This window comes from Molossus molossus, unplaced genomic scaffold (genome assembly GCF_014108415.1).
Source record: "Molossus molossus isolate mMolMol1 unplaced genomic scaffold, mMolMol1.p scaffold_m16_p_15, whole genome shotgun sequence".
NCBI lineage: Eukaryota > Metazoa > Chordata > Mammalia > Chiroptera > Molossidae > Molossus > Molossus molossus.
The window spans coordinates 76,744,073-76,888,251 of record NW_023425350.1 but is presented as its reverse complement, the minus strand read 5'-3'; the positions used below and the strand labels follow the sequence as shown (position 1 = coordinate 76,888,251).

General features: G+C 43.2%; 1 protein-coding gene and 2 pseudogenes across 1 annotated transcript; 2 read left to right on the top strand and 1 right to left on the bottom strand.

Annotated features, from left to right (window-relative positions):
- The first annotated feature begins 39,411 nt into the window (after window positions 1–39,411).
- LOC118630603 lies at window positions 39,412–40,429 on the top strand (annotated as a pseudogene).
- Window positions 40,430–42,169: 1,740 nt separating this feature from the next.
- MRPS9 (mitochondrial ribosomal protein S9) lies at window positions 42,170–107,194 on the top strand. Its single transcript, XM_036263386.1, has 11 exons — window positions 42,170–42,310; window positions 48,136–48,315; window positions 70,396–70,458; window positions 70,546–70,576; window positions 83,120–83,199; window positions 92,837–92,922; window positions 93,767–93,842; window positions 95,992–96,160; window positions 97,055–97,163; window positions 102,202–102,371; window positions 105,686–107,194. Exons 1-11 carry the CDS (start codon window positions 42,176–42,178, stop codon window positions 105,775–105,777), a joined length of 1,191 nt encoding a protein of 396 aa, XP_036119279.1. The 5' UTR covers window positions 42,170–42,175; the 3' UTR covers window positions 105,778–107,194.
- A 36,901-nt stretch (window positions 107,195–144,095) lies between these two features.
- The window catches only part of LOC118631245, a 505-nt pseudogene continuing 421 nt past the window's right edge, over window positions 144,096–144,179 (bottom strand).

The window sequence follows — 144,179 nt, the reverse complement described above, 5'->3', positions numbered from 1 at the left end:
GTGCTCTCCCCAACCCCACCTCCCCATCTCTGCTGGAGCTCAGCCTGGTGCTCTCCCCGCCCCCACCTCCCCATCTCTGCTGGAGCCCAGCCTGGTGCTCTCCCCACCCCCACCTCCCCATCTCTGCTGGTGCCCAGCCTGGTGCTCTCCCCACCCCCACCTCCCCATCTCTGCTGGAGCCCAGCCTGGTGCTCTCCCCACCCCCACCTCCCCATCTCTGCTGGAGCCCAGCCTGGTGCTCTCCCCACCCCCACCTCCCCATCTCTGCTGGAGCCCAGCCTGGTGCTCTCCCCACCCCCACCTCCCCATCTCTGCTGGTGCCCAGCCTGGTGCTCTCCCCACCCCCACCTCCCCATCTCTGCTAGAGCCCAGCCTGGTGCTCTCCCCAACCCCACCTCCCCATCTCTGCTGGTGCCCAGCCTGGTGCTCTCCCCACCCCCACCTCCCCATCTCTGCTGGTGCCCAGCCTGGTGCTCTCCCCACCCCCACCTCCCCATCTCTGCTGGAGCCCAGCCTGGTGCTCTCCCCAACCCCACCTCCCCATCTCTGCTGGAGCCCAGCTTGGTGCTCTCCCCAACCCCACCTCCCCATCTCTGCTGGAGCCCAGCCTGGTGCTCTCCTCGCCCCCATCTTTCCAAAAGTTCTTTCCTCCACGTCTTGACGTGCACTCCGTCATTCTTCATCCCAAGCTCAGAAGTCACTACCTCAGAAAACCTCCCTCTGTCCCATCCTTTCCCCAGTTGGGAGATGGTCCCACATGGTCCCTTTTCTTCCTGATCCTAATAACTCATAATCCAAGTGCATGTGCTGAGTTAATATCCTGTTCTCTCCTAATGGTTAAGTCTCAGGATGGTAAGGATTTTGTCTTTTTCTCTTTTTAAATCATTGCTTTGTTCCTGGTACCTAACATGTAAGTACTCAATAACTATCGCTGAATAAATTAGTGGTGGCAATACTATTTTCCTGACAGCCATCCTCAAAAGCTACTGCCATCCCCTGACATGGAGAAGGCCAAGTTCATCCCTTCAGGCCCACCTGGTTGGCAGCTCTTCCACCTGCGTTTCGCTCTGGAGCGTTCCCGCTGCCTGTCTCTCCCCACTGGCTGCTGGCTACCGGCGTCCAGAGTCCAACTGGTTTGTCCTGTCTCAGGTCGCTTTGCACTTAGGACCTGAATCAAGCCCAGGTCTGCCATCCACATTCGAGCATTCAGCAGGACCTGCCAGATTAAGAGCTCGCTCTTTGGGTGTCCACCTTTAACACCACTGGGAGAACCCCTAAACTGAGAGCTAGTCTTTGAGCGGGGGTTCCTCAACATTAGTTTCTGTAAATAAAAAGGAAATTGGTGGTTTTAAAAAATTATTATTACTATTTTTGTTATTTTTCTTTTTCAATCTCCAGAACAATCTCACAAAGTCATGAAACATTTTACTTCCGGTAAGATGTATGGTCCGTCGGTGGTGCCAGAGTCACTCAGCTGGGTGCTGGTCATGGACAAGGATTTCATCCCAGAACTGAGAAAATCTCAGCCACTTGGAGGAGGAACCAGGTTCGCTCATTCAAAATGTCAAGCACCTTCTGGTGTAAACCAAACAGACCTGCCCCTCCTCCTGGGGCACGCCTCCTATTGGGTGATGGCATCAGGGGAGGGGCTTCCCCTCCCGGGTGCTGCGTGGAAAAGGAGGATTAGATTTACATGCATACTCATAATGAAAAATATCAAATATACTCAAGGGGACCTTTATGACCTCAACAACCATAACAATTTCTCCAGTTCTACAGGCAGCTGGCAGGATGACTGTGCCTCCAAAAAGAAGAGTTGAAGGTACAGGAGTTCAGGGATTTGAAACTTAATGGCCAAGGCAGAATTAACACTTCCACAGTAACTAATACTAAACCAGCAATAATCCCTTCGTCAGGATCAGATGTGCTTTCCTCTGCTGACTACGTCTCGGATGGAATGCTGTCCCCAGCTCACAGTGACATGAACAAGCCCCTCCAGGAGAAACCTGCCTGTGTGATTGCTGTGGCCGGGATCCTAAAGCAGCGAGGACGATGGCAGAATTCATCAGACCTAAAAACAGAGAAAGAATATGCCATTCTTTTTAAAGCACTGTAAATGGAAATGTTTGGTGCAGCATCAAAAAGGCCTGGGAGTTTCCACTGTGACCACTGTAAGTAATTTGGCTTTTTTTTTTTTTTAAGTTCAAATACTTAAAACAAAAAAATAGAATCCAAGTGGGACAATCATACTTGGAACTTCCAGAGCACCTTCCTTTCGGAGGCTCCGGCTCGCTTTCAGCTGTGTTGAGCTCTGCGTAGGAAATGTGAGCAGAAAGAAACACCAGTGGTTCTCCCCAGGTCGGCTGGTCATCAGCTGAGTTGGGGGCAGGGTCATGGCTTCTTACCTTTAAGCAACGCCTTGGCCATTCTTCACGGCGCCTGCTTCCCCAGCTCCATGGCACCGGGGAGCAGAAGGAGCATTTATTTCAAAGTTGAGCCCAGGAGAGTCCTGACTGGTGTATGGAGGCTGATTAATTCCACATTATACAATTTAAGAACATTTTTTTAAAAATTTTTATTAGCAGTCTTCTTGCTTTAAAGAGGTACTTCAGAAAATAATCAACTGTTTTACTTTCAAACTGAAATAATAGCTGCTTCTCAGCCAATATAAACTTACATAATATCCACATGTTGGCCTGAGCACAGACGAGCCGAGCACTGGAGAACATTCTGAGAGGGGAGGGGTCTTGACAGCTACACACCACGAGGCTCGCTGATCATGGATGAGAGAGAAAAGGCAAATGTTGCCCACACCAGTTTATTTCTGATTAGTCTGTAAATGGAAGCGGGAGAAGTCAGGGAGAGAGAGAGAGAGAGAGAGAGAGAGAGAGAATGAGAAAGACTAATGGATGTAAAAAAGCAGCCTACTGGTGTCAAACATAAATCGAGGCTCTATTTTTCCGAAACCTCCAGGTTAGTTTAGCCAATTTACTCAGTTTTAAAAAGTCATTTCAAAATACTTTGGTCAGCACACTTCCCTCACTGATGATTTAATTTTCCACCTATTTCTAAAACATGTCCAAATATTGATATCCACAGTTTTGGCTCTTCTAGCCTTTAGCCCTTCATTGAAAACTGGCCTTTTAGGGCGCAGCCAGACACCCGGCGAAGCCGCAGGGCTGGAGAAGCGCCCACCAACCGCGCTTCTGCTCCCGCCGAAATGAAAGCAGAGCCACGTTTCTTCTGTCGTGGCCAGAACGTCATTTAGATGTGTTCCTCTGCAAATGAGCGGGATGTCTCGGAACCAAGCCACACCGCAGGGGATGGGGGCTCCCTCACATGGTCGTGGTCGGACTGGCTTCCGGGCTAGTCACTCAGGTGGGGCTGCCTGCAAGACTGTAATCCCAGACAAGAAGGAATCCATGTTTAGCCCAGTGACGTCAAGCTTCTAGGCCCAGCGTCACCCTGTGCTTTAGTGTGAAGATGAAATGCCGGGAGCCCTCACTTATATGATGGGAGGCCCAGCACGCTCCCTGATGTGCTAGGATTCGGGAGAGAGCAGGAAGGACTCCACTTCCCCGTCGGTTTCAGCTCTCCGGCCTTCTCACTGGCTCCTGTTCTGTGGCTCAGCAGCTCCCTCCGACGGCTCTCCTCGTACACACAGCCCCCTTCCCTCCTTGCTGTCCCGCTGTTTTAGGTAACATTCCCTGCAGGAGGTCTCGGGACACTAAAGGGCGTGTCCCCCGCAGGATGGAGTAGAAAACAGGAACAAACTGGGGGTCCTGCCCACGAGAAAGGAGGGTAGGATATGCACGTATGTGCGATGCCTACAGTACAGGCTAGCAGGTTGAACACATGCGCCTCACCCTGGCCGACTTGGCTCAGCGCTTGGAGCATCGGCAGGCGGACCAAAGAGTCACAGGTTCAATTCCGGTCAAGGCCTGCGGTGTGATCCCTGGTCCTGCTCGGGGTCATGTGGAAGGCAACCAATCAGTGTGTCTCTCTCACATCATGTTTCTCTCTCTCTCTCCCTCCCTCCCACTCTATCTAAAAATTAATGGAAAAGTGCTCTTGGGTGAGGATTAAAATAAAAATGTTTTTAAAAGAAAAGATGTCTATGCAAATGAACGCAGAAGTGCTCGCACGCCTCCATCTGTGCTCTGAGCCTGTGTGGAGTGCCTGCTGTCTACCAGGCAGCAGCTGGGCTGAAGGTGCACGGGGCCAGATGTCCTGTAGCCAAGGCATGATTTCTGTTAACAGTCACAATCACGAGGGGACTTTAAAACCTTTTAGTTGGAATTTACACAATTTGTATAAGATCTGGGGTTTGAAGAGATGGTTTTTCAAGAATACCCATAAGTGACTATTAATTCAATTGGGTTTTCTTTCTTGAAATCTTTAATTTCTGATAGAAAAAAACCCCAATGGCATAACATTTATAAGTATGAAAAGCACTGTGCATATGTGCACTGCCAGCCCCCTGACCCACCCCCGCAGTGAGTGACGGGAACACCACAGGAAAGGAGTCAGAGGTCCAACTTGCAGCCTCTGCCCTTTGACTTACAGCTGTGTGACCTGGGGCAAATTCCAGCCTTGAGGACCCACGTGTGAAACACGGGAAGAGAAATGCCATTGCCTTGGAATAACGTCTTACACATGTGTAAATTTCACAATCAAACATGCTGTCACAAAATGTGTACTCTTGTTGCTCTCAACTACAGATTCAATAATAGTAAGTGCTTTGTAAATAAATGTTCAGGTACAGCAAAGGAGTGTTTCTAAAGTAAAGAGACTATTATTATAATAACAATATAATATATTGCATTTGCATTTGTATAACAAAGTTTTCCGGGTGTACAGATATGGGCCTGAGTGTGGACATGGACGGAATGTTGGGGTGTGTCCCTGCAGAAGTCTTCATTGCTGTGTTCACCCCATTAGGCCCCAAGGCGGCCTCTCCTTCCACAGGCACGGTCCATACAGCACTTTACATTCACTTGCAAATTCTTCCCCAGGTTTAAAGTACTTTTACCTTTCCCAGCATTAGTTTATAGAACATGGCAACATTCTTATAAAAGAGCAGTAATTTTCTTCATATTTTGCAGCCTGAAAACAGAAAAGTGATGGGAGTTCCTCGAAATCTCAGACCAAATCATTGGCAAAGGCAGAAGGGGAAGAAAAGCCAGACCCACAACAAAAGCCCTTCCCACCGGAACACGTGGCCTCCAGCCCTGAAACATCATTGAAATCCCATTCTGAGCTCAAATGAACATAAAATTAAGAATTCTGTACTTAGAGCTTTGAAAAATTAAGATACATTTCTTACTAAATTTAAAAACATTCTAAATGCAAGAAATTATTGTAAGAAAATGTTTCAGCTCATTTTTTGTTCGGCGAGTACTAGAAGATGACAAACTGATAAAACCAAGCCACAGACTAAAACTAAGACTCATCACCCAGCCAGGGTGGCTCAGTGGTTGAGCGTCAACCCTGCACTAAGAGGCCGCTGGTTCGATTCCGGGTCAGGGCACATGCCCAGGTTGTGGGCCCAATCCCCAGTGGGGGGTGTGCAGGAGGTGGCCCATCGATGTTTCCATCTCTCTCTCCCTCTCACTTTCTCTCTCTAAAATCAATAAAGAAAAAAACATATATATATATACATATAAAAGACTTATCTTGCCTTTCAGTTTACAGATGTATTAAATTTGCCCTTTTAATTGCCCTTCAGCACCTGGGTAAGCAAGAGCTTAATGCAAATAACTACAGTACCTTTCTTTCTGATGAAAATAATGTTTATTTTACATGTCAAGCTGTAGCATAGTGTGTTGGTTATATCTACATCAATGATCATTCTAGAAATTTTGACTTAAAATTGTTTTGCTTTGGGAACATTTTAAGAGCACAGTTACATACTTATCCCTCATTGCCTAAGGAGAGGGATCACTGCAGTCCACAGACATGTGCGCTTTCATTCGCTGATCCATTCATTCGTATATCGAGTGCCTACCGTGTGCTGTAGGCACTGAGGATATCACAGTGAGGGGAAATGTACACTTACAAGCCTCGTACCACACATTTCAGCTGGGGTTAGAATAGGCTATAAGAAGAAGGTGGTACGTTCTTTGGCAGCAGTCAAGAGGAGGAGGGTGAGCGCTGGGGCTGCACTTAAATCATGTAGTCAAGGAACGTCTCATTAAGAAGAGGACATTTGAAAACATTCCTGAGGAAGGAACAGGGCCATGTGGGTGTCTCCGACCAGGAGGGAGTCCCTAGGGCAAGAGGGAGGGGCAAGGGGGAAGGCCCCATGGGGACGGATTCGCACAGGTGGGAAACAGCAGAGAAGAGCGAGTGTGGCTGGAAGAGACTGAGCGAGGAGGGTCCGGCAGGAGACAGCTCAGAGAGGCGAGTGCCGCTCGGGGGGCCGGGCAGCTCCTCCAGGGCCTGTGTAGATCCCTGTTAAGACTTGCCTTTGACTGAGTGAGCCGGGGCCACTGGAAGGTTCTGAGTACAGGACTGAAGTGATCTTACTGACAATGTAAGCCAATGGGAGTGGAAGTGAGGAGGCCCCTTAGAGGTCCTTGCAACTACCGGATGAGACAAGAGAGTGGCCTGGACCCGGTTGCCAGCAGTGGGGGAGCGAGAAATGCGTGGATTCTAGATATGTTTTTAAGGGAGATTCAACAAGATTTCCTGGTGGGTTGGATGTGGGGTATGAGACGAGGAAAATCAAGGATGACTCCAGGTGTTTGGTCTGGATGCTAGAAAGGCAGGAAAGAGTAGAATTGGAACGGGGCTGGGGGAGGGGCAGAGACCACCCACTCACTGGGAGCTGCAGTGAATCAGAGATGTCTACTGGCCACCCGAGTGGAGAGGCCAAGCGGGGTTAGGGTTACCAGTCTGTATTTCAGAGGGGTATTCAGAATTGGACATTTAAAATTGAAAGGTGAAGCCATAAAACTGCATGAGATTATCAAGGGAAGTGACTGTGGGTTGAAATCACAGAGGTCCCGGGCCTGTGCTCTGAGCACCCCAACACAAAGAGGCAGGGACACGAGAGGGAACTGGCCAGCGAGGAGGAAACCAGGCACTGGTGGGAGCTGGAGCCAGGGAAGAAAGTGTTTCGAGGGTGGGCAAATCAGCGGTGACAGACGCTACTACTTGCCACCAAGAAGATAACCACTAAAAACCAATATTGCATTTAGCCAGGTGGAATCATTGTTGGCCTTGCCAGAGGAATGGGTTGAAGACAGGACAGGAGGAGAGCATCTGACAAACTGTACCATGAAAGACAACAGAAAGTGGCTCAAAGGGAAATGGTACCCAGGAAGGGGACTGTACACATGCTATTGCCCACGTTAGGTCTGAGTACTGCAGTCAATGTGATGCCCTGACACAGGTGAAACCAAGCAACTGATGTTCTAATAACATTTTAAGCCCTGGCCGGTTTGGCTCCTTGGTTAGAGCATCAGCCTCCGGACCAGAGAGTCCGGGTTCAGTTCCCGCTAAGGGCACGTACCTCGCCCTCGCCCTGGTTGAGGTTGTGTGGGTGGCAACCAGTCGATGTGTCTCTCTCACATCATGTTTCTCTTCCTCTCCTCCTCCCTCTCTCCCTCTCTATCCGAAGATAAATGCAAAAATGTCCTTGGGTGAGGATAAAAAATAATAAAAATAAAGTAAATAAATTTAAAAAAAAACATTTTAAAACTATAGACTTTGTTTTGTAGAGCAGTTTTAGGCTCACGACAAAATGGAGCAGGAAATACGGGGTGTCCGCGCAGCCCTTGCCCCACATGCAGGCCTGTCCCTGTGAGCGGCTCCCCAGGCAGGGCTGCAGCCACTGAGTCCCCAGCCCGCGGCGCACACCAGGGCTCACTCTCGTGCTGTGCCTTCCGTGGGTTTTTGACAAATGTACTAATATTTTATTTTATTTTATCCTCACCTGAGGACATTTTGCATTTATCTTCAGATAGAGCGGGAGGGAGAGAGGGAGGAAGAGAGAAACATCGATGTGAGAGAGACACATTGAGTGGCTGCCACCCACACGACCCCAACCAGGGCCGGGGACAAACCAAAACCGAGGTACGTGCCCGTAGCGGGAACCGAACCAGGGACTCTCTGGTCCGCGGGCTGACGTTCTAACTGCTGAGCCAAACTGGCCAGGGCTGTACTAACATTTTAAATAATGTAAGATAAAGTAATGTGGAAATGGCTTTTTAATTGTGTAAGAACACTTAACACAAGGCCCACCCTCTTAACAAATTTTATTTATTTATTTTTAAAATAAATTTTATTTATATATTTTTAATATATATTTAAAGATAGAAGAAAGGAGAGTGAGAGAGATAGAAACATCGATGTGAGAGAGAAATATAGATCAGCTGCCTCCTGCATGCCCCCTACTGGGGATCAAGCCCACAACCCAGGCATGCGCCCGACCGGGAATTGAACAGGTAACCTCTCAGTGCGTGGGACGATGCTCACTCCACTGAGCCACACCGGCCGGCCCTCCGCACATGTTAAATGCACAGTGCAGTATTTTTAGCAACAGGCACGTTGTACAGTGGAGCTGTCACTTGTGTAGCTGAAGCTTCATATCTGTGGTCCAGCTTCCCACCCCCCATTCTCCGTGCTGGCAACCACCATTCTGCTCTGTTTGGCTGCCACCGAAATAACAAGTGTTGGTGAGGATATGGAGAAACTGGAACCTGTGCCCTGCTGGTGAGAATGTAAGTGGGTGCAGCTGCTGTGGAAAACAGTGTGGAGGTTTCTACAAAACTTAAATAGAACTACCAACTTCTGGGTCTGTATCCCAAAAAAGTTGAAATCAGGATCTCAGAGAAATGTCAGCATTCCAGTAGTCTTTGCAACACTGGTCACAGAAGGCACGATGGAAATAACCTAAATGTCCTTCCCCGTGAAGGGGGAAAGAAAGTGCGGTCTATACGCAGAGTGAAACACTATTCAGCCTTGAAAAGGAGGAATCCTGCCAAATGCGACCCATAGATGGACCTTGAAGACATGTGTGTAGAGAAAACCAGTCACAAATGAACAAATGCGGCATGGCTCCACTAATGTAAGGGAGCTAAAATAATAACATTTAAAGTATGATTTCAAAAATAACTAAAACATTAAAAAATAATTTAAGAGCATATTTAAAGTAATACTTTGACAGGTGTCATATTTGATCATATAGCATTCTGTGGGCCAGCCAAGGTAAATATTATCAACTAGAGATTATAATATCAAGACCAGAAGTACAGGTGTCCTGCCTCTGAGGGTGGCACTCTCCATGACACCAGGTGGAGACAACACAGTCACCCGTGCTGCAGAGCTCAGTCCCACTGAACCCACTGAGGGGTCACATGTGCTCGCTGCTGATTCAGCAACAGTGCATCCAACAGACTGTGAGAACTAGTCCAATGTATAAACTAAAAGTTTCCTATATTGAAAGAAAATTTCAAAGTACGTCACTACAAGATGAACTGCAAACACAGGTACAGACATGTTCTAGCCATGCAAAATGCTGTCTGTAACATACCTAGTCTGCTAAGAGATATACATATCTTGTTGCTAATTATCACCAACCACTTGCATAGCTAGGACTACTGTCCTGATTATGCAGAAGCAGAGACTAAGGTTCAACGAGGTTTGTAACTAAACAGCTAGGCAGTGGCCATGGCGCTTCTGAACCGAGCTGTCTGACAGCAACGCCCACGCTGTCCCCTTTGCACCTCAGAACCTTACCAGAAAAGAGAAAAACAGAAATAAGCAACTCTGTTCATTACTCACGAAAATCTTCTGGGGGAAAATGAGACTTGAGCATCTAAAGAATATACTACTACTTAAAGGCAGATGAGTGAAGATACTGTTCTTTCTTGAGAACATGGGAGCCCAAAAGGAGTCCCAGAAACAGTGGTGGGCAAGAGACCATGTTCAATCCCTTGATGAACTCAGCTGGGAAGACTGTAGGTATTTGAGTAGTTCCCTTCTAAGGTAACTATGAAGTGTTACTATATTGTAGCCAAAAAAAATAAAGTGTGCCATTTCTATCTTTTTTTAAAAAAACAATCTGCACAATTCTGTCATCTGCCCAGAGAAACAAACATAGATAATATTCAGTAGAGCAGTAAAATCTAGACAGAATGAGTCAAGTTTCTATCATCATATCATACCACGTTGTATTGCTGCTTCAGCAGTAATGTCAGTGATCGCAAATTGGCTACATGCCTAAATGCTGGTCTGCACTGTAATTCAAATACATATCATACTAAATAATGTCATCGTGCAAAAGCCAAGAGGGATTTAGTGGTTGGTGTTTTCTGTCTTCCTGAGACACATAGAAACTTATTCTGTTCTCCAGTGTGCAGGTGTAATGTTGGAAAATGCCTTGAAAATTCCACTCCTGCATTTATCTGGGAAATTAACTGACTTTTTTAAGTTATAAAAATATACTGGCTTTTCCATCTGAGTGGGTGAATGGAAATGGGTTGAAATGTACCATTCTGGAAGATACGTTTATATTATTGAAACCTTAAAAAAAAAATTCAAAATGAACAGCCCTAAATAGTTAGGCTAATAGCCTGAAAAGTTTGTCATACTTTTGTTTTGCATTGACCTTCACTTGTAACATGAAAACTAGGTTAAGACATTTTAGTACATTTGGAATTTGGCTTTTCAAAAAGTCACTTGCTATAGATGCAAGGTCAGGAAAAACTCAAATAGCTTCTTAAACTCAAGTACAATGAATTTATGGCAACAAGAGAATTTTACAAACATGACTGGAAGATGGTAATCCTCTATGTACACCTTCTTGCCCACCCTGAGGGCTAGACAAGTGGGAGGTACTACACAACATCAATAATTAAACTTGAACGTCATTGCAAAATGGTCTTGTAACAGTCTGGGCTGTTTCTATAAAGCCTATTTCAATTCTCCTGAGCCCAAATGAAACAGTCTTAGAATATGGCACTTTAAGGAAACAAAAGGCTTATTTATTTGATATCATGGGCCAAAAACAAAAGAAGATGTAAGTGGCATTAATATAAGTGCCATCATCTTTCTATTCTTACTCTCCTGGTCCAAAGCAGCATGTCTCATTAACTGGGTACTCTTGCTCAGGAAGGTTGTAAGTGGTTAGAGAAGTGATGTCAGTAACCTCTCTTAATCACTGGCTGGGCTACTGCAGGTCTGCTATTCACTGTTGATTGTCTTACTCTCTCGGGACACTTGAGAGCAAAGCGCATAGGTCTGAAGGCATTGTGGTAGATCACTCAATGTAGCCACCAATTACTTGTAACTCTACTTGTCAACAAGTGAAGTCTATCCTCCATCTCTTAAATTTGGGGTGGTTGTGACTTGTTTGAACAGTAGACTGCAGTGGAGAAGAGGTTGTGTGTGTTCCACGCCTGGGTGTCAAGAAGCCTTGGCTGCTCCTCTTGCCTCTGGGAACCTCTGCCACCGTGCAACAAGCCTGCACTGGCCAGCTGACACGGCACGCGAAGGGGGGCCCCAGCATCCCAGCTGCCCCAGCCCTCCCCGCTGGGGCCCCAGACGTGAGTGAGCCTTGCCGAGAAAACCAAGCTGGGAACAGACATGAAAGGCACCCTGATGAGCTCAGTCCAAATTGCCTAACTTTGGGGAATTTGTTACCCAGCAACAGGTAACTATTACAAGTGCTATCTGAGAAACAGGTATGTCCATACCAGCCTTCTTATGATTCTGTCTCCTCTCTCCTTCCCATGGAAGGGAGATTGTTTCTATTTATTAAGTTAAATTTATTGGGGTAACACTGATTAATAACATTGCACAAGTTTCAGATGTGCAATTCTATAATACATCATCTGTATATTGCATTGTGTGCTCACCATCCCCCCAAAGTCTGGTCTCCTCCCCTTCCGGTAACCACCATACTGTTGTCATGTGTATGAATTTGTTTTGTTTGTTACACTGTTGCTTTCAGTTTTATTTCTCACACATGACTGAAATTATAAGCTTCTTATTCTCTTCTGTTTCATTTCACTTAGCATGATACTCTCAGGATCGATCCATGTTGTTACAAATGGCAATATTTTACCATTTTTTATCACTGAGTAGTATTCCATTGTATGTATGTACCACTTCGTATGTTATCATTTATCAAAAGACAGTTAGGTTGCTTCTATGTCTTGGCTGTTGTGAATAATGCTGTAATGAACATAGGGATGCATATATCTTTACAAATAAATATCTTCAAATTTTTAGGGTAGATACCCAACAGAGGAATTGCTGTTCTTAATTTTTTGAGAACCTCCGTAACTGTTTTCCATAGACACTGCACCAATTTACATTCTCACCAGTAGTGTACAAGGGTTCCTTTCCCTTTTTAAAAAATATGTTTTTATTGATTTTTTAGAGAGAAAGGGAGAACAAGATAGAAACATTGATGTGAGAGAGAAACATCAATTGACTGCCTCCTGCACACCCCCTCCTAGGGATCAAGCCCGCAACCCAGGCATGTGCCCTGACCCAGAATCAAACCAGGACCTCTCAGTCCATGGGACAGTGCTCAATCCACTGAGCCCCACCAGCTGGGCAGAGTTCCTTTTCTTGACAACCTCTCCAACACTTGTTATTTCTTATCTTACTGATGATAGCCATTCTAACAGGTGTGAGGTGGTAGCTCATTGTGGTTTAGAGTTGCATTTTCCTAATAGCTAGTGAAGTTAAGCATCTTTTCATATATCTATTGGCCATCTGTATGTCTTTTGGGAAAAGTATTCAGGTCCTCTGCCCATTTTTAATTGGATTGTTTTTGTTAAGTTGTATGAGTTCATTATATTTTGGATATTAGCTGAAGAAAGATGGTTTCTAACAAATCCTTGTCTCCCAAAGGTCATTATATCAGCAATTGCTTTATCTGCCTTAAGGAGGCTTACTGATGGAAATCAAAAGGTTTCTCTAGATGAGGTATGCTGGCCAACAAAAAAATTAACTCTTATCTACTGTACACATTAAATCAAAAGAAAAGCATTCTCCAGGGTTGAGAAAAATACAAAGTAAAGGTCCCCAGTGACAAGAATCTCCAAAGAATCAACAGAAATGCCCCACAAAATAAAGATTACGTTTAAAACCCTGCCCGAATCAGAGAGCACAGTGTCCTAGGAAGTAGGGTGAGGCCCTCTGCGCTGGGCCCTCCGCTGGGCCCTCCGCTGCCTCTGCTCCGCTCTGCTCTGACCATCAGACGGGAAACAGGGCTGAGGGCAGGGAAAAGGATCATTTCCTGGCCTCCTGCACGAGACAAAGCTGGGTGGGGAAGCAGTGTTCAATTGATTCGAGTTTTAAAGCAACAGTAGGTAAGAGGCACATTAGAGGGGTCTGATCCTAGGCTTCAGCTACACCTCTGCTTCCCAGGAGAGGGCCAGATGGGAGCCGATAAGGAGATGCTGTTGGGCACTGCTTCAGAAGGGAAACCGTGTTTCTCTTCGGCTCCCTTTGGCTTTGGGTGTCCTAAAACTGCAGGTTAGCCCTGGCCAGTGTGGCTCAGCGGTTAGAGCGTCGGCCTGTAGTCCGGAGAGTCCCGGGTTCGCTTCCCACTAAAGGCACGTACCTCGGCTGCAGTTTGTCCCTGGCCCTGGTTGGGTCATGCAGGTGGCAGCCACTCATGTGTCCCTTTCATGTCGATGTTTCTCTCTCTCTCTTTCTCTCTCTCCCTCCCGCTCTATCTGAACAAAGAATGGAATAATGTCCTCTAGTGAAGATTAAAAAACAAAACAAAAAACTGTAGTTTAGAAAGAATCATTGAGTCACCTGGCTCAGAAATGGAAAATTATTTCTGAGTTTAATAACCTCCAAATTTTCCTAGGAGTGTATATTTTCATATATGACATCCATCCTGGATGTCAGAGAACGAGGCACTGAGGGAGAAGATGTCATGGAGGACACTCGCCATGCTGTGCCTGCCCTGGTAGTCATGGGCTGGTACTGATAACATAAATTATGAGATACAGTAGACCTCACCTAGCACTGATTTTACCTACCTTTGAAAACAGATACAAATGGATCACAGACTTAAATGTGAAACTATAAAACTGAGAAACAAATAGGATAGAACAAAATCTTCAAGTTTTTATACTTGGGCCCAAAAGTGTGATCTACAAAAGAAAAATGTAACATATTCGACCTCAACAAAATTGAAAGCATTTGCTCTGTGAAGAGGCTGGAAAGACCAGCTATGTCGTAGGAGAAAATACTTCAAAACCACACATCCAAGAAAGGACATATCTGGGATATATAAAGGAGTCTCAAAACTCATCATTAAAAATTTCCTATTAGAAAATGGGCGAAATACATGAACAAACGTTGCAGTGAAGTGGATATGCAGATGGCAAATGAGCACACACAGAGCTGTCCACGTGTGCCGCTTTGTGGTGAAGGGGGCGGGGCGCGTGAGTGCCGCTCGCGGCCAGCGGACCCGCGGGGGGAGGACGCTATGTTCGCCGGCGTCATTCACTGCTGAGCCTCTGCGCTTCACACCACTCTGCCCATTAAAACATATGTGTTTTGTCCTTTAAGCTCTTCTTTCTGCTTTTTGATTCTCAGTTGTGATACAGAATGAAGGAAGGGTACAGAGAGGAGGCGGCAGATTGGCGGGGAGAAACTGGGATTATCTACTGGGCTCTTTTCCATTGTGGTGAATTGGAATGAGGTACATGTGTCCAGGAAAAACACTAAGAAAACTCGAGAGCTTAAGTTTATCTTCACAGTAAGGAAGCGAGGGAAGAAAAATTCTGGATTTCTGAAAGTCTTCCAAATTTGTTTGTAATAAAGTTGTGTAGTTTTTAACATTCTCTCCCTTTCTCTAAAATATTCGAAACTGGAAAACACTTAACATTTGGTTTTGTTTGATAAATTTACATTTTCAGCCAAAAAAATAATAATAATAAAACTGTTCAGCCCTGGCTGGTGAAACTCAGTTGGCTGGAGCACTGTGCCCTACAAAGAAGTTGCGAGTTCAATTCCCAGTCAAGGCGCGTACCTGGGTTACAGGTATGGTCCCAGTCAGGGCCCATAAGGGAGACTGCTGATCAGTGTTTCTCTCTCTCCCTCTCCCTTCCTTTTTCTCAAAAAATCAATAAAAAAAAGGCATGAATAAAAATGTTTTAACTGTTGAATTTCATTAGTCATCAGGGACATGCAAATTAAAATTACAACAAAATTCCATGGCACATTGATTGGAATGGCTAAAACAAAATAAAAAAGAAAGAAAGAAAATTTGAGTCAACACTCAGTGCTGATGAGGAAGCTGGGAAATGGTCACGCACACATTGTTGGTGGGAATAAAAAATGACACAACTGCGCTGTGAAGCAGTTTGGCAGTTTCTTATAAAACTAAACCCACAACCACCACACAACCAGTAATCGCACTTCCGAGCATCCATCCTTGAGAAATAAAAACGCATGTCCACAAAAACCTATACACAAATCTTCTAGCAGTTTTATTCAGAATAGCTGACAAATGGCAAGAACCCTGGTGACCTTACATGGGTAGATGGTGAACAGCCGGCGGTATATCCACCTCACAGACTACTACTCCCCAATAACAAGGAACAAATATTTCATCTACATGACAACTTGGATAAGTCTGCAGGATTATACTGAGTAAAAACAATCTTAAAATGTTACATATTGCATCATTCCATTTATACAACATTCTTAGAATAACTGGATTAGACAGAGAATTGATTAACGGTTGCCAGAAGTTGGGGGCAGCATTGGTGGGGGGGGCTGTGAGAGATGGCACAAGACAGCCTTGGTGATTCTGGAACTGTTCTGGATCTTGCCTGAGTCAGTGGATGATGGATCTACACAGGAGGTAAACTGGAATATTAACACACACACACACATGTGCACACACACATACACGCATATATGCACACAAACACCTGGTAAATCCTCAATATGCTCTGTAGACTTTTGATTTCCTGGTGTTACATCATACTATCTAGTTATCCAAGATGTTTCCATTGAGAGAAATTGGGTAAAAGGTACATGGGACCTCCAAGTACATATTCTTGAAACTTTCTGTGAATCTGTAATTATTTTGAAATAAAAAATTAAAACAGCCTTGGCTGGTGTGGCTCAGTTGGTTGCACATTGCCCCGTGCATCGAAAGGTCGCTGGTTTGATTCCTGATCAGGGCACATGCCTGGGATTCAGGTTCAAGCCCAGTTGGGCACATGCAGGAGGTGGCCCATCGATGTTTTGCTCTCACGCCAATGTTTTGCTCTCTCTCCCTCTCCCTTCCTCTCTCTCTAAGAAATCAACAAAAAAAATTAAAATAAAACAAACAAAAAAGGATACAAGATTGGCAATATAATACACACAGGAACAGCAAAGATGAGGTCTTGTGACTCCCAGGTACATGTTTCCATACACCTGTCGTCCAGTGAGCATGTTCAGGAGAGGTGAGACTGTGTGGGTATGAACACATGGAAACCTTCCGCTGGTTAGACCTGCAGCTCCCATCCCCAGGTAACTTCATTTCATCAGTAGTGGTGACTCACTACAGTGATCGCAACAATGAGGACAGGTGCTAGTCCTGGTACATAGACCTAGGCTCAATTCTCACGTATCTCAGATTTCTTAAAGGTCTCTTTATAACAGATTCCTATGTTAGCACTGGAAAGGGTGTTCCATCAAAGGTCAAAACCTCTGGCATCTCTGGAGGAAGCTAGAGAAAAGACCACACAACTAGCAAGTCACCCCGTCCTTCTACCATCTCAATACCTTACAGTGACATTAACTATTCACTGCCAAACATTTAGAATTGGCCTGTGCAATGACACTCAATCTAAACTCTGGAATATATATGAGAATGAGAGTCTAGCAAAATAAAAATGCTCAATGCCCGGGGTCTAGGGAAATCTATGTGCCCTGTTAACGGGCAAAAACCAACTCTTGGACAGGATCTTTCTCATTCTGGGAGGAAGTGTATCTATGTGTATATGTCTAGAATCTACTTCTAAAAATGACTACTACAGAAATCGGAAGAAAGTTTATGTAACAATTGGGCATCTTTATTAGCGTGAAAAACAACCATGTTCTCAATGACACCAGAAAGAGAAAGTTATAAAATGCTACACCAAGATGAAAAGAACGTTGGGAGGGATAGAAAAATGTTAAAGGAAGTTACACAGCCAATAGCACATCAATAACTTCGAGTTTTCGATGGCGTAAAGGATTGTCCTTTCCCTCCTCAGAAATAAGTATGTATAAGAAAGAGTATTAAAAGAATAAGAAACAGAAGACACATCCATTTTCGGTGACACTGGAAGACATCTGTAATCTTGAACCACAACACATGAGGAAGGGCTGGCAAAGGTAAGAGGTCAGAGGGCAGAGCTGCAGAGCAGGGAGGCCTTGAGGGCAGAACTCAGGCAGCACAAGCAGGTTACAAGCCTCTCTCAGCCTGGAACCCCGCTGCCCTCCCTTCTGATGCTCTGTGCCGCTGTCCTCTGCAAATCGTCTCTCTCCTGCTGGTTTCTGCCAGTAGGGGGTGCTACAAGAAACCAGAGACCCGAAGATTTCAAGGGCTGCAGTTCATCCCTGTGGTGGCAGTTGGCTCCTGAAACAGTTGACTTCCAGTTTCCAGTTCTGTTCTACTTCCCCGGACATCAGCCTCGTCTTATGCCCTCTGACATTTCAGTAACCGCTGGCTGACACTTCTACTCAGAGGTCTGTTCCCCCCCCCCCCCCCGAAACTGGTAAGCTGGAATAACCCCAGCTGTCCCCTCAGTGCTCCAGGACCAGGAGTGGTGGTTTCTCCTGCATTACTCTCTAGGTGAAGTCAGTGGTCCCTTTTTCCATTTTCTATCTTCCGGTATCTGTGTAATCAAGTCCTTATACTAAATTCGCTCTGTTAAGATAACTAGTGAATTCTGTTTGCCCACTGGACCCCGAGTAACACACTGTGAAGGGTGAAATTAAACACTCCTGGGAGCTGGCGGATGGGACGGCCCTGACCTCGGCTGGAGGTGAAGCTCCGGAAGCAGGGAGGGTGATGCTGGACACCCCACCCCACAGACCACACGGCGAGGAGGGAGGGGCGGGAGGAGGCGGGCCTCATGCTGACGGCAGGGCCCGTGTCCCTGGCCCAGGGAGAAGTCGCAGCTGAGGGAACTCACACAGGTTCTGCCCCAGGAGCACGTGGCCAGAGCAGGACGCTGCCGGCCCTCCGCCACGCGCCCTCCGCGGACACTGGTCCAGGACGAGCTGTCCCGGGCAGCCGTGAGCGACAATCCTAAACGAAGCTGACATACTACATGCAGATATATACTGTGTCCCGTGTGAGAAGCAATATTATAAAAATAAATAACCAAAATTCTAAGAAAATTAAGAAATGGAGTCAAGCAGTAAATTTTGAAAAGACGTAAAAAAAAAAGATTTATTTTTGAATTGATAGATGCTTCGGCATTAAAAAACTAAAACTGTTACATTAATAAACCAAAAGTAAAGCTAAATAACAGCTGGTGATTTTGTTTTTTTGAATAGATACAAAACACTTAATAAAATTCTGTATTCATTTAATAAAAATGTTTAATAACATAAAAATTTTTAGTTATTTTAAACATAATTTATCAGAAATCAATAGTAAACAATTCTGAAAATGTAAAGCTATTTTGACTAACGTCAGGAGCAAGACAAGTGTGCTCACCGTCCATATTATTCAGTTCTACGACTACAGTCTAGTTAATACAATAAATCTAGAAAACAAAATGAGGAGGAAAAGTGAAGAAGAGGCAATATTTACATAAAATATGATTCTTTCCTGGAAAAATCCAAGACACATAATTTTTTAAAACTACTGAAACTAATATAATGTTATATGTCAATTTTTAAAATATAAATATTTACAAGTTAATATCTTTGCTTCCAATTAGCCATACGTAGTTAGAAATGCAATGAAAAATAAAATCTCATTCACAAAAAATGACAACTAAAAAATTCAACAAGAAACAAAAGATACGTAAACATAAAAAGGAAGCAGTGCAGATTCACAGAGAACCAAAGTGGGGCCAACTGAGCGGGAGCCACCGCGCCCGGAGACGGAGACCCACACAGCGTAAAGACGCCGTTCTTCCAACAGCAGCGTAGGACGTAGTGCTTTTCCAATCAGAATATCAAGTCGTTTGGAAGAACTTAATCAATTGATTCTAAATTTCATCAGGAACAATAATTCCATAAGAATTGTCAAGAACGGTTGGAAAACAGAGTAATGAGGGAGGTATATCTTTTCATTAAAATGGCCTTAAAAACTACTATAATTAAAGTAGTATGTTATATTAGGAATAAACAAATAATTTATTATACCTAAATATAAGCCAGAAATACGTATGCATTTAATATATGGGAAACGAGATACTGAAATCAATAGGTGAAGATGGGACAACTGAATATCCATTTTGAGTAAACTAAAGTCAGAGCTCTGCCTTGTGAGATGTATACAGATGAAACAGTCATGGTTTATAAAACGATTAGGGAAAAATTTAAGGAATTAAAAAAAATCCTTATTGAAGAATGAGTTTCTACATGAAGTCCAGAAGCCAAAGAAAATTGAATACAATTCCTAGATTTTACTACTGACATTTCATTTTCTCTATGTTGAAAAATACCATAGCCTGGCCGGTGTGGCTCATTGGTTGAGCGTGGACCCACGCACCAAGAGGTCACTAGTTTGATTCTCGGTCAGGGCGCATGCCCAGGTTGTGGGCCTGATCCCCAGTGGGGGGCATGCAGGAGGCAGCCAGTTGATGTCCCCTCTCATCGATGTTTCTAGCTCTCCCTCCCTCTCCTTTCTTCTCTCTCTAAAATCAATTTAAAAAAATTTTTTTTAAAGAAAAATATGCCCTGGCCGGTTTAGCTCAGCGGTTAGAGCGTTGGCCCACGGACCAGAGAGTCCCGGGTTCGATTCCAGCTAAGGGCACGTACCTTAATTGCAGTTTGTCCCTGGCCCCGGTTGGGATCATGTGGGTGGCAACCAGTCCATGTGTCTCTCTCACATCGATGTTTCTCTCTCTCTCCCCTCATCTCTCCCTCACACACTATCTGAAGATAAATGCAAAAATAAAAATGTCCTCAGGTGAGGATAACAAAAGAAAAATGGCATAGACAAAGTGAAAAGTAAGTGACAGATTAAGAGAGAATGTTTACAACTGCCAGGATACGGAGTGGCTAGCAGGGCCCAACAACCTGCTTGCAATTTGAGGGCACTTGATGAACCTGTTTTCCACAGGTCAGCAGGGCAGGGGTAGAGAGGGCCCAAGGTGAGAGCTCAGGACACTGCTCCCACCCACGGGACGCCCAAGGGCTACACTTCCACTGCAGAGTCCGACTAAGACTAACACTGGCCCTACTACATTGAGCTGTAAGATATTACCAGTCTCAACAGTGATTGTCAAGTAGCATAACTATAACCCATTCTTAATGTGACCAGACAACCTGAATTCATCTAAAAAGGAGGATCCAAAAAGCCTCAAGTCCTGGGCTGGTATTGCCCCCAGAAACCTGGCAAAAGCAAACTCAAATCCTTTCTTCAGAAATACACTGTTAACCCAGGTCTCAAGTATTTCCCTTCCCTGATCACCCCCCCCCCCCCCAATCAAGAAAAATGAGCAGCTCTCAGTCAAAACAAAACAGAAGAGCCCTGGCCAGTTTGGCTCAGCAGTTAGAACTTCAGCCCTTGGACCGAAGGGTCCCAGGTTTGATTCCAGGTCAAGGCACATAGCTGGGTTGCAGGTTTGATCCCCAGCCCTGGCCAGGGTCATGCAAGAGGCAACCAGTCGATGTCTCTCTCTCTCTCTCTCTCCTTCCCTTTAACTCTATCCAAAAACCAATGGAAAAATATCCTCGGCTGAGGATTAACAAAAAACAGAACAACAAAAACACAAACAGAGAGAGAGAGAGAAGAGAGAGAGAACAATGGCTAGAACTACTTCACCTACAGAAACTTGAGATCAGTTTCCCTCAAACTGTAGTCCCTAAACTAACAGCAGCAGAGTCACCTGGGAACTAGGAAATATGAATTCCCAGAGTCCACTCCAGACCCACTGAGACTGTGGGAGTGAGGCCCAGCAACACGTGTTCAACAAGTGCTCAGGTGGTTTGGATGCACACCCACGTTTAGAAGCTATTGCTTTAAACGTTAAATTAGAACCCTGTTCGATGTTTCTCGAGGGTGGTGCAAAAACACGACAAACACACAGGGTTCAACAACAAGCATCCCTTTCAGGAGCGAAAATACAGTAAGTGCATTTAAAATCTAATGAAGCCACTTCACAGCAGACCAGAAGGACATCGCTGAAGAAGGAATAAGTTGGAAGACAGAACCAAAGAAATGGTGCAGAATGAGGTACAGAGAGACAGGGAGCGTGAAAGTGAGTTTAAAAGATATGAAAGCTTAGTAGGGTTGGAGAAATCTTATGCTTTTAAGAAGTGAATGTGAGAACTATCAAATTTCAATTAGGCTTAAAGAAAAAAATCAGACTAAGAGCCCTGGCTCTTTCCTACAAAAGTATTCATGACATTTATTTACTAGTAAATTGAAAAGTGTGAATTAGAAGTTGCTCATGGCAAGCAATCAGTACCAGCAGTACTTACAGATAATCTATTACATGCAGATTTTATGTTTTAAAAAGTATATGATTGAAAAGTAATACCTAATTTAATGAAAATATTAAAAACTCTTAGGAAGTCAAAAACAGAATGCTATCTCCTGGGCATGATAAAAAAATATCTAGACTTCCAGTCAAGGTGGCGGGGAGGTAAACGCGGTGTCTGTCCTCCCACAACCACATCAAAGTTACAAGTAAACTACAGAACAACCATCATTCAGAACCGCCTGACACCGAGCTGGATGGAAGTCCTACGACTACGGAATTAAAGCAGCAGCCACATGAGACTGTAGGAGGGCGGAGGGGACGGGCTGGTCCCACACCCACGTGTGGCGGATAAAAATCAGGAGGACACCTCGGCTGGGAAGGTCCTCCCTGAGGACTGAGGGGTCCCCATCCCACACCAGGTGCCCCACTCAGGGTTCCAGTGCCAGGAAGAGAATCCCCATCACTTCTGGCTGGAAAAACCAGCGGGAACTGAGGCTCAGGGAGGCTGAGGCGGCTGGAGCCCCAGGCAGCTCCTTAAAGGGCCCGCGCACGGACTTATCGGACTCTCTCCCTCTAAGCTTGGAGGGGAGGCAGCTCGAGGGGCGCCAGAGACATACAGGGAAGAACTGAGCTGTTTGGCACTGGAGCGAGGGCTGGAGACGGGGCTTTCTCCTGGACAAACGTGCTGTCAGAGGCCTTTTTTCCTTTGGCGAGCCCTTCCCTGGGGTGGCAGACAGCTGCCATATCTGGGACTCCAGCAACCTGGCTCACACTGTTTGTGCTGCACACTCAGCAGTGTCTACTCATCTATCCACGGGAACCCAGATCCTGGAAAACTCTTTTTAAACTGAAGTTTTCGGGATAAATAAGACTAGTGATCCCAGCTGACTCTGAAGGTACACTTACAGCTCATTTTAAGTGCTCAATGCATTTTCATATAAAGTTACTTTTTTTTTTCAGTTATATAAGAACTGCACGTTCAAATAAAACATTTGCAATATCCAGGAAGAAGGAAAAATCTCCCACAGTCACGCCACACTAAGCAGCCACTGTTAATTCCGGTGTTTATTTCAAGGATTTTAACGTACTTCACACAGTGGTGACTACAATACATCTACGTTGCTGTGTTTTGCAAAGACTATTTTATGTCCATAAAGATAATTAATTAGGTGACTGGGTTTATTTCCACTTTATATTTGGGAATTACATCTCATCAAGTACACGGGATTTATCAGTACATTGTACCATTAAGAGATAGCCCACATTCTCACATGGCTGTTTGTCTGATGGATAAAGAACAAAAATTAAAGCAATATTAGTTACAGACAGCATTCACTAATAACTTATTCAATAGTAACTACATTAATATGCTCCATTCTAAGTCAGCTAGTGAGAAGTAAGCATTAGCAAGGCCTATTCTGAGCCTTCACAAGAATGATCAGCTTCCTGATAGTTAACTTTTGGGTTGAAGAGGTTTTTCAAAGGAAATGTGCGCATTTGATGAATGCTAATGACACGGCTCCAAATCTTCTGTAGCCAATCCGTGTCAGCTGTTATCAACGTTATTTTATAAATGTCTGAAACAGCTGCCAACATTCTGAGGGGGAAGCTCTTCAATCAATGAATTGACAGAAATGCAATACTTAGATTTTTTTGAGCAGAAGGCAAGAGAACATAATATACATCTATTTAGTGGTGTAGCCAGCAATGAAAGGCAACGCTTCACATTGCCATTGTGTTTTAAAGTGTTGGAAATTTTCATGCTCATGGGCATGGAAAAGACATTATCAGCGCGCGCTACTGGCGGGAAGGCCACAAAGTCAAATGGGACGTTCGGGTATCCTAAGGATACAAGCAGTGAGATCTTATTTCCCATCAATAAGAATGCTTCTAGTGCTGTGTCGCAACATTGTAAATCATATTTTAATTAAAATTTTAGTACTTGATGTTATTTGTTTATTGTCTCAATAAAACATTTTTAACAGATGACATCTGGACATTTTGCTTAATTTCTCTCTCTCTCTTTTTTTTCTCTATAAAATTCTTTAGTAAATCTAATTGTTGAGAAAGGCATCAAACTGAGAGCTCTGGAAAATGAAAGCTTTTATTCAGTCTATAATCCATGTGTTCAGAAAAAACTGCCTTCATGCTACTACTAGCCTCAGTTGTGCACTAGAGAGAAATTTCTTAAGGGAAGTCTCAGGTCACTTTTTTCCCTCACCCAAGGACAGTTTCATTGATTTTTAGAGAATGGGAAATGGGGGGGAGGGGGACATCGATGTTGATGTGAGAGAGAAGCATCAGTCTGTAGCCTCCCACACGCACCCAGACCAAGGATCGAACTTGCAACCTAGGTATGTGTCCTGACTGCGAATCAAACTCGTGACCTTGCGGTATACAGGATGACACGCCTACAACTGAGCCACCCCGGCCAGGGCGAGGCTCAGGTCACTTTTAACCTTGATCTAGCATTTGCTTCTTTACTGAGGTTGCAGCCTTAAGTATAAAACTGTGTCACTCCTACAATAGTGCTTTGGGGATCCTCGTGTGTCAGAAACAAGTTTGAACACACTGTTTTTCGTCTGCAAGTGGCTCAAAAATGATTCTTGAATTACAATGACCTACGTAACAATACCTATATTTTCTTTGTGAGAATGGAGGAAAACCTTGTCCTTGAATGGGCATGCCATAATTTGTCTCATGCCAGTGTCAACTGACGGTTGTTGGTACCAGTTCTTTCTCAAGATCCACACCGGTAACTAAAGAACATAATTAGGTGCGTAGTTTGGAAAAGTCTGCCTGGTTAAGTCATACTGGCAGAGCTTGTGGACTCATCTCTGTAAATTTACTACCGATGATCAAATATATGGAAACATTTTGATGTTGGTGCTGTTCCCTGATGGATGGAAACATTAGTAGCTATGACTTGATATCCCCTAGCAGTTTTTAATAAATAAATAATAATAATAATCTTTTAAATTTTAAATGAAGATTAAAAATACAAAGTCTTCTTTGTTGACTTCTGACTACGTTGGTTTGTTTGGGGTTTCTGGTCAAGAAGGCGATGTAGATAAATTTCATCCTCGAATCCTCCCACAACTACAGCAAAAATAAAACTAATTTTCAGAAAAGCCATCATTCAGAACCACCTGAAATCCAGCTGAATGGAAGTCCTACAACTGGGGATTTAAAGAAGAAGCCACATGGAGACTGGTAGGAAGGGCGGGGGTGGACAGGCTGGCTCCCCACCCACATGCGGTGGTTTTTAACCAGGAAGGATATCTTGGTTACGGAGGTTCCTCCTGAAAAATGTGGCGTCCCAGCCCTACACCAGACCCTCCCCCCCAGCCCAGGGTTTCAGTGCCAGGAAGAGAAGTCCCCATAACTTTAGGTTGTAAAAACCAGTGGAGATTGTGGCTGAGGGAGGCTGAGGCTTCTGGAGCCCCAGGCAGTTGTTCTTAAAGGGCCTGTGCACACACGTACTCGGACTCACTCCCTCTGAGCTCCAGCACTGGGGCAGCAGCTTGGAAGAAACCAGGGACATGTGGGGAGGAACTGAATTGTCTGGCATCAGGGCAAGACCGGGGCCGGGGACAGCTTTGTCCCAGACAGAAGTGCTGGCAGAGGCTACTTTCCTTTGCTGAGTAAGCCCTCCCTCACTGAGCTGGCAGGTGGGCACCATATCTAAGTCTCCATCAATATGGCTCACACTCTTCACCCTACTCTAGTGATTCCCTAAGACCCCACCCCACTCAACTTGAAGGCTCATCCAAGCTGTTTTCAGTGACTTTCCATATGAATGGTCTGTCTTGGCTTATGCTTCAGTCTTTCCTAAAATCTGTCAAACAAGCAGCATCTGGCCTCATTTTGCCCCACACCTCTGGCTAAGTGGCCCCAGGCCTGGCACTAGCAGCAGCCAGCCTTGGTTCACAGTGTGGCCTCTCTTGGGCATCTCCAAGCCTAAACCAAGTAGCAGCCATCTTCAGATCTCTCTGTAGCTCATGCCAAATGGCCCCAAGCAGTCACAGGCAGTGGTTGACTTCACACCTCCCAGGAGGCCCCAGAGACAGTGCACCTGGTAGACAGCCTTAGAACACACCAGATTACAATCCTACCACCTCCATGAGCAACACACTAAAGAGGCAGACTTGGTGAGCACTAAAGCCCCACTGAAGCAAGTCCTGCTCTGTAGGGTCTACTCCTACACAGCAGCACCTCCTCTGTAGTTACAGCTGGTCCTCACAGCTGATTGGCCTGGGGGTCAATCCCTCTCAGTGACACCAACAGCAATCAAAGCTCAACTACAACAGCACAGTGCATACAGCTCAAACAGGGGCACACCTGGAGTGCCCAGTTCAGGTGACAGGGGAGGCTATGCCCCTGGGCCCTATAGGATACCTACTACACAAGTCCACTCTACCAAGTCTGGGAGACATAGCAGCTCTACCTAATACATAAAAACAAACACAGGAAAGAGACAAAGAAACATGTCTCAAATGAAAGAACAAGAGAAATCTCCAGAAAAAGAACCAAATAAAAAGAAGCAAGCAAACTGCCAGATACAGAGTTCAAAACAATGATAATAAGGATGCTCAAGAAACTTAGTGAGCATTTCAAGGAAATTAGTGAGAAATTTAACAGCATGAAAAAGGACACAAGTACTATAAAAATAAACCAGTCCGAAATTAAGGATACACTAATTGAAATGAGGCATAATTTACAGGGAATCAACAGTAGAGTAGAGGATACTGAAAATCAAATCAGTGATTTGGAATATGAGGAAGCAAAAAACACCTAATCAGATCAGCCAAAAGAAAAAAAATATGAAGATAGTGTAAGGAGCCTCTGGGACAACTTCAAGCATACCATCATTCACATCAGGGTTGGTGGGTACCAGAAGGATAAGAGAGGGAGCAAGAACTTGAAAGCCTATTTGAAAAAATAATGACAGAAAACTGTCCTCACTAGGGAAAGATATATACACACAAGTTCAAGAAATGCAGAGAGTCCCAAATAAGATGAATCCAAAGAGGTCCGCACTGAGACACATCATAATTAAGATGCAAAAGTTTAAAGACAAAGAGAGAATCTTAAAAGCCGCAAGAGAAAAGCAGTTAGTTATCTACAAGGGAGCTACTATTAGACTGTCAGCTGATTCTCAACAGAAACTTTGCAGGCCAGAAGGGAGTGGTAAGAAATATTCAAAGTGATGAAAAGCAAGGACCTACAACCAAGGTTACTCTACACAGCAAACCTATCATTTAGAATTGAAGGTCAGATAAAGAGCTTCCCAGACAGGAAAAAGCTAAAGGAGTTCATCACCACCAAACCAGTATTACATGAAATGTTAAAGGGTCTTCTTGAAGATGAAGAAGGAGGAGGAGGAAGAGGAAGGAAGAGGAAGAGGAAGAAGAAGGAAGAGGAAGAGGAAGAGGAAGAAGGAAGAAGAAGAAGAAGAAGAAGAAGAAGGAGGAGGAGATCATAAATATGAACAATAAAAAGGCAATAAACACATATCTATCAGCAATTGAATCTAAACATTAAAATAAATGATACAGACTCAAAGATATAGATAACATTTTGATAGAAGGGGGTGTGGGGGATGGGTAAAAAAGATGAAGGAATTTGAAAGTACAAATTAGTAGTCATAGTATGGTCATAAGGAATATACAGTCAATAATATTCTAATAACTACATATGGTGTCAGATAGGTATGAGATTTTTCATGATGACTACTTAGTGGACACCTGAAACTAATATAATAATGTATGTCAACTGTAATTGAAAAATAAAAACTAATTTTTTAAAAAAAGTTTGTTTCCAGTTAAAATTTCACTCTTTATTTTCTCTTTTCCCCCTTAACTAACTGACTTCTAGGGTTACTTACTCAGAAAGCCCACCATGGAACCATGGAGCATTTTAGGCTCCCCAGAAGTAGATCCTGAGACAAAGATTTGTGTGCAAATGATTTATTCAGAAGTGTTCACAGGAGAAACCAAATAGGGATGGGGGAACAAGATAAGAAATGGGAAAAGACAAGCAAAGGTATGATCTCAAGCAAACTTCACTGGAGAAGAGAACTTGCCTGATCTGGCAAGGGATTAGATTATTTAATTGTGCCCCATTTTATGCCAACTGGAAGCGAGAGAACTGAGCCATTGGCTAAGGGCTTCCCTGAGGGGACCTGACTCATAGGCATTTCCTGCTTCCTGTACTGTGCCCAGAGTAGCTTCAGCAGAGCTCAGGCAGACCTCCAAAGAAAGACACAGGTGTGGTACAGAAGCAGAAACATAAAGAGGCCAGGGTAGGGGGCATAAGAATAAAAGTAACCCAGCTACATCTGGCCAAGCCCAGTAGTGTCCAATACATGTAGAAATGTTAGACAATATGCCTGGAATTGTAAAGTGAGGATAAATGCTCATTCAGAGCTCTGTCTTAAAAGAGTATAAAAATGTCTGAGTAGTCATAGTTTGAATAACATGTCCATTGCCATGAGAGAAAGAAGGCATAGAGCAGAGGTTCCCATGCTCGTAGAATCACCCAGGAGCATTTGGAAATCCCGAAGCCTAGGTCATCCACTACCATTCAGTCAGAATGTCTGAGCTCAGGACCAGATGTCAGTGCTTTTTCAATATGTAGCCAATGTTAAAAAAAACACAACAAAAAACAAACAAAAAAAGCAACCTTTGCATAAGCAATGGTACTGGCACAAGAACAGACATATAGATCAATGGAACAGAACAGAGACCCCAGAAATTGACCCATGCCAATATGGTCAATTAATATTTGACAAAGGAGGCAAGACTATACAATGGGGTAAAGAAAGTCTCTTCAATATATGGTGTTGGGAAAACTGGACAAGTACATGTGAAAGAAAGAAAGAAAGAAAGAAGAAAGAAAGAAAGAAAGAAAGAAAGAAAGAAAGAAAGAAAGAAAGAAAGAAAGAAAGAAAGAAAGAAAGAAGAAAGAAAGAGAGAAGAGAGAGAGAGAGAGAGAGAGAGAGAGAGAGAGAGAGAGAGAGAGAAAGGAAGGAACTAGACCATCAACTTATACCATACACAAGAATAAACTCAAAATGGGTAACAGACTTAAATGTAAGTCATGAAACCATAAAAATTCTAGAAGAAAACATAGGCAGTAAAATCTCAGACATCTTACATAGCAGTATTTTTCACCAATACATCGCCTAGGGCAAGAGAAACAAAGGGGGAAAAAAGAACTATGTCAAACTAAAAAGCTTCTGCACAGCAAAAGAAACCATCAACAAAATGAAAAGGGAACTCACTGTATGGGAGAACATATCTGCCAAAGATACATTTGATAAGAGGTTAATATCCAAAATATATAAATAACTTATACAACTCAACACTAGGAAGACAAACAATCCAATTAAAAAATGGACAAAGGATCTGAATAGACACTTCTTCCAAGAGGACATACAGATAAATGGTCAATAGACATATGAAAAAGTGCTCAATGTCACTAATAATCAGAGAGATGCAAATTAAAACGACAATGAGGTATCACCTTACATCTGCCAGAATGGCTACTGTCAATAAATCAACAAACAATAAGTGCTGGTGAAGAGGTAGAGAAAAGGGAACCCTATTACACTGCTGGTGGGAATGCAGACTGGTACAGCCATTGTGGAAAACAGTATGGAGTCTCCTCAAAAAAATAAAAATGGAGCTGCCTTTTGACCCAGCAACATCACTTCTAGAAATATATCCTAAGAATCCCAAAACACCTATCAGAAAGAATATGTGCACCTTCATGTTCATAACAGCATTATTTACAATAGCTAAGATCTAGAAACAGCCCAAGTGTCCATCAGTAGATGAGTGGATAAAAAAAGCTGTGGTACCTTTAAACAATGGACTACTATGCAGCTGTAAGAAAGAGAGGTCTCTTACCCTTTGAGATGGCATGGAGGGACCTGGAGAGTATTATACTAAGAGAAATAAGTCAGTCAGAGAAAGACAAGTACCCCATGATCTCATTTATATGAAGACCCTTCACATTTCATATAAGACGGGTTTGGTGGTGATGAACTCCTTTAGTTTTTTCTTGTCTGGGAAGCTCTTTATATGGCCATCACTATCAAGCTAAGTAAGAGAAGGTTTTTGTGGAGAGCATAAAGTCAGTGAAGGAAAATGACAAGAATATGATAGAAGGACTATCTTAGCCAATTGTTTTTCTAACCCTTTATTTTTAGCCACTCTTACTCTGAATTTGGAGAATAAGTTTGAGCCTCTGGCCAAAGGAGAATGTCATGTAACATGTATATACATATTTAGGGAGACTTTGTGTTTGTGGTGATGAGATTATTTAAAAATCACTAACGGACTTTTAAAAAATATTATTCAGGGTAATTTTATAGTGTGTGTGTGTATGTGCATGTGTGTGTGTGAAGGAATTAAGAACATCTAAGAAATTTAAGAGGTTAATTCTGTTTTCAAAACCAATCTACCTAGATGTTTTGTTTTTCCTTTGAAGTATTTTATTTTCATGATATTAACACAGTTTTTTTTCTTTCTAAAGATAAAATAACACTGTTCCTTTGTTAATATGTGCTTTAAGCATTTAAAATATGCAAGCCAGTGTATCCAAACTTGACATGGTGTCTAGTACGCTTAAAATGTAATTAGATTGTTATGAGACTCAAATAAGGTAAAACATTTAAAATGCTTAGGAAAACATAAATTGTTGAATAAATATAAGGTATACATTTTGTTCTAGATATAGTTATAAATCTAATTTTGGAAAAAACAAGTCTTACAAAGTGCAAATTTGTAAAATAAAACATGGGCTTGTGTATAATGTGCAATAAATTAACTTTAATTCCTAAAGGTGCTAAACTTTGGGTACTTCAATTATTAATAATTCATTTACAAAATATGCAGATGCTGGGTCTGCACATAGAATAAAATCGAAGTTTCTACAAATTCTGAACAAAAAATGAAACACCAATGACTTTTTAGGAAAAAAAAACAATCAGAGTTTTAAAAATGAGGAATGCAAAAATAAATAGGAAAATCTGTATTATAAATACGGGAACAAGAGAAGGAGGCATTTGCTGAACAACTCTCACTTCTCCTTTTTATCCTTCACCCTAAATCACAGAAATAAAGCCACATCAGAACATGCTATATTGAAAACTTATATGATAGTCATTATTTTCTGATTAATCATGTTGCATTTGCCTTGCTTTACAAGCTAAGGTGCTGTTTCCTATTATTAGGAGAAAGGCATCTTCTGCAAGGATAAAACCCTTCAGTCATACTTCTGTGCAATAAAAATAGAAATGGGCCCATCAGACAGCTACACTGTTACTGTAATGACCAGCTTTATACTGAGTTAACTAAGCATCAAAATAAATTCAGTAGTCACTATAAAGAGAACATGCACACAAACATACTCACAAATCCTCATTGGCACACATTCCCAATTTAGGAAAAGGAAATCAAATGAAAAAATTATCAAAAATAATAGGTATATGATATTTTTAAAAATTGGAGAATGATCAGTGTATGAATCTTGGCCCCTGAAGAAGGTAGAGCTAGGAGTAAAAGACAGCTTATATCTTAGGTGGTCATTCATTCAACCATCAAGCATTTATTGATTGCCTAGTATTGTGCCAGGCACAGTCGAGCTGGGTATACAGTATGAACCATACAGACGTGGACCCTGCCCTCATGGGATTTGAAAAGGACTTTATTTCATCTAAGCTTATACTAGACGCTTAAGCCCCTTTTAAAGCAATATCCTCTTTAAGTGGTTGTTGTAAAAACTATGGATTAGTTTGCTTAACATCCCTTCTAATTTCTTTCCTTTAATAAACATTTATGGTCCAATTTCTAGGTACTGAGTACTGTTAAGAAAACTGTTAGGAAAGAGCAGCAAGCAAAACAGTTCTAAAATTTACTTCCCTCCTGACTGCTAAACTGGAAAGTTGAAAACTTCCTTGCAGCTACTTAGTTTCTGCCAGAGGCACCACGTGAGACAAAAATTTATAACTGGATTAAATGGTAGTCTATAGGCAGAGCGTGAGCCATCCACTTGTTCTTCCAAATTCAGCTACAGTTTGACCCACCTACTTCAATCATTTTGTAAAGTAGTTAATACCTGGTTTAAAAAAAAAATCCCACCTTCAATTGAATGAATGAATACAAGGTTACTCTCCAGTGTTTGTGTCCAGTTTGGCAGGAATCCCTCCCTGCTCATAGAAGGTGTGAACCTACAGTTCTGGTTACTTACACAACCAAAGACAAAAGACGAAAACTAAATTCCCATTTTTTCTTATTTCCTCTCTTTCCAACATAGGCAATTTTTTTTTTTAAATCTGAAAATTATGCTAACTCATACTATCCATCTTCTCTTTCATGTTATAAATTGCATGAATTGTTGAATTCTTAAACTGAACTCTTGATTCTGACATAAACACATGACTCTGATTAGATAAGAAGTTATAAAGAAGATGAATATTTGACAAGTGTATGCCTGCGGTCAGCAAATGCCAGATATATAAATAAAATGACAAGAAATCATGGACTTACCATATAACCATAAATATCTCTAAGCTTCAAAGGTCATTAAAAATGTAAGTCTTATAGCTTTGTTTAAAAACTGATATTCTTGTTTCAGGACTCTGTATTTTGCAGGATAAAATGTTCCTGTGAGTAGTCTAAAATAACACCACACAGGTGTTTACAATCTAATTCCAGCACACGTCATCCATAAAGAGAGGAGGAACTTAATCACACGTGAGACCGTGATATGCTTGTTGAAACTGGACACAATTTCAGGTTTCAGATATGATACTTGATTTTGGAAAACGTTTGGAAAATGGGCCAGGACAGTTTCTTCAGTGAAAATAGAAAAGGTGGAATGCAAATGCTTAAGGATATTTAAGAATAATTTTTAATCACCTGATTTGATAAATTGAGATAGAAAATTCTACTCTGTAGGTATTATAAAATGGGAAAGGTTAATCGCGTTAAGAGTGAGTTTAGAAGTGACTGCATGATGGTGAAGAAGGAATTAGAAGCTTTCCTTATTTTGATTTGAAGTTCTATAAAACATTTCGGAAATCTTGACCCATTTGGCAAGCAGAAATGCTTTCCTTTTCAAACTCCCAAATTACTTTACAATCCTTTCGTGACCATATTACAGTCTTTCTAGAATGATCATATTTATATAAATATATTCCCCCCCTATAAGTTTATAAGCTGCTGAAAGACAGGTCCCACCTCAATACCTGGTTGTTTCCTATTTACAGAGCCTTGCAAAGTATGTATCAATAAATACTTGGTGAGAAAGATAAAAATAGTCTTTGTATAGATTAAATTCTTTAATTCCTAAAGTATCAAACTTCCACTTTACTTTACTCTTTTTCATACCCTATGTATATTGTTTATTTAGCTGGGAGCAGTCTAGATAATTAAAGACTTTTCAAGTTGCAGATTTAAATTCCGTTCAAGTTATATTTTGTGAGTACCTGCTTATGTGGATTAAGTTAAAAATATTGCCACATTAAAGAAAAGAATTCTGCAATGCCACTTGTAGGTATAGACCCAAAGTCAGCAGACATGCTGGGGAGGTTTATCCGTGTCTGTGAGTCATGAATTGCCCAGCTCCCTGGTTGGCCTTTCTGGAAGAATCTTTTGGGTCCCAGAGCCCCAACAACCTATTCATCTTTGCATAGGCAACGTCTGAATGGTGTGGGGTTCATGTCTGTATCAGAAAGCATCCGCCACGTGCAGAGGTACAGCGCTACAGTGAGCACAGGGAGGGCTGGGATGTACCTGAACATGGGCCGGCCTGACTAGGGCACCAGGAGTGGTGGGGTTGACCACGGGGTGAGCAACCTGAAGCACTCATTTAAATTTCCCGCACACACGCACTCACTGTGCAGGCCAAGGGAAACTTATCTGAAGGACAGTCCGTTTCTGAGCTCTGAAAAGCAACCCAGAGGGATGTAATCTCCTGTCCTCCAACAGGCCATGGGTTGAGGGAGGACAGTGCGAGCAGAGTTAAGTGGGTTGGGTGCTGAAGCAAGAGGACAGGGGCACTGGGTCCCGGAAGGAAATGGTTAACAGCGCGCGGGTACCATGGATACAGACGAGAGTGAAGACTTTTAAGACAGACACCGTTGCCCAACTCGTGACTCTGCGATTCTGCACGTAGACCCAGGGCTGACAGAGAGCAAGTGGTGCGAAGTGTGTGCGCTGCTGAGGCCCGCTGCCTGGCTACATCCCTCCCTAGTTGTGGGACCTTATGTAAGTTGTCTAGCATCTCCATGCCTCAGCCTCCTGTCTCCCCCGAGGAAAATAATAGTCTTCCTCATAGGGGTCTTGTTATGACTGAATGAGATGAAACTTAGCATGGTGCTCAGTGAATCAGTTAATGCCATACCACGTCATATAATCCTTTAAAAAATGTTAATGTTTTAAATGTGTGTACGCATGTAGATTTATACAGTTCTCATTTATATTTCTTGGACTTGTACCCCATGGTCCATCTAAAGCCATATTCTCTCTCTAATAAACACTAGAGATATGCTGCCCTTACCTTAACTTCCTTCCACAAAAGAGTAAAAATAAAAATTATACTTCAGCCCTGGTCAGGTGGCTCAGTTGATTGGTGTCGACCCATACACTGAAAGGTTGTGAGTTCGATTCCCAAGCAGGGCTCATACCTAGGTTGTAGGTTTTATTCCCGGTCAGGGCACATACCTAGGTTGCCACTGGATCCCTAGTCGAACCCAATATGAGAGAAAACCAATCGATGCTTTTCTCTCACATCAATGTTTCTCTCTCTTCTCCCCCCCTCCCCCGCCCACTCTCTCTCTCCCTCCCCTTACTGCTGTCTCTAAAATCAATACACATGTCCTCAGGTGAGGATTTAAAAACTTACACTTCAGATCATTTCTCATTCTTCAGGTGTGGATCACAGTTTTCTTCTTAATTACATTCTCAGGCTGCATTAACTACTTGGGAGCAATGCACTTTTTAAGTTGCCTCCCTAAAATGTAAAGTGGTATTTGCTCTGTTCTAAAACAGTCTTTTTTATGCATCCAGAAATTCACTTTGGGAATGGTTTTATGGAATGTAATTATTAAGTCTGTGTTTATTTTAACCGTGCTCTTAGTGATCATATTGATTTCAATTCTATATTTTTTCCTTCTGTGAGACCTAGTGTATTGACTATATCCAGTCTATAATTTCGACCATATAGTTTCCTTCTCTTTTTACCTCCACTCAGCTTCCATCACAGGGGGCCCCATACTGAGCTCAAATCTATGCTTACGGCATGGAAGAAAGAAAGAACCAAAATGTCACTGAATATTTTCTACACACTGTTATTTCACATAAGGAAACCACTCCTAATCCAACCACTCTATCGAAATAATTACTTTCACTGTCTACATGCAGTTTTAAAAAAATGACAGAATGTATGCAAAGTAATTATAAGCGTGGTGAGGAAGCATATGCCCGGAACCTGTGCGTGTTTGAGGTCCTTCCCAGTGCACAGCAAATGGGGTGACCAACCCATCTTTATGTCCCATGTAAATGTGTTTTATTTTTGATAATGAGGGCTGGAGAAATGATTCTTGAAGCATTATAACAGCGCTGATTGACAGCTCCCTAAGTGCTGTCTCTTTCGTAGGAAACATAACTGACAGTTCGCAGGTAAAGAGCATACATAGATGGATCAGGTGCACAGTGCGGAAAACACAGAAGATATTTGTTCTCGTCATTTCTTAAAATTCAGTTAATATGGTGAAATATATGCATCTTGGCAGAATAGATTTAGTTTGTAGGCTGAGAGGTTTTTCTCTTATGGAAGCTTGATATATAGCAATTACGTACTAAAATTACTTCTCATAAATATTTTCAAACTCCAGTGAAATTTACATTACTCTTTTTCATACTCCCATGTATACTGCTTATTTAGCTGGCAGTGGTCTAGATAATTAAAGACTTTTCAAGTTGCAGATTTCAATTCCATTCAAGTTATCTTTTGTGGGTACCTGCCTGTGTAGAGCAAGTTAAAAATCTCACCACATTCTTAAAAACAAGAACTCTGCAATGTCACTTGTAGTATACCCCAAAGAACTGAATGCAGGGATTTGAACAGATACTTGTAAGCCCATCTCCATCGCAGCATTATTCACAATAGCCCAAAGGTGGAAGAAGCAACTCGTGTGTACAAACAGATGGATGGATAAACAAATGTGGTATATACATACAATGAAATATTTATTTAGCTTTATAAAGAAATGAAATTCTGATACCTGATACAATGTAGATAAACCTGGAAAACATTATGCTGAGTAAAATAAGGCAGGCACAACAGGACAAATACTGTATGATTCCACTTATATGAGTCGAATTCACGGAAACAGAAGATAGAATGGTGGTTACCAGGGGCTGGGGGGAGGGGAAATGGAGCGTGTTGTTTAATGTGTTCAGAGTCTTAGTTTGGGGAGATGAGCAAGTTCTGGAGATGGATGGTGGTGATGGCTGCACAACACTGAATGTTCTTCATGCCATCGACCTGTACACTTACAAAAGGTTCAAATAACAAATTGTATATTATGTATTTTTAACCATATACCCACACACAAAAGATGTGTAGGGATCTGCCAGATGGTCAAGATGGAAAAGGGCATTGCCACTGTAATGGAACCTGACCTATTACAAAATAATCGATTGTAAACTCAAACAATAAAACCAAACTAAATGAGAATTCGAAATTATTATTATTATTATTATTTTTTAATCCTCATCCGAGGACATTTTTCCATTTTTTGTACAGACAGAGTGGGAGGGAGAGAGAGGAATAGAGAGAGAGGGAAACATTGATGTGAAAGGGACACATTGAGTGGCTGCCACCCGCACGACCAACCAGGGCCGGGGACAAACTGCAACCGAGGTACGTGCCCTTAGCGGGAACCGAACCCGGGTCTCTCTGGACCGCAGGCCGACGCTCTAACCGCTGAGCCAAACTGGCCAGGGCAGAATTCGAAATTATTTAAAGGACTTTAAGCTGGGCCTCACCTGCCTGCCCATGTAATAGGTCTGGGACCCAAGAATTTGCATTAATAACAAATTTCTAGGTGTACTAGTTGTTTATTGCAGCATAACAGTCTCCCACATTTTAGTGGATTAAAACAACAGACATTCATTACCTCCTAATTTCTGTGGTCCAGGGGTCTGAGATGATCAGTCTGGCTCAGCATATCCCATGAGGTGGCAATCGAGATGCTGACAGAGGCTGTAGTTATGTGACAACTTGCTAGGGGTCCCCTTCCAGGACTCCTCACTCCCATCCGTGGCTATTAGCAAGAGCGTTGTTCTTCAGCAGGCAGACCTCTCCATAGGGCTGTCCCGAGACACGCCACCTGAGCTCTGCAAGGGAGAGCAAGCAGGAAGCCACAGTACCTTTTGTGACTCGTATCCAAAGTTGTACACCATGACTTCTGCTTCAGAGGCAGGTCATCGGGTCTAGCTAACACTCGAGGAGAGGGGTTCCTCCTCTGGAAGGAAGGAGTAGCAAAAACTTGTGTACATTTTAGAACCAATACACTGGTGTGTTCCTGAAAGTGCTTAAGAAAATCCCATTAACTGGAGGGATTAAACAACAAAAATGTATGGTCTCACAGCTCAGGGGCAAGGTGTCAGTAGGGCTGGTTTCCCCTGAGGCCTGTGAGGAGAATTTGTTCCAGCTCTTTCCTTGCTCTGGTGGCCGCGGGTGGTCCATGGCTTGTAGACGCCCCTGTTCTCTCTGTGTCTTTACATTGCTTCTCCTCTGTACTTGTGTCCCTACATCCATTTTATAAAAGTACCATTGTCATATTGAATTGGGACCCACCCTAATGATATCATTTTAACCTGATTACCTCTCTAAAGACCTTATTTCCAAGCAAGGTCACACTGGGAGGTACTGGGAGGACTTCAACATACTTGGGGGACACAATTCAACCCACAATTCAGTCCAGTACTGCCCCTGCTGCATGGACCACATTTTTCCTAATCCCTGGTCTAACCTCCACCCCGGGACCCTGTTACACTGATGAGAAATAGAGGTTTTCCAACAAAAGGAACCAGGAAGCGTCAAAGAGCTTGTGGCAGGGCTCAAATAACTCTGATTTTTTTAACCACATTTATGCACTTTACCTGAACCACACAGTGTTTGGTCATCTTTGATCAAAAGTTGCCTGGAGATCTCAGTTATTCATAAAATCTATTAAGTATCTGTGTATTTTCTAGGCTAAGATTTTTCACATTGATCCACAGAGCTCTGCAGAGACAGAAAGGTTTTCCAGGGATCCTTTCAAGGTGTGTGTGTGTTTTATGGCGACTACCTCATTCAGTAGCTAAGCTATCACACTGGATAGGAAAAGAGAGAGTAGGGGATCAGTAAAAGATAATAAAGAACACAGAAGTAAGAAAACGAGATAGGAGAAGCACAGAAAAATGACGTAACAATTGTACCAATTTCCAGTCCCTTTCCATGTGAGTCGGGGCGGGATAGGAGATGAAAATGAACCCTTCCTGTTGTGTGCATCTGTAATATATGTTTAGAAGTTCAGTAATAGTAATAAAACAAATGCCTGTGCATCACCAGCCACACCACGATAAGGAACACTGGCAGGAGAATCAGCGCCCGGCCCCGTGTGCCCTGTGCATGGCATCCCTCTTCCTCCTTCCTGCACAGTCACGACCCTGCAGTTTGGGTTTGTCATTCTCTTATTTATCTTTAGCCTTTTACTACACATAAACCCTTAAACAATATCTTGCTTGGTTTTGCTGGTTCTTGAATGTTATGTAAATAGCATTGTAAGTATATGTGGTTGTTTTACCCCCGCCTGGTGAAACTCATCCATATTCATGTAGTTGTGCTTCATTCATTGTCATTTCTCTATGGTGCTCTTATCCATCCATCCTCTTATCAATAGATAGATATTTGTTGTTACAAAAAAAAGTGTATATGTCTCCAGGTACACTGTGCAAGAATTTCTAGTTTATACACTTAGGAGTGTAATGGATGGATGGTAGGGTGTGCTCATCTTAACTTTAGATCATTGATTAGTTGGTTGATTTCAGGAGGGCTGTACCAATTTATACTTCCACCAGCAGCATCTAACAGTTCCTGCTCTCTCATATCTTTGCAACACTTGTTGTTAGCCCAACACTCTGACTCTCCTTATGTTTACCTTACCAGTTGACTTTACAGCCAAATCCTCACATTAGACATGACTCTGCCATATTGGACTTTTGGGATTTGATGATCATGGTACTCAGGATGCTTAATACCTATGCCATAATGGGTGCTCACTATATGAGAAAAAAATGAAATGTTTGGTAAAATTACAGATTTTTCCCATTTTAAATGTCTATCAGCACATTCCTGATTCTAATCATCCCTTCTGTCTCCAAATTATGTACCCAACATCAACCTATACCAGTGGATTTGTTCCCAAACTCAAAGGCTCCACAGGAAATGCAATGCAGCAGTCCAAGTGTTGCCCCTAGAAGTCGGAAACACATTGCATCTTCTCTACTGTAATATAGTAAAAGACTGTAGCATGAATTTTAGAGGGGGAAAAAAGAATAAAACCTCCACATTCCTAACCTAATTTCAGTACTTACATGTTTCAACATACTTATTTAATTGGCATTGGTGGTATAGTGGAAAGCACAGCTACCTTCCAACATACTTATTTAAACAATGGTATAGCCTTTCCCCAGGGACAGTCAACCTTGCCTCTATGTCTCAGGTGGGCACAGCACTCCTGGAACCTTCACGCCCATGGTCACTAGCCTGGGGAGGCCCATGTTCCAACTCCTGTTCTTCCTCCTCATCAGAAACAGACAAAGAGGGGGTGTGTGGCACCTGTGAAGATGTGTCTACATGCAGGAGGTTTGCAGTAAGCATTGGCTACTGGCATGACCCTTACAACCAGCACTTTGTAGGACTGTCTAAAGAGAGGAAGCCCCCTGAAATTAACAGTAGATATTTGCTTGAGTTCATGGCATTGGTGAGCTTACAAAGGCATTTCTACAGAAGACAGAATGTCACTGTCAAATTATAAATGTTGAGGCTGGTATGGATACCACCTTCTATTAGAGAATCAAGGTCTTCTCCCAAGTAAATATTTTAAAATTGACTTTCCAATGATTGTCATGAGAAAGCTGCACAGCATTAAATTCAAGCCTCTCCTATCAAACCCATTTTAGAATTACATTCAGAGAACACACTTCAAACCAAGAGACACACGTTAGATTCAAAGAAATAAGCCATAATTGGAGCAGATCTTCAAGACTGACCTGAGCTGGAAGAGAAACTGAAGAAAAGTAACATGAATACACACTTTGTGACACTGCTGAAACTGCATGTGTGCTGGTCTACAAGGCTCCACAGCAGTCTACAAACCTAATCAAGTGGGCAGCTGATAGTTCTGGGGCTGTCACATTCATAAACTATGAACAGGTGAACACGAATGACCGGTTGGGGCACCTGTGGAGACAGCAGTGTGACCTGGTGGGGATGGAAACCTAAAAGTCCTTAGAGTCTCAGAAAGAATGGCTCCTGTTGAATGGATGGGAAACAGCATCAGTCATGAACACGACAGAATTGTACAGCAGATTACCTCGGACTGAAGTCAGCAGAATAGAGACCCTTGGATCCTGGATGAAATGGAGTTTCTGGAGCAGCTCATGCAGCATGAATGCCCATGCTGGGTGACTAGAGGAGGAAGTGTGCTAGGTTTGAAGATCACTGACTAATCTGCATAAGGCTGGTGCTGAGTCAGGCATGGCAGCCACTGACCTTCCCAGAGCTGATACATTGAGTTTCTTGAGTAATGGCCAGATTCGTCTACTGGTCCATCCCACACTCGAGAAGCCTGTTACTAGGGTTGTCAAACCACTTCTTGTTCCTTTTGACTTCTAGTTTAAACATATCTCAGTTGCCAATAGAAAAATAATTGGTATAAATCTGCTTCTACATACTTACTTGATTGTTTTCTACTTGGTTAAATTTCCACAATTAAGTTTAAAACTTTTTACAATGTATAGGAACTGTTTAAACACATCTTTTGGGGTGCTGGATGAAAAATGGTAAAAGGAGTGTGTGTGTGTGTGTCTGTGTGTGTGTGCACGCATAAAATAGATACAGACAACAGTATAGTGATAGCCAGAGTGAAAGGGGGTGGGGGTAGGTGGAAGTGGCCAAAGGGGTTAGAAAGAGACTTGACTTTGGACAATGAGTGCATGATGCAGTAGGCAGATGATGTTTTATTGAGTTGTACTCTTGAAACCTATATAGTTTTATGAATCAATGTCACTCCAATAAATTCAAATAAAATAGATCAGAAAAAGAGAGCATAAAGTCTGATGTTTGAATTTTAAAAAATAAAGACATGTATTTTAATAACTATAAAGTTTAGCTCCCAGATGCCAGTTCATAAACCTCTGTCAATTTCTGATGAAAGTTTCTCTAGCCTAAAAGATGAAAAAAGAGAGAACAGAGTGAGCTTTTTGTACAACTAAATGCATTTCATTAAAAGGAGTGCTCTTTATTCTGAGATGATGTCTACCTTTTCAATATTAAATGTTAAAATGTTCTGCATTTTAAGAAATGATGGTGATAGTAGATGGCATTTATTTGCTTGACAACTTTGTATGACCTCAGATTTTCTGTGTGTTTTAATTGTACTGACCCTTCAAATCTAAGTGTTTGGAAATGTTTTCAAAACTGTTTACTACATCATTTAATATGTATTCGGTGTATCAACCTGGGAGTTACTGTCAGGAGGACACACGTCTCAGAAGGCAAAGCATATTCATCTCTAACACCTCAGGCTCAGTACTAACACTACGGGGAATGACGTGCAAAGATGAGTTAAGACAGCGTTTCTTCCTCGCCGGTTTTCACTTTAACCTGTTGGCATTACACAGTTAAAAATAACGTAAGAGTGGAGGCCTTGAAACCTACTGCTCTGGTAGTTGCTGGAGACCCCGGACCCTGAAAAATGTGGAAAGGTAGAGAGGAGGGAAAGCCCTTGCTAGGAAGGCAGACAGGAAGCAAGACTTGGAGTCCATTCTCGCGTGAGGAAGAGGAGCGTGGGAACGACCGGGCGGTGCGGCCGGCGCGAGGCTCCGCGGTTCGGGGAGAGCCGGGGGAGCAGGTGCAGCGGCGGACGTGCAGGAAGGGTCGGTTATCGTCACGTGGAAGTCAGTGAGCACCAGGGAGACGCGGAGAGCTATTTAATTCAAGAGGCGCAGAAGAGAAAAGTGGCCAAGATGAATGACCCAACGCCTCTCCAGACAGCTGTCAATGCGGGCCAGGGGGTGGAGCCGGACACGCCCCCGGGCTCTCGCACCCTATCAGCCACCTTGGGCTGCAGGACACGCCCCCTGTTTCAAACTCGCGGGGCTTCTTCACGAGCACCTCGGAACCCGGCCCACCGACGCCTGCGCAGTCCCCAGGCCCCGCCTCCCGCCCCCCAGCCCGGGCTTCCCACAGCCAAGATGGCGGCCTCCTGTGTGTCCTGCGGCGCCGCAGTTTCCCACCGGCTGTTTCTTGGCGGGAGGGTTAGCCTGGCCCGGAGACGAGTCCTCTGGAATGCCGCGGCCGCAGAGTTGCAAACAATTTCCGGACCCCAGGTAAGGCCTGGGAGAAGTGGGACTGCTGGTCCTGTAGTGCGAGGATATGGAGCAAGCGCCGCCACTTCCCCTGCCGTCAACGTGCCCTCAGACGGATCCCGAGGGTCTCACGTACTTAGGAGAGTTGTGAGGTTGAGAGAGGAGAAGTGGGTATTGGTTTTCAGCGGCCACTCTAGAGGTTGTTTCTGGGTTTCGCGGGGTGCAGTGAAGGGTTAAGGTACCTGCAGGCGGGACTAGAGCGACCCCTCTCTTGACTGGCTGTCCCCGCGAAGGTGTGGTGTGGGGCCGGGCCCGCCCGCGCCGCGGGAGCGGAACGGAGTGGAGAAAGTCACCCCGTGGAGAGGATAGATAGTGACTTTTTAAAGTGTCTTGCATCTGTGCAGTGTCTGTTTTCCTAATAGTCCCCAAACTTTGTGTACGGAAAGATGGAGACCAGAACTTGCACATTTCATTAATCCCGAGGTCGGTGGGAAGCTGCCTTCCCGCATGGTTGGGTGACGACATTCACCGAAATGGGATCTGAAAAGGAGGACCAGATGTGAGAGGGAAGAAAACGAGTTTAGTTTGGGGTATACTTGTGTTTCACGCATCTGTGGGGTGTCCTAGGAGAGATTTACAGTAGGCCCATAGATAAGAAAGTCAATCTAGTTCAAGAAGAAAGCGGATTTACAAGTCCTCTGTTACCTTGTGGGTGGTAATTGAGGCCTTGGAAATGAATTAGGTCACCTAGGGAGGGTGTACTGAGTGAGGAATAAGCTTCAGGGACAGGGCCCTGAAGTACGAACAGTCAAGGAATGAGAGTCCCCAATAGATTGAGAATGAGCAGAACGGAGAAAACAGTGTGGTGTCATGGAAAACAGGAAAATATTTCAAGTAGGGAAAGGAAACATTACCAAATATTGTAAAGTCACAGACTGTGATATAAAAACTATGTTGAAAAAGAGTACTATCATTTTTGTCTTTTAAATATTTTAGCCTAAGTCAACCAATCTGTCCATTTATCATCAACTTCTGTTTTTATTATTTCTTATTGGAAAATATTCTGAAAGTTACATTTTCTTGTATCTCTTTTGAGTTGTACACACAATTATCTATAAAAGGGATTATAGCATGCAGAATATTACAATAGTTTTATTTGTAGACACTTAGTGTGAGGGCATGTGTGCAGTTGCTAACTTTCCCTGCCTAGAACTCTTGAACCTATGTATCTTCTATGTCTTTCTCTCTGTTCTTTTAGTCGTATACAGACATGCATGCATATGCATACTTTTAAAAAAAAATGGATCTCATTGTATATTTTGCTTCTCTAACTTACATATATAGTAAGTAGTAGAAATTACTCCAAATCACCTATTAGAATCTAGCTGCAGTCTAATATTCTGTGTGAGTGTATCAAAGTTAATTAAACCATTGATGGGAATTGGCCTTGTTTGCATTTTCTTCCCACTAATAAAATGTTCAGTAAACATCCTGGTATAGTTCTTAGGTACTGATGCTTTTATTTCTGTGGGTGAGAGTTCCAGTTTTGAGGTTATTGCTGCAATGGATGTGTACATCTTAAATTTTAATAGATATTCCTATATAGCTTTCCAGAAAGGCTGAAGCAGTTCACATGACATCATTGATGTATGAGTGGGCCCCTTTTTCTATCTGCATTAGGTAATACTATTTTTTCAATAAGCTGGGTGAAAAACAATTTCTCCTTGTGACTGTAATTTTCATCTCCCTGATCATTCTTGAAATAAAGCCTTTTTTTATTCATATGGCAAATGTTTACTGAGCACTTTACTTGAGCCAGACACTGTGAAGTAAATAAAGTATAATCAAACAAATAATTACTAGACAGTATCGACCCTTAGCAATTCCCAAATTCCTGAATATCACCATAGCACATGTTTAACTATATAAAGTACAGCTCACATATAACTGAAAGATTTAACTGACCCCATCAGACCCTTAAATATATTATATATATGACTTATCTGTCTTAAATAACTAATATTTCTTCATTTAATAGTGATATTTCTCCAACCTTAATAGTTATATATTTTTTAGGGGCCATATTTCATAAAACAAAATTTTTAATCATCTCATGAATGGCTAAAACACTATGCCTGTTTTTGGGGGGGAGGGGTGCAGTCATACTTTCTACTGAGCATTTTCTTTTTTTTTTTAATCCTCACCTGAGGATATTTTTCCATATTTTGTACAGATAGAGTGGGAGGGAGAGAGAGAAACATCGACGTGAAGGGACACATCGAGTGGCTGCCACCCGCACGACCAACCAGGGCCGGGGACAAACTGCAACCGAAGTACGTGCCCTTAGTGGGAACCGAACCCGGGTCTCTCCGGACCGCAGGCCGACGCTCTAACCGCTGAGCCAAACCAGCCAGGGCTCTACTGAGCATTTTCTTAGTGCTTAAACTTTCTCCATTTTTACTGAGCCAATATGCTTTTGTTGAATTGGACTGTCTGCCACTGAAGAATGATAGATGACATCTGGTGGCTTAGCCCTTGTATACTTTTTTGTTTTATTGTAAAAACATTGCTGTCTTTGTCTTAAGTATCTGTTGTTCTCATCTTTCATCTTATGGGTTCCTGGAGGTTGTAATATCTTATGTTTATCCACAGTTTTTCTAATCTGACATCTGTCTTTATCTTTTCTTTTATTCCTCAAAGTATTTTTTTTTTTTTTGCCTTTTTTCCAATCAAATTAACAGCAGATTCTTTTTGTTTCGCTTTTATCCAGTTGAACAGTACTTTTGTAATACCATTAAAGTAGTGTGTAGCACTGGCATTTAGCCAAATTTGGGGCATCACTGCTTTGTCAGGCTGTATCTGCTCCTTTGGCAACCTGCTGGATTGAAATTATAGTTGTCTGACCCACTGATTATCTTTAAAAAGAAACATATCTGTCAGGTTGTGTCTATACAGCTCCATAAGAACAAAGTCTGAGGAAAATTCTCTGTCATAGCTTCTCAGTTGGAAATAGAACCTGCAAGAAATTTTGTTGGGAATTGTACTTAGTGGCAAAGCAGATTCTCTCCAGGGATTCTTACTGTTCTCAGCTGAAGGTCTGGTCGTTTCACTTGCAGCCTCATCGTACTCGATGGCTTGTCCTAATGAATAATGGACGCCTTTGAATGTTAATATTTTTGTGTGAATTCACTGCTGGAGTAATTCACAACATTTAGTAAATATATTCAGTAGTCTGGTACTGATGCTGTGATGGCTTTGTAACTTTAATAAATGTTATGAATTTCCAGAATGTCATATTCTTCTGCAGTTATACAAATGTCTTTGAAAGGATTCTAAAGATCCTAAAGCGGTTGTCTGAAAAATAGCACATTAGGAGCATGTTAAAGGAAAGGCCCTTTGTGAACAACAATAAACCTTTTGCAGATATTGTTTATGTCTCACTTATGTTAAAAGTACAAAAACTGCCTCCTCATGTCACAAACTCTGGAGAATATAGGCAGACATAAAGTAATTTTAAATCAAGTGAAGAAATGAGTTTTTAAGCCAATAATCAACTCTTTTAATTGAGATGATGCTAAAATGTAGGAACAAAAGAAGAAAGGGAGTGGTGTGAGAGAGAGAGGAGGAAAATATAAAGGGATGTTACTCAACAAAATGGAAGAATTATTGTAACTGCTTCACATTACCAAGCACATTTATTAAAAGGTTGGATGTGGAAGAGTTCTGTTAAAAACGGTAAGACACGAAGATAGGATTAAAAGAAACTTAAGGAAAGAGTTTTGAAGATAGACTGATGATATAAGAAACTAAAAACTGCCCTAGCCGGTTTGGCTCAGCGATTGGAGCATCGGTCTGTGGACCAGAGTCCCGGGTTCGGTTCCTGCTAGGGGCACGTACCAAAAAAAAAAACAACCTAAAAACTCAGAGCCACCGCAGAAAAAGGAAGAAAAAACAAACCCATGAAATAAAAGTTAAAAATCATACAGAATATAGGAAAAAGGGACAAGAAATAAGGCTGATATATATGAAGGACAGAATAACAGAGAATTACTGTTTTTTAAAAAGAGAACAGAGCAAGTAGGTGAGAATTCAGTGGGCATTGCTTTATTGCTGAAGTTGGTAGGAGAACTACATGTAAACATTTTATTAGAGACATATGGATAAAAACTAGTAAAATAAAAACAGGCTGTATGCTGTCTAAATTGCCAGATTAAAAGATACATTTTTAAAAGTATAGACCATATAGCAAAAGAAAAAACAGGAAGGAAGCATAAAAATATGTAAAGATAAAATAAGATAGAATATCTATTAAAGCCCCTTTAAACTGGATAGTCTTATATATTAAAAAAAAAAAAAAAAAAAAAAATACAGCCCGGCTAGTGTGGCTCAGTCAACTGAGTATTGTCCCATAGACTGAGAGGTCCCAGTTCAATTCCGGATAAGGATTCGATCTCCAGTAAGGGGCATGCAGGAGGCAGCTGATCAGTGTTTCTATCTCTTCCTTCCTCTGTTTCTAACAAATTAATTTTTTTAAAAATTGGATTGAGTCAAAAGAATAAAATCTAAAATGACTTAATTTAAATAAAAAATATGGGCAGTGATATTGCAGGGAAGTGCAAATGGGAGTTTAAAAGGGTTGCAACAGCCCTGGCTGGTTTGGCTCAGCGGTTAGAGCGTTGGCCTGCGGTCCAGAGAGACCCGGGTTCAGTTCCCGCTAAGGGCACGTACCTCGGTTGCAGTTTGTCCCCAGCCCTGGTTGGTCGTGCGGGTGGCAGCCACTCGATGTGTCCCTTCACATCGATGTTTCTCTCTCTCTCTCTTCCTCTCTCTCCCTCCCGCTCTATCTGAACAAAAAATGGAAAAATGTCCTCGGGTGAGGATAAAAAAAACCAAAAACGTTTTTCAGGTTCTTTTCCTTTATTGCAGGTGAAATATTATGCCTTGGGGGGAAATTCCTAGTGCTACAGCATAAAAGGATCCACAACAGCAAGTGTGATATCATTACTCATAGTTCAAAAGGATATGAAAGAATCCTTATTCCTACATAGCATATTGAACCAAATTAATACTAAGAAATCATCTTGTCCTGGCCAGTTTGCCTTAGCAGTTAGTGTTGGTCTTGGAACCAAAGGGTTGCAGGTCTGGGTCATGCAGGAGGCCAACAATTGATGTGTCTCTCACATCGATGTTTTTCTCTCTCCCTCCCTCAAAATCAATGGAAAAATACCCTAGGGTGAGGATTAACAAAAAAGAAATCGTCTTGCTATTTAGTGAAGCAGTTTCTTTATTGTGTCAGCTTAAAACAAGGACCATGGAATAAAGTTTCAAACTAAGCTAAACCTATTATTTTAAGGCATTTAAAGGTAGGCTGTTTTTGCAGCCTCAATGTGGTGAGTGCCTGTAGTCTAAGGGTGCTGCTTCCAAGTACATGACCCTTTACTCCCACTTCTGCTTGCTAGTTTCCGGCTGCTGGTCATGCCTTTGCTTCGTTTTAAGGGAGTGGCACAGTCATTATTCATTCTTGTGTGTCAAATATCACACGTAGCTGAAGTTGATAGATTGATATCAGATACAGATGTTTGTTGTATTTTTGTTTTTAATGTGTTGAGATGCTAGTAGTTTAAAGTACTTTGTAAGCACAGGCTTTAAAAAGCAAGCTTTTGAGCAGGGGACAATTCTGACAGCTTTCTTAACTAGCCTTTTACCTTGTTTGCAGACTCCTGCCAACTGAGTACCATAATAAAAAGACAACTACTTGAATATCTTATTTTATTTAGAGAGAATGGCCTATGAGATTACTGTTTAATGTAAATTTTTTTTTCTTCCCATTTATATTTTCTGTTAAGATATTAAGGCGAAGACATACGGCAGTTGTAACAACAAAGAAAAATGTTGCAGCCTTGAGACGTGAAACCTACACAGTGGATTTCATTAAAAAGCAGATTGAGGAGTTCAACATAGGAAAGAGACATTTAGCCAACATGATGGGAGAAGACCCAGAAACTTTTACACAAGAGGATATTGATGTAAGTACAATTACACTGTTGAAAAGTAATTGCTGTAAAGTTTTAGGTTTTGAAATCACTGTTATTCAGCCTGAGCCCTTTAGCTCTGTGTAAATTTTTTTTTCCTCTGTGTGAATTTTAATCAAACTGTCAGAATAAGAAAAAATGCCACTATATACTTTGCAAGTTGAAGCTATGATTTCAAAGAGAGATGCTACTCTGTATTTGAAGCATAATAAAGTATGATGAGTTTTAGATTTTAGCTACAATGGATACTTTCCTTGACTTCAGGTCATAAGAGACACTGTGAATGCTCATACGCAATCTGGAAACTTTTATCCTGTAGAGTAGTCTTAAATTCAGCTTTTTCACACAATGATAAAACAAATGGTAATGGAAATATAGTCAGGTTCATAGGAAATCCTATAAGTAAACCTAAGCCCAGTGTTTCTATCAACTTAACTATATATTTAAATTTTCAAAGGGCATGTACTAAGTGATTTGAGAATAGGTTGGAATGCTATCACATACCACTCTTGAATTATTATAATCCTGGTAAAAGTAGTAATAATCAATATTACTTTTTTTTTTTAATCCTCATCCGAGGACATTTTTCCATTTTTTGTACAGACAGAGTGGGAGGGAGAGAGAGGAAGAGAGAGAGAGGGAAACATCAATGTGAAAGGGCCACATCGAGTGGCTGCCACCCGCATGACCAACCAGGGCCGGGGACAGACTGCAACCGAGGTCCATGCCCTTAGCGGGAACCGAACCCGGGTCTCTCCGGACCGCAGGCAGACGCTCTAACTGCTGAGCCAAACCGGCCAGGGCAATATTACTTTTTTGCTAGTCCTACGAGAATAGCTAGCAAAAGAATTTAACAATTTAACAATTTTTGAAGATTGTTCCAGTTTTTAAAAAAGCAATGTATCACATCCCATGGTGATTTATATTTAATGGAAAAAAAACATTTTTGTATAGATTTAACATTTTATGTGATTTTAAATATATAATTACTTTAATTATTTTGTGTTTATAGGCATTTTAGTTTATTTCTCATCTTTTTTTATACCTTTCCTAGTTATTTGTAAATGGTACTTCAGTATCTCTTTAAGTCACCAGACCAACATGTTTGACGAAGCTAGAAGGATTTCTTATTGCCTTTGTAGGTCTGGGTGACTTGGACTTATGGACCTCATAGCTGCTATCCTATTTTTTAATCGTATGGTAATCTGAACAGTATTTAGGGATATTAAGAAACCAGTATTTTTATAACAGTAATTTTATCAAAGGTCAGTGTAGGTGTTGCTCCATTTTTAGAAGAGGAAACTGAGGCACAAAAAGAGTAAGCATTATGTTTAAATGTATACATATGGATAGAGTGAAAATATCTAAAACTTCAAACTTTGAATCTCGTGTTCTTTCTTCATATCTGCCTCATTTCATAGATAATGGACATCTGACAGTATCCAGAAGGTATACATAATTTTTAGCTACATACTCAAAACATTATTATTTTCAAGAAGAATTGAAGAAAATGACGTATTTGTAATTAGTGTTTGTATACTCAGAAAATTTTTTTTAAAGAACTGAAGAAAAGGACCAAAACTAAATAAGTTCTCTATCTGCATTTAATAACATGCATCCTTTAAAGAGATTAGGGGAAAATGAGCATCTTGGCACAACGGTCAGTACAGATTCTTATTTTTCAGAGAAATACAGTCTCAGTATCTCAGCACATCTAAATCTCTTGACACAGTTTCCTTTGCTGCTTACTTATTTTTTCTGTTTTCTTTTTTGTTTATTGAGACACACTTCACATACCATCTAAAGAGTACACACTTCATTGGTTTTTAGTCTGTCCACAGAGTTGTGTAGCCATTACTACAGTTTAAATGTAGACCATCTTCATCACCCCTAGTAAAACTGTACCTTTCAGCAGCCAGTCTTCAACTTTCCCCATCCCCCTCAACTCTAGGCAACTACTTTTTACTTTCTGTCTTTATAGATTTACCTACCGTGGACATTTCATGTAGACAGAATCATACCATGCATGGTCTTTTGTGACTGGGTTCTTTCACTTAGCATAATGTTGTCAAGATTTATCCATACTTTATAATGTGTTCAGACATTCATTCCTTTTTATTGCCAAATGCTTTGCCATTGTGTGGATATACTGCATTTCATTTTAATCCATTTGGACTGTTTCCATTTTTGGCTATTATGAAAATGCTGCCATTATCATGCATGTAAAAGGTTTTGTGCGGTCATAATGTTTTCACTTCTCTTGGGTGTGTACCTAAGAAACATTGTTAATCCAAAGTCATGAAAATTTACACTTATGTTTATTCCTAAGTCTTTGATTCATTTCGGACTAATTTTTATATGTGGTGTGAGATAGGGGTTTGGCTTCATTCTTTTACATGAGGATACCCAGTTGTCCCAGTGGCATTTGTTGAAGAGACCGTTGTTTCCCCATTGAATTGTTTTGTCACCCTTACCAAAAATCATTTGGCCATAAATATGAAGGTTCCTTTCTGGACTCGATTGTATTTCATTGATTTGTATGTTTATCCTTATGCCAGTATTACACTGTGTTGATTACTATAGCTTTGTAATAAATTTTGAAATTGGGAAGTACTCCTACTTTGTTCTTTTGTTTCAAGATAATTTAGGCTATTTTGTGACCCTTGAGTTTCCTTAAGAATTTTAGGATGAGCTTGTCAGTATCTGCAAAGAGCCATCTTGAATTTTTGTAGAGATTGTGTTGAATCTCTAGGTCAGTTTTGGGGTATTGCCATCCTAATATTCCCTGATTCATGGACATGAGATGCCTTTCTGTTTATTTAGATCTTCTTGCCCTGGCCGGATTTTCTCAGTGGTTAGAGCATCGGCCCGTGGACTAGAGAGTCCCGGGTTCGGTTCCCACTAAGGGCACATACCTTCGTTGCAATTTGTCCCCAGCCCCAGTTGGGATTGTGAGGGTGGCAGCTAGTTGATGTGTCTCTCTCACATCAGTGTTTCTCTTTCTCTTCCTTTCTCCCTCCCGCTCTATCTGAAGATAAAAAATGTCCTCCAGTGAGGATTAAATAAATAAATAAATACGATAGATCTTTAATTTCTTTCAATGATATTTTATGGTTTTCAGAGTTTAAGTTTGGCATTTTTTCTAATATTTAAATTAAAAGCATTAATTTTTTTAAAAAAATTTAAGTAAAATGTTTTCTTCTTTTCAGATTCTTAATTGCAAGTGATAGAAATACAATTAATTTTTGAATATTGATCTTGATACCTTCAACCTCGTTCAGCTCATTTACTAATTCTTACAGTTTTTTAGTGAATTCCTTAGGATTTTATGTATTCAAAATGTCACCTGCAAATAGAAATAGTTGTTTTTTTCTTTTCAGTCTGGATGCCTTTATTTATTTTTTTCTTGCCTAATTGCACTGGCTAGCACCTCCAACAGTGTTGACTAGACATAGTGAGAATGGATATCCTCATCTTGTTCTTGATCTTAGAGGAAAGCTTCCAGTCTCACCACGACATGTCAGCCATGGTTTTTTTTTATAGGTGCTCTCTATCAGATATAGGAAGTTCCTTCCATATCTAGTTCGTTGAACATTTTTATCATAAAGGGGAGTGGGATATTGTCATATATATATATATATATATATATATATATATATTTTGCTTTTATTGAAATGATCATTTCTTTTATTGGTATGATATGTCATCATCTTTGATTTTTTTTTCCTTCTCTTTATTCTTATTAAATTAAAATAGTTACAACTACTTTCATATTATTGTTAGGACTAAAGATACAAGCAAGCCCCCAAAAAGCTTAGAACATAACAAATCACAGAGTCAGTTAGTCTCATTTTTCCTATAGATTTGTTCTGGGAGTGATAGAAGCAAATACAGAAATTTGTTTGTGTTTTAACATTGTTCAATGAAAAATTACTTATTAATAGTAAAACTTTTAAAAAAATGTTTTTATTTAGAGTGAGAGTAAGGGAAAGGGAGAGAGAGAGACATGAGTGAGAGAGAAACATTGATCAGCTGCCTCCTGCCCGCCCCCTACAGGCGATCGAGCCTGGAACCCGGGCACTGTGCCCTGACCAAGAATTAACCTGGGACCTCTCAGTACATGGGTCGATGCTCAAACACTGATCCGCACCAGCCAGGCAATAGTAAAACTTTTCATAGGACCTTGACCTAACACAAATTTTAGAATGTCAGTTAAGACTCACAAGAATCAGATTTTGTCCTGTATCAAACTTAATTAATACTTTAAAGCTGTGCTGCAAGAATTTTTTTAAACGTACAATATCTGACTAGTTAGGGGTACTGACCTCTTTCCCCTTAGATTGTCAAATTAAAAAATGACAGTGGCCAACACAACAGTAGCCATCCAGTGTGGATCAATCAAAATTATACCTATTTTTTGGTCAAGCAAAAAATATAATATATTTTTTTGGTGTGCTGCAGAATTTTAGTAGTTTATGTGTGCCATGTGTTGAAAAAGGTTGAAAACCGCTGCTTTAAAGAATATACAGGTTGTTTATTTTTTACATTAATTGATTTGGGTGTTAAACTAACTTTGTGTTCCTAGAATAAGCCCCACTCTGTCAGTGTGGATAACCTTTTTTATGTGTTTCTGGATTCGTCTTGCTAGCATTTTGCTGAGTTTTATTTCTAATTGATACTGATTCGAAGTTTTCTTGGGATGTCTTTGTTTGACTTTGACATCAGGGTAATACTGACCCCATGGAATGAGTTGGAAATGATCGCTCTTCTTTCATTATTGGAAGAGTTTGTGGAGAATTAGTATTCATTATTCTTTAAATATTTGGTTGAATTCATCAGTGAAGCTATCTGGGCCTGGCATTTTTTTGAGGGGAGATACATTTTTCTTTTTTTATTACAGTTTGCTTTTTAAAAAATTCTCACCTGAGGATATAGTTTTATTTGTTTTAGAGACAGAGGAAGGGTGTGGATGGAGGAGGAGAAGCATTGATAGGTTGCCACCCATTCTCACCCCGACCAGAATTGAACCCTCAACCTAGCTATGTGCTCTGGCAGGGAATCAAACCCCTGACCCTTCGGTGCACGGGATAAGGCTCCAACCACTTGAGCCACACTGGCCAGGATTATTGTTTGCTTTTAACTATGATTCTCCCCTCTCTCCTGTGATCTGTGTGTTCCTGGGGTCTCTGTAAGAAGATCTCACTATCCAACTGAGTTTACCCCTCAGGCATCTTTGAGCATCTCCTTTTGGATATAAGTGCGGCATATTCAGCTCACTGAGAGAGAGGGAATCAGTCACCAGTTTTGTAATTCTACCTGAAGGGCTAAACATTTTCACAACGTAAGAGTAAAAATGAATCATGTTGTTTGGAATGGATGGTTCATTGCTTGGATGTTTAATCAGAATATTAGTTTGGAATGTTGAAATTATTTTCATGAGAATTTAATTTCTACAGAGTAGACATGACCTATAATTTAATTCAATTACCTCGTTAAAAGTCTAGGCTCCCTGTATAATTTTCACATAAGTAAATTAGGTGCCATTGTATTTAGATTAAACCATTTATTATTTTATGTATTAAAAACTGTTTTTTTATACTGCTTATTAAACAGTTGCTAAAATAATGATAGCCAAAACCATCTATGAAATGCATTTAAATAAATATTTTTAAGATTTAAAATATCTATTTTCATACATTAAAATATCTAAATGTTTTTGTTAAGGTATTTATAACAGACATACATTGGTGTCTCTTCATCTACCTCTTTATATTATTTAGAGAAATCTTAAAGGATCCTATCATTCAGTCCAAAACAATATGTTTATTTCTGGTTTTTAAAATATAGAGTTATTTTTCAGAGAAGATATGTTTAACATCACTGTGTAAGTGTAAGAGGTGACAGCTATTCTGTACTTTCAAAACTGTGTGTGTGTATATATGGTGAAAGTTAGTTAATGTTATTTTGTGTCATTGTGCTAACAGAATGTAATGAAAAAAATCTTTTAAGATTGAGCCAAAAAAAGGTAATCAAATAATGAATTAATATGAAAAAATCTTCAATTACTTGTTTAAAATATGTAGAATCTTATGAAATGAAGCTAAATTTCTTGTGAGAAATATAGATGCAGAACATGTAGAGCTTGGTTGTTAAGTGGATTTTTTTTTTTTTTTTAATGAAATCATTGTTGTTGAAGTGATGTAAGAAGATGGAAAACCTGGGAGAAGGAGATCTTTTGCAGTGCCACCAACTAGCATTGTCATGGTTAGCAAGTCACAGCACTGTCATTGATTTTCTCATCTCTAAAGTAATAGCAGATGCTTGCCTACCTAAGAATATAACTGAGGAACATGAGATTAATGCAATGTGTTATTCTCATTACTGGTAATTGTAATAAATAAAATCTACCATAGCTTAAATCACTTACTAGTTTTCTAATTGCCTTTGTCACACAAATCTTCGTGCTACCTGAGACGGAATGTTGGGGAGAATAACCTGAAATCCTGTTGAGTACACTGATTTATCACTGAGGTAGTAGGTTGTGTTTTGTCTCACCTTGCTCGCTGTCTAAAAGACTGTGGAGGGAGTGTTGCCATTTCCCTGACACCAGTGACGTAATTCTGCTGCGCTAGATTCCCTCAAGTGATTGATCTGCTTCACGAAGTCTCATGTAGATCAGTTAACTCTTGGTATTTTATTAAATGTATTGGACTCCCTTTGGCATCTGAGGAGATATAAAAGCAAAGAGAACAATGACAAGCAACTTATCAGAGCGTTAAAATTATATACCCATTATGGTTCCTGTTTTCATTTATGTTTTTGAAACTGTTATTTTTGTAAGAGGTTTCAGTTGTGTGTATAACTGGAAAGAGAGATATTGTAGCTGATGAGTCTTATTTAGCATTTCCATACTGACAAAATGCTTGATTATTTCTAAAGACAAAAATAAATGGTTTGATATCCAAAATCAGGAAAATATTTTAAAATTCCAGGTAGTCTTTGGAAGAACATTATGATTGCTGTTATATAGAATTTATAATGCTTTTTATAATGTGTTTGGCTTTTAACATAAATTAAAACTAGGTACAGTAATTTTTCTTTTATTTAATATAATCAGGAAATTAAATATTCCACAAAAGGGAATTTTCCAGGTAAGGGAAATTCATTTCTAATTATTTGTAAAACAAAAAAATGCCACCACTTAACTGAACACCTCTTCTACATGTGCAAGATGCCGTTTGGGAGCCTGACACACACTACCACATTGATGTTTATAAAACTCTTATGGGGTGGTAGGCGTCTATTGTTGAAGAAACCACGGCTGTACAAGGTTGTTCTGTGCCCAAAAGCTGTTTTTCTACCCTTTCAAAGGTTAGTGTTTTGGGTAACATTTTCTAAAATAAGTTGTAGTTTCCCCAACCTTATGTAATAGAGTATAGTGAGTATAACTTACCCTACAGTACCTCGGGATTTTCCTTTTCAGTGTAGTTGTTAAACTGTGATACCCTGACTGTGGCTCATAGTGAATGTTTGTCCCTGTACCGAATGGCTTGGCTGTGCTTTGTTCTGACTCCTGCCATCTCCTTTCCTGTCAAGATGTTCATGCGTATGTGTCTGCCTCTGGCCTCTCTCTCATAACTTCCAGCCTCTGGTATAACTAAACTTGTTAGGCATGTGAGTTAAAAGTAAGGGCCGTTGGACTCAGCACGGGGACCTGTATGCCCTTCCTGCTAAGTAAAAGCATGAATTTTTGTCAGTTATTTCTGCTCTTCATAGGCCTGTTTTGTTGTTGATTTCTAAGCTTACAACGTTATTCCAGGAGGTTGAGCTTGAATAGAAATCTGGCCTCTGGCCTCACTGAGTGCAGCATACATGATTTATGTGTGAGAATTGTACTTAGCTAATCTCATATGCTAGTGTACCTTAATTTAATAGGGCTTCAAAAAGAGTTCAGATGTGGATTGGTAAAATTTTAAAAATCAGATAAAATTTTATGAATAAAAATAATTCTGTTCGTCACTGTTGATATTTACTTTAAAGTTACTTTATTTAGAAGATTTTAAATTATTAAAGATATAGATTATATATCGGCTAGATTTTTTTATTTACAAAATTTGCTATATATAATGCTCAATCTTGGTATTAAATTTATATGAAAAAATATTTTTAGTTGGAAAAATACCAAAATAACTAAGAAGAAATTAGTCATGGACAGGTATAGATTTTCTCCGTTTCAAAAAATTTAATTTTTGTCTGATTTTTTAAGTATATTGAAAAGAAAGAACCTACCCTTTGCTCTTTCCCATGGAACCAGTATGGTGTCACTGGGAACCTTCAAAAGATCTCATGAGAGCAAAAACAGGTCCCTCTAACAATTAGTAGTGTATATGGTGTATTGCTGAAAGTACTTAAAATACATGCTAAATACTTTGAAAATAGGTCTTAATGCTGTGGTTCTCAACTTCTGTGTTCACTGGTCACTGCCAAATGCTGATCAGTGTATATATAGGAAGTATTTTTGGCTGTAACAGTGTATGTTACTGTGAAGAGGAACCTGTCAACTGAACATTGAGTTGAGTGGGTTTTGTAATTCAATGTAAGTCAGTTGTACTTTAGTCAGAAGAAGATCTAATGTGTGGAAACTATAGAGAAATAAGCCCCATAGTCTGTAGCAAAGGCAGGACAGAAAGCAGTTGTCCTCAAGTCACTATACCCAAGGCTAAAGGCTGGCCAGTAAATAGTAGTCGTTGCCCACAGAATTTTATAGACATTGTAACTCATTGTTATGCTAGAGTAGACACTGGGTTACAATGACTGCTAGTATGCTTAATATAATTGAGTCTTTTAATCCTTTCACCTGTACCATCAAAAATTATTTTTCTCGAAATCAGGCTGCAAACACAAAAAAATTGAGGACCACTGATATTTGCATTTTCCTTTTTGAATTAAGCAGTACTAGTTATAAATTTTTTGGAGACATTTCAGTTATATTAAATAATATGAATACAGAATTGCACTTGCATTTACTAATGTCTTTATTTTGGAATTAAAAGTTAAGTTCTACATTACTATAGAATTTCAGGAAAAAAGCCAGCAAATTGATATATAACACTGCTGAAGTCTGCCAATTACTTTTTAATTGGTATTATAGACCTCATTCTGAAACCAGAATGTTTTATTCTCCTAAGTGTGAATATGCTGTATGAAGTTTCTCTAATTGATTTGCTGTGCCCATTCCATTTGATGTATCATTTTTCACAATATTTCATAATTTGTGCTCACTTCTAATGAACAGAGTCGTTAGGACAGGCATGTCTAAGTACAACTGACAGCTAACATTAGGTGCCAGATGCAGTTTATAAAGCTGTGTAAAAGTGTAGAGAGCAGTTTAAATAAATTAGCACCTGTACATTAGTCTCACTTGCTGGTAATTTATAAGCGAATCAGTAGAGATGACATTTAGGTAAGTCATTGATCAAGTTAACAGCTGCAAACCCACTGCCCAGCTGGGATACCTAATTAATTGAGATTGCATTCCTGACCCAAAGCTTCTCCTGGGTTCAGTCTGCCACCCTTTTATACTTTGACATAAACCTAAGAATGTCCTTAAATACTTTACCTTCATTTCAGAGAACCCTTCAATTACCAATATTCTAGTTAAAATCTAAAAAAAGTAAGAAATGTGTCTACAAATGAGAACTACCTAACTCCATGACTTATTTGGATTAATGTTTTTTAATTTCTATTCTTTACTTTTGTCAGTACTTTTTTGTTTTGGATTCAGGCAAGCAATGCTATAGTCTAATAAATATCTAAAGGAGTCTATCTATACTTATCATTAAATGTATACAGGTGCTTTTCAACTTACAATAATGTTACATCTTAATGAACCTATTGTTAAGTTGAAAATATTGTAAGTCAGAAATAGAATGTTTCAAAAAAAGACACTGACTATACCTAACCTACCAAACATCATAGCTTATTAGCCTATTCTGCCTTAACCGTGCTCAGAACATTTACCTTAGCCTACAGTTGGGCAACATCTCACACAATGAACACACTGTGTAGAGTGTGACAGTCATTCACCCTTGTGATCGTGGAGCTGACTGGGAGCTCTGGGCGCTGCCAATGCCCAGTGTCAGGAGGGAGTATCGCACTGCCTATCGCTAGCCTGGGAAAAGATCAGAATTCAAAGTCTCGTTACTACTGAATGCGTATTGCTTTTGCACCTTTGCCAAGTTGAAATATTGTAAGTTGACCCATCTTAAGTTGGGGACCATCTGTACTTCATCATTTTTTTCCCCAAAAGAAGCCGGGCTTTGTGTTTTTTGTTTTTGTAATAACCAACCATTGAACCAAAGCCATATATGTAACAATTTCTTCAAATGTGAGATTAGTTGAGAAGAACTTTGCCAAGTTGAATTCCATACAAATTTAAGTAGTTAATATAGGAATTATTGTTTTCACTCAGCTTTTTTTGAGTGAATTTAAAAATGAAAGATTAAGGCATCAACAACATTAAATCAGAGTAAGGCAGTAATTTTGTATATATTTCAGATATATGTTCATATTTGAATACCAGTGTGTTAACTACAGGCCACATCTAAAGTCTGGTTCCTAGACTGAGAAAAGGTCTCTTGAAACACAAATGATAATCCTAAAACAAATAAACATATTAGGCTAGTAATACTGTGTTCAAGCTTCTTGAAAAAGCATTGAGTTCCAACTGATAGATGTATTGGGTTTCTTAGTTTAAATAACAGTTGTTCAGGTAGATTGCCCAGAAGTGAAAAAATACTTATTTCAGATAATTATGAAACTTCTGTTAATTCTGGTGTGGTTGATAAACTTGGTCCAATTGGGATGTGAAACGCCAATTTTCCTGTACTATTAAGGCACCTGAGGGCCTACACCATTTCCTATTGGTGCTTTTTCCCTAGTACCTGGTAGGTGCCACATACGAACCAGGGAATGGAGCACATCACATGACAGGTAAGTGAAAATCAGCACAGGATCAAATGTTTCCTCCAGAAGTTTTCTAGTTGACTTCGTTTCACATAACATGATCTTAAATTCTGCACTTTGATCATGCTAATATAGATGTTTTTCAATAACATATCAGAAAACTGCTAAAAAAAAAAAAAAGACTGAGCCCTGGCCAATTTGGCTCAGCAGTTAGAGCTTTGGTCCGAAGACCAGAGACTCCCAGATCTAAAACCTGCTAAGGGCACGTACCTCAGTTGCAGTGTGTTTCTGGCCCCGGTTGGGGTCATGTGGGTGGCATCCACTTGATATGTTTCTCTCTCTCTTCCTCCCTCTCTCCCTCCCACTCTATCTAAAGATAAATGCAAAAAAATGTCCTCCGGTGAGGATAAAAAAAAAGACTGAAATATTTTAACACTTTCTTTGCCATTGTTTTTCTTTTTCTTTTCCAGCTGTACTTCTGAACCTGTCCTAACCAAATGTTTACCTTAATTTAAAATTTTATGTGAAATAGCTCATTTATTTCCAACCAGGTTACTTATTTTTCATTTTAATTCTTGTATGAAATACCCTCTTTAGCTTTATGTAGAATTGGAAAATTATATTTTTAGTTATCGTGTATTTTGAGAAGCAGAAGGAGTCAAGAAATCAGCCCATGGAAAACTTTATCTTCCATGAAATGTTGCCCATTGTGGGTCAGAGAGAGGCTCAGGTGTAAGGAGTGAGGACGAACTTGTCTGCCACCTGCAGGCAGAGCTTGGGGAAGTCTCTTGAGCCTGTGGCTTTTGAGAAAAATGGCTTGAGGAAGCCAAAGCAGCAAATGAATGGAAGTAAGGGTAGAAAGGAAGAATTAAAATTATATTTGGAAGGGCTTGAATAAATGCTTTTCTACTAAAATAAATGTCAAGTCACAATGCCCTAATAGACCAACTTAGGGGCATAGACTACCTGCCACTGGGCCAATTTCTTCTAGCCTGGCCTTGAATTAGGGCCAGGTAATTCTGGTCAAGTAAGGTGAAATCTTAACAGTGGGACTTGTGGGATGGAAAGACGATCTGAAAGGAAGAAAGCAGGAAAACCGTTGCATTCTCTTAGTGGGTCTTCCTCCCATTACAAGGTAAAATGGGGTCAGTGCCCTGGTAGCTCATACCGAGCTTCTAGTAACAAGAGACTGCAGTAACGCCAGCTGCAGCACACACCATTGTCATGCTCTGCAGACATGCAGAATTTCCCGTAGCTGCGTCACTGCCAGCAGCAGGCGTTTGAGAGAAAGATGAGGTGCCCCTTCCTCCCCTCCCCCTACCATCCCCATCCCTACTTTGGAGATGTGGTGGGAAAAGGCTACTCTGGACCTAGACTGAAAGTCACACTGGAGAGTAGGGAGGGTTGCTCCCTGGAGGGCACATTGCAAACAACACCCTGTCTGTGGGTGCTGGAGGACCGCTTTGTGTCTTCAGGTGAGCCTTCCTAGGACACAAGAGGAGGTGAACGGTTGTCATTTTTGTCATTGTTATGTTTGGTTGGTTTTTTCCAGTGCTTTGTTTCTAGGAGGAAAGAGTGGCAAAAACATGCAGAACAAGTTTTCAGTATTTGTCACACAGACATCTCTTTCTTTCCAGTAGCAGGTTAAGATTAACTACAGAAAAGAACAGAAGGGTGGGGGCAACCAGAGCTGTGACAGTAAGGACTCTAGAATTAACAGAAACGACAAGAAGGCTCATTGGGGACCTGGAGACTTTGGTGGTGGTACTGTCACTTGCACCCAGTTGCATGTTTGGGGCATGTTCATTTTTAGCACTTTCTATATAGAGATGTTTCCCACTCCTGCCCCAGCTTTGAAGCTCAGGATGAAATGGGATAGTTAATCCAAGTTCTCTTGCCTTAGACACAGTGAATGTAGGCCATCTGGTCAGTAGCCCAGAACTTTAGTAGTGCCAAGAGGTGTCAGGAAAGTCGACTTTGCAGATGGTTCCCGTGATAGCATTACCTGTGTGAGCCCCAAGGAATCAAATCAGATTGGAAGTATTGAAATGCTACTCTCACCCGGCTGGTCCATGGCTCAGTGGTTGAACATGACCCATGTACCAAGAGGTCGCCGGTTCGATTCCTGGTCAGGGCACATGCCCAGGTTGTGGGCCAATCCCCAGTGAGGGGCATGCAGGAGGCGGCCAGTCAGTGTCCTCTCTCATCGATGTCTCTATCTCTGTCCCTCTTGTTCCTCTCTCTAAAATCAATACAGAAAAAAAAATTTTGTATAAATAAGTAAAATACTAGTCTCCAACCCTCTTACTCACACAAGAGAAAATGAGGAATGGTCATCACGATCAGCTTCACTATAGAAATCTCCTCTGCAAAGACTGTTTGGTTGTTGACGCCCTGGCCAGTTTGGCTCAGTGGTTAGAGCGTCGGCCTGTGGACCAGAGACCTGGGTTTGGTTCCCGCTAAGGGCATGTACCTCGGTTGCAGTTTGTCCCCAGCCCTGGTTGGGTTGTGCGGGTGGCGACCACGTCGATGTTTCTCTCTCTCTCTCTCTCTCTCTCTCTCCCTCCCTCCTCCCTCCTCTCTCCTCTCTCCCTCCCTCCCTCCCTCCCTCCCTCTCTATCTGAACAAAAAATGGAAAAATGTCCTTGGGTGAGGATAAAAAAAAAAAAAAAAAAAAGACTGTTTGGTTATTAATACTCTCTTGTGACAGTATGTATCTGTTAAGTTAGACCAGTAAAATTACATTGCAGACTTTGTAACAGTTTAATGAAATTTAAAAACCTTTCCAAAATACAATTCAGTAACATCAGGACAGTGCCAGCTATGCTGCATGAAAGCTTAGGTTAAAATAGTCTAGCACTGTATGGTTGCCACTAATTTGTTAGTATTTAAATTAAAGTTAATCAGTATTAGGTAAAATTTAGTTCCTTAGTTGCACTAGCTATCTGTCAAGTGCACAGTAGACACATGGGCCACTTACTGGCTGTCATACTGGACAGCCCAGATTCTAAACGACCTCCACCACTGGAGGAGGTTCTGTTGGGCAGTGTTGCCTTGATGATTGCGCTGTCATTTCCCCTTAAATAAGAATTTGGATGTTTTGCCTTGTGTTACTTAAAAGAAAGAGAACGTTTTGAAAGAATAATGAATACTCTATTTCATTTTTATGTTGTCTTTCATTGAAACAATCCAAAATTGGTTTTAAAAACAGTTAAAAAATACTAGAGAAGTATAAATAGAAATTTAGAAGTGTAGAAAGTGGTTGCTTTTATTTGAGTGAGTCAACAGAGATTGACTAAAAAATTTCAAAGTATAGAGTAAAAGATCCATAACAAATGCTTGTGCGCTCGCACATGCGCACACATGCGCGCGCACGCAATGTGTATAGTATATGGAAGTAAGAACCAGAACTGAGAGAAACATTCTAGGCCTTTAGCAGTAGCACTAGACATTAATTTGTATGCTTTTTCTTATGAAACTTTCGATGATCTGGAAAAGGAGAAATAATTGTACAATGCATACCATATGACCATCACGTAGTTTAAATAACTTTTAACATTTTGCCATATTTGCTTCAGCCGTGTATTTAAAATAATTTACAAACATCATGATGATTCACCCCCAAATACTTGAGTCTATGTCTCTAAAAAGTTAGGATATTTTTCTATAAAACCAGAATATTATCACATCTGACAATTAATTTAAATAGCAGGGGGTGGGAATATGTATATACAGGGCAACAGAGAAGGGAGAATTGGTAGAAAGCAACAAAATTTATTTGAGGAATGGTTTTGGATGTACTGTTAGGATATTTGAGTGGGAAAATCCTAAAGACAATTCAAGTTGGAAATTGTTTGGAGCTAGGAAATAGGTTCAGGCTCTCTGTGCATTGATTTGCGTGAAAGGAAGAGGATCGGTGATGGCACGCTGCTCTTCCTGTTGCGCAGGAGCAGGTGTGTGTTTAGAAGAGACAAGAAGGAACTTGCGGAGAGCTGGAAGGAACTGGCTACGAGAGGGGAAAAGACAAGCACCTCCTCTTGAAGATACCTGCAAATAGCCATGAGATCTGGAAAGAAACCTTGGTTCCTGACAAAGCAGTCGCAGGATTGGAATTATGGTGAGGGCAGGCAGAAATCTGTTGGGGACAGAACGGGATATTCAGTAGATGAGTGTGCTTCTAAGGATAGGAATGTGAGTGGGAATTGAGGGCTGTTTATTGGCCTGGATGACACCAGGAGTCTTGTTTAGATGGCTTGTTCACATGAGCACTGTGGTTGCTCACAAGTGTGGTGGCAGTTGGTGTGTAAAAGGAAAAGAGTGAGCATCACCTCTGGCCTCTGTGAGTGCTGTCGGCAGTGTGGAGGTCTAAGGCAGCGACAAGGACGGCGTGGGTCCTGAAGGATCCTGAGTTTGACTGAGGTGGCAGAGCAGTAGAAAAGCATGGGGAGTGTTCAGGAGGGGTGTGAACAAGAGGGAAATAATAGCACCCCAGGGAATCCGCATCACAAGTGAGGTTGTGATTGATGTAGGTCTCAAAAGACAAATAGGGACGCGTTACATGGAGAAATAGAACAATATTCCAGACAGAAAAAAACAGTATGTCAAGGCACTTGTTTAGAAAGGGAGGAGTGGTTTGTTAAGGAAAGCTAGATGAAAAATGTCGCTGAAAATAACTGCCCACCTGTAGCCTGTGAACAGCTCTATCCCTCATCCTGTGCACACTGTTTTATCATGCCACATGATTTCATGTATACTCTTACAGCAGCTGGTGTTTGTGGTGATGGGTGCATCTGTCTCCACTGCTGTGAGTCAGGAGTCAGATCTTACCCATCTTTCTAAACTAAAAGAGTACCCATCCCTGGTGGGTTTGGCTCAGCAGTTAGAGCATCTGTCCCTGGACCAACGGGTCTTGGGTTCTATTCCAGTCAAAGGCAAGTGCCTGGTTTGCAGATTTGATCCCCGGTCCCGGTCAGGGTCGTGTGGGAAGTGACCAAAGTGTCTCTCACTCACTCCCTCTTGCTCCCTCCCTTCCACTCTCTCTTTAAAAAGAAAAGAAAATTAATGGAAAAAATATTCTCGGGTGAGGATTAACAAAAAGAAAAGAAAAAAGAGTATCTAGAACTTAGGTGACAAATATTTGTTGAATAAAATTTATTAAGGTCAATTTATTTTCCTTTAAGCACATTTGGGTTTTTTTAATTTTACCACTAAATGGCTGAATGTCTGATATCAGTGAAGAAGTAAATCTGTTTTCTGAGAACTGGATTGGTTTTCTGTGGTAGGTAAGGAAGAGCACATTCCAGAATTAAAGTTCAGAAGGTCCAAGTCCTAGCTTTGCCATTTATTTCAGTGTGATCTTGGGCTAGTTGCTTAACTGCCCCTTCTTTGTAAAATAGAGCAGATGAATGCATGACTGTTTTATATACCATAAAAGAATGGGGAAAGTGTTTCACGTTGAACACTTCAGTATGCTAACATTTATCAAGTGCTTGCTGTGTGCTATGCTTTTATAAATACCTCATTTAATCCTCGCAACAAAAGGATTAAGTTGACACCCTTACAAGTCACAATCACTGGAAATGGTGGTACTTGAAAAAAAATATAGTTTTTAAAGAATATTTTTTCTTTATTGATTTTAGAGAAAGAAGAAGGGAGAGGGAGAGAGAAATAGAAACAGTGATGAGAGAGAACATCGATTAGCCACCTCCTGCACGCCCCCCACTGGGGATCGGGCCCACAACCTGGGCATGTGCCCTGACCGGGAATCGAACTGGCGACCTCTTTGTTCATGGGTTGACACTCAACCACTGAGCCACACCAGCCAGGCTGAAAAATATTTTGATGGTTATAAGACACAATAAAGACTTGTTGTTTACACGTTTATCCTTTTTTCACGCTCACTATTCCCTTTCTTCAGATTTCTGAAATGCAGTGACAGTGAGGGCCCATAGCACGGAATGCTGTGCCAGACGTACCTATAGGCTGTTCAGCTTAACACTGCGCTCACAGTGTTCTTGTTCTTGCAGATATTTACTATTTATTTTAAAAGGTTATTCACCGACTTGAGTTTTAATATCTGTATGTGTTAACTGGGAGTTAAGACACAGAAAGCAACAAAATAATAGTTATTATTATTTCATAAAATCCAAGTAGTCCTTTGTTTGCTTCAGAATTTGTAAAAAAAAAAAATCTGTTTAGAATGCCCGTAGGAGCTACATGGAAATAATAGGTTAGGTTGTGTTAGTGCTATTTCATGCATATTAAATGTGACTGACAGCATGCTGGGAATATGTCTTTTCTTTTTTATGTATTTTATTTGATTCAAAAAGAACTAGTTTATGTTGTTTACTATTCCCTCTCTTATTCCTTTTTCTTCTATTAAATTGTTTTTACTGAATTTGTGATTTTGCTTTTTATCTGACATGGTGTCTTTTGCTCTGTGGACCTTCTCCATAATACTTGTAGTTAGGTACAAATATAATATAATATAGTTGGTACAGTGTACCATAGTAGAATACATATACTCTATTGCTAACTGTTGATATAGTATGTAGTCTACTATATTATTTAGTATGATATACTGTTATATAGTTGGTACATTATTGTTATAACCTAATGTAGTGAGGAATTATAAATTAGTAAATATGTGTTAATTTACTATTAGCTGACAGTTTTTTAAAAAGGCAAAGTCACTTTTCCTGATCCTTTTAGTTGAATTTCCAAATACTTTCAGCAAATTCTTTGTTAGCTTGTTTTCATTCTTTTTCACACAGATTGCCTGTAAGACCTAGACGTCTTTTGTAATCTATGGTTTATTTGCAGGTTCTATCAGGTAACTTTTTTGTGGCTTTTCTACGTCTTCATTTTCATTAGAAACCCAGCTGGGGGTAGAGTTCTTCACATCTTTATTTCCTCCAGGACTCTCTCCAGCGGTCACTTCAGGTAGTAGTCGCTTAAGGCAGTAGTCACTTTCGTATTTGAAAACAGTGCCAGGGATGTTTGAACCTGATTTGAAAGGCCTTTAGGTTTTCCTCCCCGTGGTTGTGGTGAGAGGGCAATGGGGGAGACAGAGGCCAAAGCACGTCTCAGGCTGGTGGCAGTGCTGCTCCTTGAGAGGCAAGGGACATTAGGAAATGTGTGTGTGTGTGAGATTTGTCACAAGCACTGGGGATGTCACTGGCACAGATTTTTAGAAGAGCCAGGGATGTTACATGACCTGCAGTACAGGGGAAAGTCACCTTCACCGGAGCTGTCACTCGAGTGCCAGTGGCATCCCATTGCCAAGCAGACATTATGACTGTGGGTGGGACTTAGAGCCTGCTCTTTCCAGGGTTCTGTCTTTGCTGTTTGCACTGCCAGCGGGGAGTCAGGATGGCAGCGCAGGTATACGCGGTCTCGCCTCCTCCTACAGTCACATCAGAATTACAACTAAACTACAGAACCACCATCCTTCAGAACCTCCTGACATCGAGCTGACTGGAAGTCCTACAACTACGAAATCAAAGAAGAACCCACATTGAGACTGGTAGGAGGGGCGGAGGCAAGGACAGGCTGGTCCCACACTAACTTGTGGTGGATAAAAATCAGGAGAGTTACCTCAGCTGGAAAGGTCCTCTCTGGGGAGTGAGGGGTCCCAGCTCTACACCAGGCCCCCCAGCCCAGGGTTCCAGTGCCAGGAAGAGAAGTCCCCATAACTTCTGGCTGTAAACGCCAGTGGAGATTGAGGCTCAGGGAGGCTGATTGTGCTGGAGACCCAGGCAGTGGACTTACTCCAACTCGCTCCCTCTGGGCTTCAGCGCGGGAGAGGCAGCCCGAAAGACACCAGAGACGTATGGGAAAGAACTGACTTGTTTGATGTCAGGGCAAGAGCTGAGGACAGATGTGCTGGTGGAGGCCATTGTTTCTTTGTTGAGCCCTCCCCCTGGAGTCAGCAGACAGGCACTATATCTATATCTGGGACACCAGCAACCTGGCTCACACTGGGAGCCCCACCCTGGTGATTCCCTGAAGCTCTGCCCCACCCAACTTTAGGGCCCACCCAAGTTGTTTTCAGTGGCTTTACCATAGGAATGGCCTGGCCTAGCTCATGCTTTGGATTTTCCTAAATTCTCTCAAGCAGCATCTGGCCTCAGTGAGCCCCATACCTCTCGCTAAGTGGCTCCAAGCCCAGCACAAGAAGCAGCTATCTGCAGATTGCTCTGTAGCTTATGCCTGATGGCTCCAAGTAGAACATAGGCAGTGGCTGACCTTGGCTGCGCCTCCTGGAAGGCCCCAGAGCCAGTACACACAGTGAACAGCTTCAGACCATATTGAAGCACTACCACCCAACCACCTCCACAAGCAACACACTCAAAGAGTGGACTCAATGGGTACCAGAACCCTGCTGAAGTAAATCTTACTTTGTGTGGTGGGCCTTGCACAGCTGATTCTCCAAGGTGGTCAGAGGTCAGTGGTCAGTGGGCACAGCCAGTCCTTGCGGCTGATTAGCCTAAGTAGATTTCTCCCATTGACATACCAACAGCAATCAAGACTCAATTACGACAGAAGGGTGTACAGTCCACACTAAGGATGCACCTCAAGGGCCCAGCTGGGAGACCAGGGAGGCTGTGGCACTGGACCCCATAGGACATCTACTATAATAGGCCACCCTAACAAGCCTAGGAGACAAAGCAACTCTACCTAATACCTAGAAACAAACTCAGTGAGGCAGCTAAAATGAGGAGACAAACATGTCTCAAATAGAAGAACAGAATAAAACTCCAGGAAAGGAACTAAACAAAATGGAGATAAGCAATCTAACAGCTGCAGAGTTCAAAACACTGGTTATAAGGATTCTCAGGAATTTAGTGAGGGCCTCAAGAGCATAAAATAGGACCAGTCAGAAATGAAGGATGCATTAACTGAAATAAAGAATAATTTACAGGGCCCAGCTGGTGTGGCTCACTGGCTGAGCATCAACCCATGCACCAAGAGGTTTGATTCCCTGTCAGGACACATGCCCAGGTTCTGGGCCTGATCCCCAGTGGGGGCGCATGCAGGAGGTGGCCAGTCCACATTCTCTCTCATTGATTTTTCTCTCTCTCCCTCCCTTCCTCTCTCTCTCAAATCAATAAAGAACCAATATATGTATATTTTAAAGAATAGTTTACAGGGAATCAATAATAGAGTAGGTGAAGCTGAGAATCAAATCATCAATTTGAAGTATGAGGAAGCAAAATACACCCAATAAGAACAGCAAAAAGACTCCAAAAAAATATGATGATAGTGTAATGAGCCTTTGGGACAACTTCAAGTGTACCAACATTCGCATCATTGGGGTGCCAGAAGTAGAAGAGAGAGCAAGAAATTGAAAACCTACCTGAAAGAATAATGACAAAACTTCTCTAACTTGGTGAAGGAAATAGACATATAAGTCCAGGAAGTACAGAGAGTCCCAAATAAGGTGAACCCAAAGAGGCCCACACCAAGACACACCATAATTAAAACCCAAAAAAAGACAAAGAGAATCTTAAAAGCAGCAAAAGAAAAGCAGTTAGTTACCTACAAAGGAGCTCCCATAAGATTGTCAGTTAATTTTCAACAGAAACTTTGCAGGCCAGAGGGAGTGACAAGAAATATTCAAAGTGATGAAAAGCAAGGACCTACAACCAAGATTACTCTATCCTCTAAAGCTATCATTTAGAATCGATGGACATATAAAGAACTTCCCAGACAAGAAAAAGATAAAGGAGTTCATCACCACCAAACCAGTATTAAATGAAATGTTGAAGGGTCTTCTTGAAGGAGAAGAACAAAAATATGAACAATAAAATGGCAATAAATACATATCTATTAACAACCAAATCTACAAATAAAATGAACAAGCCCTGGCCAGTTTGGCTCAATGGTTGGAGTGTTGGCCTGCGGTCCGGAGAGACCCGGGTTCGGTTCCTGCTGAGGGCGTGTACCTCGGTTGAGGTTTGTCCCCAGCCCTGGTTTGGTCTTGCGGGTGGCAGCCACTCGATGTGTCCCTTTTGTGTCGATGTTTCTCTCTCTCTCTCTCCCTCCCACTCTATCTGAATAAAAAATGGGAAAATGTCCTCAGGTGAGGATTAAAAAAAAAAAAATGAACAAGCAGAACAGAAACAAACTCATAAACACAGAGAACTTTTTGTTGCTTGCCAGAAGGGAAGGGGGTTTAGGAAGAGGGGTGAGAAAGGTGAAGGGACTAAGAAGTACAAATGGGTTGTTAGACTGACAAACTTCATGGGGGAGGGCGGTCGGAAGAGATAATCAAAGAACTTTTAAGCATATATGCATAACCAGTGGACACAGACAGTAGTGTGGGGAAGGCAGAAGGGGGCCAGGAGTGGGGAGGTGGGGGTCAGTGGGGATAAAGGGGGGACATCGGCAGTACTTTCATCAATAAAGATAATTTTAAAAATAACTGGCAAGAAAAATAACAGAGAGGTTATCTGTGGTATCACTTTCATGTTTGAAGTGACACTTGAAAATTAGTAATAACTAGTTTAATATGCTACCCCCCCCCCATCCACAGTTTCACTTTCCCCAATTTCAGTTACCTTTGGAGTAGCTCCGTCTGAAAATATTAAATGGAAAATTCCAGAAATTGCTGTCTCACTCCACCTCACCTGGGATGTGAATCATTCCTTTGTTCTTTGTCTCCACTGTATTTGCACCCCGCCCATAGTCACTTATTGTCAAATCCACTGTTGTATCACAGTGCTTCTGTTCAGGTAACCCTTATTTTACTTAATAGTAGCCCCCAATCCCAAGAGTGGTGATGCTGGCCATTCAGATATGCCAGAGAGTAGCTGTGAACAGGTGTGTGTGTATAGGAAGAAACAGTATCCGTAGGGTTGGGTGCTACCCTTGGTGTCAGGCGTCCCCTGGCATCGTAGAACTAGGGGCTGCTCTCTTTATAATTTATTTTTTCTTTTTGGGGATGTGTGTGTGTGGTAACATTCTTTTATTGAGAATATTTTGAAATGAGAATATATATGAAACTCTTTGTGTGATATCTGGTACATAGTAAGTAGTCTAACAGTTGATTATAACATTAACTGGCTTTTATAACAATTGTTAATTAACCTTTATGTGTATTTTCAGAGAGCTATTGCTTATCTTTTCCCCAGTGGTTTGTTTGAGAAGCGAGCCAGACCAATAATGAAGGTAATTATCTTAATTAATATTTTTTAAATTTCACTTTGTTTTATGTGTTACAGTACTTATCTAATGCGTGTTTATTTTATTTTACAGCATCCTGAACAGATTTTTCCAAAACAGAAAGGTAAGTTTTCTCAAGAATGAAGTAAACAGTTCTTTTTGTTATATTGTTATGTTATATATATCAGCAGTCACTCACATATTATGAAGATGAACTCTTGTATATATCATGGGGGTCGTGTAGTAGGTCAAAAATATTTCATAACTAATAATGGAGTTTACACCCGATTTCTTTTTAAGTACAAAATATTAAAATTAGAGCATTAGAGTTTATGCCTATACTAATGTCACACTAATTTACATTCTAATATGTCTTTATAAGGAAGAGTTTGGTACAGATTTGCTGAATTTATATGAAAATTTTATATTTATCTTCATTTTGGAAGCATATTTTCCCTGAATATAGATCCCACCCCACCCCCCATTTTTAGTTTTTTGTCACTTTATTGATGTGATTGAATCACCTCTTGTCATACATTGTTTCTGACGAGCAGCAGTTAACCATCATTCGTATTTCTGTTTCCTCTAGCTTCTTTTTGATTTTTATCTTTTAAATCTATAAAGTAAAATCTTGAGGAAAACAATAGGACTTAAGGTTGTGAGGAAATAATATATTTACTGTTTTCTTGTTTACATTTGAAACCTGTTTCTCAGTGTGGACTGGTGGTAGTTGTCAGTCAATTTAAAAAGTATTAAAGCAACACATCAGTTTTAAAATACTCAACATATAAATTTATATTTATTTATCATTCTTTCTTTATAATCCTAGAGGTATTGTATTTTTTGTTTTTTGTTTTGTTTTGTTTTTTGTTTATCCTCACCCGAGGATATATTTTCCATTTATCATCAGATAGAGTGGGAGGGAGGGAGGAGAGAGAGAGAGAGAAACATCCATGCGAGAGAGACACATGGACTGATTGCCTCCTACATGAGCCAGCCAGGGCCGGGGAGGAGTTACAACTGAGGTAGGTGCCCTTGACCGGAATCGAACCCGAGACTCATTGGTCCGCAGGCCAATGCTCTAACCGCTGAGCGAAACCGGCCAGGGGTAGGTATTTTCTTTGAGTGCATTTCAGTTCCCCATTTTTTTTTGCATAACCCTGACACTGGTACATCATCAAAGTTTTTTAGTTTTGAGTTCCTTGTGTACGAATTTAAACTTTCTACAAACTCTGAGTGCAGAATATTTGTATAATTGTATAGATTTTCCCCTCTGCACACTGAATTTTAACAAACTTTGTTTAGTATTGCCTTTGAGTCTAAAGCATTCAAGTTCATTTTCATAGAAGCAACAACTATCTTTTCTGTTTTCACTCATATTTTATCTGTTTTTCTAATACTTAGTTCCTGCAATTATAGAAATAAATATGTTTTTAAAAAATAAGTTTTGGAATAAACACAACTGACTCTTAGTAAACATGTAACTCAGCAGCAAAAATATGTGGAAACACTAGGGAATAGCCTGATAGCCACAAATGCTCAGTGTGAGTCGGTATGTTTACAAGGTGGTTAAACAAAGATGGTAAGGGGCAGGTGTTTGTTCATTTATTTATTTATTTATTTAAATCCTCACATGAAGATATTTTTCTATTGATTTTTGTTGTTGTTGTTCAGATAGAGTGGGAGGGAAAGACAGGAAGAGAGAGAGAGAAACATCGACGTGAAAGGAACACACCGAGTGGCTGCCACCCACACGACCCAACCAGGGCCGGGGACAAACTGCAACCAAGGTACGTGCCCTTAGCGGGAACTGAAACCAGGTCTCTCTGGACCGCAGACTGATGCTCTAACCGCTGAGCCAAACTGGCCAGGGCTGATTTTTTTTTAAAGATGGAGTGGGAGGGAGGGAGAGGGAGAGCAACATCAATATGAGAGAGACACATGGATTGGTTGCCTCCCACATGACCTTGACTGGGGCCCTGATTGAACTTGCAACTAGGGTACATAGCCTTGACCAGGAATTAAACCTGCAACTCTCTGGTCTGCCCGCCAACGCTCTAACTGCTGAGCCAAACCAGCCAGGCAGGAAGCAGATATTTCTATAAAAATTTATTTAAGTTTTGCTCTGCTGCTATACTTCACTCTTTGAAATAACTTTTACTTTGAATCTTATTATAAATGTTTTGAGTCTGCTTGTAAATATATTCTCTCTCTTATATTTTCTCATTTCTTAGACATAGTTGATTATAAACTGTAACATCAATGTAATTGATCCCTTTTGGGGAAGTAATAAATGAAGATTATATTAAAAGTCTACATCAGCCCTGGCCGGTTTGGCTCAGCGGTTAGAGCGTCGGCCTGCGGTCCGGAGAGGCCCGGGTTCGGTTCCGCTAAGGGCATGTACCTCGGTTGCAGTTTGTCCCCGGCCCTGGTTGGTCGTGCCGGTGGCAGCCACTCGATGTGTCCCTTTCACATCGATGTTTCCCTCTCTCTCTCTTCCTCTCTCTCCCTCCCACTCTGTCTGTACAAAAAAAAAAAAAGTCTACATCAGTGCCTGTGTGATTTTGCTCAGGGGATTGAGCATCGTCCCATGGACTGAGAGGTCCCAATTCACTTTCTGGTCAGAGCTTGTGCCCTGAGTTTCTGGGTCAATCCCCAGTAGGGGGCGTGCAGGAGGCAGCTGATCGATTTTCTGTCTCTCCCTCCCTCTCTCTCTAAACCATCAATAAAAACATTTAAAAAAAATAAAAGTGCACATCAGTGTTAAAGGCGCAGCTTGGTTTTTTAGAAATGAAGCTGTATTCATGAGGTACAGTAATTTACTAGTGGCTTTTCTATAAATGTAATGACAGTGATTCTTTTAAGTGACTCCTCTATTTTTCAACATCTCTGACACCTAACTTTTCTGTTTCTCTCTTTGTTCTATATGTCTCTGCTAGTAGCATCTGAGACTGTTTTTCTGTCAGATCATACCAACTTCTCAACATTAGAAGTTTATTATTACTCTCAGCTCGAATGTAATCACTGAAACTTTTGTAGGTCCCTTCACAAGAATGCCCTTGTGTTATTTTAATTTGTTGTTGTTGTTAACCCTCACCTGAGGATATTTTTTCATTGATTTTTAGACAGAGTTGAAGGGAGGGTGGAGGAGAGTGGCGGGGGAGGGGGGGAGAGACATCGATGTGAGACATCTATTAGTTGCCTCCAGCAGGACCCTGACCAGGGCTGGGGATGAAATCCGCAACCCAGGTACATGCCCTTGACCAGAATTGAACCCGAGACACTTCAGCCCAAGGGCTGAGCCATGTGTTAATTTAGAAATGTGTCGGTGTTGGTGGGATTTTCTTACATACGAGTTAAGCAAAAAACAAGCAAAACACAGGCGGAGAAAAGAGTATGGTGATGACCAGAGAGAAAAGGGGAGGGGGAAGTAGACAAGGGTATAGGGGAATAAATGGTGATGGAAGGAGACTCGACTTAGGTTGGTGAACACACAGTGCAATATACAGATGCTGTGTTATAGAACTGTACACCTGAAACCTATATAATTTTATTAACCAGTGTCATCCCAATAAATTCAATAAAAAATAAATAAACAGTACTCCCTTGGAATCAGCAAAGTGTTTTTTGCCACCTACCAATTTTGCTCCACTTTGCAAGTAGAGGAAAAAATGATTTTTCATGTTAAAAATGTGAGTGAATTTTAGATTTGAATAGATTATGACACTTGTAATGTGCTACTGCTTCCCTCATTAAAAGATAAAAGCTTCCAGATTGAGTTAACATTAAAATTCTGCTTTACTGTTTAAAGCAAGTGATAAAAATATTGGGTAAAACAGATATATACGAATTGATGATAGAAGCAAGGAGTATAGTACCTAACACTAGACAAAATGGAATTCAAGGAGATTGGGAAATGGTTCAATGAGACAAGAATGTTAGCTTGTATTGATAAAACCTAATGTCTATTAAGTGAATTTGAAGACCAGGAACCTTTTTGTATCAAGCATTTAACATTGAAATGTTTAAAGCAAAGCTGTTAACTGAGTCTCTAAAGAATTTGAATAACACAACATGATTTTATAACTACAGATACAAGTCAAAGAATACATTTGCTCTGCAGATTCCAATGGAATGTTAATAGAAGTACCATGTAATAGGTCATAGAGAAAACCTAATAAATTCCAAAATGTAGGTATTATATAGATTAGATTTTCTGACTTAAAATCAGCAGAACCATAAAACTATTACGTTAAAGAGGAAATAAAAATTGAGATTACAGACTACTTAGAAATACAGAGTGGGACAAAAATAGGTTTACAGTTCATGTGGAAAATAATACAATAGTTAATAACTAATAATCCAAGAATAAACCGTGTTTTGTACTCACAACTGTAAACCTATTTCTGCCCACCCTTGTATTACTGACTTTCCCCTTTCACTTTTTTTTCACTCATTCCTCCACCCCTTTCCCCTCTGGCAACCATCAGTTTGTCTTTGTTTCTGTGAGTCTGTTTTTGTTATGTTTGTTTTAATTTTTTTAAATCCACATATAAGTGAAATCATGAGGTGTTTGTTTTTCTCTGTTTGACTTATTTCACTTAGCATAATATCCTCTAGGTCCAACCACGTAGTAGCAAATGGCAGGTTGTGATTCTTTTGGGGTTTTTTTTGTTTTTTGTTTGTTTGTTAATCCTCACCGAAAGGTATTTTTTCATTGATTTTAGAGAGTGGAAGGGAGGGAGGGAGAGAGAAAGAGAGATAGAAAAACATGGATGTGAGAGAGACACATCAGTTGGTTGTCTCCCACATAACCCCAGTCAGGGTTGGGGACTGAACCTGCAACCCAGGTATGTACCCTTGACCAGAAATTTAACCCTTTGGTACTTGGACCAACACTCTAACCACTACGCCAAACCAGCCAGAGCTTGTTTTTTTTTTTATTGCTGAGTGATATTCCATTGTATATATGTGCCACTTCTTTATTCGTTCATGAATCGATGGACACCTATGCTGCTTTCATACCTTGGCTATTGTAAATAATGTGTACATAGGGGTGCATGTATCCTTTTGAATTAATATTTTCACTTTCTTTTGATAAACACCCAGAAGTATTGCTGAGTCTTATGGTAGATTTAGTTTTTCAAAGAATTGCCATTGTGTTTTCCTTAGTGGCTGCATACATTTGCAGTCTCACCAACAGTGCCCGAGGGTTCCTTTTTCCTGCACATCCTTGGGAGCTCTTGTTATTTGAGAACTCTTTGATAATAGCCATTCTGACTAGCGTGAAGTGATATTTAATTGGGGCTTTGATTTGCATGTGTCTGATAATTAGAGATGTTAAGCATCTTTCCCTATGTTTGTTAGTCTCTTTTGGAGCAGTGTCTCTATGTTGTCTCCCAATTATTTGATTGGATTGTTGTTTTTTTGTTTTGTTATTAAGTTGTATAAGTTCCTTATATTTTTTCAATATCAACCCCTTATTGGACATATCCTTTGCAAATATTCTCCCATTCAATCGGTTGTCTTTTTGTTTTGTTGATAGTTTTCTTCGCTATTCAGAAGCTTTTTAGTTTGTGAAGTCCTATTTGTTTATTTTTGCTTTTATTTCCCTTGCCTGAGGAGACATACCTAAAAAGATATTTTAGTCAAAGAGTTTACTACCTGTTTTCTTCTAGGACTTTCATGGTTTCGGGTCTTACATTTAACTCTGTAATTCATTTTGAGTTTATTTTTGTATGTGGTATAAGATAGTGGTTCAGTTTCATTTTTCCTTTGTGATCTGTTCAGTTTTCCCGGCACCACTTGTTTAAGAAACTGTCATTCTCCAGTGTATATTCTTCCTCCTTGTCTTAGATTAATTGACCGTATAAGCAAGGGTTTATTTCTGGGCTCTCTATTCTGTTCTATTGATCAGTATAGTATGTCTGTTTTTGTGCCAGTTCATACTGTTATGATTATTATAGTTTTGTAGAATAGTTTGATACTTTCAACTTTGTAGAAATAGTGTGATACTTTCAACTTTGTTCTTCATTCTCAAGATTGCTTAGGCTATTGTGGTCTTTTGTGATTCCATATAAATTTTAGGATTATTGTTCTAGTTTTGAGAAGAATGCCATTGGTATTTTGCTAGGGATTGCATTGAATCTGTAGATTAGTTTGTGTAGTGTGGTCATTTTAATGAAAATAATCCTTCCAATCTAAGAGCATGGTATATATAGCCTGGCTGGTGTGGCTCAGTGGTTGAGCATCAACCCATGCACCAAGAGGTCACCTCAATTCCTGGTCAGGGCACATGCCCAGGTTGTGGGCCCAATCCTCAGTGGGGGGCATGCAGGAGGCGGGCAGTTGATAGTCTCTCTCATCGATGTTTCTATCTCTCTCTCCCTCTCTCTTCCTCTCTAAAATCAATAAAGAAAATAAATAAATAAATAAACATTAAGAGCATGGTATATCTTTCAATTATGTTTGGCCTCTTCATTTTCTTCAATGTCTTATAGTTTTCAAAGTACAGGTCTTTCATCTCTGGTTAAATTTATTCCTAGGTATTTTATTCTTTGTGATGCAATTGTAAATGGGATTGTTTTCATAATTTCTCCTTATGATCATTTATTATTAGTGTATAGCATCATGATGTATTTTTATATATTTCTACATATTTCAGCAGAGTAGCAGGATACACTTTTGTATTTTGTATCCTGCCACTTTGCTGAACTCGTTTATTAGTTCTAGTGGGTTTTTTTGGTGGAATCTTTAGGGTTCTCTCTATATAATATCATGACTTCTGAAAATAGTGATACTTTTACTTCTTTATTTCCAATTTGGATGACTTTCACCTCTTTTTCTTGTCTGATTGCTGTGGTTAGTACTTTCAATATTATTTTGAATAATAGTGATCATAGACATCCTTGTCTTGTTCCTTATCTTAGAAGGAAAGCATGCACCGTTTCATTTTGAAATTCCTTCTGTACCCACTTTGTTGAGAGTTTTTATCATAAGTGAATGTGAATTTTGTGATTTTTGTCGTTGTTGTTGTTAATCTTCACTGAAGCATATTTTTTTCAGTGATTTTTAGAGACTGGAAAGGAGGGTAGGGGGAGAGAGAAACATTGATGTAAGAGAGACACATCAATTAGTTGCCTCCTGCACATGCCCGGACTGGGGCCAGTGATCAAACCTGCAACCCAAATACATTCCCTTGATTGGGAATCAAACTCATGCCCCTTTGGTGCTCAGGCCGATGCTCTAACCACAGTGCCACACTGGCCAGGTCAGAATTTTATCAAATTCTTTTCTGCATCTGTTGAGATGACCGTAGATCTTTATCCTTGGTGTTGTTGATGCTATGTATCACATTAATTGTTTTGTGGATATTGAACCATTCTTGCATCCATGATATAAATCCCATTTGATCATGAAGTATGATCTTTTAAATATTTTTGAATTTGGTTTACTAGTATTTTGTCGAGAATTTTTACATCTATGTTTATCGGGGAAATTGGCCTATAATTCTCTCTTTTGTAGTGTCTTTTCTGGTTTTGGTATCGGGGTAATGTTGCTCTTGTAGAATGAGTTTGGAAGAGTTCCTTCCTCTTTAGTTTTTGCAATAGACTGAGCAGAATAGGTATTTATTCTGTGAATGGTAGAATTGATTAACCTGTGACAGCGTCTGGTCTTGGACTTTTATTTGTTGGGTGGTTTTTGTTTTTTATTACTGCTTCAGTTTCATTGGTAGTAATAGGTCTGTTCAGATTACCTTTTTCTTCTTGTCTTAGTGTTGAAAGATTGTATGTTTCTAGAAATTTATCCATTTCTTCTAGATTGTCCCATTTGTTGGCATATAATTGTTTCTAGTATTTATTATATGCCAATATATAATAAATATTTTTGTATTTCTATGGAATCAACTGTAATCTCTTTAATTTCTGATTTTGTTTATTTGACCTCTCTTTTTTCTTGATGAGTATCACTAGAGGTTTGTCAATTTTGTTTATTCTTGCAGGGAATTGGCTTTTAGTTTTATTTATCTTTTTAAATATTTCTTTTGTCTCTACTTCATTTATTCCCCCTCCCCCCCACTCTTTATTGTTTCCTCCTTCTACTTACCTGGGGATTCATTGTCTAGTGAGTGCCTGCTTCCTGGTTCGTAGACAGCTGTCTTCCCCTGTGTCCTCACATGGTGGAAGGGACCAGGGGTTTCTCTGGGATTCTGTTTATGAGGACAGAGCCATAATTACCTCTCAAAGACCCCACATCCAAATACTAATACATTGGGATTAGGCCCCAGTATATTAATTCTGGGGAACACAGACATTCAGTCTCAAGTATATAGTATAAACACAGGTTAAAACCTTTGTATTTTTTAAAAACATGTAAAAAAAATCTTTATTTCAGTAGATATACATATTTAACTGCAGCGAAGGAGTTTAGAACAGTAAACTAACTGTCTCTGACGAGGGAATTCTAATATTTAACCTATGTAAGAGGAGTGCACCAAAGCAGTGCTTGGAGGGAGATTTATATAGCATTGAGTGCATATATCAGGAGAGAAGAGAGATCTGAAATCAGTCATTGAAGCTTATATCTTAGCAACCTAGAAAATGAGGAGCAAATTAAATTCAAAGTAAGCAGAAGAAAAGAAATAAAAATTAGAGCAGAAATCAGTGAAATTGAAAACAGAAAATCAGTGGAGAAAATCAACAAAACCAAAAGCTGGTTATTTGAAAAGATCAGTCAAATGTATAACCTCTAGCTAGGCTAACTAAAATATACAGAAGGAGAGAGGAGACATGACTAATGTCAGATGTGAAGAGGGACACTGCCACAGATGCCACAGCAGTCAAGGGACGATCGAGTTGGTAACCTAGGTGAAATGGATCAGTTTCATGACAAACACTGCACAAGCTACCAAATCTTACACAAAAATAAGTAGACAGTTTGAATAGGCCTGTATCTGTTACAGAAATAGAATTCATAATTAATAATCTAGAAGACCTTGAGTTTGGCCATGGCTTTAGATACCACACCAAAGGCATGATCCATAAAAGATAGAATTGATAAGCTGGCTTCATTAAAATTAAAATTTTTTGTTCTGCAAAAGACACTGTCAAGAGAATGAAAAAACAAGTCATAGAGTGGTAGAAAATATTTGGAAATGAACTATCTTATAAAGGACTATTATCCAAAATACACAAAGGAGGGACTCTTAAAACTCAACAGTAGAAAATAAACAACCCGATTTTAAAATGGGCCAGAGACCTTAGCAGAGCCCTCACTACAGAAGCTATATGTACTTATGAAAAGATACTCCAGCCCTGGCTGGTTTGGCTCAGCGGTTGGAGCGTCGGTCTCCGGTCCTGAGAGACCCGGGTTCGGTTCCCGCTAAGGGCGCGTACCTCGGTTGCAGTTTGTCCCCGGCCCTGGTCGGTTGTGCGGGTGGCAGCCACTCGATGTGTTCCTTTCACATCGATGTTTCTCTCTCTCTCTCTCTCTGTTCCTCTCTTTCCCTCCCACTCTACCTGAACAAAAAATGGAAAAAATGTCCTCGGGTGAGGATTAAAAAAAAAGATACTCCAAATCAGGAGTAAATCCAGATTAAAGCAACAGGGTGATACCACTGCACACTTGTTGGGATGGCCAGAATCCAGACACTGCCAACACCAGTTCTGGCACGTGTTGTAATGGTGGGAATACACTGCTGTTGGGATGCAAAATAGCGCTGCCACTATGGAAGATATTTTGGCAGTTTTACAAAAGTAAACATATTCTTGCCATACAATCTAGCAGTGGTACTCCCGGGTATTTACCTAGAGGAGGTGAAAACGTATGTCTGCACAGAGACGTGCACACACACAGATGTTTAGAGCAGCTTTATTCATGATTGTCAAAACTTGGAAGATGTGCTTTAGCTGAATGGATAATTAAACAATTAGATGGTGGAATTGCTCAGCACTAATGAACTATCAAGCCATGGAGGAAAAGACATAGAGGAAACTTACATGCGTATTACTAAGTGAAGAACTCCAATCTGAAAAGGTTAAGTGTATGATTCCAACTAAATGACTTTCTGGAAAAGACAAAACTATGCAGACAGTGAAAAGGTCACTGGTCACCAGGAGTTATGTGTGTGGGGGGGGGGAGGGGGGATGAAGAGGTAGAGCACAGTGGATGTTTAGGGCAGTGAAACTACTCTGTATGATACTGTAATGGTGGGTACAGCTGTCATAAATTTGTCCAAACCCCACAAATGTACACCACCAAGAGTAAACCCTGAATCGACCATGGACTTTGACTGGTGATGATTGTCATTGTAGGTTCACCAGTTGTAATAAGTGTGCCACTCTGGTGGAGGGTGTTGATAATGGAAGAGCCTGTGTATATGGGGGGGCGGGGCTGAGGGTACATGGGAAATCTGTGCGTCTTCCTCTCACTTTTGCTGTGAACCTAAAACTCTAAAAAGTAAGGTCTATTTGGACAATAATAAAAGAGTGTATAACTTACGTAATTAATGTTAATGTTATAGAAAACATAGATAACCAAGGAGGCAGTATCAAGAGCAACAAAAACTAAAATACAAGTAAAACTTATAAAAATATGTAAGAGCTTTATATAGAAAATTATAAAACTTAAAGGATCGACCATAAGTGAAAATCTAAACAGCTGGAAAATGATTTCATGTTTGTAAGGAAAGATTAAGAGCTACATTAATATAATTTCAGTCAAAGTCCTGATAGGACTTTTGGGAGAAACTTGTAAACTTTATTTGAAAGAGTGAATCTGCAAGAAGTAGCAAAAAGTTTTTTAGAAGAAATAAGAATAATGAAGGAAACTTAGCCTACCAGGTATCAAAATGCAACAAAAGCAGAATTTAATTGAATAGTGGTAGTGGTGCAGAATAGACCAAATTATAGTAGTCAGTGTCAGTAGTTGTTTATGCCATGTTTTGTGAGTTCTAAGACATGGTTTTTAAAATTTTAACATCTTTGGCAACAGGATTCATCATACAATTAATGTAAACTATGAAATATATATATATGAGCTTTTTTTCTTTGTAAAAGATACATGGAATCAAGTGTATGTATATAGATGTGTGTGTAGATATCTATATGCATACTTTATGAAATCAAGTATACACACTCTCATTCACATGAAATGAGACCCGACTCAAAAATCCCTCCAAACTTGACAGTAAAGTCTCATCTGTAACCATTATGTTACTCTTTCTTGGTCATTTTCTGACTTTTAACAATACAGTGAAAAGTGATTGAATAGTAAAGCTATAAAAATTGAAAAATATGCAAGATTTTATGAAGTCTGAAAATGATGTTGAAGAAGTATTTAATACATCCTCAAGCCATTGGCAGACAAGAATCTTGTTTTATTCTTTTCAAGCTAAACTTCCTTTCAGGATTTTTTTTTTCACCAGTTACTCTGAAATTTTGGTCTTCTTTTTAAGCGTATTTACTTAAAGTGGCCCAGATATAGTGCCAGTTATCCTCAAAAGAAAGACTGTAGTATTTAAAAAAACTAATGGGTAACAACTCACTTTGCTAGACAAAGCACTTGAATTTCTGCCTCACAAACTTAAATCCCAGGTAGATTAGATTTCTGAACATGAAAACAAAAATTTTAGAGGACAATAATTTTTAATGAGCACACGGTTTTAAAACATGCCTTCTCAATGGGGGTGATGTTGTGCCCCAAGGGACATACACTGGTTCAGAGGAAGTAAAAAAAAATCTCAGCTATTACTGTGTTTTGGCCTTTCTAAGGGCCACCACAGTATACATCAACTGATATGCAGTGTATCTGGTAAAAAAATGTCTCCTCAATAGGGGCTGATAATGAAAAAACATTTGAGAAACACTGTAAGAGAGGAAAAGTGACAGATTCTGCAAAAACATATATGTTAAACTTCTTGATTATGAAAGACAAACAAAATTAAAAGACAACAGATTGGGAGAAAAGAGTTTACAATTTATGTAATGGACAGAGGAGTGTAGTGTAGTCTTTAAAATATTCGAGTCCCTATAAATTGTTAACAGAAACAACAATAAAATATGGACAAAGTGCATAGAGTTAGTGTTTGGTTATTTACTACACAGACTCCTTTCTCAGTTTGATGGTCATCTATATTTCAAAAGGAATTACACGTAGCACCTTTGGGGGGCCCCTCTGTTTTAAACTCTCTGAGGTATGTCATTGTAGAGTTGTAAGGAATAATGTGGCATGGAAAATCCATTTAACTTTTTCTTTGTTATTTTATGCCTGTTGCTAATTTTCTGCGTGAATTACATTATTGACTTTATCAGTTTCATTTTTTAAAAATATGGGAGTGCATTGTATTTACAGTCACACCTAATTTTTTTTTTAACCTAACAGGATGATTTTGGCTATTTTATGTGTGTTTAAAACAAGTTCTAGAAATTCTCATGGTGAGATATTTACAAACAGTTTCTCAAATACAAACATTGTTTTATGTCAATGTGTGTAAAATAGCTTAAAATTTTACATGTTAAACTATTAAAATTCTAAATATTAATGCTTTTTTGTTATTTTGAAAGTTATTTCAGGATTATTAACATGTCTCATAACTACAATTAAATACATCTATATGTTCTCTGTATATATTTTCATTTTTGTTTGTTTTCATCTGGCTTTTCATTAGCAACCCAGTGGGGAGAAGATGGCCGTCCATTTCACTTTCTCTTTTACACTGGCAAACAGTCGTATTATTCATTAATGCATGTAAGTACTTAACATTTATGATAAATAATATGAACTGTAAAGTTTAAGTAGCTGATTATACCAGATTGTTTAGCTTCACGATTTACCTAGTATGTTTCATAATGGACAAAAAATAAGACCTCTAGAGGTAAGACAGTGTGTTAAAAGGCTTTGTATTTTATTAATTCATTTTTCTAAAGGTACACATTATAGAATGTATAACATAATGATTGTCCTTAAAATGCTTTCACTTGCAAATTGATGCCATGTTAGGAGATAGATGTTCAATTCAGTCACGTGAGTGTGTGTGTGCGCCAGGTAAACGTGACGCCGGGCAGGGGCCGAGTCAGGGATAGTCGGGGCTGTGAAGCACCTTAGGAGACAGTCAGATAGTTAACTGTACTTTTTGTTATTCAAGTACAGTTGTTGCTTTTCATAGAAAGAAGATCTAAGAAACGAGTTTGTTACGTTGACTTCCACTTGCTTTGGAGTGTACTGGAGGTTTCTGTGTCAGAGCCTACATGTGTGTGAGAGTGTGCAAACACACGAGTCCCCTAGAATAACTAGGGGAAAAACCTGGATGCTAATGTCCAGGTGTAAGCAACAGAACCCGTTTCATCTTAGAACATGGCAAGTTTTATTTTATTCATTGTGAGATTTTTGTAAGTACTCACTGGGTTTCGCCATCCACACTCCCATCTCAGGTTGCCTGAATCCCATACACACACAGCCTCTGCTTTTTAGAACTGTCTGATGTTTGTTGGTGCCCCAGAAACCCAAAAGGACAAAATCCCCACTTGTCAGGTACATTTATTTCTTGGGGAATGAAAAAGAAAACCTTCTTTTCGTTTTTTGTTGACCTTGGGCAAATGAGCTTCTTGCCCTGGCAGAAAGGAAATGAATGATAGATGCCGAGTGTGTCTTTGCTGAGTAATGGAGCTGCGTGCAGGCGCTCCGCGAGGCTGTCTCCGCACAGCCGCCTCCGCACAGCCCGCGGCTGCCCAGGACCCCTGCTGTTCATTTAAATAGGTATGTCAAATCTGCCTGCAAACGCGCTGGTTTGATCTGTGGTAATATTTGTGAAGGTTCCATATGGACTTAAGCCCCCTGCAGTGCTAAGAAATAATGTACAACGCTTCATGGTGCAGACGCAAATTTCCTCTGAAAAGGGATGCAGTGCTGCGTTTTAGCTGTCGGAGGGGATGATGGAGCTGACGCGCTAGGCCTGTCAACTTGTTACACGGATGGGTTGCACGCAGCGAAGCTGTGGAAAATCTGTGCCTTTTAACTTTTCTACTTAATCACGGCTGCAGCATTGCCTTTAGACTGTACGCTACATTAATTCCCTTCCTGCCTTCTGCCTTTCATCCCAAGTTTCACGGGAAGAAGGAACGCACGCAGGTCTTGTGGAGGCGCCTTATCACACAGCTGTCATCCCACAAGCCATTTGCATTTGTTTTGGCTGAAACTGAGCAACCCAAGGGCAAGATATTTTGTTGCATTCCATCATAATGAAGAAATTACACATTGTAGGAGAGACCTAACTTTATTTTTAGTTTGTTTATGTCTTTTATAAGGTATTTGCTCAAGAAACTGGTCGGTTTCTCAGTGGATAAAAGATTAGCATGCTTTTGACTGAAAAGTCAAATTATATCTGATTAATAAGTATCCTTTCTTTTTGAATAATATAGTTTCTGTTATATATAGGAGAGTTCTTCGGGCTTTTAGGTTTCAGTTAAATTCTGTAATTTAGGTCTGTTTTGTTGACTGTTTTTAACCCCCTAACTGTGGGTTTAGCATTTGTTTTATTGCTTATCAGATCAGTTTACACATAGGAATTACAGATATTTGGGGTTAACTTGAGCATTTAAATTCAGATAATTAATAAAATCTTGTATTTTCAAAAGTGTGTTTTATAGAATTTTAAAGTATATGTGTGGGGGAAAAAGATAAATGTTTTTCTAAATGCTTGCTGTTCACGTAAGCATCATGTATGGCACTTGTTATTAATTACAACTATGATCTCACCTGTCTCGTTTCCGAGGTCACACAGACCAACATCATCCCAGATTCCTTTTGTTACTCTAAGTAGCATGTGACTCAGTCCTCACTGGCGGGCTTTCAGAAGCGGTTTTGTAGTGGAGTCAAGCATTGCACGTAAAGTAAGACAATACAAACTGAAGCTGCTTCATGTGTTTGCTCTCTCCTTTGTTCTGCCTTCTCTTGGTGATGGGGGCTGCTGTTCCATTCTCTGTGTGACCTTGAGTCCACTCCTGCCCCCCCATGGCAGCAAGCCGATTGGCCCCAAAGACTAGGGCGGGCGCTAAATACTTGGGGATGAATGATTGTTTTTACCATTTCTTTTTGTTGATACAGTTTCTTCTCATGTGACAGGGTAAAAGACCCTGAGCCAAATCCGTTTCCCCATGTCACTGACCAGCTGTAACTGAGGCATGGCAGTCATGGGCCAAGCTTTCTGACAAGAAGCACAGTTCTCCCAGGAGACCTTTCTTTTTTGTCCTCAATACCAAATCTTCTTTTTAGTACTTGGGCACTATTTGCATATTAAGTTTATGTTACATTATAGCAACTAATGGTAGTTCTCATACAACTTAAGTTAAGGATAATATGTAATGCTTTAGTGAACACTGTCCAATTGGCCCATCTGATTTTTGTGGAAATGGAGGGAGATTTTTGAAGAAGGATAAAGATGAGAAGGAAGAAGCAATTTGTTGTTCCTGTCCAGAAATGCAGTACAATAGGACAGAATACAGTGAAGGAAAAAACTGCTGAGGCATGGGGTCTCGGATGTAAATGTGTTACATTCTGCATGATCTGCTTCAAGTTCCAGGGAAAGTTGATAAGAAGCCACTTACAGTGAATATAATGTACATATGTAATGAAAAAAGTATAAAACAGTGCTAACAGCTAATTTCTTAAGCAATCAAAGGTGGTTTCAGTGAGAAGCAGGAGACTCCGGGAGCTTCTCCTAGGGCGACAGAGGGCTGAAGGGAGCTCCGTGCTGAGGGGCCGGCTCGTCGTCTCTTTCACCCCAGTGGATGGCTTTCCAGTTCTTTAACAGCCCCTTGCCCAGTAGAGCTTGTATACTTTTCCGACACAATTTAGGGTTTCAGGAGCAGAAGGAAGAAATAGAGAAAGAATAAGAGAAGTTTCCTGAGAGAGCTGAGCAGAAGTGTGAAGGGAAGGGAGGACTTCTAAAGAGGAGCGTGTGCAGTGGAGAACACGCTCTGCCAGTGGGCGGCCGAGTGGTGAGCGGCCTGGTCCAGGGGAGGGGCCAGTAAGGGCCCACCGCCTGCCGGGGCAGCTTGTGCACAGCACTGCGCCTGTCCCGCCCACCCAGCCGCTGGTGAGGGGAGAGGGGACACACTCATGAGCCGGCCTCGGCCACCCGGGCGGTCACAGTGGAGTGCGTGCGGGTCCTTTACATTTCAGGAAAATATTAGCTCAGATTGACTCATTCTGTTAATTCATACATTTCTGAACATTTTTAAATTCACTCACAAAAAATGAGTTGAAAATTATTTGAAACTCATTACGGGGAGTGATTATTTCACTCTGAAGTGGGAACCGTTTTGTGAAACATGATTCATGAGGTCGCCGTTTCCATAATGCAGCCTTCCCAAAGGCTTTCTGAGGGACCCAGGCTGTCAGGTACTCTTCAAGGACGCTCTCCAAAGCTAATTCCTTTGGGAATGCTGCACATTGCAGACTGGGAGACTGGAAGAAGAAGATACTTAGCAGAGTGAAAAGCTCTGTGAAGCCGGTCAGTAAAGAAACCTGTTGAGAATGAGGTGTCACCTCACACCTGTCAGAATGGCCGCCATCAACAAATCATCAAACAACAAGTGTTGGTGAGGGTGTGGAGAAAAGGGGACTCTAGTACACTGCTGGTGGGAATGCAGACTGGTGCAGCCGCTATGGAAAACACTATGGTGTTATCTCAAAAAATTAATAATTAAACCTCCATTTGACACAGTGGTCCCACTTCTAGGAATATACCCTAAGAAGCCTGCAACACCAATCAGAAAGAATATATGTACCCCCATGTTCACAGCAGCACTATTTACAATAGCTAAGATCTGGAAACAGCCCAAGTGTCCATGAGTAGATGAGTGGATAAAAAAGCAGTGGTACATATACACAATGGAGTACTATGCAGCTGTAAGAAAGAAAGATCTCTTATACTTTGAGACGACATGGAGGGACCTGGAAAGTCAAAACAAGCCAAATAGAGAAAGACAGGTATCATATGATCTCACTTATTTGTGGAATATAATGAACATAAAGTCTGAGGAATGGGGTAGTCCCAGAGACATGGAAGTAGGGTACCGACTGACAATCCCGAGAAGAGGGGGTAGTGGAGGAGAGATAAACCACAGGACTTATATGCATGAACAGTGGACATGGACAGCAAAGCTGGGGACAAGGCGGGGAGGGAGGAGGAGGGGGGATCAGTGGGGGGAGTGGGGGGAACATCTGTAATAAAATAAATAAATAATTAATTTAAAAAAAGAAGCCTGTTGAGTAACCTACTGCCACTCAGACGACTGGATCATGGAACCCTCTGCCCAGACAGACACATTTTATTTTATTTTATTTTATTTTATTTTATTTTATTTTATTTTATTTTATTTTATCCTCATCCAAGGACATTCTCGCATCTGTCCTCAGGTAGAGAGGGAGGAAGAGAGAGAGAGAGAAACATCGATGGCAGAGAGACACATCGACCGGCCGTCACCCACACAACCCCAACCCGGGCCGGGGACAAAGTGAAATGAGGTACGTGCCCTTAGCGGGAACCGAATCCGGGAGTCTCTGGTCCACAGGCCAACACTCTAACTGCTGAGCCAAACCAGCCATGAGTGATTGGGAAGGGCTGTGTCGCCCACTGAAATCGCCGTAAGTCCTCGAATACTGAAGCATGTACTGACATTTTACATAAGCCCCTCCCCAGTTTTAAGTTTAGTCAACTCTGAAAACTGCAGTGGGAAGAATTTAGTGTCTTATAAACTTATTTTAGGATGAGTTTTACAATAAACAATGGAGTATTTTTAGAGTATTTTTATAAATTGAAGGAATTACATGATCATGGATGAAATATTTATCCCCCTCCCAAAAAAAGATGTATGAAATTAGGGAATAAGTAGATCATTATATATTTATACTACTCTGCTGAATTTAAAAAAAAAACAAGTAAGTCTAACTCTGGTAACTTATGCATAAACAGGATTCACTTGCCTTTTGAAAGAAGCTCCTGGCTTATTTAGAAATTTTCCAGTTTTTTTAAAATGACTTAAGTAGCCTTTTGTGCTCTTGCAAGAAACACGGAGGAGCAGCCCCAGGAGAAGCTGGGCTCGGCAGGTGAAGATGCAGGCGACAAAGCCCACTCCTGGGTCTCGGAGTCACCGAGACCTCGCTTCCTTCACAGCTCGGACTCGTGGAGAAGGTTTAAAACCCTTGATGTAGTGCTTTTATCTGTAAAAGTGGAATTAAGGTAGTGAGGCTTCTCCCGGTGAGGTGATGTGAGCTGCACTGGAAAGGCTAGTGGTGGGAAGCAGCGGACCAACGCTGGCACGTCCGTGCCGCTCTCAGACTCCTGACGCGGGAGTTCACCCAGGAATAATTCGGCAGTGGGAACTGCTGCTCCACACGCATCTGAACATACGCCTTTGTCCCATAGGAATAATTACCAGTGTGTATCTTGCATGTACTAAATGTAACAATTAAAAAAATAATTTAAAAAACTGATTCAACTTATTACCTCTGTGGTTTTAATCAGGTTGCTTTTATATTGGTGTGATTGTTATGTGGTGTAATGTTACTTTGAGTTGTAAAAATATATGGTATCTGAGTTACAAACTTCTTTATGTGATTACTCCTGTGTCTGTGCTTTCCCAGAGTACTTCCCTGTGACCTTTATGTGAGACTGTTTCTCTGTGTATGTAGACAGCATTATGTGATGTGTAAACTACAGCACACTGTTTTTACAGATGGATAGCAAGGTTCTACCATAGAAGTGTGTCGCTTGGAACTTCAGATAAATAGCAGAAACCATGATAAATGGATTATGTTTATATTTATCTGATTTGATTATACCAGTATATACCAGTAGCTATAAAACTGAGAAGAACGTTATTTAGGAAATTGATTTGCTGTGATTTAAAAAAAAGAAGAAACCTAACTACATAATTTTAAGTGTGTTACTTTTCTGATTTTGTCTAGTATTTGTATATCAAAATACATTTGACTTTTCCTATACCACTCACTCGAGAAATGTTATTTGTTTACGCTTCCTAAATTCGGAATTTCTACATGATTAATACAACCAGAACAGATTTTAGAAGACTAAAATTAGATTTTTTTAGACCAAAAAATTGCACTGCTCACACTTTGGAGGTGTAGTTTAAGCACTGCTTTTCTCCTACCTGAGCATCTGGTATTTTCAAATTAGGCACCTTCTAAATTTGACTCATACATTATGGAAATCTGATGACACGAGGGGTGAATAGGCTCGCTTTGATTTTATGAAATATTAATCATAGCTGTGATTAATGATTCAGCATTTCACATCTGGGTTATTCCTGTCATATTTGAAAATTATACTATTAAATACAGTATACAAACTTAGGGTAGGTGGGTCATACTAATTCTCTAGTGTCCCTTAAGAAATTAAGTGGGAATTTAACAATATACCAGAAGCTACCAGTGATAATCTGTGATGTTGACAGTTCCTGGCATATTTTATACCCTCAAGGATTTTTTGATGTAAATTAGTACACTTCTCTTCAGGGAGTTGAAGCTATGGAGTCTACTTTCCCAAGAACTGTTGTTTCTAACCAACGTAGAATCTTGAATGGTTTTATTATGAAGAAAAGAAAGACAAATAGAAACACTGCACTTTACCAATAAAGTTGTTTCTCAGTTCTCAGGCTCTTGAGTGCCATACCTCACCCTGCTGTCGCTTCTTCACCATTAACCCTGCGCTAAGTAGTCTGCATATGTTTCCTGTTTAAAGAAGTATAAGGGGTGGCTTAATGAGTGTTATTTACTTTGATGGATTACAACCATCAAAGTATTAACATTTGTCTTAAACAAATGGAATTTACCATGTCTGAAATTTGAGATGAACTTTTCATGTGTTGTCTCATACACTGCATTTTTTCTGATTATTTTACTTGCACTATTTATAAATTATTATGGAGCTAAATATAACACTGGATGGTAATAGCACAATGAAAGAAAACTGTAAGAAAAATATGGACTTAAAGTAAAAATTGCTCAAAGTCATTGGAAAATGATGAATTTAGCAGCCCAAACTTTGACTTAAAATTTACATGTGAAGCAGGTCAGTTATTTTTATTTTAATTGCCTTGGTTATTCCAGAAATTTTAATAGACCCTTACAATGAGGGGGTGGTATCTTATTACTGTTGTTGGTGCTCTCTTGGATTTACATGTTCTTAACTAGGTCTGAAGACACCACACCTCTAACTTACCACTCATGTTCTCACCGGTGCCATCCTAGGAGTCTGGCTTGGTCCGGTGACCAGTGACTGCTTGCACTGTGTCTGTCCACTTCAGACAAGTCAGGGTGGATTCATTTTGTGGGTCTTTTCCCTTTATTTTACCTGTGCAGAGCACTTGGGAAATGCTTTCTCAAAACAGGTGCATAGAAATTTTTCTGATACCCTATTCGGTTGGGGTCACAACCCACTATCTGAGCCTTTAGAAATGAGTCAGAAGTACCCTAGCCACAGTCAGATGAGGCTTACCAGTTCTTAGGAGACAGCTGTAGAATTTTATTTTAAGTTGAGTAGCAGGTACATGTTTTATCTGTGGATGGTTCATTGTAGTTTTTGCTTTCTTTAGGGTAGACTGTTGTTTTAATTGTCAGATATGTTCTGCTGCTGCTACAGCTGATGGATTTGTGCTTTGGATTTAGTTATAGAGATAGCTATCCTCAGTAAGGACACTAGAAGCAGAGTAACTTACGTGGTCTTCTTGCTGTTGCATTGAACTGTGTGTAGATCCAGACGAGTGCACATCTCCGGAAGGCATCATTAAAACATATCACTGGCCCCACCTGAGGGTCCTGTACAGAGAGTCTGGTGTGGGGCCTGCGAAGTTACGTTCCCAACCAGTCTTAGGCTTGGATGTTGCTGCTGCCGCTACCCTGGGAGCTTACCTTCACATTCCTGAACTAGTCACTGTTGCACTGTTTGAAATACTCGTGTCCACCGTTGGAATTGGTAACTCAGCCCCAGTGTGGTAGCTCTGACTGCTGCTGTTCTTCTTTCTGCTTCTTTTCTTTGTCTCTGCTCAGCTATGCAGGCTACTAGCCCTACTAAAAAACAAAACGTGCTCTTCCAAGTCTCCATGGACACAAGAAATGCATTTTTACATCCTGGTCACTGCGAAGTCTTGGCCCACAAGTTAGCCTTTGCGCTTCTCACCTGTGGTTGTGAAACACAAAGGCTGTGTTTACCTTCTTTTTCTTTTCTTTTTTTAAACATTTGTATTTCCCATAAGAGAAATCAATTCCTAAAAAGAGGGTTCAGAATGAAGATGATAATAAAATACACAGTGGCAAAGGGACACTTCTTTTAGAACAAACTCTCCATTAGCAGCATTGTGATATAATACGGCAGTCTAATCAGAGCCCATAAGAAATCACCCCTCAAATTTGAAATGATTAGTTAAGACTGTCCGAGATATGGGTGAACATCTCTATCAGTAACAAGTTGTGTCTTCCAGCATTAGCTAATGATGTTGGAGGGTATCATGATGAGCAAGAAAAAAATATCATTTATATCCTGTCTGACTCATCCTTTGAACATGTCTGTTTGTTCATTAGGTATTAGTATGGTAGGCTATGTGTAAATTATACATGAATACTTACATACTGGATTTGGGACTTCAAATACCTAACTTTGCTTAAACAAAGGAAAAACAGAGAGGCAGTTGCATTTTTCTGTTTGTTGTAAACTCATTTTCTGAAAAATGTATTTGGTTGATAACCTTTATTGTCAGGTTTTAACAAAATGGCAATTTTTCCCTTGCTTGCAATATAGTTTAACAATTGCCAGACATTTACAGACTTCATTAGAAAATAAATCAACAAAAGAACAGGTAATGGAAATAAATATAATAGAAAACTGTTTTTAAGATACAAACTACATAGTGAGGACTTAAATATGTAATATTAAATACATTAGATAAGTAGTTCAGCTGTAAAAGCATAATTTTTACTGGTTAATTCTCTAAGTTTAAAGTGCATATTGCTATATAAATTAAGACTTTTTTTCTAAGGAAAATTTTAGTTCCTGTTTGTGGAGGACCTCTGAGGAAAATAGTTTTGTAGCTTTCTTTTGGTTTTTACCAACCTCACTGGAGTTGTTTCTTACAGGGTCACATAAAAATCGGTTAATGTATGCATTATACTAAATTCTCATTGAAATTACCCTCCCATTCTTGAGTTTGAATGAGAAATAGTGTTACTACAAAGCATTTCCAGCATTACTTGCTATTCAGCTAGATGATTTGAGCGGTCACTTTTGAAGTAAAGGTGCTCAAGCAAAATATAAAGTAGGAGTAGCAGTGGCCATCTCTCATTTCCGCATGTGTTCTGTTTGCCGCAGGACGCGTATGGAAAGCTGCTCGATGTGCAAAAACAGAAAAACCAGTTGCAAGCCGAAGGTCTCTTTTCAGAAAAAGCTAAAACCAAGTAAGTTCTTTTCTTACATTTAATATAAAAACTTTGAACTAAAAACACACCACTTATCATTGGTGTTTTTAAAGCATACTTTAAGCCTAAAAATTGGTTCAGTATTTCAGCATTTATCGTTAGAGGTCAAAATAATAGGTGATGTTTTTGTTTGAGAGGAAGTAGATATTAAAGTTATTATTTTTGTTACTTCATTCCATATTTATATGCTAAGTGGTATTTAATATCTATAGTTGAATATGATATCCTCAGAATATTTGTATACATAGCTACACATTTACTTTTACATGGTTTAATTTTTTTAGTATTTCAAAGTTAGTCCATTCATTTAGCAAACTGTGATAAATTAGATCCATCACCCTGAGCAACCAGTTTTAAATTTCAGCCTGGTCATTCACATAGTTCTTCATGCAAAAGGCACAGCTTTGAGCATATCTTGTTTAAGTTATAAATATTACCCCTAGTCCTTTATTTGGACTTTATTTCTATTTCAGCCCATTGACAGTTTAACTTTGCATCCATAACATCTCCTTTGAAATAAATTATGGAAGACAAGTGAAATTTTAATTTTTAATTAATCTAGTGACTTTTACTATCAAATGAATTCCACATTGGCATGCCAACTCTTGAAACAAAGCACTTGCTAGGTTGGGTATCTTTTCTAGAGTAGATTGAGGAAATGAAATACTGTATCTGAAAAATAGTTTACTTGGATAGAGTTTACAGCTCTCTAGTACAAAAATTTGTTTCCCAATCAAGAATTGCTACTACATGTGGGATTCTTTGTGGTATATCTCTAATTGCACGGTTAATTTAAAAGAGAATCTGTGTGATATTTTAACAGAGACCTGATTGGCAGCAGATGGCTGATTAAGGAGGAACTAGAAGAAATGTTAGTGGAAAAACTGTCAGATCAAGATGTGAGTAATTAATCTTTTTAGTTTAAGAGGACCTGTGCCATAACAATGCAGACAGTTACTGTATTTAGGATCCTAATAGTAATTAATGTTCCTCGGAGGCAGTTGTTTCTAAGCCAAGTTTCCTTTTGAAAACATATGTATAGTTGATTTCTGCCTTGGGAGGACCTTCCTGTGGTCAGGAAAGTACACGCTGGGCTCTGACCCTCCCGGTGTAAGTGCCCTGTGTCCTGCTTGTTGTTCTAGGGAAGCATGGTAGAGGCACTTTTATCCCCTTCAGCGAAGCTACGGATAGTTAATTTTACAAGCTGTGATAAGTGTAAAGAGCTACTTATCACAGGTTAAGTAGAACAGGAATGAAGCACATGGTTACCTTCATACAATGCACTGCCTTTTGGCTTACTTATGTGCAGTATCTCTGAGGCCACTACTTTTCATCTGGGAATCTGAAGACCACCTGTATGTCAGAATCACTTGGAATGCTGTTTACAAAATGCAATCCTAAGATTCAGACGTAGCTCAAAATTTCTGGGGGTGTCACCCAGGAATCAATATTTTTTAACAAGCTCCCAGGTGAATGTTATATCCTACAGTTTGTGACCCTTGCCTTAAGTCTCAATCAGATTCTTCCTAAATGTTCTAATATATGCTAGTATCATCAGAGGAAATTAGATGTTTTAAATCATGTACTGAAATTGCCCTGTTTCTGATTGAACATATTGGATAAACTAATGATTTGGAAAGTTGCTTAACCAAGGTATCAGGCATCTGGTGAGTGAGAGGTCATTCGTAGCATCCTAGCTGCCAAGTCGTTATTGCTAACTGGAAAATCTCCTTTGCATCTTCATCGAACACATTATTTCATTATTTCCTCTGTTTTCTGGCTGCTTTGATTTTTATAATGTAGGGGTTTTGTTTTGTTTTTTTCATTTTGAAAACATCCCAAAGACTTTATTACAGGTGTGCCTATATGTGTATGTACTTGTGTCCTCTGGCTTTTGGGGGAGTGGCTATCAGAAGAAGTCTCGAAGCTGAGATCTGGTATCAGGATGAGGGAGGCAGGGGCTGTCAGTGACTTCTTAAGCGCCTTAGTTCATGAGACAGCTATGTCATTCCTGTAGTTACCCCTTGCTGGGTTCCCCAGTAGTCACACTGTGTGCAGTGGGATTCAGAGACTAGCTGAGGACAAAGGGCCTAGCAGGGAGAGTAGAGCTTTATCAGGCCAGTATCACAGGTGGCTGAGTGCTCCACCCCTGCTTAGGAAATTGCCTTCCCAGGAAGCAGTAGTTGAAGCAGTCCTTTTAATCTTACTGGTGAGGCTTTTATATGTTTCAAGTTATTAATGGCACATTTTCACACTAACGGCAATGGTAACAAAGATGATTGTGACTTTTAGGGTTGGTAAAACATAAATAAGGTTATCAGAATTAGGTTGCATACTTCACATAACTGAGCATCTCAAGTATTAGTTGTTTCCTTCTGCATAAACACTTTAGAATGATTATTCTGGTTTCTAATTTTAAGGGGTTAATACCAAGTTGTTTACTTTCTAATCACATGTTCAAGAACTATTAAAAAAAATGCACAGAGTAGCAAGGATAATTTATTTCAAGAGGTTGCCCTTTAAGTCAAGTATCTCTTGAATTTTTAAATAGCTTGATTGTTCAGTTTTAAAGGAAATCATAAACATTAAAGTAACACAGCTTGAACAGCCAAGTGTATTATGAAATATAATTTAAGAGGTACATTATCTCAAAATCAAACTCTTCCCATTTTACTACACATAACTTACTTGAAATTATTTATGAAGCACCTCTAAATATGGTTCTAATAACAGTAGAAATTACCCTTGAAGATCATATAAATATTTTTTTGAAAATGAATTCAAATCTCAGTTTCATGTCATGAAAATATGGAGAGATTGACTTCTTTGAGTGACAAATCTTTTTGTTTTGGGAAAGAAAAGATTGATCCCTGAAGATCCACAGGCAAGTGCTGTGTTTGCACGCTGCGTCAAGGCGTGAGGGAGCACAAGTGTCAGCTGTCGGAATTCGTCACGAAAGCAACATCGGAAGAATTGCATTTGTAAAAATAGAAAAATTTAGCAAATGCAATTACATTTGCATCTTCTAATGAATTTTACTGTCTGCAGTATGCACAGTTTGTTCGGCTGCTGGAGAGGTTATTGACATTGCAGTGTGGCGCTGCCGAAGAAGAATTCGTGCAGCGCTTTCGCAGGAGTGTAACTGTTCAATCAAAGAAACAGCTGATTGAACCTTTGCAGTATGACGAGAAAGGAATGGCCTTCAGCACAAGCGAAGGTAATGACAGTCCGTGGAGAGAAAATAAACTCTGACGATTCAGAAACTATAGTTATTTTTATTTGCTATTGCTCTCTGGTATTCATCCCATTGGTTTGTTTATTTTTGCTACTGCTACATTTAAATTCCTCGTTTTAAAGATTCTATTGGAATTTTTAGAGTACCTTATAATGTCCCAAGAAAAAATGTGGACACGTTCCTACACAATCATATTAATAACCCTTTTTATTTTCACATTTTCAACTGGTGGAAACAATAAAACATTTATAAGAAAGGTTTCTTTTATAAAATGAAAGTGTTCTGTGAATCTGCATATCAGATGCTAAAACTATGAAACGTGAAAGCTTTAGTCCTTGCTTACATTTCCTTGTTAGGTGTGCAAAGACATTAACATGGTGTCACTTTTAAAATTAATGTATTAAATTATTTATCTTTTAAAAATTCAGTATTATTTCAACTAATGTTTTCAGAGAAATGTGACCTTTTTGAGGATTGCTTTCATTCCTATCAATTATATTTTATCATACTTTTCAAATGTTTAAAAAATTATGTGATCAGATATATTCTTATTGAATATAAAAGAACACTATGTAAATAGATATTTTTAAAGTAATAAATATGAATTACTTTGTTGATTTTGAAAATTAATTTTAAATCATTGTGGTGTTCTTCAGATGGAATTGAAGAACAAGATGACCTCATAGTGAGCGCTGGTGCATTGATTATGCTGTAGTTCACCTGCTTTATTTTTGTTTGACTTGTAGTAGTCCAAGGACTTTCCTGTATACACTGCTGTATATTGTTATTCAGAAGTAAAAACTTTTAATGTAGCTTTATTGTCTCAAAGTCCTGGTCTTTCATATTTTTACCAATAGAAATTTTATATTTTTAAAGGTAAAAGAAAAAGTGCAAAAGCAGAGGCAGTCGTTTATGAACATGGAAGTGGAAGAATAGAAGTCAATGGAACCGATTACCTGCTTTACTTCCCCGTGACACAGGACAGGTTAGGGTCTGCTTTTGCTTTTTGTTTTTGTTTTTAAAGAAAATATTCTTCATTATACATCATGATCAATCATTAAGGCTTAGGATTTTCTGATTGTAGTTGTCTTTGCCAACGATTATTTCTCTTTACCGATATAATTTATCAGACTAGCTAGAGGGAAGCTATCACTCTTTTTTATGTAGTTTTCCAGATTTTTAAAAAGCATTTCTAAAAAGTCCTCATTAATTGAATCTTCCTCATCTTTCAATGAGATCTTACTGGAATTTGGGTGTTTCACACATATCTTATGCTCTGAAATGCAGACGCTTCCAAAATGTGAGAAAAGTAAATTTCCACTTGTTTCCCTAGTTTAGGGGTGGGCGTCATGAAACAACAACAGACCAGCCCCAGCCAGTAAATGTTAGAGAAAGTCTGCTTTGTCACTTGGGATTTTTTGCTATTCAGAGGAATTGGGTTGTGTATATATTGAACAACCAAAGATACCTGCTGCTTACACCTTAAAATGAGAGCTCATCAGACTTTGCTTAGTTCCCAGTGCTGAATATGGCAGTTTTATTTTTGGAACTTTGTGTCCCCCGGAAACAGACATGAGCCACATGAGTCATCAGTGGGCATTGCAGTCAGACCCTCTGCATGTGTTCATTCGGGTCCCTCTCTGAGTCCCGTGCAGAGCCCTTCCTGTGGTGACTCATTATCCGCAAGTAACAAGCTCTGCGTGATGAGCTCCCTTTTTCCTGATTCTTCTCCCGTTTCCTGACTATGTAGTGCTTTTAAGGTCAGTCGGGGTACAACCCTTATCTCCCAATGCGAGGTAAGGGAAAGGGGCCCTGCTGGTGCAGTGTGACCTCCTGGACACGTCAGGAGGCTACTTCAGGAAATGTATGTTTATTTTATTTGTGTCCACTCTAACGCCACTTAGTATAAATTAAACTAATTCTGCCATCATCCTCACAGGGAAACAGATGAGGACATCTTACTTCCCTTAGGAGAAGCCAGGGACCCGTAACTTCAGCATTAGGGAGTGCTGGGAAGAATGGTTTGGGACCCATTCTTGACTGCTCATTTGTTTTCAGATAAAACTATGGTGATTTAACACAAAGTCTCAATTTTGGCTTGATCTCACAATTAAAATGTATTATTAGAACGTATTCTTCATTTTAAATTCAATAGACATTTTAAAAGGATTGTCTGTGAGTCTGGTCTTGTTCTCCATATTGTGAAGATACCACAGCTATTTAAGATCTGGTTTCTATCATTAAGAAGCTTTGTATCTGATTGGGAAACCCATTGTTGGTGGGAATGGGCGGCTGAACCGTCTCCTCATGGAGTATCTGGAGGGAACTCGGGTGGCCACATAGTGTGGGCTGCCTTTCCTCTTCGGGAGCAGCTCAGAAGCCTACAGGTGCGGCACTGAGGGGACACTGACTCGTAGGAAGACTGCTGAACCAGAAGTCAGGTGATCTTTATTCGAGTTCTTTCCTAGCTGTGTGATCTTAGCCAAGATGCTTAAAGGTCACTTCTAATGGGTAGGAGGGAGTTGAACCTGATGATCTCTAAGATGGTCCTGAAAGTCAGTTGACTTGCTTACTTATCTTTTCAGGGGCCTTTCCTTAGGCTACTGTTACACAAACAGCAACAGATCATTGGGAATGTTGACTATGCTGCCTTCCAAGCATCATCAGAAATTTTTTCATTCACTTACATAGCAACCATTTATTACTGTATGCCTAGTACTACAAAATACAAAGATTAATAACCCTTCTGATTTGGAAAGGCCTTTGCTCTATCATTCAACCAATAAAGCAACTCTTATTGATCATCTGCACTGAAGGAATACATTGTTCACACAGCGCTAACCAGGCAGCAGAGGAGATAGGGTCAGCATTTTAAGCAATTAGAGAAAAATAAAGGAGACTATGCAATTATATGTGTTTTAAGTTGCAGGCTAATAGAACTGGTGCTCTAGGAATAGTGTTCAGAGAAGATAGAAATAAGAGGGGAAAAAATTTTTTTTTCAAAATAACTTTTGTTATATAACAAGGAACAAAATAAATTTGATTCTTTTAACTCAGGATTTCATCTGGGATCTCTGAGAGGAGAGAATATGAATTGTGAAATATTTTCAAGCCATGTAACTATTTTTGTATGTACCAGTTTGTAGTCAAATTAATTAAAATCAATATCTAGATAATTATTTTTTACTGTTACCCTTTGGGTATTTTTTAATCTGTTTATAAATTTAGTATTGTACCTCAGTGTACACCACCTTCTCAAATATCTACTCTCTTAATGGTTCTTTGTTGACTACTCTAGTGATATATCTCAAGTAAATTATAAAGTATTTTTTTCTGAGTTTTAGTCTAAGATTCTTTAATAAGCACGAATTAGGGAATCTTAACATTTTAGGAATTCGGACAGATAAGTTTTTAAACTCCTAGACGAGTGGGTGACCAGAGTTTCCCTTGGTGACGTCACTGTGCCAGGAACTCACTTAGCTGTGTTAGGCACGCAGAGATTTAAACTGATTCTTATTTTAAATTCAGTAGACATTTTAAAGGGATTGTCTGTGAGTTCAGTCTTGTTTGCGATGCTGTGAAGACGCCACAGCTATGTAAGATCCTGAGATGTGCGCACGTGACGCCACATTCTATCTTGGCCTCGGCTTCCTTGTGGGAAAAACGAAATGGTGGAATTAGATAGGTTATCGGTCTCTGAATTCTCTTTAGTTATTATGATAATATGCCTGTTACATATAACTACTATTTTTATAACATTCCTATTTTTTATTTGGTTGCTTTGAAATGTTTGCTCAAAAGAGCAATATAGCCCTGGCCAGTTTGGCTCAGCGATTAGAGCGTCGGCCTGCGGTCTGGAGAGACCCAGGTTCGGTTCCCGCTAAGGGCATGTACCTCGGTTGCAGTTTGTCCCCGGCCCTGGTTGGTCGTGCGGGTGGCAGCCACTCGATGTGTCCCTTCACGTCGATGTTTCTCTCTCTCTCCCTCCCTTCCTTTCTCTCCCTCCCACTCTTATCTGTACAAAAAAATGGAAAAATATCCTCAGGTGAGGATAAAAAAAAAAAAAGCAATATAGATTTATGTTGTCTCCCTACTGAAACAATATTGTTACGAAGTCCAGTGAACTGTGCCCTTGAAGGTCCTGTCTGATACATCTTCCTGCGTGAGATTGTTTTGATAAATTAGGCCAAGGAGTGACACTTGAATGTTCTGTCTGTGTCCATCTTTCAGCCTCACTGTATATGTAAACTCTATTTTAGGTTGAGAAAGCTACAGTGTCAGACAAAGCAAGCAAAATGCAATATAAATAGACTTTTCTAAATACAAACTCAGCAGAGGTATTAAGGCAAAATAGCAAAATCAAAGTACTTGACAAAGGTGGTGGTGAACATTGCACTTAGCATGAGAGTGGTGTTCACAAAATAGTGTTTGGTTGAGCGAGAGAAGGTCCGGTGCAGTGTCTGCCTGTGCTCCAGTCTCTGATCCTGGGGGTCCTGCCTGGGGCCACATGGGCTCTCGCTATTGAGGGAAGCAGGCCTAAGGTCAGTAGTGTGTCACCTGGAATCAGACAGGTAGCAGGACCCTGCAGCTTAGAGAACTATTAATAGCAATATATATTTCCGGGGGTGGGGGTTGAATGTGGTTTTACTTAGTAAACTAACCATGTCGGTGTGGCTCAGTGGTTGAGCGTCAGCCCATGCACCAAGAGGTCGCAGGTTCGATCCCCAGTGGGGGGCATGCAGGAGGCAGCCAGTCGATGTTCTCTTTCACATTGATGTTTCTATTTCTCTCCCTCTCCCTTTCCCTTCCCCTCTCTCTCTCTAAAATCAATAAAGAAAAAAGAACTAATCATGTCAGGATGCACATTATATCTGCCTTATACGAATGCAATATAGTATACTTTATTTAATGAGGCCAGATGGCACTTGATGACTGTGTGGGAAAGCCTATTCCCATTAATCTAATCATTGATTCTATCGAGTTAGATTCAGTTGAGTAATCAGGTTTCCCAACTTTAAGACTTTTTAGGAAGTTATTTCCAAGCCTCACAAAGTTCTTATGAAGATCAAAGTAATCAACAATGAGATAATATATTGCTATATTCAAGAAAAAGAGAAATAACCCTGCTCTGAGCAAAATACTCAAAATATCGGTGGCCCTGGCCGGTGTGGCTCTGTTGTTCAGAGTGTTGTCCCATACACCAAAAGGTCACTGGTTCAATTCCAGGTCAGGGCACATACCCAGGTTGCAGGGTTTGATCCCCAGTCAGGGTGTATACAGGATGCAACCAATTGTTGTTTCTCACACCAGTGTTTTTCTCTCTCCCTCTCCCTTCCTCTCTCTCTAAAATCAATAAAAACATATCCTCGGGTGAGGATTTAAAAAAAAAAGAAAAGAAAAGCCCTGGCCAGTGTGGCTCAGTTGATTGGGCATCATCCCATGCACCAAAAGGCTTCCAGTTTGATTCTGGGCCAGGGAGCACACCTGGGCTGTGGGCTCCATCCTGGTGGGGGCATGCAGGAGACAGCTGATCAATGTTCTGCTCTCACATCAATGTTTCTCTTTCTCTCTTCCCTTCCTCTCTCAAAAAAATCAATAAAAATATTTTATTGAAGAAAGGGATATCAGTGTTTCTTCACATAATAGATTGATCAGAAAGTATGAAAAATGGCCGAGCCATGTGGCTCAGTTGGGTTGAGCATAGTCCCGTGCAACAGGAGGTCACTGGTTTGATTCCTGCTCAGGGCATGTGCCCAGGTTGCGGGCTTAATCTCTGATAAGGACCATGCAGGAGGCAGGCAGCCCATCAATGGTTCTCTCTCTTTCCCCCTCCCTTCCTCTTTGAAATCAATAAAAACAGATTTTTTTTTTTTAACTTTTTAAAAAGTATGAAAACTATAATGGTGGATTCGAGAAGTTGAATGCTGTGTGCACAGCGTGGCTTCATAAATGGCCAGAATGTGAAGTGTCCCAGAATCGTGTGTCACAGTGAACTTAACCACATTTCTGCTGATGTCCTTCAGAGAGCAGTTGATGTTCCCTTTTCACTTCCTGGACCGGCTTGGACAGCACGATGTGACCTGCACCGTCTCAGGGGGCGGGAGGTCGGCGCAGGCTGGAGCCATCCGCTTGGCAGTGGCCAGGGCGTTGTGCAGCTTCGTCACCGAGGAGGAGGTCGAGTGGATGAGACAAGGTATGTGTTGCAGTGAGAGGGGCCTGCCGTCCCTACTGTCTGGAAGTGTGTGTTTTATTCTTGCGCTACTTATCTGAAATCAGTGAGAAAACGCTCAGTTCGAAATGCAGTATTGCAATCTGCTGGCTTCTCTTTTCATGCTCCAGAACCATAACGTTGTTTTCAGTTTGAGCTCTACGAAGTGAACTTGAATTAGAAAAGGGGAGGGCGGCACTGCCGGCGTCAGGGAGATTCATTCTGATCATCAGGCTTGACCACTTTACAGATGGATGGGCGGTTTGTTTTATCGTGGAACGTTGTAATATTATTTGACTTAATGGTGACAACACCCTTAAGGTATTTTTTCCAAGATTATTGGAGATTTCCATTTTTTCATTGTGAAGTTCGTTGGGATTTTATATTGTCTCACTTCGTGTGACCCACGGCCTCACCTGGGTACGGGCGTGAGCATGAAGGTGCGGTGGACTGCCCGCTCGGGACCGCCTGCCGCAGCACTTCCAGTGGGTGCGGGCGGTCCGTGTGCTGGGCGCCCCTGGCGGGAGGGCGGTGCTGTGGGCGCTGCGGGGCCTGGGCCTGGGCCTGGGCCTTGCTGGGCGCAGCTCCTCCGCCGCTGCCTCCCCGCCACTCCCGCTGCTGTGCCAGACAAGTGCCGCCTAGGGCTGGGGCTGGGTCACTGTTGGGGCCTCTCACAGATCCATTTGCTTATATACAATTCGCCATTTTGTGGGGTTCATATCTCCTCATTAAAATAGTTTGATAGGATCTTAACAATTCTACTAGTTTGAGTTCCTGTGCATAATAAAAGTGATAAAGCATTATTATAATTTAAAGTAGACAGGCCTTGTCTGCATTTGGTTCAAACTGTTGTTTTATTCCATGCCATTTAAACACAAGTGAATTGAAAAGCTGTGGGTATATAACAGGCACTTGAAGTTTCCCTTTGCGGTATGGCCATTCCAAGACCCCTCATGAAATACATAAGCCTTGTACACAATGAAAAAACGCGCTGGTGTTGGCAGAGTGAGAAAAAAACAATGCAGTGAGAAACTGGTCTATTTACGTATGTGTGAGAGCAGTTTAAGTGCTTTCTCATCACTGGTGGTTTTGAAATCTGAGGTCTTACTAATAGACTAGACGACGAGTCCATCTGCAACTGGGCTTCCTTGGGCCATGTACTAATAGTAGCTTCTAAACTGCCGAGACATTGCAATTGCTCCTGGTGGTGGGTTAGGAGAGTGGAAGGTTCTAGTGTAAACTGGCCATTTTTCTAGAATAAACTGCCTATGATGAGAATACAACCCTAAACCTTACTTTTTAGATTCTGTCTGAGACAAAATACCAGGGATATTATTATCATACAGCTTAGAATACTAGGATTTTTTCTCAGACATGCTCAGTATGTCCTATTCTAAGTGTGTGTTCATGCACACTGTTCCTATATTCTAGGTGTGTGTTCATGCACACTGTTCCTATATTCTGGGTATGTGTGCATGCACACTGTTCCTATATTCTGGGTGTGTGTGCATGCACACTGTTCCTATATTCTGGGTGTGTGTGCATGCACACTGTTCCTATATTCTGGGTGTGTGTTCATGCACACTGTTCCTATATTCTGGGTGTGTGTTCATGCACACTGTTCCTATATTCTGGGTGTGTGTGCATGCACACTGTTCCTATATTCTGGGTGTGTGTTCATGCACACTGAACCTATATTCTGGGTGTGTGTTCATGCACACTGTTCCTATATTCTGGGTGTGTGTTCATGCACACTGAACCTATATTCTGGGTGTGTGTTCATGCACACTGTTTCTATATTCTGGGTGTGTGTTCATGCACACTGTTCCTATATTCTGGGTGTGTGTTCATGCACACTGTTCCTATATTCTGGGTGTGTGTTCATGCACACTGTTCCTATATTCTGGGTGTGTGTTCATGCACACTGTTCCTATATTCTGGGTGTGTGTTCATGCACACTGAACCTATATTCTGGGTGTGTGTTCATGCACACTGTTCCTATATTCTGGGTGTGTGTTCATGCACACTGTTCCTATATTCTGGGTGTGTGTGCATGCACACTGTTCCTATATTCTGGGTGTGTGTTCATGCACACTGAACCTATATTCTGGGTGTGTGTTCATGCACACTGTTCCTATATTCTGGGTGTGTGTTCATGCACACTGAACCTATATTCTGGGTGTGTGTTCATGCACACTGTTCCTATATTCTGGGTGTGTGTTCATGCACACTGTTCCTATATTCTGGGTGTGTGTTCATGCACACTGTTCCTATATTCTGGGTGTGTGTTCATGCACACTGTTCCTATATTCTGGTGTGTGTTCATGCACACTGTTCCTATATTCTGGGTGTGTGTTCATGCACACTGAACCTATATTCTGGGTGTGTGTTCATGCACACTGTTCCTATATTCTGGGTGTGTGTTCATGCACACTGAACCTATATTCTGGGTGTGTGTTCATGCACACTGACCTATATTCTGGTGTGTGTTCATGCACACTGTTCCTATATTCTGGTGTGTGTTCATGCACACTGTTCCTATATTCTGGGTGTGTGTTCATGCACACTGTTCCTATATTCTGGGTGTGTGTTCATGCACACTGAACCTATATTCTGGGTGTGTGTTCATGCACACTGTTCCTATATTCTGGGTGTGTGTTCATGCACACTGAACTATATTCTGGGTGTGTGTTCATGCACACTGTTCCTATATTCTGGGGTGTGTGTTCATGCACACTGTTCCTATATTCTGGGTGTGTGTTCATGGCACACTGTTCCTATATTCTGGGTGTGTGTTCATGCACACTGATACTATATTCTGGGTGTGTGTTCATGCACACTGTTCCTATATTCTGGGTGTGTGTTCATGCACACTGTTCCTATATGGTGTCGGATGCCGCTCATGCTTCACCGTCCAGGGTTCCTTCTCCACCTCTTGTCCCATTAAAGCTCCCATGTCTGTGACGCATGTGCAGATGGTCCATCGCAGGGAGTGTGACTGCCACACGAGGGCAGCTTTATGTGAGTTAAACCAGTCTGCAATCACAAGGAATCCGTCCTCACGGGATAAGGGAAGCACACCGGTAATGTAGCTGGCATTTGTCCCTGAAATGGGAAAATATCCTGAAGGAAAGGAAGCGCACTGCTGTCAGCTGTATGCCAGGGGGCCGGGCATCGCAGGCTGCGGGCTCTCTGCTGGTTGCTCTGCTGGCAGGGCTTGTGCGTCCCTGGCTCTCTGCTTGGCGGGCGGGCGGCGGGCATGGCCCAGGTTGGTAACCGCCTGTCTTCCTCCGCTGCAGCCGGACTGCTCACCACGGACCCGCGCGTCAGAGAACGGAAGAAGCCGGGCCAGGAGGGAGCGCGCAGGAAGTTCACCTGGAAGAAGCGCTGAGCGCGGCCCGGCTGAAGAGGACACGCGCCGCACCCGCGTGGGCACACAGCATACACGTCCTGGCCAGTGTCAGGGCCACTGTACACACTGTGTCCTTTTAAAAATCATTTTTAAAAATTTTTCAGCCTGCTGCTTTTTAAAAATAAACTTTTTCAGAAGATGGCTTTAGAAGCATAAATGCATGGAATTATGGCGTGCTAGACCTGAAGGGAACTCTGAGCAAAGCCCAGTCAATAACCTTATTTCGTAGACAAGAATGCCCGCTCCGACATTGAGTTTAAGCCACATTGCCCGTTTGTGGTAGAGCTAGACTCGAACTCAGCTCTCCCGGTTCGGTTGTTCGCCCACATGGCATTGTTGCCAGTGTTCACACGACAGGAGCTTGTGCAGAAGCAGAGGGATGGTGAGGGCCTCCGTCCGGAGCTCAGGGCGCTGGGGCTGAGCTGCAGGTAGCTGGTTAAGACAACCGGTCCTCAGCCTTCAGCTCTGGCACCAACCATCCTCTGTTTCTGACTTTTTTTTTTTTACTTTCTACATATAATTGCAACCATGCAGTTTGTGTCTTTGTCTGGCTTATGTCACTTGGCATGATACCCTCCAAGTTGGGTACAAACTTTCAGTTATAAGGTGGGTTGATTCTGAGAGTAACATGCAGTGTGGTGACTGTGGGTGATGGTACTATATGGATCATTGGAATTCGTTAAGAGGGCACATCTTCAAGTGTTTTCACACACACACACGGAAACTGCGTGTTCATACATGTGTCAAGTTGTGTTGGACACTCTCAATAGATTATCATTTTATTTGTTGATTATGCTTCAGTAAGTCTGGACAAAAGAGACAGCGAGCCATGCCACCAAGACGGAGTCGTGAGGACAGTGGTGGGCCGAGTGCCAGGAGGAGATGGTGCTGGGTAAGGTGGCCGCAGGGGTCCTGTGCCTGTCACCATGTGCCCTGGCCGCAGCCTCGTCTGCTGTCGGAGCAGGTCCTCCAGTGCCCTGGTGTGAATGTGGTCGTGCGGTCACTCGTAGCTCCGGGAAAGCTGGGAACGTCAAATGCTCCCAGAGTTTTCCATGTGTGATTGTTCTGGGCTTTGTCGTCATTGCTCTCACAGATGCCCACACGGGTCCATCCCTGTGATGTTAAAAACCACTAGCCTAAGGAGGTTTTTTTGCTTTTCTTTAAGGAAATAAGTCTGGCCTTTGTGCGGCACAGTCCAGCAGGTGAAGCGGAGCGGGCGTGGCAGGCTCTGGCGGGAGGGCCTGCACCGTGGGCGCGGGCGTCACAGGCATCGGTAGTGGTCTCTGTCTTAAGCTGGCAGGTGGGACGTGAGTGTCCCCTTTGTGATACCTTCCAAATGTGGCACGTGGGGTTTTATTATGAGCTGTCGTGTGATAAAAGTAAATAAAAGACCATCCTGAAGACCACAGCCTCTGGAGTTCGTGTGTGACCTTGGGCAGGCTGTCCATACACCTTGACTGCCCGTGGGAAGTGGGGAGGCTGGCAGTGCCCCTCTGGGGTGAGGGGTTCGCTAAAACCCACCTGAGTGATGTGGCCCATAGGAGGTGCTCTGTGAATGTTGGTTTTGATTCTCATCAGAAACTCTTCATACCTCTGTGGTTGGCTAAACGAGTGGACAGTGATCCACGGGTCTGAAAGGGAAGGGACAGAGGTGACCACGAAAACGGGTGATCTTGAAAATGAATGACAGTCGTTCCATGTGTTTTCCTCTCACGTAGCACAAAGTTCATCGACTCGACTGTAGAAAGAACAGGATGACATTGAATGTCGGAGTAATTTGATTTGTAGACCACATGTGCCCACATCTGTTAAAAGGTGTGGGCTGGACTCGACTCAGGAGGCCACGGACACTGCTCGCTTCTCACAGGGTCGTCCACCACAGCAGGTGGCAACCAGTGAGGAACCAACTCGGCTGTGACGGGAGGGTCCCGGAGTGTCCTTTACCACGCTGGCGTCAAGCGCGCTGATAGAAAGGCTGTGACATGTTCCACAGAATTGACAGGCAGTTTGTTGTGGTTAAAACACAACAAACACATTACTAAATATTGAAAGTAATCTTTGAACACCATGCTATAAAAACTGTACTTCAACACTGAGCAGAATCTTATCAAAGACTTTTCTCTGGCATTTCACAGGAAATATAATCACTACTGAGGTGCAAAATGTAAGATTTTTAAAAGAATTCAAGTCATATCACTGTACTTCTTTTCCTTCAACACAGGCCATTAGCTTTTTAAACTAAATAATAATGTAGCAAAAAGAGACCATAGGTAGAAGTAAGTCAATAGAATTAGAGGACAAAGGTCATGACTTGCGGAGTGAAGGCTTGTGTTAGCCATGTGTTTCTGATGCTTGGACATCTGGGGCCTTGCTGGCCCGGGAGCGTGTGCCCCTCCCAGGGTTCGTGGACCCCTGGACATGCCGCCGGCGTGCGGTGTCCACGCCCCACCACCCCTCAGGAGGCTTTCACCTCCGGGCTGCCATTGTCTGCTCTAATCACCTCTAGGCCCGAACCAGCCCACCGACATTCACACGAGCCCATCCTCAGCCTGTTTGCCCGGCCTACAGTCCATCCCTCGGAGACCCCAGGAAGGCTTGGCTCCCTCTGCCTGCGGAGCCCCGCACTGGGAGGCACCTCTTTCCAGTGGCCGTTGTCTTCTGATGGGCAGGCCGCCCGTCCCTGAGCAGTGATGGACCTGCTGTGAGCCAGGCCTGGGGAGCGGCTGCTATGGCAGTGCCTGCTGTTTCGGCTGTAGTCATCCAACACGTACACCGTGATGAACATCAGCCAGACTGGTTCCTTCCCAACCAAGGATGTGTTTGTATTGATCTGAGAGAGAGAGAGAGAGAGAGAGAGAGAGAGAGAGAGAGAGAGAGAAATTGATGTGAAAGAGAAACACAATCAATTGCCTCCCATGTGCACCCCAGCTGGAGATTGGACCTGCAGCCCAGGTGTGTGCCCTGACCGGGAGTCAAACACAGCCTTTTGCTGTACAGGACGATGCTCCAGCCAACTGAGCCACCGGCCTGGGCCTAGGAAATGTTTTTAAGGGAAGGGGAAGACCCTTTTAGTGGTAAATTCATATCACTTTTTATTAATTCGCTGCTACGTCAGCTTTAACAAAAGTTAGGACCACTTTTGGATCGTCTGAGAAAACTGTTCACGAGAACCCCAGGTGTATTCCTTTCGATTTCCCAGGACTTTGTACTTCTAAGCAGGATGGGAACCTCTCCAGGGGTCCAGCTTCCAGCCTGAGGCCTCTCCCTCCAGAATGAGACACACCCAGCCCTCCGCACCCAGGCGCTCTACTCCGGGAGGACCGGCCCTTCCCTGTGGGGCACGCGCCCTCACTGTCCCCGCCGGAGTTGGATCTCTGGTATCCAGAACCTTGCCCTGGGAAGCCAGGCGGCAGTGGCGGCCGGAAGGCGGTTTTCACAGCGGTGTTCAGGCGAGGGAAGCTGAGTGCTTCGTGGCAGCCGGTGCTTGTATTCAGTGACGCGAGGGCTCTTGGCTGCAGTTGCAAAAGCCCCAAACTTGGACTGTACTTAAACTCGAATGGGGAATTTCTTGGTGGATGTGCAGCTGCGGCCGTCCTGTAGGGAGGAGAAGCGCCTGGGGTCTCAAGGATGACATGCTCCCCGAACTGCGCGCCACCGTCCCTCCGCGTTTGCGCAGCTCCGCCCGGCAGGGACCCGGCAGCCCCCACGCTTCACAACTCCCACCGCTTCTCAGTCGGACCGGCCCTGGGCAGCGGGGTCGCAGCTTCCGCCGCAGCCAGGCGGCTGACCTCGCATCTCTCCAGCTGGGCTGCCCCTCACTGCCCCACTGCCCACAGATCTCAGGTCTTGACTTTCCGGTCACCCCACGAGCTCTGCGCCGGGTCCAGCACTCACCGCGAGGCAGTTAATGGTGCATTTCTTCTCCCATCAGACTAAGCTCGACGGAGGCGGGGGGAGTGCCCTGCTCACCTCTACGCCCGAGGGCTGGGCACACTCGGAGCACAGGAATGAGTATCTGCACGCGGTTGAAGGACAGCATTGCCGATTCCTCATGCAAATGTTCAGCTGCAGTCTGAGTTCTTTGGTCAGCCCCTGTGTATCCACTGGTACCCCCGTGGGTCCCGCGTAAAGTCAGCCCGTAGGTATCCACTGGTACCTCCGTGGGTCCCGCGTAAAGTCAGCCCGTAGGTATCCACTGATAACTCCGTGGGCCGGCATACAGTCAGCCCATAGGTATCCACTGATAACTCCGTGGGCCGGCATACAGTCAGCCCACAGTATCCACTGGTAACTCCGTGGACCGGCATACAGTCAGCCCACAGTATCCACTGATAACTCCATGGACCGGCATACAGCCAGCCCACAGTATCCACTGATAACTCCGTGGACCGGCATACAGTCAGCCCACAGTATCCACTGATAACTCCGTGGACCGGCATACAGTCAGCCCACAGTATCCACTGATAACTCCGTGGACCGGCATACAGTCAGCCCACAGTATCCACTGATAACTCCATGGACCGGCATACAGCCAGCCCACAGTATCCACTGATAACTCCGTGGACCGGCATACAGTCAGCCCACAGTATCCACTGATAACTCCGTGGGCCGGCATACAGTCAGCCCGCAGTATCCACTGGTAACTCATGGGCCGGCATACAGTCAACCCACAGTATCCACTGATAACTCCGTGGGCCGGCATACAGTCAGCCCGCAGTATCCACTGGTAACTCGTGGGCCGGCATACAGTCAGCCCACAGTATCCACTGATAACTCCGTGGACCGGCATACAGTCAGCCCACAGTATCCACTGGTAACTCGTGGGCCGGCATACAGTCAGCCCGCAGTATCCACTGATAACTCCGTGGGCCGGCATACAGTCAGCCCGCAGTATCCACTGGTAACTCCGTGGGCTGGCATACAGTCAGCCCGCAGTATCCACTGGTAACTCCGTGGGTCGGCATACAGTCAGCCCGCAGTATCCACTGGTAACTCCGTGGGCCGGCATACAGTCAGCCCGCAGTATCCACTGATAACTCCGTGGGCCGGCATACAGTCAGCCCGCAGTATCCACTGATAACTCCGTGGGTTGGCATACAGTCAGCCCGCAGTATCCACTGATAACTCCGTGGGTTGGCATACAGTCAGCCCGCAGTATCCACTGATAACTCCGTGGGTTGGCATACAGTCAGCCCGCAGTATCCACTGATAACTCCGTGGACCGGCATACAGTCAGCCCGCAGTATCCACTGATAACTCCGTGGGCCGGCATACAGTCAGCCCGCAGTATCCACTGATAACTCCGTGGACCGGCATACAGTCAGCCCACAGTATCCACTGATAACTCCGTGGACCGGCATACAGTCAGCCCGCAGTATCCACTGATAACTCCGTGGGTCGGCATACAGTCAGCCCGCAGTATCCACTGATAACTCCGTGGGCCGGCATACAGTCAGCCCGCAGTATCCACTGGTAACTCCGTGGGCCAGCATACAGTCAGCCCGCAGTATCCACTGGTAACTCCGTGGGCCGGCAGACAGTCAGCCCGCAGTATCCACTGATAACTCCGTGGGCCGGCATACAGTCAGCCCGCAGTATCCACTGGTAACTCCGTGGGCCGGCATACAGTCAGCCCATAGGTATCCACTGTTAACTCTGTGGCTGACATACAGTCAGCCCGCAGAATCCACTGGTAACTCGTTGGCTGGCATAAGGGGTTACAAAACACAGTTAAGTCAGAATTTTACCTTAAAGCTTCGCGTCCCTACAGAGAAGTACAGAGAAAACAACTGGAAGGCAGTGAAGACCTGCTGGGAAGTGGCCCCCGCGCGGATGCAGCGAGTGACCTCACCCACCAGGTTGGGTCTGCGGGGGAACTTAGCCGGGGGCGCACCCCTGCCCTTACAGGACTCGGGTCGGGAGCCCTGGCCCGGAGTAGGTGCTCAGGAAACCACGACTGCTGGAGCCCGGCTTTCTGGCCTGAACAGTGGAGGCAGCACCCCTACCTTGCAGGGTTCTGTGGATCACTTAGCGAACTCAGGTGAAGTAGCGAGCAGAGTTTCAGAACTGGACCAGTCCTTGGGACACAGGTGTTCCGGTGTTGACCAAAACGTCGAACTGCTGGAGGAGACGGTGAGCCCGACCCACAGGTGGTGTTTAGAGGCATGTGACACGGATGTCCGTGGCCACTTCATCCTCAGTGCCCCCCTTCGGTTTATCAGGCCCTTTTCTTCCTGAGAAAAGCATCACTAGGAAAACGACTGGCTTGGCGTTTCCCTCCGGCTCTGAGTGCGGCTCTGAGTACTTGTCACCTGGAACTGGGCTGGCCTTGTCCGGATGCGCTGGCTCTCCCTTGCGGGCTCCTTGGTCTTGTTCCTCTTCACCTCCGCTCACCCCCAGACTGACAGGGCTCAGTCAGCTATGGCCTAACGTACAGGTGTTGGAGGCTTTCTCTATAGACATCTTTGCCAACGAGTGTCCAAGCTAGAGGCCATGCGCGGTCCTCAGCACTTGTCTTCCTTCAAAAAGGTATGCACTCAAAACTGGAAAGTTCTTCTGATCCACAGTGGAGTAATAGGGTTATAGTAAGACCAATGGCTCTTGCCCTACATAGACCTGTGCAGTGAGGTGGGGGTTCATAGCACCCCTGAGACCCGTCCATGGACAGGGCTTCTGTGCACTGCCGAGTTAAGAATCCCCATTCCGTTCATTACTACGACAGGACAAATTCAACATTTTATAGACGTTGTGTTTAATTTCTGATTTCCTGCTCCTACCTTGTTTAAAAAGAATAGCGGATTCATTTTGTTCTTTATACATAAGCTCTCTAAATACAGTAAGTCTCCACTTAATGTCATCAGTAGGTCCTGCAACATTAAGCGAAATGATGTCTAAGGAAGCCAGTGTTACAGGCTAATTGATGTACACGAGAGGTTAGTGCCTACGGCATCTCAGCAGCACTACAGCGAAGTGACTCTGAACTCAGCTTATTTGAGGAGCTGTTGCACAGCCCTGGATAGCATCGTGTGGCATTTCTAACCACCTGTGGGGCCCCACTGTCCCTGCCCCAGGCACCAGAATGCTCTGCCTCCATGCTCCTCCTGCCAGCCCCCTTCCTGCATTTGGGGTCCAAGTGGAAGAATGGGCAAAGGGCAGCTCAACACCAGTGTCCTACCCTCGTCTCCACACACTGCTTCTCTGAGACTGTCTGGCTGGCTAATTGGTAAAAACCTTGGATCCCACAGAATTTGAAGGGAGAATCCAGAGACCAATAATAAGCCCTTCAAAATTCTCAAGCAGATCTTAAGTTACAAGCTTAGCTTTCCCCATAGAAAGGAGCCCACTTGTGGGTCACACAAGAATGGGAGTTGAGCCTGGCCGGTGTGGCTCAGTGGTTGAGCATCAACCCATGCACTAAGAGGCCACCAGTTCCATCCTAGTGCCCAGGTTGTGGGCTCGATCTCCAGTAGGGGCGTGAAGGAGGCAGACAATCAATGTGTCTATCTCCCTCTTCTCTCTCTAAAATTAATAAAAACATTTTAGAAAAGAATGGGAGTAGCAGTGTCAGCCTGCAGAAAGTGAGATTTGAGGTAACAAAATGAGCACCGTGGGAGTAAATTGATGGGTGTTTTTTATTTTTATACACCTTGTATATGGCCCTTACTACTCATTTCATTATGGTACTGAAATCTTAAGTTCTACTTAACCATTCGCCTAAGTTCTGAGCTCAATAAGCAGAGTAACAATAACTTGCTAATGGCTCGATAAATCCATCTAGTTCCCTGAAATTGGAAAAAGTGAACTTAAACATTTTATTTATTTATTTATTTTTTTCATCCTCACCCGAGGACATTTTTCCATTTTCTGTTCAGGTAGAGTGGGAGGGAGAGAGAGGAAGAGAGAGAGAGAGAAACATCGATGTGAAGGGACACATCGAGTGGCTGCCACCCGCACGACCAACCAGGGCTGGGGACAAACTGCAACCGAGGTACGCGCCCTTAGCGGGAACCGAACCGGGGTCTCTCTGTACCGCAGGCCGACGCTCTAACCGCTGAGCCAAACCGGCCAGGGCGTGAACTTAAACATTTTAAACATTGGATAATATATATCATATTCTATACTTTTTAAAAATTTTTTGTTCAGATAGAGTGGGAGGGAGAGAGGAGAGAGAGAGAGGGAAACATTGACGTGAAAGGGACACATCGAGTGGCTCCCACTTGCACGATCCAACCAGGGCCGGGGACAAACTACAACCGAGGTACATGCCCTTAGTGGGAACCAAACCCAGGTCTCTCTGGACCACAGGCCGACGCTCTAACTGCTGAGCCAAACCGGCCAGGGTATATTCTATACTTTTCATCTAACAAGCAAAATGAATCCCTGGTCTTAGCAGTGAGGTGGAGTGTCCTCCAGAAGGGAGAATAGCCTGCCCACACCCAGCCTGTATCCCTATAAGACTAACCCTTCTGGTTGGACTTCTAACCCACAGAGCGTAAAGTAACACATCCTCACTGTTTTCAGCCATTAGCCGTGGTAACTGGTCACGGTAACCATAGACAACTCACGGGTGTGTGCAGAGTGTATGTTATTGTCACTTTTGTACCAGAGTCATTAAGAGTGAGACCAGGCTGGTGGTCCAATGCATCAGGGAGTCAGGAAGCAAGGACGTCATGAAGAGATCTGTGTACATTGACTTGCCAAGTGAAACTTAGGGAGACAGCCTTCTCTTAGGACATCTCAGTGGCCAGGCGGCCGAGGAAGAGCTGGGGTGGGTGATTTCACACCTCCCGGCGGCTCTACGCGGACTTCTTTTCTTTCCTTTTCACATTCTCTTTGCAGACCACATGAAATTTAATAGAACAGAAAGACATTTGAAATATAGCATGTTTTTACAAAAACACAGTAAAAAAAGAAGTTACAAATATATATGTACCAAAACAAAACTATATTGGTAATAAAACATGAAAGTAATGCAGTATTTGTAACGTGGAGTACCAAGGAAAGCATTCCTGGCTTTATTCTGCAACTGACCCTCTGTACCTTAGCCCTGTTAAATTTCCATTGCAGTGGTTATGCTGTACTTCTATAAGAAAATGCCCTTACTTGTTGACCCAAAATATTATGGGGTGATGGGGCGTATGTCCACAACCTACTCTCAAGTGATTCCAGGGCGGGGGGAGTTCCTTGTACTATTTTTTGGACATTCTGTAAGTTTGAGATTATTTTAAAATAAAAAGTAATTTGAAAATCTCACCAAGGAAACTCACTCATAAATCGTGTGTGATATTACAGTGTTATTGGAGAAATGTGTGTATAGTCTTTCACCATTGCTGCTGGGAGTGGGGTTCTCGGGGTGCTGCTGGAATAAGCATTTCCATAGGCCCCCCTGAGGGGTGAGATGTGGTAGAAAGCTTTATTTGTGTGGAATTATATCCTTCAGTTTGCAAAGGCCCATTTCGCTTAACTCAGTTCTGGAAGAGGTACAGCTGGGGGTTCAGCGGAGCTAGATGCAAATTCAGTGTCCAGATTCCCTTCCCTGGTGGAGCTGGGTCCCCTACAGCGTCAGGCTAGTCACAGTGCAGCAGTCCACTGTATGGGGGTCCCCATGGCTGTGGGCCATGTGGGCAAAAAGGGGAGCCAGGAGAGTGCACCCCCTGCAACAAGAGTCCCACGCAAACCCAGAGAGCAAACTCCTTTGTTTAGGAGCTAAGTATCTCGAGTCTTCCCGCCATTGCAGAGGCCACGCCTACTCTGGCCAATGACCTGTTCCCGGGTGTGACTGACAGGCAGGCCCTTCCCTGTTTCACCAGACTTGACGGGCGTGCGTCTATTCTCCCCTGCCCGTGCTTCCTGGGCCTAGACTGGCGCTCCCTGGAAGCTGTGCAGATGACTGCAGCATTGGGCCTGCCCCGCTGCTGCCCTCTGATCAGGAGCTAGGTGACGCCGGTATCACTAGCTCACCAGCACAACTGACAGACCCACCTCTGTGAATCACTTTATAACGCACTGAACTCCACATCTTGTCGGTTTGTTTTCACTTTCAAAGAACAAACAAACTCGGTGTTTTATAGGGTCACATACTGTTTGACCAGATGTAAATATAACCATATATTCATATTAATAGATTTATCCCATAAGACATTTTCAGAAAGAGATTCTGTGGTGTGTGAATTTTCAATTAAAAACAAACAAACAAACAAATGAAAGGTTTTATTCCCCAAACGTATTACTTTATGGCCCCTCTAAGCCGTCTCGGGGCTCCTGGAGGAGCCGGCCGGGTGTGGTCGCTCTGCCCGGGCAGGGTTTCCGTTGGGGCAGGGCTGGGCAGGGCTGGGCAGGGCTGGGCGAGCCTGCTGGCTTCGGGATATGGCCCACCTGGGGCCACAACAGCGCTTCCTGTCCCCAGTCCAGTGCCCAGCACAGTTTGCAGGCTGCCCCGCGGAGTGAGTCCGCAGCCAGACGTCCCCTGCACTCGTTTATCGTCCAGCACGACTTGATCCCTGCTGCCTGCAGCCCGGAGGTGCTCGAGGGTGTCCTGTGCGCAGGACAGATCGCAGGCTGCCGCGCGGAGTGAGTCCGCAGCCAGACGTCCCCTGCACTCGTTTATCGTCCAGCACGACTTGATCCCTGCTGCCTGCAGCCCGGGTGTCCCGTGCGCAGGACAGAACCCCGCCTCGCTGGCCGACATTTCAGCGGGGAAACAAGGTCAAGTACCTGGCGATGCACGTGGTGGAAAGCGTCATGAAGTAGAGTGGGGTGAGAGGTTGCAGCTTGAACAGGCAGGTCCGGAAGGGCCATTTCAGCAGGGACATGAGGGCCGTGAGGGGGCAGGATGGCACCCTGGACCAGGGGGCCCTGGGCGAAGGGCTGAAGGAATGCACAGGCCCTGAGGTGAGTCAGGAGGAGGAAGAGGTAGGTGTGGTCAGAGCAGTGGTCAGTAGAAGCGGCCTATGTAAGTTATGTAAGACTCTGCATTTCGCCCTGGCCGGTTTTGCTCAGTGGTTAGAGCATCGGCCTGTGGACCAGAGAGTCCTGGGTTCGGTTCCTGCTAAGGGCACGTACCTACCTCGGTTGCAGTTTGTCTCTGGCCCGGTTGGGGTCATGTGGGTGGCAACCAGTCGATGTGTCTCTCTCACATCCATGTTTCTCTCTCTTCCTCCCTCTCTCCCTCCTGCTCTATTTGAAGATAAATGCAAAAAATGTCCTCCTGTGAGGATAAAAAAAAGGACTCTGGGTTTTTTGGAGGGAGAGGGGAGTCATCAAGCACTGGGGCAGAAGGCAGGGGTGGCAGCGGGGAGTGCAGGGCCCGTACGAGCCTTCTACGGAGTCGGGTGGCAGGTGGTGGCCAGGACGAGCGCTAGCAGGGCGGCTGGAGAAAGGGGTCTGACCTGGGTTTGGAAAGCCAAGTCCAAGCTCCAGTCAATCCTGACTTGTCTAAGGTTCGCGTTACCCACCCGTTCCTCCAGCAGGACTGCCTGTGACTGCAGATCAATTCATATTAAAGCCCCTGCTTGTGACGGGTTCAGCTGGAGTTGTCTAATCCTGTGGGGAGGGAACTTTTTGGAAAATGATGTGAAGGTGAAAGATAAGTGAATAAGAAAGAATGATGTTTTCACTGATGTTCTAGATCAGCGATTCTCAAACTGACTCACTGGAAGGCCCTGACCGGGTAGCTCAGTTGGTTAGACCATTGTCCCGATACGCCAAGGCTGTGGGTTCAATCCCCAGTCAGGGCACATACAAAAATCAACCAATGAATAAATAAGTGAAACAAATCAATCTCTCTCAATAAATTTAAAAAACAAGGAGGGGGTCCCACCCCCAGAGAGAAGGCCTGTAAATCCGCATCGCCCAGCAATTCCAGACGGTGCCGGCGGGGCTGCTGCAGGACTGCCCGTGGACAGCCTGCCCGGTTTGTGGGGTTCTCGGGATAGAGACAGAACTGCACATGCCCAAGTGCTGGGGAACTTGGGGAGCATTTAACCCAACTTTGCAAACCAAATGCTTCCCTAGGAAGGAGGCCCCAAGGTGTGGAAGAGTGTGGTAGCCGGGCTCGGGGTCCCACAGGTGTGCAGCCTCTGGCATCACCGCCACCCTGAACAGATCAGGAAGCCAAGGCCCAAGAGGTTGTGGTCACCCTAACTTCTATGAACATATTTTGAGTTTAACCTGACAACATAATGTAAAACCAAGTGGCTTTCATTCCTGAATTGTGTTGGGACAGTGATTCATTTGAAATGAAAAAAGGCAAATGATAACTATTTTTTTTATATAAAAGAATGTGCACGCCCTGGCCAGTTTGGCTCAACGGTTGGAGCATCGGCCTGCGGTTTAGAGAGTTCCGGGTTCGGTTCCCACTAAGGGCACCTACCTCGGTTGCAGTTTGTCCCCGGCCCTGGTTAGGTCCTGCGGGTGGCAGCCACTCGATGTGTCCCTTTCACGTCGATCTTTCTCTCTTTCTCTCTCTCTCTTCCTCTCTCTCCCTCCCACTCTATCTGAACAAAAAATGGAAAAATGTCCTCGGGTGAGGATAAAAAATAAATAAAAATTTTTTAAAAAAAGAATATGCACATATCATGTGCCTATATTTGACTTTTACAATTTGTGTACATAGATATCTCTAGACAACAAAATTATTGATAATTTTATACTTCTTTTATGGATGGCTCGAACTATTTCAAGCTCATTCATCACGTTTATAACAGAGGTGAGAATATTGTGATTTTCACTATGAAAAAGGAGCGTCCAGATTTCTAGTTACTCATTTTCTTGTATCACCACAAGATGGAGCAGTTTACAACCAAATACGCAACTAAATGCAGAGGAAGGAGGAAGGGGCTCCTGCCCCACTGAGTTCATTTGGGCAGTTTGAGCACACTGAAGCTCAGCTTGAAAACATCAGGCCTACTGCTTATATCTTTAGATCCATCTATTGTAGACGAATCACTGAATTCCGATTTATTTTTGACGTGTACATTTCAACTGTAATTATCTTACATATTCAGTTGTTTCTTCTCATGAAAGGTAGTTGTTAGAGGAGACTAGAAACCAAAGTTGTAGTACATGTGTTTATAATGGCTTCTTCTAATGAAGGAAAATCCCTGCAAATGGAAGTCCAGGATCCACTGCTTCCACCTCAAGCTGCCCTGCCCCCAGCAGAATTCTTGCCATTGACTTGCAGCTGCCACGTCACAGTGCACACCTGTGACAGTGCCCTGTCCTGAGGAGAAGAAAATCCTGGCGTGTCCTGGATGAAAGTACAGCAGCCAGAGGGAGGGGAGAGACCAGAGGTTCATGGGCCGACGGCGGCAGGGCAAAACCCACAGAAGGCCGCTCACACTCTGAGTGTGTGGGAACTTTGAATCACCTTTAAGGTGGCTGTTTTTGCAAATAAGCGTAGAGAACAGCCAGGGCCACCAACCAGGCACTGCCTCCGGTCACACGTGAACTCTCTGGCTGCTGCCCACGCGGCCGCAGGGCGGCACTCCTCATGCCCGTCCCGAAGCAGCGGCGCACCCCCCCCCCCCCCCCCCCGCGGCCCAGCCCACGCGATCCTTTCACACACCACCGGGGGCGGGGCCTGCTGCAGGCGCGGCGCAGCCAGAGCCCGGTCCTTCTGACCAGCACGCAGCTCCGTAAAACCTTGTTTTTTTTTTTCCCCAGAAAAGCTGTCCGCTGTGAAACATGTTTAACAACCGCTAATAAACTCTAAATGTTGGTGTACAGAAAAAGAGAGAGAAGTGGAGAGAACTTAACTCAAAATAGAAGCAGACAAATATCAAGAGAGAGACCCACAAACCCCTTAGGACTGCATTCCCCCAGACCTGGATGAGGGGGTGTGGGCTCAGGGAGGGGGCGGCTCCCCCGGGGCGCGCAGCCGGATGGGAATCGGAGCCCTCTCCTCCCTGCCTCCCCCCACAGCCCACCGGGCTGCACGTGTGGGCCGGCATGTCGCTGACGTGGAGCTGGTGTGTCCTGTCCAAAGCGGCGGTGCCCTGTGCGCTGAGGGCGAGCGAGGCTGCGGGGTCGGCAGGAGGCCGCTGTCACTCACAGTCTCCGCCTCAATCGGGTGGGCGGGGCTTCCCGCGGAATCGCTGCGGCGCAGGAACGCGGCGGGGCAGTGACTGAGGGGTACAGGCCCCTCGCTGGTTGTCGTGACCAGAACGGCAGCACTGGGACGCAAGCTGAGTTTTACAAATGGAGAGAGTAAGAAAGAATCCCCCATAATCTTACCATTATCTCCAACCAATAGCTAGTATCATTTTTAGTGATCTATTGGTATGTTTTCAAGGGGAAGCACGCCTCAAATCATTGTAATTAGAATGCACATACAATTTTAAATTGACTTTTCATTTACTACCATAACTGCTTTTCTATGTAGCTATAAGGTTCATAATTATAATTTTAATGACCTCATAATATTCCATCCATTGAGCATATGTTCCATAATTTACTTAACTGGTTTCCATGCCATTAGCCACATGAGCCTTTAAAAGCAATATTGTAAATAGCGTGCCGCCAATGCGTTGGGGTTCCCATGTGCTTTCTTGTTCATTTACCCTGAGGGGCGTCCCCAGAACCGCCGCGCGCCATCAGTGGGTGCGAACTCGGACTTTGTACCTTTTGCCAGTGACGTCCCACAAGCAACTTGTCATTTCGAGGTGATACTGTAGCAGCTTCGCTGTGTCTAGATTAGCACTGAGCCTTTCGCTTGCCAAGGCTCCAGCTTCGCAGCCTCTGCCCCGTGGCCAAGGGGCCGTGCTTCTCCGCTGTCTCAGGATGTCCTCCCCGTAGCCGGATGCCCATCCCGTCGTCGCGTTCCCTGCCACCCAGGGCCGCTGGCCGGCCTGGTTCCCTCTGCACCGGTTCCCTGCCCTGGGTCACGAGTGTGCTCAGCGTCCAGCCACCCTCTGAGGGGCCTGGGCGGCTCCTGTCCTCCCGGGCGCCTGGCCGCACTTCTGCACCCGGTGCGCTGCACCTGCCTGTCACGCCTGCCCCAGGCAGTCTGGCTGCTGCTTCCCCCTGGTCTAGGGAATGGCTCTTTACAACCTGCCAAGTCAGTGGACCTCTTTCAGGCCCTTTCTGTTTGATGTCTGTGAGGCATTTGACTCTATCCTCCTGGGAACCTTCTGCCGCCTTGCTGCCATGTCTGCCTACCCTCAGACACTCCTCTCCAATGTCCGCCGTCTCCTCTGCTGGCCTGGCCCCATCACTGGTGTTGCCCCAGACAGGAGGACCTGAGGTGAACGACACCAGGGCGGACAGTGAGGCCTCAGCCCTGTCTCCCTGCTCGCATGTGGGTTCTGAACTTTGCAAAAGGTGGGCACCCCTGCCCTGGCCCTGTGGGCAGTGCCTTGGTAACAGTCTCTGCCTTCTTTTCATCCTCCACACACCATCCAGGGACAGGCTCAGCCGCTTCCAAGAGCCTAACCCTTCCCTGTGCCCGTGACCCCCAGCCTGCAGCTCAGCAAGATCTTCCTGTTGAGCTTGACTCTGACCTCACTGCCCGCTGGCCCCTCTAAAGGATGTCCTACAGGGGTCTCGGATTCAGCAGGTACCAAATAAAGGCATTATTTCCCCCTGAACCTGTGGTTTCCCCTTGTTCTCCTTGTTTACAGTACCACATTTCACTACCAAGTCCAAAAGCTGTCTGTCACTTCACACTCCCTCCCCTCTTCACTCCCTGGGAGCTTGTCAGCCCGGCCTCTCCGATCTCTCCCTCATGTCCCCTTCCCTGCATCCTTAGTGCGGGTCACAGCCCTTGTCAGCTCCCGCCTGGGTCACTCCCTGGCCCGCAAATGGCCTCCATGACGTACTCACCCCTCCCAGGCCAGAGTCAGAGGCGATGCGGTGCAGGAAGCGGGTCGGCGCTCCGGGCAGACTTCCTGGGCTCGACTACACTGTCTTCAGCTTCTGTGCAGCTTCGGGCAGGTCCTGAACCTTTCTCCCTCTGTTCACACGTGAGCCGGAGACAGTACCAGCACCCACCTCGGGAGTCGGGGTGAGGGTGGGATGAGGATTGCACGAGATGGGGGTGGTGGCTGCACAATGTGAACGTACTTGGGGCCACTGAGTGTACAAGTAACAATGGTCAAAAAGGTAAAATGTATGTAATTTGCACCATAATAATAAAAGACCTTCAATGTCTCTAAAAGGGTTAGTAACATTTTAAAGAGCAAAGGTAAAAGCTTGCAAAAAGTGGAAACTGAAAAATGTGTTGCTTGCGTGAACTTTGCTCAGCCTTCTGTTGAGTGAGGATTATCGGATTATCCGCAAGGCAGTGAATCGCCCAGCAGATGCAGGATGAGATACCAGACCAGTCCAAGTGCAAAGTGGACAATGGGCTGGGCAGCGTACGTCAGCAGGAACTGCAGGAAGCTAGAAGCAGAATATATAACCTACACACCAACTGTGATTCGAGGCTGACTCCTTGTTGGGGGGGCTCAGCCCGCCTGCACCCAGGCACATGTCATAAACCCGTTTTGCTCTACATTGGCCTTGCATTGTGGATGTGATCTCCCGCTGGCTCAGAACTTTTACTCTCCCATTGCCTGCAAAGTGATGTCCAAATAGTGAGGGCCAAGCCCTTGAGGATCTGTCTTGGTTCATGTGTTTTTGCCCCTGTCCCCCCTCCCCCCTTCCCTGAGCAGCAGCCCCGCCACACTACTGTGTTCTCGTGTGCTCTGGACATGGACAGCCCTCAGCCTCTGTCAGCATCCAGATGCCTGCCTTCCAGGCTGTGACATTGCTCCACGCCACCTCCTGCGCTTCTGGTCTTGCCGGTGGACTTCGCCTTGGACAAGTCCACACATAGAATTGTGGAATATTAGAAATTATTCTAGATGAACTCTCATTTACAGCTGGGGAAACGGGTCCTCAATTTACCTGAGAACATGTAGCAAGTCTGTGGTACAGCCAAAATAAGAGCCCAGGTCTCCTGCCTCCGGACACTGAGCCCCTGAGCACACTCCCACCGCTGTTCATGCAGAAGCAAGTCCTGGGCCAGGAACCAGCAGACAGGCCCAGGGAACCATCGCTCCCAGGCCAGTGGATATCCCATTTGCAACTTATGGCCACACGAGACAAACTTGTTCATTTAATTATTTGTACATCCATCCATACATACATACATCCACTCTTTCGTTTAAGTGGGAAGCTTGGCCTGAATCCTGCTTCTGCCGCCGATTTGGGTGATCGTGTGCAGGTTATTTGTCGCCCTGTGCCTCACTTCCCTTATCTGTAAAATGGGATAACAGTACTATTTACTTCATAAGGCGATTATAAGAAATAAATTAACATATGTAAAATGCTTAGAACAATGCCTGTCACATGATAGGTTGTACAATGGTTCAGCAATAAATTGAAATACCTCCAATCACGTGAAATACCTCCAAGTAATGCCCACCTGGTGGGTTTGAGCTCGTCCCCCACCACGGCTGGTGTCGTGAGTCGCAATGGTAGTGAGCGGTCTGCACGTCGGGCAGAGGCCCCGGCTTCGGAGGGGAGGGCTTTGCAGGAACAGAGGGTTTCAGTTCGGCTTCGTGCCCATGTGTCTCTGAGCTTGAAATTAACTAAGACAAATAAATGCATGTAAGATTTCAAACTACATTTTGATATTATGCAAATATGATAGTAAAGTTTTTTAACAACATGAGCATAAGTAAAGTTTAAAGTCTATGAATTTTTCCAAAGAGAAAGCAAGAAATAAAGCCTCTATTTACATGGTAATTTCTGATGATTTGTCTAAATGGTATGAGGGTTAGGATGTTGTCAGGAGGAAGTGTGCTCCTCCTGGCCGAGGTCCACAGGCCTCCGCATATAAACCAGAGACGTTTCTCTCTGCTCTACCTCTCAAAAGTCATCTTCTTTGAATTTTCATAAGTTAAATAGAAAACTTCCTTTCTTTTCATTCAAGAGCTTTCCTGATCATCACTAATTTGCATCACCTACAAAGCAGGAATTTCATACAAGGCATTTTTAGCTACTAATTTGAATTGTTAACGTGTGTGTTACTTTTACAAGCACTGGTGGATATGGCTACTTAGATTATTTTTCTCTAGCTTAAAACATCTTTCACTCAGGTTCGAGGTGAAGTAAAGCTGTCTGTGCGAACCTCAGTCTTCATTTGCTGGAGTCGATGCCCAAGGTTCCATTTCTGGGTTGTGTAGTCATATATTTGATTTTAAAAATCTTATTTTATTTTATTGATTTTAGAGAGAGAGGAAGGGAAAGGGAGAGAGATAGAAACATCGATGAGAGAGAACATCACTGGCCGCCTCCTGCATGCCCCCCACTGGGGATCAGGCCCACAGCCTGGGCTTGTGCCCTGACTGGGAATCGAACCCAAACCCGCGGCCTCTTGGTGCAGGCTCCACGCTCAACCACTGAGCCACACCGGCGGACTGTGTGTTTGGTTTTATAAGAAGCCGCCAAACCGTTTGCCAGAGAGGATGAGTCAGTTTTTCTCCAGCAACGTGTGAGCCACCAGTCCCTCCGCATCTCACCGGCATCCGGTGTCCCCAGATGCTTTCCCAGTCGTTCCGAGGGGCGCGTGGCGGCAGCTTCCGCGGCTCTAGCTTGCTTCCCTGGCGCACCTGACGGTGAGCATCTGCTCGTGGGCCCGCTGGCAGCATCTCCATCAGGCTTGGGCCCGTTGTTAATGGGGTGCAGTGTTAATTACCGTGCAGTGGGGACAGTTCCTCGTGTGTTCCGGCCACGAGTCCCTGGTCCGACACGCGGTCTGCTGGTGCGCTCTCCCGCTCCGTGGCCTTGATCCTCTCACGACCTTCCACAGGAGACCGTGCGTGTCCAGGCGGGCGATTTCCTCCCACGGGCCTGCTTCTGGTGTCGCGGCCAACAACATCCTCCTTCTGTAAAAGCTTTATCTTTTACACCTACATTTTAGGGTCTGTGACCCCTTTGGGACTCATTTGCAGGCGTGCGGCCACGCCACGGTTCACTGTCCCGCCCCGGGGCCAGTCGCTCCAGCACCGTTGGAGAGAAGCCCCTTCCGCGTGGAATCGCTGCACCTTGTGAAAACCGGCTCCTCTCGGACCGCAGACACCCACAGCAGTTTGCTTCCGAGCAGGAATATCCATGAGCGGCTGCAAATACTGTGCTTTCCGTCTGTTTCCTCCTCGTCAACACAGAAGTCTGTCTCCCTGGGGTGCTGAGACAGCAGCCGGAGGTTTCTGCAGGGGACAGTGGGTCTGGTGACAGTTTTACAACCTGATGCTAACATTTCAGATCCGCTGCGCCCTCCCAGGAGGCACCCTGAGACCATTCCCAAACCTGAACCCCTTCTGTGGACTTTCTTTCAGAGCCAAGACAACTAAAGAATCCCTCTCGCTATGCATAGTGTGGTCTTGCTTTTGTTTTTCATCATAGATGGTATTTCCTGTCCTGATCACCCCCACCTTTCACTGTCTCCACAAGCTGGCTCTTGCATGTTACTGGGGCAGGTGCAGTCTTAGGATGTGCCCAGCTGTGCTTCCTGCTGGCCGGGTGAGCGGGTCGGGTGCTCGCCTGCTGAGGCTGCTGGCCGGGTGAGCGGGTCGGGTGCTGGCTGGGTGAGCGGGCCGGGTGCTCGCCTGCTGAGGCTGCTGGCCGGGTGAGCGGGTCGGGTGCTCGCCTGCTGAGGCTGCTGGCCGGGTGCTCGCCTGCTGAGGCTGCTGGCCGGGTGAGCGGGTCGGGTCGGGTGCTCGCCTGCTGAGGCTGCTGGCCGGGTGCTCGCCTGCTGAGGCTGCTGGCTCGGCTGTGCAGTGGGCTCAGAGTGAGGACTAAGAAACCGCAGATTCAGGACAAGGACAGTGCCTGGCCCATAATAAACGTTCAATAACTGATACCAGTTGTGTTAGTGCTTCAGACTGCTTTGAAAAATTAAATCTTTGTGAGGACATCCAAAGCATAGGACTGAGGCTCCTAAGGGAATTCCGTAAAGACAACCACACGTGTTTGGTTGTGAGATGCTTACTTTGAAGGGGGAACACTCATTGGTCATGTCAGGTCTGGCAGGTTTGTCGACAGAGCACTTCAGTGATGAATACAAACTTCGGGAAGCTGTGAGGCTGGGGGAGGGCAGGAGGGTGGGCTGGGCCAGGAGCAGACGCGGAGTCTGATGGTCGGAAATGTGCTGATGAAGTCGCAGGGTGAGTTGACAGGTGTCGCCGTTGCTGTTAATACATATTACACAAATTCTTTTCAATAAATCAAATGTGACACAGTAAGTTTTCCTTAAAAATTAGTCTCGTCCTGGCCGGTTTGGCTCAGCAGTTAGAGTGTCGGCCAGAGAGACCCGGGATTGGTTCCCGCTAAGGGCATGTACCTCGATTGCAGTTTGTCCCCGGCCCTGGTTGGGTCGTGTGGGTGGCAGCCACTCGATGTGTGCCTTTCACATCGATGTTTCTCTCTCTCTCTTTCTCTCTCTCTCTCTCTCCCTCCCTCCCTCCCTTCTACTCTCTCTAAAAAAAAAAAAATTAGTTTCATTAACTCATAGTCATACCTGATGCATATATGCATAATATTCACATGGATATGTAAAACACTGAACTCAATTTAGTTCAATAACTTCCTATTGAACTCCTACCACTGCGTAAGAATAAATATGTAAGTGCTCTACCAACAAGCTGAGAGGGCTTAATGGACAGTGGAGCACACGGTAAGTTTCAAATGTTAATATTAACCAGGGAAGGTTTCTTAGAAGAGGTACATTTTTGAATTAAAGGAAACACCAATCAGAAAGAATATGTGCACCCCTATGTTCATAGAAGCACTATTTACAATCGCTACGATCTGGAAACAGCCCAAGTGTCCATCAGTAGATGAGTGGATAAAAAAGCTGAGGTACATGTACACAATGGAGTACTATGCAGCTGTAAAAAAGAGAGAAAGAAAGAAAGAAAGAAAGAAAGAAAGAAAGAAAGAAAGAAAGATCTCTTACTCTTTGAGACAAAATGGATGGATCTGGAGATTATTATGCTAAGTGAAATAAGCCAGTCAGATAAAGATAAATACCATGTGAACTCACTTATCTGTGGACTCTAATGAACAAAATAAACATGAACAAAATGGAACCAGAAGCATGGGCACATGGAACAGACTGACAGCTGTCAGAGGGGAGAGGGTGGGGTGACTGGATAAAGAATGTGAAAAGATTAGCTAAGGAACATACATGCATACCCCATGGACATGACAGGTTTGGAGAAGGTCAAGGGAGGGGGGAGGGGAGTAAAAGTGGGCAAAGGGGGAAGTGGGGGACATCTGCAATAGCATCAACATTAAAAATTTTTATAACATATATATATATAATTACCCGTCATATTTATTTATAGAATTCATATACATATATATTTATATTTATATATATTATAGATAGATAGATAGATAGATAGATAGATAGATATGATAGAATGAGCCAAGCGAAAAGTTGCTGTTTCTGTGGTATTTCTATGGGTTCCTGCCCCCTCGAGAAAGCCCAGGACATACTGGGGACGGTGTTAACATTGTGCTGAAAGCCTTCGCATCCACCCTCTCCTGGGATGAGGAAATTAAAGCTCAGAGTCGCACCATGCAGTTAGTGCAAGATTTTGAATCTGAGCCTCAGCTCTTCCCCCTGTACCACCCAATGCCATCAGCAAAGGGAAACACCCAATGCATCGATGCTGCTGAAATTCATGGGTGCTCAGTTGACGTTTTCCTATCCCATGGTCTAAAGGTAAAAGGCTTGAGACAGGAGACAAAGGGCACTTGACAAATCCCTCTTTGCTGACTACAGTAGGCGGGTGGAGAAGGGTCACCGTGCCACAGCGACGAGCACAAACCCCAGTGTCCACTGCAGCTCCCTCACTCATGTCCGCCTGGCCGCCAAGCTCTGCCCGAGACTGCTCCACTCCGCACGCCAGGCCCCAGCGCCAGCTGCTCCCCGGCCGTGGCTGGACGGTGGCAGCGGGGAGAGAAACGGCAGAACCCCACGATGGCTCTGAGCTTCTGCCCCGACACCGGACTCTGGTCAGGTTCAGGGCCAGAGCAAGTCCCGTGGCCAAGTCTGACCCCAGTGGGTGGGGAAGTATGATTCTCCCACAGGGAAGGACGTGAACGTTTGGAAATGATGCAACCCGACACGAAGAGTGAAGCAACACAGCCAGAGAGAGTGTCCGAGAAAGCTCGCGGCACCTCCTCTTGCCCCGATGTCTCGCATCTTCAACCAAAGTATGAAAAAGAGTAAGAGAATTCCAAATAACGCAAATTCGTTTTCACATGATTTCTCTGGCACCATCCGTTCAGAAGACAGGACTGAAAACGGGGCAGCAGAGGGCCCGAGGAGGCAGGCCCGGTGAGAGTGTGAAAGGGGAATATTTAAAATCCAGCGCACAGATCTGGCAGCCATGTGGAGAGGAAGGAGTGTTGTTCAAGTAACAGCTCACATCCGAACGGCCGTCATGACTGGGGTGAGGGTTTTGATTTCTGACCTCGGTTTCTCCAACTTCACTTAGCATTCGCCCTGGGCCAGGCTCGGGAATCGTGGTCAATGTGAGAACGACGGCGGGACCTGTTTTGCGGAGAGCGACAGGCCGGTGGGGGCAGACAGCACACTCAGAGGGCCGTGCCCACAGCCTGGAAGAAACGCGAAGCGAGACCCGGAGGATGCGGTGCTGCTGGGGTGGCAGTGGTGGAGGTGGGGGCAGGGAGGAAACACGAACCGTAGTAGAGGGCACGTAGGTTTCCTAGTGAAGTTCCCCACTCTGCACACCCCCCGCCAGGATTTAGGTACATGTGGCCTAAACCTAGTGTCCAGGGCCTGGCTGTTCAAAGTCCTTCCTCGTTCCCACCTAACTTCTCATTCTTGTCCAGATCATTCTGTGTCATGTCTGGAGGGAAATTCTGGCTTTTCCCCTTTTTCCTAAGAAATTCGATCACACATCATTTTGTGCTTCCTCCCCTTCCCTCCCCTTCCCTCCCTTCTCCCTCCTCTTTCCCTCCCTTCCCTCCCTTCCCTCCTCCTTCCCTCCCCGTTCCCTCCCCCTTCCTCCCCTTCCCTCCTCTTTCCCCTCCCCCTTCCCTCCTCTTTCCCTCCCCTTCCCTCCCCTTCCCTCCTCTTCCCTCCCCTTCCCTCCCCTTCCCTCCGCTTTCCCTCCCCTTCCCTCCCCTTCCCTCCCCTTCCCTCCCCTTCCCTCCCCCTTCCCTCCCCCTTCCCTCCCCTTCCCTCCCCTTCCCTCCCCTTCCCTCCCCTTCCCTCCGCTTTCCCTCCCCTTCCCTTCCCTCCCCCTTCCCTCCCCTTCCCTCCCCTTCCCTCCCCTTCCCTCCTCTTCCCTCCCCTTCCCTCCCTCTTCCCTCCTCTTTCCCCCTCCCCCTTTCCTCCCCTTCCCTCCCCCCTTTCCTCCCCTTCCCTCCCTCTCCCTCCTCCCTCCTTGCCAGGTACTATTCTTGGTGCCAAGACTCAATAAACCAGGCAAGGTCTCTCTCCCATGGAGCTTATGTTTTAACAGTGGAGATAAATAACACTTATTAAAAGAGCTTGTGAATAAAACAGTAATTGTAAATAATAATTAGTACTGTGATTAGTCGCTTTTCTGAAATGTAGCGTATTCTGAAGTGCTGTCCACCACCACCAAACAATTCTGTTCTCAATGAACAGAGTAGGTGTGCCCAAATTTGACTCAATTCTGACAGTGTCTGCCTGGAGACAGCATCAGACCCCAAAGGTAAAGGGCCCAGTCACAGACTGCCCCACTTCAGACACCAATCACAAGTCCAGGTGGTCACCTGTACTTCCGAATGACTGGTTAACATCTGAATTCCCACAGCCTTCTCCTCGGGTTCGATCATTTGCCAGGATGGCTCACCGAGCAGAGGAAAATGTTTCCTTACACATGGGGTGAGGTTTGGAAGAGTCCCAAGCACAGGAGTTTCTGTCTCCATGGAACTGGGGTATCCCACCCCCAGGTATATGGATACAGTTACCAACCCAGAGGCTCATCAAATGTCACTGTTCGTTTTATGCAGCTTAATCTGCAGCCCCTCCACCTCCTGCCCCTCCCAGAGGTTGATGGGTGGGGCTGGGAGTTTCAGTCCTCACATTACTTGGTTCTTCTGGGGACCAGCCCCAACCTAAGTCACCTCATTAGTATAAGTCAGGTGTGCTCACAAGGGGGCTCCTTGTGAATAACCGAAGACACCTTCGTGGCTCTCATCACGTAGAAAGCCCGTGTTTTAGGACCCCTGCCAGAAACGGGTGAGACCAGGTATCTGTTCTTACTATAGTCACAGTGTCCCCTGTACCCTGGGGGGGATGACACGGATGAGAGCAGCCCGGAAAGACGTGGTGGACTGGAGATGGTGTGGAAGGTAGGACCCCTGAGTTGGCCGTTGGTGGCAGGTCGGAGTGGGAGACAGGAGTCGAAGACGGGTGCCCGTGTTTCTGGGGTGGCCACTCAGGAGCCGCCCCCTGCAGGTGTCTGAGGGAAGAGCGGGGAAGCGTCTGGAGCCTGGAGGAAGGTCAGAGCCAGACACATGAATCTGGGGCATGCACGTAGTCTTTGAGGCCACGAGAGAGGGTGATACTTGCTAGGAGACGAGGGGATGTTGAGTGAGAAAGAAAAGGCAGGGACAGCCCTGGCCGGTTTGATAAGTGGTTAGATCATCGGCCTGCAGACCAATGAGTCCCGGGTTTGATTCCGGTCAAGGGCACATACCTCTGTTGTGGTTTGTCCCTGGTCAAGGTCGTGCAGGAGGCAACCAGTCTATGTGTCCCTCTCACGTCGATGTTTCTCTGTCTCTCCCTCTCACCCTATCTGGAGCTAGGGGAAAGAATATCCTCGGGTGAGGATTAAAAAAAAGGAAGAAAGAAAGAAAAGGCACAGAACAGTGAGGTCCACTTACATTTAAAGGATAAGGAGAGCCCTGGACGGTTTTGCTCAGTGGTTAGAGCATCGGCCCAGGGACCAGAGAGTCCTGGGTTTGGTTCCCGCTAAGGGCACGCACCTCAGTTGCAGTTTGTTCCCGGCCCTGGTTGGGGTCGTGCGGGTGGCAGCCAGTCGATGTGTCTCTTCACACCGTTGTCTCCCCCCCCCCCCCCCGATGATAAATGCAAAAATGTCCTCAGGTGAAGATAAAATTTTTTTTAAAGGATAGGAGAGGGTGGGGGAGGGAGAGAGAAGTAGAGACGAACTGTCATTATTCAGAAATATGTGTAGGAGGTAAACTCACCAAGAGACCAACAGTGGTGAGGAAGAAACTGCTCTGCTCTCAAAGTTACTTTGGCTGGTCTAACAATTAAAGCTACATGAGACTGATTAGCAAGAGAAAATGACCAAATGCAATTACGTATGTGTGTATGGGCACCCACATACATGAAAGGCTTAGAGACAGCAAGGGGAAGCAGGGATGTATGACATTCTGAGCTGACATGAGGCCGGGCAGGTGGGACTTCGCCGGGAGGACAGTCCCTGCAGATGGTAAGCGCAGATGTTCAGTAACCAGATGTTTGCCCTGCCCTGTAGACAGGTCATAGAAAGTTATTTCTGGGCAAGTCCCCTAATTTAAATTAGTTAAGAGAGGACGAGACATTTCTCCTGAGGCTGTAGGGTCTCAGTTGCCTTCAGCTCAAAATGACCCACCTGCTGAGGTGGCCCGTCCAGGGTCTGGGAGAAAATCCAGGTGGGCTGTTGAGGGGCTGACAATGTTCTGTTTCTTGATCTGGACAGTGACTAAGTGTACTATTCACTTGAAATTGTCTGTTAAAGTGCAGATACTGTATGGATATTTTATTTCATCATAAAAGGTACACCTGTGTTCACAGGAGCACCAGAAACCCAGGCGGCCTATTTAAAAATACGGTTCCATCCATAGATTCCATTTCTCTAATCAAAGTGCCTAGTAAATTTGACCAGAAGTAACTTATATGTAATTTAAAATAGAACTAATTCTTACATAAATGTTACCGAGCAAACCATTTTTTAAACTACAGCTAGAGCTTCTCAGATCATCGAAGATGATAAATATCAAGTCGTCAGAAGAGAAATTGCTTTATAGTTTCTCTCTCCTCTTTAGAAGGGCGTCAGAAATCCCTCGAGCTATATAACATGTCTCCTCTGTTCTGGGAACAGAAAGAGGAAACAGCACGAAGAATCTCCTTCATCTGATTTAATATCCAGCTACCTGGGAGTCTGAAGGGGGTTGCTTTCTCAAGCGCCTCCTGAACAAATTAATTAAGTTATCAAAATAAAGGAGATTTTCATATAAAAGGAGTCTGATTGGGACCGTGAGGAGGACTGATCAGTCCCGAGGCTTCCTGAGGTCCCGAGCCCCGGGCTCGGGCTCACTGATGAAGGCCATGGCTCCTTTGCTTTCTCTCTGGTTTCCTCCTTCGCCTCGGTACGCCCCTATCTTACCCGGATGACAACAACTGAAACTAGCAGGCAGACTCCATCTCCCCTGGCACAGTCTTGGAGGAAAACCTTTTTGTCTTCAGAGAATTTTTTTCCCTTTGTTTTAACATTTATTCCACTTTGCCAGACAATGATTTTGGTCTCAGACAGACAAATCTTATTTATCCACTCTGCAGAATGAAGCAGAAGCCTGGATAATGCAAAATGATATAAATCCAGAAATCTTGTGTATCTGACTTTCAAATGTGGGCTTGTACTTACATTTGATTATGCTTATGCTTGGTAGTCCGTTCGGTTCGGAGGAAGCGAAGGGTCACGGGATGAGCATCTGATGGAAAATGTTTGCTGCCCTCCTGGGTCCTGAGGCCCCTCCTCAGCCAACATCTAACCCCAGGGGACAGGGAGCATGACTCCAGACAGAAGGACAGACAAAGACCCCCTCGAGCCCATCGACTTCTCGCCCTCTTCTCTAAAACAAGGGCAGTCAATGCTTCCCAGGCATCCTGGGGGCTCTGTGCACCCCAAATACTGCTGGTCGTCTTAGAGCAAGTAAAATACTTGCTGATAGTATCTGGGAAGGGGGCTTCCCACAGAAGATGGCTTTTCCCTGTTCCAAATAACTGATTCTCTTTCCAGTCTTTCCTCCTGGCCAACCCTGAGTTTCAGTTGTTGGCAGGGGGTCCCACCTACGCTCAAGGCAAAGTGGGGATCGCGGGAGAACACCCTGTTCACCACAATTAGCATATTGATAAGCAATCTGTCCACGACGGGCAAATCAGGTAAAACAAACACAGGAGTAGACGGTGGGAGCAGCCTGCCCTGAGCGGCGCCTGGCTCTTCCCTCCCGGAGGAGCCATGCGATGCCCCGGCCCGGTGATGCCTCGGCCCTGCCCCGGCGATGCCCCTGCCCGGCGATGCCCCGGCGATGCCCGGCGATGCCCGGCGATGCCCCGGCCCTGCCCGGCGGCCGCGTCTCCTGGCCGGCACTCAGCACAGCCCTTCCAGCATCTCCTCCCTCGCGTTTTCGGTTCAGGAAACCGCAAAGCCAGTGCTCTCCTGTGTCCGCGGCGGTAAGTGCAGGGTCCTACCCCTGGGAGAGAACCGGAGGGTCCTGGCAGCACAGGCACATGGTCAGCCATGGAGCAGAGAGGGGCAAACTTTACACATGAAATTACACGTTGAAGGGTGAAAAAGCAATGAAGGAAGGAAAAGGAAGGGGAGGAAGGGGAGGAAGGGGGAGGAGGAAGGGGAGGGAGAGGGAGAGGGGGCACGGGGGAGGGCCTTGTCTGTAACCGACCCCTCCTTGTCCTCAGCTTCCGGCTGAGCCACTGACTGGGGGAGGGGAGGAGGCCCACAGCACCTGCCCAAGTTGAGTGTCCTTCCCGCAGCTTCTCCACTTGGGCATCTCCCTTACCCCTTCTCCCCACTGGGGTCTGGGTGCAGGGAGAAGCCCAACTTTTCTCCCCACGGCTGGAGAGAGCCCTGGGCCCACCTGTTTCCCTGAGTCTCTCCCTGTCTTGGTGGTGAGACAGCACCAGGTGTTAGACCGGTGAGGTCAGCGACCTTGCTGCTGGAGTTCTGGCCAGGAAAGAATTCAGAGCCAAGACTCAGGCTGCAAGAGAAAGTTTATTTAGAAAGTCACAGAGGTAGAAGTGAGTGGTAGGAGAAACGGGCTCGGGAAACAAGTTACAGAGGAAAAGGAGAGCCCAGGAGCTTAGGCGAGAGGAGGTAAAGGTGACAGACATGCCAGGGGGATGGGGCCGGAGGGCTTGGCACACTGGGTCCCCCACCCTAAGGGCTTTCAGGGGTGGGGATTTTAGGGGCGGTCCCAGGGGAAGATCTCAATAGAATAATCAGCAGCTTTCCAGCTGGTCCCTTTAGGGTCTCCTCCGATGGGTGGGTGCCAGGGCAGGGGACATCAGTCATTGCAGCAGGTCCTGAGGTCAGCTATGGGGTCACTTGCCTGGTTTTGCTGCTTTTCTGGGCCTGGAGCTGAAACCCAGCTGAGCATAGATGTATTTGATGTGGGTCAGAACCTCCTTGTCCTGGGGCTTAATAATCAAGGGCTATTCTCCACATCTTGTTTGTTCCCCCTCTGGGGGTCTAACCCACATGACTAGCACTACGCCAGGGGAGAAAAGGTCAGGGGAGGGTTCGAACCTCATGACCACTGGAATAAAAGATCAGGGGTCTAAACCACATGACTAGCAATATGCTAGGGGTGGAAAGGCTACCCCAGGGGTGAGGTTTTGTTTTCTCAGTTTTGCCCATTGCTAGGCACCGAGGGCTCTTCACCCAGGTGACCTTCTGTAGCTGTCCCATGTCCTCGCTCTGCTGGGTCAGTCTATGCACCCTGGTGACCCTCTGTAGCTGTCCCATGTCCTCGCTCTGCTGTGTCAGTCTATGCACCCTGGTGACCTTGTGTAGCTGTCACATGGTTCTCGCTCTGCTGGGTCAGTCTATGCACCCTGGTGACCTTGTGTAGCTGTCCCATGTCCTCGCTCTGCTGGGTCAGTCTATGCACCCTGGTGACCTTGTGTAGCTGTCCCATGTCCTCGCTCTGCTGGGTCAGTCTCTCTGTCCACCACCACTGCAGTGGCCCAGGCTGCCGGTCACTGAGGCAGGCCTCTCTGTTCTGCGCTCTGGACACCGGCCCGGCAGCCGCCGCCCAGGGGCACAGCTGGACTCGGCCTTCTCCCAGAGGTCCTCGCACTCACAGACCTTCTCGCCTTGACCCTGGGGTCCTTTCTGTCTCCCCTCAACACTCTTCTTCCTGCACCTGCCCTGAATGGGAGCCCGGAGCCAGCCCTTTCCAGGAAGAGTTCTTTTGTTCAGAGAAGTGTGCCCAAGGGGTGGGAAGACACCCTCCCTGTCCTGTGGATTCCTCCAGAGTAGTCTAGAAGTCTCCAGTTAGGTTGGGGGTGGGGAGAGGCGGGGGATAGACTCACTCCAGGCTTAATGAGAACCCCCCAATCTGAGCTCCCGCTCTGTGCTCGCCCCACCCAGAAGGGCTCCCCTTGGTCCCGCGTTGGTCCCATGTCACCGCCTGTTTGCTGCTGCCCTGTGTTCTCAGCAGACCTCCAGGGCCCGCAGCTGGGCTCTGGCGTGCAGCGGAGTAACTGTGAAAGACAGAAGGAAATAAAGACCACTCTTCGTTCTCACCCTGGCCAGGTCTATACGAGTGCATTCCTGCCCTGGATTTACGAAACAGCTCGTATTTGTTTCATCTGCAGACCTTACCAGATATTCCTTCTTCCAGGTATTTTCCAGCCTCCCTCTCAAGCTCTGAATGCCATGCATTCAATGGAAGCAAAAACACATCAGATTAATATCACAGAAATATTATACCTGCAGAATTCTTCGGAGAGATCCTCAGGCTGCAGCTCAGGAAGTGAATGAAACGTGGGCATGGCTGGAGCCCGTGAGGTTACTCAGGATGCGGTGGCAAAGGATGACGATGCATTTAACTACAGCACTTGTAGATACATTAAAGAAGTATCAAGATAGGAATATTAGGATCAAGACAGTAAGGCTTCAGCCATGTTGTCTGATACAGGAGGAGGCGGCTTTTGGAACGGAACAGCGAAGGGCAAGGGCAGTCCCCTGCCTGCTGGGTCCCCCAGCCACACCTCAGGTCCCGTCAGCGCGCCCCTTTCCCTAGAGCTCCCCCTCCTTTCTCCACCATTTGCCAGAACAAAATTCTGGCGTTTTGGGTAAACTCATGGTGAGCCACTGCTTTTTCCTGGGGTCCTGGCTAAGGTGTTAATATCTGTGTTTTTCAAGTTAATATATTCTTCCCAACCTAATTTTATTTTCTGGCCCTTGAGATGACATACTAAGGACAGAGTCTCAGATATTCTCTCCCAGCTTCTAGCAACGCACCTGGCCAGGTCTTGAAGCACTTTGGAAATGCACACTCACCTCTGCAGGCAGACCCAGGCGGTCAGAACAGACGAATCGAGTGGCTTGACGGTGAGGTTTGCTCTGCCCCCTCCGGAGCCCAGGGCCCCCTGCGGGCACACGGCTTCCCTCTTCGACTGCTGCCTGCCAGGGAGGGGGGCAAAGACGGCAACGTCGCCACCCGCGGTCCTGCCGCTTCAGAGTTGCCCTGTCTTCATGCAGCGCCCAGCATCCCCGAGTTCCGACAGCGTGGGTCCCACGGTCCTCCTGGCGCCTGGATTTCCGCGGGGATGGAGAGCACGGGGCTGCCCCTCCTGCCCACTGACACCCCCCCCCTTCCAGGACCTGCCACACACAGGCGTGGGCTACAGGAGGCGGAAAGCTGCAGTACAAGTAAATAACACAATAATTAACAAACAACAGGACAAGAATAAACTGTTTCCCTGCTCACAACTGTGAACCTCCTTTTGCCCACCCCGGGATAGCAGAGGGAAGGCCAAGAAAGCTGAGGAAGTCCAGGATGCAACAGACAGAATGAGCTGAAAATATGGTTAAATGTCCAGCCACGGTAGTTGGGGCCCTGGCACTTGGGAGAGGGACATGGAAGTGGACGCCCGTGCATGATTCGTGAGCACATTTAAGCCTCTGAGCGCGAAGAATAACAACACTCCCTTCTGCCAACCATGAAATGGAAGAAAATACAAAGGCCTTTCTTCAACAAAATAACCTATGGACCCCTGAGGACGCACCCCATTTCTCTTGGTCCCAATGACTACAATTAGGGCTTGGCTGAGTGTCCCGAGCTCAAAGCTTGGACCGAAAGGTGGCAGGCATTTTTCGGAGCACTGCAAGCCAGATAAATAACTTGCGATGCCCGGGGTGCAATATTGTGGTCAAAACATACAATCGATGACTCAAGGTCTGGGAGCACGAGCTGGAGGGTTTCTATGGGAAGCTTCAGTATTTGAAAGTGAGACAGGATAGTAAGCCAGGACAAGTGGAATATGAAACTGAGACATAGCGAAACAGCCAAGCAGTTTACAACCACCTAGTAAATCACAAAACCTTATCTTCCCTGGCCAAGGACACTCAAAGTCAATGGTTTACACTTCTCCCCAGGCAGAGGTAAATAGTTTAAATCAGCCTACTCAGGGAGATAGATATCAGAAAGCCAATTAGTGCCACGTGTGCCTAGGACGGATGAAGTCAGGGGAATATATCTCACTTTGACGCATCAGCATAAAACTGATGAACATCCTATTGAGAGCCTCTCCTAAGAACTCCCCTAAAATGCCTGACTTTATAAAACAGGTAAGAAGCCTCAAGACAAAGCCCAGCGTGGGCTCCGGAGCACCCGCGCCTTTTTCCCCTTTCCGAGCGCATCATGACTTGCTCTCCTGACCTGTAAGAATCCCCATGAGACTTGTTGGTAAGGCAGCACCTGGCAGTGCCAGCTCATCCCGGGCTCGCGCTCTGAACCTGTCTCCAGGGCCCCTTCCTCTGGCTTTTCAGTGAGTGGAGATCAGCTCCACCCTGGCTCACTTCTTCCTACAATGTTTCTAGAGAAGCCAAAGCAGAGCACCGCCGAGGGTCTCTCCTGTTGCTTCTTCCACCCTAAGCCCTTCCGTTGTCTCACTGTCCCCAGCTTTAATAAGTGTACCCCAAAATCACCTGGATTCACGTTGTAGTATCTTTCCTGCACAAAGTCAAGAACCCACACACTGCCGGCTGGCCTGAGGCAGACCCACTCTGGGCCCAGTGCCTTGTCTATGGAGAAATTCAGGAAGCCACAAATGTCCCCAGGGCAAGATCAATGTTTAGAAAAGATCCAAGAAGACCCTAAGCTTTTACCTTTGGCTGATTCATAGTCTTAATGCAAATATAGCTAATTGTTAAAGGAGTACACCAGCACAGAACAAATCTACAAAACTGGGAGAGGTACTGCAATTGTTTAATTTTGTTTTTTCTTTTGGCATTCAAGAAAACTCCTGTCAAATACAGCTGAACACAAGCTACAGAATAGACACTTCAGTGAATACACACAACAAGAACTATACCATTTGAAAACTAGTTGAGGAAAGACACAAAGCAATCGGGCTACTACAGCCTTTAATTTAAACACACACACACACACACACACACACACACACACACACCAACAATAACTCTGAGAAATGGGAAGAATCTTGTTTGCTAAATTACCAGATTATAATATTTAAATGTCTAATTTTCAAACCAAAATCACAAGATATACAAGAAACAAAAAATATTGTTCACTCAAAGAAACAAAATAAATTGACAAAAACCATCCCTATATAAATATAGACATTGAACTTATTAGAGAAAGATTTTAAAACAACTGTCTTAAATATGTTTAAAGAACTAAAGGAAAACTAATGGTCAGAGAACTAAAGAAAATCAGAAAAATTATGTATGAACAAATGAGACTATTAATTAAGATATATAAAGAAACCAAACAGAAATATTAGAGCTGATAGTACAATAAATAAAATGAAGCTTTCACCAGAGGGATTGAATATCAGAGTTGAACAGACAGAAGGAAAAAAAGCACTTAACTTTAAGATAGGACAATTGAAATTACCAAATATGAAGGACAGAAAGGAAAAATAATTTTAAAAAGTGAATAGAGTTCAAGGAATTTGTAGGACACGATCAAACAGATAGACATACACATTATAGGCCTAAGAAGTAAAAAAGAGAAAGAAATGGGTAGAAAAAATATTGGAAGAAATAATGCCTGAAAACTTCCTAAATTTGATGAAATATATAAATCTACAAATCCAAGAATCTTAACAAATTCTAAGGAAAATAAATTAAAAAGATACACACCAAGACACATCAAACTGTTGAAAGCCGAAGAGAGAGGGAATCTTGAAAGCATCAGGATAGAAGCTATTCATCATGTACAAATAAAGGATTCTTAATAAGATTAATAGTTAATTTTTATCAGACAGCATTAAAGCCAAAAGATAGTGAAATACATGTTTAAAGTGCTAAAAGAAAAACAGCTCTCAACCAAGAATTCCATGTCTCACAAAACTCCAAATATAAAAGAAAAATTAAGGTATTCTCTGATAAACAAAAGCTGAAAGATTTTTGTTACCACTAGATCTCCCAATATCATCCTCAGTGGGAAAAAACAAAAAGTGTTTCCCTTAAGATCAGGAACAAGACAGGGATGTCTCCTTAGCCACAATGATCAGACAAGAAGAAAAAATAAAAGGTATCCAAATTGAAAAGGAGAAAGTAAAACTGTCATTATTCACAGATGACATAATAGTGAACATAAAAAAACTAAAAGACTTCACCAAAATCTGCTAGATTTAATAAATAATAAATAAAAAATCAACATTCAGAAAGCAATGGCATTTTTATACAGCAATAAAAGAAACTAAAAAAAAAAAAAAAAAAAAATCCCATTTACGATTGCAACAAACAAAATAAGACACCTGGGAATAAATTTAACCAAGAGGTAAAAGACCTGTACTCAGAAAACTACAGGACATTGAAAAAGGAAATAGAGAAAGATGCAAACAAGTGGAAGCATATACCATGTTCATGGATTGGGAGAATTAACATCATTAAATGTCCACACTACCCAAAGCAGTCTACAGATTCAACACAATCCCTATTTCAGTACCAAGGGCATATTTCACAGATCTAGAACAAATATTCCAAAAATTTATATGGAACCAAAAAGGACCCTGAATAGCCTCAGTAATCTTGAGAAAGAACAACAAAGTTGGAGGGATCAGGTAAAAATCTCAGAATGGCCCAGGTATTCCATACAGAAAAGAGGTCATAGAATTAAGGAAATGGATATGTTAGAATAGATAGATTATGTGCAATCTGTGCACCCTCCTTTTTAGCACACCCTCTGGGAGGGTCCAAAGGACACTTCCTTCATCAGGGCATTAAAGAAAGGGTCACCAGCACTACTGGAAAACTCTGTGATGGTGTCCTCTTGGAGGCTAAAGGTAAGGGTAGCATCTATTGCAATGGCATAGGTTCCCTGATCTTATTTGGAATAAGTGAGACCTGGGCTGTAAGAGGCAGATATCACTGCAGTCACACTAAGGGATGGTCCTGAAAACCATTGGTGAAGAGAATTCTTCCTAGTGAACTTGAAAATTATAAGACACTGAAGAAAAAAATTGAAGAGGCTATAAATAAATGAAAGCATATACTGTGTTCATGGATAGGAAGAATTAACATCATTAAAGTGTCCATACTACCCAACACAACCTACAGATTCAACACTATTTCCATCAAGATGACAATGGCATATTTCATGGAACTAGGACAAACATTCCAAAAATTTATGTGGAACCACAAAAGACCTTGAATTGCAACAGTAATCTTGAGAAAAATGAATAAAGTTGGAGGAATCACATTACCCAATATCAAACTATACTGCAAGGCCATGGTAATCAAACAGCATGGTACTGGCATAAAAACAGACATATAGATCAATGGAACAGAATAGAAAGCCCAGAAATTAAACCCACGCCTTTATAGCCAATTAATATTTGACAAAGTAGGTGAAAACAGACAATGGGATAAATATAGTCTTTTCAATAAATGGTGTTGAGAAAATTGAACAGATACTTGCAAATAAATGAAACTAGACAACCTTCTTACACTGTACACAAGAATAAACTTAAAATCAATGAAAGATTTAAATGCTAGACTCAAAACTATAAAAATCCTAGAAGAAAAAACATAGGCAGTAAAATCTCGAACATTTCTCTTAGTAATATTTTTTCTGATCTATCTCCTCAGGCAAGGAAAATCAAAGGAAAATAAACAAATGAGACTACATCAAACTAAAAAGTTTTGCCAAGCAAAGGAAACCATCAATATGAAAACACACCCTGGCCGGTTTGACTCAGCGGTTAGAGCGTCAGCCTGCGGTCCACAGAGACCCGGGTTCGGTTCCCGCTAAGGGCACGTACCTTGGCTGCAGTTTGTCCCCGGCCCTGGTTGGGTCGTGTGGGTGGCGGCCACTCCATGTGTCCCTTTCACATCGATGTTTCTCTCTCTTCCTCTCTCTCCTTCCCGCTCTATCTGAGTAAAAAATGGAAAAATGTCCTCGGGTGAGGATAAAAAAAAAAATAAAAAAAAAAATATGAAAACACAAACCACTGAATGGGATAAGGGGTTACTGTCCAAAATATATGAAGAACTTATAAAATTCAACACCAAAACAAACAATCCAATTAAAAATGGGCAAAGGACCTGAATACACAATTCTTCAGAGGACATACAGACATATGAAAAGGTGCTCAACGTCATTAATCATCAGAGAGATGCAAATTAAAACCACAATAAGATATCACCTCACACCTGTCAGCATGGCTATCATCAGTAAATCAAAGAACATAAGTGTTGGGGAGGGTTGAAGAAAGGGAAACCCTCATGCACTGTTGGTGGGAATGCGGACTGGTACAGCCCTGTGGAAAGCAGTATGGAGTTCCCTCAAAAAATTAAAAAAGCAACTGCCTTATGACCCAGCAATTCCACTTCTGGGAATTTATTCTAAGAAACCCAAAACCATACCCATGGATGGACCTGGAGAACATTATGCTGAGTGAAATAAGCCAGTCAGAGAAAGACAAGTACCACATGATTTCACTCTTATGTGAACTTAACGAACAAACTGAAGTAACAAGCAAAATAAAGTCAAACTCACAGACCGAGAGCAGGCAGACAGCTCCAGTGGGGGTGGTGTTAGGGGGGTGGAGGGATGGAGCAGGAAAGAAGAAACAGAGAAAGAACTCATGGACACAGGCAACAGTGTGGTTATTTGCGGTGGGCGGAGGGAGAGGGGTGGAGGTGGAAGAGGGTATAGGGGGGTAAATGGTGATGGAAAAAAAAAAATAAAAAATTGTATTGATGATGAATCCGTAGTACTGTGGAATAAACAGAGAGTGATTCTTGCTGCACAGTGGGGGTGAGGGAAGACTGGGGCCGCCGGGGAATTTCTGGGGGCGACAGTCGCTGAGTACTTGCTTTGCAACTGTTCTCGTCCACAGAAAACTGCAGTAAAATCAAGGCCACAAGGACTCCAGCCTTGAGGAGCGAAGGTTTGTGTCACCATCATAAACAAAGAGTCACCTCATCCAGCTGAAGCAGTGGAAGGGACGAAAAGGGACAGCGTGGGCGGAGGGCGGACTCGGCTTAATAATGCCAATTTATGCCTCATCACCGCTACAGAACAGAATGAGCAGCAGAAATGTTTACATAAATGGTTTTCTCTCCCCATCTGTCTACACCTACATTACAATACATGAAGAGCACGGTCAGGGCTGACATTTTAAGTGGGCGTGTGGCTGGACTGCCGTCTGGTGAGATTTGCATTGTTCCCTCTGTGGAGACCATGCATTTTCTCCCTGAACAAGAGCTAAGGGGCTGGGCCGTATGGGACATTTCCTGCAGGCCCGTTCTCACCCACTCTCCGACCTCCTCCACCTGCTCTGTGGGCGACCTGCTTTATCTCCCCATGATGGTCCCCTTCCTCCAATTAGAGATCCAGTTCCTACTGCTGCTGTAACAAATGGCCACAACTTAGTGGATTATAACAATATAAATTTATTAGCTTACAGTTCTGGCAATTAAACATCTAAAAATGAGCCCCGGCTGGGAAGCTCAGTTGGTTGGAGCATCACCCCAACACGCCAAAGTTGTGAGTTTGACTCCCAGTCAGGACACGTACAAGAAGCAACCAATAAATGCATGAATAAGTGGAGCAGTAAATCTCTCAATCTCTCTCTCTCTTTACCTATCTCTCTCTCAAATCAATCAATAAACAAAGAAATTTTAAGTCTAAAAATGGATTCTACACGCTAAAATCAAGGTGTTGGCAGGCCGCTTCCTTTTGGAGGACTCGGGGAAAGCCACCTCTGTGCCATTTCCAGCTTCGCAGGCGGCCGAGAGTCCTCGGCTCGTGGCCCCAAACCACTCTTACCTCGTTGTCCTCAGACCTTCTCCTCTGACGCTGACCCTCCTGCCTCCCTCCCTCTTGTAAGAACCCTGGTGATTACATGGGGCCAACCCAGATAATTCAGCATAATCTCCCCATCTCAAGACCCTTAATATAATTACATCTGCTAAACCCCTTTTCCAATGTAATATGACCTACTAACAAATTCCAGGGATTTGGACATGGACACCTTTGGTTGCTATTAATCTGTCACACCCACTATCTGGACTTTTGTGGTAATTACCTTTTAAGATAAAGCTATTTTAAAAAATTAAATTGATTGTCCTGTTCATCACTATCTCGTGGCTTTCTAGTTGGCCACGGCATGACCACGGCCAGCCTGCACGGAGGGGCTTTGTGTCGGGCTGCAGCTCCGGGGTCAGAGGCCAGAATGCCATGGTTCAGGACAGCCATCACGCACATGAACGAGAAGTGGCTTCTGACCACTTTGTGAGCGTGAGCTTTTCTCTAGTACCATGACCCTGAGAGATGTATTCTTACCCCCCACCCCTTTGTTTTCCCAGCTGTATCGGTCTTTTTTTATTCTTTTGGTAATCTCTTCCAGTTAACTACTTGTTTGAGGTGATGAAATGTCTAAGGAATCCACTCCAAGTGTTGTCTGTGGTGAGCATGGTCTTTCCCTTTAATTCAACTCAGAATTAAGACTTCTGATCCTTGTTTTTTATATTCCAGTCTCAGCAGTAGTTTTCACTGTAGAAGCTATCTGAAGACAATCTATGTTTTATCGTAGTGGTCTACAACCAGGTCTAGCTTCCCCAGGGACACTACACAGGAGGGATGAAATATATATTAAACTAAAAGGCATTCTCTCAAAGGAGTTTAAATGCATTTTATTTTTCTTAAAAAGGATGCCTCACTCCAAACAAATCAAGGTCAGAATAAATGAAGAGCTCAAGATAGCATCAGTCCCATTTGTCCTAGTCCTGGGTGTGGATGAAAAGCAGCAGCCAGTTGTGATGACAGGTGATAGATCCCAATTGCCAAACGTGCTAACATTTTCCCATTTCTAAAGCATCCTTAAAGAAAATCCTATATGGGGGCACACCATCCTCACGGTGGTCCAGCAGAGCAGC

Bases quoted from the DNA above. Each gene is read 5' to 3' on its own strand.
- MRPS9 (XM_036263386.1), top strand. From the start codon at position 42,176: ATGGCGGCCTCCTGTGTGTCCTGCGGCGCCGCAGTTTCCCACCGGCTG. The intron at 83,200-92,836 runs GTAAGTACTTAA...TGTTTGCCGCAG, and splicing joins CGTATTATTCATTAATGCAT to GACGCGTATGGAAAGCTGCT. The intron at 92,923-93,766 runs GTAAGTTCTTTT...ATATTTTAACAG, and splicing joins TCAGAAAAAGCTAAAACCAA to AGACCTGATTGGCAGCAGAT.